General features: G+C 40.3%; 9 protein-coding genes across 11 annotated transcripts; 4 read left to right on the forward strand and 5 right to left on the reverse strand.

Moving 5' to 3' along the window:
• Positions 1 to 8,456: 8,456 nt before the first annotated feature.
• On the reverse strand, positions 8,457 to 15,663 carry p3h4 (prolyl 3-hydroxylase family member 4 (inactive)). The gene is made up of 7 exons (XM_053612714.1): positions 14,976 to 15,663; positions 11,912 to 12,061; positions 11,510 to 11,681; positions 11,164 to 11,292; positions 10,784 to 10,929; positions 10,328 to 10,411; positions 8,457 to 10,052 (listed from the first exon to the last, which is right to left on the reverse strand). The coding sequence occupies exons 1-7, from the start codon at positions 15,417 to 15,419 to the stop codon at positions 9,912 to 9,914; spliced, it is 1,266 nt and encodes a 421-aa protein (XP_053468689.1). The 5' UTR covers positions 15,420 to 15,663; the 3' UTR covers positions 8,457 to 9,911.
• fkbp10a (FKBP prolyl isomerase 10a) lies at positions 12,110 to 35,670 on the forward strand. Of its 2 annotated transcripts, none has more exons than XM_053612713.1 (10): positions 12,110 to 12,525; positions 19,832 to 19,980; positions 20,465 to 20,654; positions 20,732 to 20,877; positions 27,908 to 28,097; positions 29,382 to 29,527; positions 29,613 to 29,802; positions 30,005 to 30,147; positions 30,397 to 30,560; positions 32,193 to 35,670. In XM_053612713.1, the coding sequence occupies exons 2-10, from the start codon at positions 19,845 to 19,847 to the stop codon at positions 32,370 to 32,372; spliced, it is 1,485 nt and encodes a 494-aa protein (XP_053468688.1). In that variant the 5' UTR covers positions 12,110 to 12,525; positions 19,832 to 19,844; the 3' UTR covers positions 32,373 to 35,670. The 2 variants fall into 2 exon arrangements, with proteins under 2 accessions (XP_053468688.1, XP_053468687.1); XM_053612712.1 differs by lacking the exon at positions 12,110 to 12,525 and adding an exon at positions 17,892 to 18,573 and having other exon boundaries at positions 32,193 to 35,669.
• Positions 35,671 to 40,481: 4,811 nt separating this feature from the next.
• Positions 40,482 to 50,496, reverse strand: si:ch211-264f5.2 (uncharacterized protein LOC570749 homolog). Of its 2 annotated transcripts, XM_053612716.1 has the most exons (8): positions 49,950 to 50,496; positions 48,734 to 49,045; positions 47,719 to 48,051; positions 42,739 to 42,903; positions 42,589 to 42,652; positions 42,402 to 42,487; positions 41,510 to 41,556; positions 40,482 to 41,404 (listed from the first exon to the last, which is right to left on the reverse strand). In XM_053612716.1, the coding sequence occupies exons 1-8, from the start codon at positions 49,993 to 49,995 to the stop codon at positions 41,324 to 41,326; spliced, it is 1,134 nt and encodes a 377-aa protein (XP_053468691.1). In that variant the 5' UTR covers positions 49,996 to 50,496; the 3' UTR covers positions 40,482 to 41,323. The 2 variants fall into 2 exon arrangements, with proteins under 2 accessions (XP_053468691.1, XP_053468690.1); XM_053612715.1 differs by lacking the exon at positions 49,950 to 50,496 and having other exon boundaries at positions 48,734 to 49,339.
• Positions 50,497 to 50,624: 128 nt separating this feature from the next.
• LOC128600771 (olfactory receptor 52E8-like) lies at positions 50,625 to 51,509 on the reverse strand. Its single transcript, XM_053613470.1, has one exon. The coding sequence runs from the start codon at positions 51,472 to 51,474 to the stop codon at positions 50,635 to 50,637; it is 840 nt and encodes a 279-aa protein (XP_053469445.1). The 5' UTR covers positions 51,475 to 51,509; the 3' UTR covers positions 50,625 to 50,634.
• A 13,085-nt stretch (positions 51,510 to 64,594) lies between these two features.
• LOC128600772 (olfactory receptor 10J4-like) lies at positions 64,595 to 66,576 on the reverse strand. The gene is made up of 3 exons (XM_053613472.1): positions 65,769 to 66,576; positions 65,504 to 65,638; positions 64,595 to 64,638 (listed from the first exon to the last, which is right to left on the reverse strand). Exons 1-3 carry the CDS (start codon positions 66,391 to 66,393, stop codon positions 64,595 to 64,597), a joined length of 804 nt encoding a protein of 267 aa, XP_053469447.1. The 5' UTR covers positions 66,394 to 66,576.
• Positions 66,577 to 74,024: 7,448 nt separating this feature from the next.
• Positions 74,025 to 75,029, forward strand: LOC128600773 (olfactory receptor 6N2-like). The gene has a single exon (XM_053613473.1). The coding sequence runs from the start codon at positions 74,091 to 74,093 to the stop codon at positions 75,027 to 75,029; it is 939 nt and encodes a 312-aa protein (XP_053469448.1). The 5' UTR covers positions 74,025 to 74,090.
• Positions 75,030 to 88,548: 13,519 nt separating this feature from the next.
• On the reverse strand, positions 88,549 to 90,980 carry LOC128600775 (olfactory receptor 10J4-like). The gene is made up of 2 exons (XM_053613475.1): positions 89,860 to 90,980; positions 88,549 to 88,592 (listed from the first exon to the last, which is right to left on the reverse strand). Exons 1-2 carry the CDS (start codon positions 90,749 to 90,751, stop codon positions 88,549 to 88,551), a joined length of 936 nt encoding a protein of 311 aa, XP_053469450.1. The 5' UTR covers positions 90,752 to 90,980.
• Positions 90,981 to 99,034: 8,054 nt separating this feature from the next.
• Positions 99,035 to 100,416, forward strand: LOC128600776 (olfactory receptor 6N2-like). Its single transcript, XM_053613476.1, has one exon. It carries the CDS (start codon positions 99,439 to 99,441, stop codon positions 100,414 to 100,416), a length of 978 nt encoding a protein of 325 aa, XP_053469451.1. The 5' UTR covers positions 99,035 to 99,438.
• A 20,405-nt stretch (positions 100,417 to 120,821) lies between these two features.
• On the forward strand, positions 120,822 to 121,622 carry LOC128600777 (olfactory receptor 6N2-like). The gene has a single exon (XM_053613477.1). It carries the CDS (start codon positions 120,822 to 120,824, stop codon positions 121,620 to 121,622), a length of 801 nt encoding a protein of 266 aa, XP_053469452.1.
• Positions 121,623 to 126,970: the final 5,348 nt, after the last annotated feature.

Consider the following 126,970-nt stretch of genomic DNA (forward strand, 5'->3'; position numbering starts at 1 on the left):
ACCCTAAAACCTAACCCTAACCCCCTAACCCTAACCCTAACCGCTAACCCTAACCCTAGCCCTAACCCTAACCGCAACCCTAACCCTAACCCTAACCGCTAACCCAAACCCCAACCCTAACCGCTAACCCAAACCCCAACCCTAACCCTAAAACCTAACCCTAACCTTAACCCTAAAACCTAACCCTAACCTTAACCTTAACCCTAAAACCTAACCCTAACCCCCTAACCCTAACCCTAACCGCTAACCCTAACCCTAGCCCTAACCCTAACCGCAACCCTAACCCTAACCCTAACCGCTAACCCAAACCCCAACCCTAATCGGCCCGTGCCTCATGTCGGCAAAAAAAACTCAGGGACTCACTATCTCTTTCTTATAATCATTCTGCTCAAGTACAACTAGTATAATCATAAATAATCCGGTTATGGGAAATTTAAGTGTAATCATTTATACTAGGGATAAGAAAAATACATATAAGAATACGTTAATGCCAACCGAAAAATCCCTTTGAAAATTACAAACAAATAAAATAATAATCCCAAAAGTGGATATGGCTGGGAGCTAACTTCTTTTAAGCCAAGAGAAGGAGAAAAACATCCATTGGCCCTTTCGAATTTAGTCCCGCCTCCCACCCCTATATAAGGGAAGGATTGAAACGGCAGAATCCCATTCATTGCTTCCAGCTCTGAGAGAGAAAGCCCTGAACAACTATTTGTACTTAGAAATCTGCCATTTTTGATCCTCTGTTGACTCATTTGCTTTATTCTATTAAGTTTTATTCATTTTGAACATTTTCTTTTCTTTTTTCCAACCCCTTTTTCTTCTTCTCCTTTATTTTCTTTTTTCTTTTTTGAAATAACAGAACAAGCCTGCCTGAAGAAGGTTCTGAGGGAACCGAAACGTTGCGGCGACGGCTTGTTCATTTTTCTGATTTTCTATTTTTGAACTTTGCGTAGACTAAAGTCTAAGGAAAATTCTTCATTTAATTATATTCATTATTGATTGAAAATACACCTTACTCCTAAAAAAAGTACATTGATACAAACCAAATACTACTTATTTTCTTCTTCCAACACCAAAAAAATATAAATATATTGAAATTTGACACCAGTAAAAATCCACATTCATTTAAGAACTAAAAGCTTAAGGAAAGTATTCCATCCACTTATATTCATAGTTTGATTTAAGATACACTGTACTTAAAACAGTACATCGATACATACCAAATAATACTTATTTTTTTTCCCCAACACCTAAAAAATATAAAAACATTGTAATTGGACATTAGTAAGAACCCACATTCAGTTGATACACCGAAAAATTCATAATAGGACACAAAAAAGATTGTTTAAAAATATATATAAATATATATACTTACCGGAGTCCATCAAACCTCCTGATTCGTTACGACTGAAAGAAAATTACCGAAACATGTTTTGGCCAGAAAGGGACGACTGGACAGTCGTCACACGCAGACGCAAACGTACCGTCCAGGGCGATGTTTGGCCCACGCCCCATACTCATCACAACCCCGTACAGCGTTCACGGGCAGAGAGAGCGCCCTTCTATGGGAACGCGGTCGAATACGGTGGCTACCGAGCCCCACGTTACGCACAGGGGGAGGGAATGCTCTCCTATGCGGACATGGTCAGATACGGTGGCCACGGGAGAGTAGCACCGACTCACCGCGGTGAGTTCCAGCGACGGTCTGGCGGACCGCAATTTTTCGAAACCCGGGCCCTCTCGGGACCCGTTACGTTTACGTCTCGACCGAAAGCCCTCACGAAGCGAGTACGTCACTGGGAACGGGACGGAGTGCGTACGGCGCGCTCGTATCCTAAAGACAAAAACACACGTCCCCAACCTAACACGAAGCCCAAGCACTCCGATGACCCTGACTTTGTCACCAAAACCCGTCTCCTTTTTAGAATCATTAAAATAATACACCACAAAAACAATATTAGCCAGGAACAGCCTCCGTCTATCAGCAAAATTGAAAGACACCTGTCAGAGGTCATCAAACCTGCGTTGCCAAACGCCACGACACGCTCCCTCATTGAGGGCAATGCTAAAAATTGGGCCTACACCACAATGCTGGTTCTCAAGAACCATTACGATGATGCATTGGGGGAGGAAATGGCCAAACTGCAGCACCTTTCCTCCAAGGATTGGGAAGAATGCTTCAACACTGCCATCGTGTGGGCAAAACGGGGTATTGGCAAAAGGCTCACAGATAAAACTGTGCATGAGGCTCACGGGCTGGTGGGAGAGACGTGGCGGACGGTGCTTCCTCCCACCGATCCGGTTCGGACGGGAGAGGAGACCGAGACCCGGGATCCCTCTCCTACTCCTCCCCGACCACAAAACACACCGGCTAGAACGGTCACGGTGCAGGCACTGATACACACGGAGACGGAATCACGATCTCTGCCCGTGAGGTCCGCTACGGTGTCCACCATGACCGACCCGCTGCACGATTGGTCCCCCGTTAGGGAGGAGGACCCGGACAGCGACTCGGACATTTCCCTTTGTCTCCTGTCCTCCCCGAAAGTACAACGCAGTCCTCGGCGGCGTCCTAACCCCTGTGTCAGACAGGAAGAGGATGACCTCATCTGCTTCGAGGACCAAGGGGAGCGCGAACCACAGAAGGTCGCTCCGCAAGAGGTGACTTCGAGCCCCACCAAAATCACTAGCCTCAAAACGGCCACACAGGCCCTCTTATGCTTAGGGCCCGGCACGTCTCCCGGAGTGCACTGTGACGTGCGGGAAGACAGGCCTAACAGACACATAGCGACAAAAAGAAAATCTCAATGGACGCTGACGGCCCGGAGAAAATTCCTCATTGTCGGGGACTCCAATCTGTCCAGAATGCCACCTTTTCAGAACCCCGACCTACAGATAGAGAGCTATCCGGGGGCCAAATTTGCGCATGTAAAACAGATGCTCGACAAAAACACAGTCTCTATTGACACGGAACACGTCATTTTTTCGTTGGGCATAAATGGCAGAACTAATAACGTCAACGAAACAGCCATCAAGGGGCTTCAAGGGCTATTGAGAACGGCCAAAGAAAAATTCCCTCGGGCGGAAATCTGGGTGCCGGTGGTGAATTTTTCTCCTGAGCTCCCGCCCAACGAACAAATACATCTAGATACCCTTAACGCCTACATCACGAAAAACCTCAAACACATTCCGGCCCTACCCGGCTCTGAATTTCGAACCAAAGGTGACCTGATTCATTGGACGGCGGACACGGCCGGTAGCATGCTCCAGCACTGGCTGCGATATTTAAATTAAATCCCCCCATAAGCCTGCATATACAGGAGGGGAATAGAAATGTCATCGTCCTATCAAAAAAATTCCACATCACTCCCTGTCAACTTAGCCTCCTTAATAAAGGCCTAACGTTTATTCCATCGGGCACAACGGGTATAAAGCCACAGGTAACACAAACACGATTCGACCTACAGCAATACCACAGAAGACTAAAATTAGCAGCCTATTTCCATAATGACACACAAAAAGAACCACCTCCGTTCACACCTAAATCTGACTGGACCCCGCCGACGGATAAACTACCCGCAGAACTTCTCAAGCTATTTGAGACGGACCTAAAACTTTTTAAAAATCATTTCAGGCCACCCCGAGAAGAACCGAACCTCACTCCGGGGGAGATCGATGCTCTCAGGGAACTGCAGAACAACAAACAGATTATTTTAAAACCGGCAGACAAAGGGAGTGCCATAGTGATTATGGATCGGGAACAATATTTATGGGAGGGGTACAGACAGCTAAATGACCCTAAATATTATAGGAGATTGAAAGAACCAATCTACCTAGACACCATACCGATGGTTAAAGAAATAACACAAGGTCTTTACACAAAAAAATACATTAACGCGAAACAAAAATCCTACCTGCTGGGGAATTTAGAACCGAGGAGCAGGAGGTTTTACATGCTCCCGAAAATACATAAGGACCGAGCAAAATGGAGCAGGCCCTATGAAATTCCCCCGGGAAGACCCATAGTATCAGACTGCGGTAGCGAGACCTACTACACGGCCGAATTCCTGGATCGTTATTTAAATCCCCTTTCTATGGGCCACCCCAGTTACATTAAAGATACGTACGATTTTGTACACAAGGTGAAAGGACTAAAAATCCCGCCAAAAGCCATCCTTTTCACCATGGACATTGATAGCCTATATACGAACATCGACATCGGAGAGGGAATTCGGGCGATAAAAAACATACTTAAAAAACACCCGGACGCCTCCAGGCCTGACGAGGAACTCATCCGACTTTTAGACATCAATTTAAACAGAAATGACTTTGAGTTCAACGGGGAATTTTTCCTGCAAATTAAAGGCACGGCGATGGGCAAGAAGTTCGCCCCGGCCTACGCCAACATCTTTATGGCAGAGTGGGAGGCTTCGGCTTTGGCCGAATGCCACAGACGGCCCCTTCACTACTTCAGATATCTGGATGATATCTGGGGAGTATGGACCCACTCTGAGGAGGAGTTCAGGGATTTCGAGGCCTCTTTAAATAACCACAATCCGTCCATCACACTTAAATCCACTATTAGTTATGAGTCGGTGGACTTCCTAGACACCACTACGTACAAGGGCCCGGATTTTAATTCGTCACACAAACTGGATATTAAAGTCTTCTTCAAGGAGACCGACACGCATGCCCTATTGCATAAAAGGAGCTTCCACCCCAAACACACCTATTCCGGCCTAGTCAAGTCGCAACTCCTGAGGTTTAGCCGCATATGCACCCGGGAACGAGACTTCATGGAAGCGACGCGAATCCTCTTTAAAGCACTCAAGCCGCGAGGATACAACAGGTCATTTCTTAGAAAAATCCTGAAATCGTACCTGACCAAAGGGACCCAGACGGAGGACACCGTCGTGCCCTTCGTCCTGACATACTCGTCGGCCGCGGTGAAACTGACCAGGGGGGTCAGGTCCAATTTCCGAAACCTGTTGGGACAGACACAGATATTCAAAAAACACAAGGTCATCGCAGCGTACCGGAAGAACAAAAATCTGCAGGACTACTTGATTAGAGCTAAAGTCCGGGCCCTCCACGACGCTAAACCCAAGCATCGCGGGCAATATCTTTACCGAAAAGAATATGTCCTAAACAGGACCACAAAGGAGGTCTTCCGTACTCACCGATCGGGCACCGTGCACACTAAAAATGCGGTTTACCTAATCACCTGCAAAAAGTGTTCCACACAATACGTGGGTGAGACGGGAAACACCATTCTGGTCAGAATGACTCAACATAAACACAATATCCTGAAAGGAAAAGAAAAGAATACCTACCTGGTCCAACACTTTTTGGAGCACGGATGGGACTCATTTAGCGTCACGGTCCTGCAGGCCAACCCGTTGTGGTCTGTGCTTCAGAGAAAAAGAGCAGAAAAGATCTGGATTAAGAAATTAGGTACTATACATCCCCAAGGCCTTAATGGGAAGTGAATCCATTTGAGCGAACGACATAGATGGCCTGTGCACACAGGTTAGCGCCTACCCTCCTAAAAGCACTAACTTTAACCTTAACCCTAACCTTAACCTTAACCCTAAAACCTAACCTTAACCCTAACCCTAAAACCTAACCCTAACCCTAACCTTAACCCTAACCCTAAAACCTAACCCTAAAACCTAACCCTAAAACCTAACCCTAACCTTAACCCTAAAACCTAACCCTAAAACCTAACCCTAACCCTAACCCTAAAACCTAACCCTAACCCTAACCCTAAAACCTAACCCTAACCTTAACCCTAAAACCTAACCCTAACCTTAACCTTAACCCTAAAACCTAACCCTAACCTTAACCCTAAAAAACCTAACCCTCACCCTAAAACCTAAAATCTAACCCTAACCTTAACCCTAAAAGCTAACCCTAACCCTAAAACCTAACCTTAACCCTAACCCTAAAACCTAACCCTAACCCTAACACCTAACCCTAAAAAGCTAACCCTAACCCTAACCTTAACCCTAACCCTAAAACCTAACCCTAACCCTAACCCTAAAACCTAACCTTAACCTTAACCCTAAAACCTAACCCTAAGCCCCTAACCCTAACCGCTAACCCAACCCCCAACCCTAAAACCTAACCCTAACCTCAACCCTAAAACCTAACCTTAACCTTAACCCTAAAACCTAACCCTAACCCCCTAACCCTAACCCTAACCGCTAACCCTAACCCTAGCCCTAACCCTAACCGCAACCCTAACCCTAACCGCTAACCCAAACCCCAACCCTAACCGCTAACCCAAACCCCAACCCTAACCCTAAAACCTAACCCTAACCTTAACCCTAAAACCTAACCCTAACCTTAACCTTAACCCTAAAACCTAACCCTAACCCCCTAACCCTAACCCTAACCGCTAACCCTAACCCTAGCCCTAACCCTAACCGCAACCCTAACCCTAACCCTAACCGCTAACCCAAACCCCAACCCTAAACCCTAACCCCAACCCTAGCCCTAACCCTAGCCCTTACCCTAACCCCCCCAACCCTAACCCTAACCCCCTAACCCCCTAACCCCTAACCCCTACCCTTAACCCTAACCCTAACCCTAGCCCTAACCCCTAACCCTAACCCTAAACCCCCTAACCCTAACCCTGACCCTAACCCTAACCCCCCCTAACCCTAACCCCTAACCCTAACCCCCTAACTCTAACCCTAAACCCTAACCCTAATCCCTAACCCCCCTAACCCTAACCCTGACCCTGACCCTAACCCCTAACCCTAACCCACCTAACCCTAACCCCTAACCCTAACCCCTAACCCTAACCCCCCCAACCCTAACCGCAAACCTAACCCTAACCGCTAACCCTAACCCAAACCCCAACCGCTAACCCTAACCCTAGCCCTAACCCTAACCGCAAACCCCAACCCCAACCCTAACCGCAACCCTAACCGCTAACCCAAACCCCAACCCTAACCCCTTAACCCTAACCCTAACCCCCCTAACCCTCCTAACCCCCTAACCCCTAACCCTAACCCTGGTTAGGGTTTTCCTAAGAAAATGCTTAGGAAGGTCAAGCAGAGTATATGGACAGAGCCTGTGATTGCAACTGCACACTCATACGTCATGCCTGACTTGGTGATGGAGGAACCGCTAAAGTTGATTGTATTGGATGTTTTGGTGGTGGTTGGATGCCATATGACGGAGACATGGAACCTTAAGGTTGAGAAATATGGGTCTTTAAGTAACATCGAGGCCATAAAAAGATGGAGAGAGACAGAGAAGGAGATAATACAACTCTCGTTGATCTTTTCAAACAGCGGCCTTTTGTATGAGCCCTCACGGGCCGGTCGAATCGAATTCGAAGTGAGAGGGATCTGAGTTACCTTTGTCTGTCAGTAATAAATGGGTCAATCCGTTGCTATGATTGTTACATGATAGGGACGAGATGAGTATTATATATATAAAAAAAAAATTATCCGAGTCTGTCAGAGAGAAGGATCCATCGCCTTTATGGGCCGCCAAAAGCAGTGATACCTGATGTTTGCATAGCCATTAGCGCCCAGTTGGCTCCCTCAGGAAGACAATATCAACCTGATAACAAGTGTTAAAATATTTTCATTCATTTTGGATTTTTTTTTAATCACAACATAATTCCCATAGTTCCATTTGTGTTACTCCCGAGTTTTGATGACTTTATAATTATTCTATAATGCAGAGAAAGAAAAAAAAGAATGAGTGTGTCTAAAGTTTTGACATGTAGTGCATGTCTAAAACAGTTTTTATTTGTGCTTATCTGATGGCTAATATGTAGGCACGGTTTAGTGTGGCAATTGAACTGGTGGCTTATAGCAAGTTGCCACAGTATTTGGACCGTGATCACTGATACTTTAATACCGCGCGATGTGAGCAGCAAGCAAGGGGTTTAAATAACCAGTCACCCTTCTCTTAATTACCGACAGCTGGCAACACTTGACACAGTCTTAGCATCCATGTGCGTTTCAATCATGTGCACGTGCGCGCTCTGAAGCTGCTCGTGCATGTTGCGCCACAGCCGGCGAGATTGTGACAGAACCTGTTTGACTTGTTCTGTTTACATTTGTAAATTTATAAGGGAAACAATTGATAAAGTCTTTCATATGGAAAAATGGGTTGTTATTTATTTGGTTGAACTTGCTAATGTAAGTTAGGAAAATAAGCCACATTAAGTTAAATGAATTAGAATTTTTGTACAGACAACTTGAAAAAGTTAAGTTCACCTTACTTTTATAACAGTATTTCAACTGAACTTCAGAAGTCTGCATTACTTGAAAAGAGTAGTTGGGTCAATTATTTAATTATGTCAACAAAACTTTTTAAGTTGAAACTAATTATTTTAAGTAAATACAACTTACCTGAGTCAAAGCAAAAAGACAACTCAATAAGTTGCAATTTTTTTTTTTTTACAGTGTAGACATTTACACACTTTGTTTTCCTGCTCAGCATGATAATATCTTAAATTTATATAGCGCTTTTCTAGGCACTCAAATTGCTTTATATAGAATGAGGGGAAATCTCCTCAACCACCACCATTATCCACTTGAGATAACGAGATGTTACTGTTTAATTTTCAACCCCTTTACTGATTTAAATAAATAAATAAATAAAAATTGGTGTATACCCACTTTTCCCTCACACTGACTGTGAGTTACCGTTTAGCAGAATTGAGAGACTATCAGCCAATAAGACACGATTGTTTCCATGTATTTTCCTGTAAACCTTGTCTCGCTGGTTACCTCCGTTCACTGAAGATATAAAATTACAACACTGCCGTCTTCTTGTACTGACGTTCATCTACATAGTAACAAACTTCTCCAGGTGGAGAATTATTCGGGCTAAAGAAAAAATCCTCAGAGCTACAGCCGCAAATGGCCAAGCCGGGTTACACCCCAGGCAGCTGCGCAAAACATGATTTTAAAAAATACATTTTACTTAATGTTTTCTTAGCAATAAATTTGTAATGCAAATAATGTAATTTTATTGACAATAGTAACTAATCAACTTATATAAACTTAAAATATAATGCGTTACATCAGTGGTACTCATTTTTCAGCATGAGGCCCCCTTATGTATGGTGCGCCCCTAGTCAAATTTTTTTTCATGCTAGGCTCCTCTGTATTAACTTTCTCAGTTAAGAGACTACATCCTCTATTTAAAAACTTATCCATTTTAAATAGTCTTTACGTTTTATCAGCGTGTGGCTAACAGTACATTAGTATATCAACCGCTTGGTTTGTGTCTTAGTGTACTGTGTATAATTAATTTAATTTATTATTTATTACCTCATTTTTATGCATAATCATAGTTCAAAGGTTGCCAATCCTGACTTACATACAGGTAAAAGTAAAAAAAAAAAAAAAAAGCTTCTAGAATTTCTATGCAGCCCCCCCAGCGCCATCTGGAGGCCCTAATTTTGAGAACTACTGCGTTAGATTCTTGTGCTATTAGGATAAAGAAACTTTATATACTTTGTAACGCGTTATACCCAACTCTGTTTATGACACTTGATGGCAAGACAGTGAATCAGTGAGTCTGTGAGACACTCTTCAACACTGGAGTTGCCTAACATGTTACTCTGGGGGAAACATTTACATGTTTAAGCCAGAATGGAAAATGAACATGAATGAAAAATCAATGCTTTACATTAAAAACCTATTTATGTGTTATTTATTTATGTATCACAATAATCCTGCAGCAGAGTTAAATAACAATAACAACAAAATCATCAACGGGTCACCAGTTGCTCTCTGCCAGATCTTCAGCCATGTGTGCGTATGTGTGTTTTCACAGGAGAAGAAGGAATACTTCCTGCCTTCAGCAGTCAGTGTAGTTCATCATTACACGTGCACACACACACAACTGATGTAGTCCATTGTATGCGTGTTTCATTCTGCTTCTCCAGTGTCTCCTTTAGTTTTGGGTTCCTGCCACCACTCAGCAAGGAACGACTCTTCATAATCACCAACTCCATCAAACTCTTCATCAGGAGAAGAAAGAGCAGGAGATTCCTCTGGACTCACAACATCCTACACATACACACACACAGTTGGACAAGTAGAGAGACAGTCACTTTGAGCACTGTAATGAATCTGATCTCTTACAGTAAAATCAGTTCAGCTGCTCTATCATGTCTGTGTTTAATCAGTGGACCTTAACCGTAATGCTAAACATTAACACTAACTAAATGTACAAATTTGCTGTGAGCAGTTCCGAATGAAGAAAGATTTTTAAAAACATGGTTTTCAAATGTTTAACTGGATCCGTACACACACACACACACACACACACACACACACACTACCTCGTCATCTGTTTGTAAATAGTTGCGTGCAAATTTCAGCAATTCTTTTTGCTTCATTGTCTGATTAAAGTAACGAAGAGCTTCCTGTGAACACAAAGCAAAAATTTACATCATAAACACCCACAGACAATGGTGTACTGTTACACTGTCAGATCAAAACTGTAATAATTTACTTTAAAATGTTAATCCAGGGCTCCTTGGTGGCACAAGAGAAAAGCATTGTTATCTAAATATAATAATACTAATCTTTGTCTGTGTTTGTGTTTGTGTGTGAGTGTGTGTGTGTGTGTGAGAGAGAGAGACATCCAAAACAATGTTCTTGAAAAGTATCAAGGTTTATTTATAAAATATTTCCAAACACTGCTCATCACTGTAAGGACACTATCTACACTGTAAAAGCATGGTGGTGGTAGCATCATGTTGAGCATTACTTTTTGTGTACGTGTGTGTACTCACAGGGCGGGGTTTAAACTCCTCCTCACTCAGACTCCACTGGTTTCTGTGAAATTTGTAATATGCAACATTTTGCTGCATCACCTGATCATCAGGATCAAAGAGCAGATAACTAAGTGCACACGGAGCAGCCTTAATGACATCATTCACTGTAACACACACAGTAATTTTATTAAACTGAACTGTTTATGCTTGATAATACAGAAATTCACATCACACCCCTCTGTTTGTTTGTAAAGGTGTAAGAATTATGTGTGTGTGTGGGTGTGTGTGTGTGAGAGAGAGAGAACGTGTTTAAAATGGTGAATGTGTACTGGTGTGTATGGGGGCGTAACTGTATAACGGTGTGTAAGATAGTGTGTGTGTGTAATATTGTTACTTACATTTATAATATGCAAACTGCATGTAGTGGTAAATGGTGGCAACAAATTTTTCCACAAAAAATCCACCAACATTGGGAGTTAAATTCTCTTCACACCTCACCTTACACCTCATCACCTCCATAAAGAACCCTGCAGAGAGAGAGAGAAAGACAAAGACAGAGTGTGAGACAAACATTATGAATGTTTCTGCTCAGAAAACGCCTACTTTTGGAACTACTGAAAATGTTCCAAAGCCCCTCCTCCAGAGAAACACTGACCCTGCTCCTCACCACAACCATACCCCCTCAGAGTGTGTGTGTGTGTGTGTGTGTGTGTGTGTCTGTGTGCATGTATGCATGTCACTAACCTGCGAGTGTATGGTAAAAGTCTTTGACCTCCTGCACCTCATATGATCCCTCACATGCTGAAACACACTCATCATATACATGTAAATACTCCACACACACTTCCTCCATCATGCTCACCGACCTGCTGAAGTCCCCTGCGTTATATAGCAGCACTGCCTTCAGGAAGAGTGTCTGACACAGAGACAAACAGAAATAAACAGTGACATTATTGCATACTTTTTCTTTCTTTGCTATTTTCATTTACAAAAAAACAATAATTTTAATGCTTTGTACTATAACTGCTGTAACAGTCATGCTAATAAAGAGATAGACAGGACTAAACAGGACAGCAATAAATACAGGAGATGTGTGTGTGTGTGTGTGTGTGTGTGTGTGTGTGTGTGCGCGCGTGTGTGTGTTACCTCATGTTTTTTCTCCTCCTGGTCCATTAAATACTCTTCAATATCAAACAGACTTTTGTAAAAGTTCATGTTCTTGGAGATTAGCGGGTCCCCTGGGTTACGCTGGAGATAAGTGTGTGCTGCTGATATAGCTTTCTCCAGATTATTCATCTACACACACACACACACACAGATGAATGAAGTGCAGATGAACCCATAAAGATGATATAAATGAAAATAAAGTTTATGGATAGACATAATTGCTAAAGTACAGTTAGCGTGACCTTCTCTGTCCTGAACATGTTGGAAAACTTAAAGTTACAGCTTTAATTTACATTGGTACAAAGAACTAACATTGGAGACTAATTCCATAAATGTTAAATAAACTAGGGCTGCAACAACTAATCGATAAAATCGATAATTCAAATAATGGATGGACAGCGAATGTCATTATGGATTAGTTGGGTCTGTGACGCCGCTGTGGATACCCCCCCCCGGCGTTATCGAGGTCACTTGATAAAAACCGTGTGAAAAACAGAGGAGGAACCAGAGTGAGCTGCTGCTGAGGGATAAGTGCAGGATCCGGCTCATCCAAAACGTGAGAATGTTTTATAGTAAACGCTTCAAACAAACTGGTAAGTGTATTAACGTGTATTAGCATGTATTAATGTGGCTCGTCGTGTCAGACACTGAAACAGACGCGTGTGCAGTTTAACGTGTTCCAGACGTGTTTTCTTCAGCACGGAAGTTTATGTTTATATCCTTATCTGTAAATGTTAGAAATTCACGCCGGTATTTCTATTTTATATAAAGTCTCGTCCTGACAGCTCCACTGAACGAGCGTGAGATCACGCCTGTGCGCCGCAATCAAACAATAACTCTGACTAAAATATTAATTCTGATCAAACATGTAGTTTGATGCTATATTTATTGATATTTATAAACTTAAGTAAGTGTGTGTTTATGAGAGAGTAATTGTAATGGGGTTAGAACATGTAATTGTATATAAATGTAAGAAGTGTGGTACATTTACAGAATAAATGAACATGTTAGTGTGTTCAGACGAGTGAATGTGTGTTACTGCAGAACATTCAACCTCTTACCACTTAACACTTAGGCTCTGCTTTAATTTTTACTCTTTAGCATCTTTAATGTAGTGATTTAACGTCTGCTTTAAAACTTGTGGACAATCAGCTGTTTTTTTGTTTTCAAAATATAATATAATACTGGCCTAGCATGCATAATACAGCGTTTGTTTTTGGTCGTTTTTGCAGATGTGTGTGTCTGGGTATCGTTTTGACAACATTGTCGTCTGTACGCAAAACTTTTTAAAAATGCAAAAGAAAAACTTTTCATTTGTAGTACATTATTTTCATGTAAATGTACTCTTAGGCACAGAATCTCAGCATCTCTCTCGCTCATGTGTGTGCAAATTTTATATTATGTATATTATATACAGTGCCCTCCACTAATATTGGCACCCTTGGTAAATATATGCAAATATTTAACCGTGGGCATGAGGTACTTTTCCATATGGCTACTTCTCTGTGTGCTCCAAAGCCACCTCTGGTGTTTATTGTCAAAACGCTCTATTTTGGTTTCATCTGACCATAGAACTTGATCCCATTTTCCAGTAGTGTTTGGCAAACTGAATACGCTCGAGTTTGTTTTTGGATGAGAGTAGAGGCTTTTTTCGTTTTGTATAGAAATGTAAATAATAGTAAGCTGCTATATTAATTTGTATTTAAAGCCTACCATATAGCGGGAGTTTTTATATTAATACACAAATTACATAATCTTATATGGTGTTGTCTGTTAGTTTGGCGCGGGTTTGTTTGAGCACGGCAAAATCCAGTCAGGCAAATTCTACAATTTCACTTCGTGTTCTGACGCTGTGATGGATCTTGTTGGGAAACCAAATGTTACATCAGCGATCTGGGAACATTTTGGATTTGTGCCTAACGAGAGAGAGAAACGTGCGACTGTGTTTCACTCCGTGTCTTTATTATCCACTTCTTCTCCTTCTTCCCATGCATGCAATCACAATACTGTTTTTTTATATTCAGGTTTTTAGTTAATTTAAGCCTATACAATTAATAATAATAACAATAATAATAATAATAATAATAATAATATTGTACCACAGTGGTGGTAAAAAGCTGCCACCATCACAGCCCTCTTCCTAGTAGAATTTTTTTTTATATCAATGGGAATATACTTCAAATATATTTCTCATATGAAATTACAGGGGTGAGAATAATTGTTGCACACCTATATTTAACAAAGATTTATTTTTTGATCAACCTGTTTTGTTTGCAATTGTTTGATATCCATGAGAGCAAATTATTTGTGTGATTTTTTTTTTAAACAAAAGATCAAAAGGTTAAACAATAAAGACAAATTTTCATAGTCTACTTTGCTCATATTTACCAAGGGGGCCAATATTAGTGGAGGGCACTGTAATCCCCTAACCCTGAGTTTGTTCAACTATCTTCATGGTACAGCCTCCCGATATCCTTGTACTTGGGCAGAATTTGAGCTTTACACACCAACTCTAAAAAAATTGTGGCGTAATGCAGTGTTACTTGCTCTGTATTTCACTTCTTTTTTCTCTCTACAGCTGAATTGAAGCTTTGTGTTCAAAAATGAATGATTCAGCCTCACACTGAGGTGAGACTTCTGTACAAGGGGGAGGTTTTGTGTGCGTGTGTGTGTGTTAATGGTGGTGTAGATGTGGACGTGGCATTAAAACGCACCACTCACTCCCGCCCTACAGAGTGCGCACCGAGGGGTTTGAGACGTTACTTTTCATCTACACGGTGGCGTGCGATTTTGGATAGGGGGCAGGACATTGTAGTTCTCTCAGACACACACACACACACACACAAGAAATCATAGTTAGTTATATACCCACGCGCAGATTTTCACTGATGTGTTTCTCTCAACCAGAAATTGTGTATTGTCATATTTCATAAATGGTCATATAAAAAAATATCGTATTCATATTAACACTCGCCCCTCCCGCTTTCCGCTTCGTTTAACGTCACTTCCGCCTGGTTTTCTGCATTTGTGGTGTGTGTGTTACCTGATAATAAGCGAATTGTAAATACCGGTACGGCGTCCTCGTGCTAAAGGCCTCCAGAGTTTCGGGGTTCGGGTATTTTTTAGAAAATACAGGCATTTCCGATTTACACTTTTTCACGCACGCCGCACGCGTGAGGATGTGTCTGAAGATTTGCAGGCTTGTATCCATGTTGGTGTCGTGCAGGTTGTCCCGGGTGCACGCGCGGCTACAGTGCGCCTCGCTCTCCTTCAGTAATCGATGGAGGCGCAGGCTAAGTTCCAAGTACCGCGCGCTCTCCACCCACTCCCGCGCGCCGTACCGCTCCAGCGCGAAACCGTACGCCGAGTCCAGCGGCATCAGATCCGCTTGCGGGAAATTCTCCGCACTGTAGTGCTCATACTGACATCGAACCGCGGGCACGAGCACAGCGGCGCACAGAAGCACGCACACATAAACATTAGCCATATTCAGTCACGCCTTTGTAACCGTTAAACCACTCCGTGCTCCTTTTTATCCACAGCGCGAGAGCAGATACATGTCCAACGGCACGTAGCTTTAGTTGGCTTGTGTGTGTCGGGGGAGTGGAAAACTTAGAAAAGGTAATTGTAAAAGTTTTGGGGTGCAAGGTCTTGTCTGGGTCCTAAAGCCCGAACATCTCTGCTGAATACGCGGGGCAGAACGAGACAGAAGCACAGAAACTAACTTCTTATTTTATGTGGATTCTACCCAGAAAGGGAGGCAGAAAGTTTTTTTGTGTGTGTGTTTTGAACAGCACCATCAAGCTGTTTTAGTCTGAATTAAATAATGTGAAATATAATGCAATAAAACAGTAACAGGACAAAACCCGAGTTTAATGCCCATATAAATGAAGTAACAGTTCAATTCTTACTATCCCGTTATATTACTACAGACATGTTTTAACAAGAATATAAAGATAAATAACAAATGACATACTCAGTATTGTTTTCTGCTACAAAAAGTCCAACTGTAACGTTATGGAAAATATATATTTGTTTGCATTCAAACAAATATGAAGTATTTCAGTGAGAAATATACTTTTTTGGCAGCTAACTCGAGCCACGGAATGTTACGACGGTTTGTTTATATCGCCATGGTACACGCACTTGTGTGTGTATGTGAGAGAGAGCACGTGCACTGAGCAAACGGCACTTTTTATTGCATAAGTAACTTTTATCGGTAAAAGGCCACATGGATGTAAAAAGGCGGGAGACAGCAAATATGGCAAACCTTTTTTTAATGCACATTTATCGATAACAGAACTGTGCAAAATATGGATAGAAACTTGCCAAATGATAACAAGAACTCAACATCCATTCTCTTCTCTCTTCCAGAATACTCTTCTTCAGTATTTACACTGGTTTTCAAAAAGGCTTTCTGTGCTATAGCGTCACCTATCTTGCCCTTTTGTGCAGCAGCAGTATCTCTGGGCACGTGATCTAAAGCTCAAATCTAATTGGTCGGCCTGTTTCATCGCAGAGCGGCAGGGAAAAAAATCAACATTCTGGACAAAAAAAAAGCATTGCTTTGTCGTGCCGCGAATGATCACACTAGTGTGAACAGCTCAATAGGGATGTTTGCTTCTCTTCCAGTAAGTAATATATATATACACAGTAAAAATCCCTAGTTTTGTATTAACACCCAGAGTGTTCATTTGAGTCCTATGGACTTATATAAACATTGTAGGGTGTAAATTCAACACTCTGGGTGTTAAATCAACACTGGCGATTTTGCTGTGTATATTATTATTATATATTATATATATATAAGATATATTTTATTATATTATTATAAGTATATTATATATATATGAGAGAGAGAGAAAACATTACAAATATTTGCCCCTCATTGCCTGGAGCCCCAGTGCACTTGCCCAATCCCATATATGGATAATCCGTATCCATAACCCTAACTCTACACACCGCACAGAAAAGTTTACACTGGTTGCTGATTATCGTCTCTCACTGCGGCTGCTTAAAGTGGCAACTCCTAGTGTGAGGTGGCTCATTGCCTGTTACCAATGTGTTAGGAAATTGCTCCTTTTATAAACTGCCATTATTTTATTTTTTTTAATCACTTGTAGTCTGCTATTGGATAGGAGAGACTGAGCCACCTGACATGCATGTCCCTGGAATGTGTCATGGTTGAAGATATGGATTAACAATATTTTGCCTCTCAGGAAAAAGAGCATCTAATGGTAAGATGGTCTTAAACATGTGTCAACATCAAGGTCCCTTGCCAAAAACAGCCCGCTGCCTCATTTCATTCGGCCCGTGTGAATTATAAAAAATAAAATCTTGAAATAGACAGTGGTACACTATCTAGCATTCACAGCAGATCCACACCTGCAGCGATAGCTCATGTTCAGTATGAATTACTGTACAACGCTGTTTCATCTCACAGTGATGAAACTTGAAATTAACAACTATCTGCTTTGTGTCATGTAAGTCATACCCTCATTTAAAACATGCTTTAAATGCACTTTTATAATCAATGCTTGTGATGCTATAAACAGTATTGCTTTGAATTTGTGTGTTTAATAGACCTGTTTTAACAGTTCCATAAGTAGTAGCATTTCAAAATACCTGGTGAGATAGTGAACAATGGCAGCAACTACAGCTCTCAATCACAGCAGCGTCTTTAAATGCATAAATAATTCAAGTAAATATTTAAACTTGGTTGGTGTAGCCTATATGTTTATAATACATCTACCTCTGTCTGTGTGTGTGTGTGTGCCTGAAATTTAGCCTTTTTAGTAACATAGGGTACCAAGATGGATTAGAGGAGTATTTGTGTTAACAAAGCTAATCTGGTACACTGACAACTCAGTGTCACATTATGTTGCGTTACCACGCAGCTAAATTTTCACCCGCTCTACCCTGCATAATCAAAATGAGTTAGAAGCGAGAGCACAGAGAGTGCTTTGGGACCTTGGGGAGGTTTTCCAGCTGTGCCGGAGTCACAGCTGTGATGATCTGTTCCCTTTAATTCACGTTTGTTGGGTTCGTGGGGCAGATGTGCTGTTACTAGTTACTCGTACAGTTACTAAGATCGTACAGAAACTTTTTCACTGCTGCTGTCTCACTGCAGACTGGAGATACGTCTGAGCGCGCTCTCTCTCTCTCTCTCTCTCTCTCTCTCAAACCCTCTCTCTGTCTCTCACTCTCTCTCTCTCACACACACACACACACACACACACTCACTCACTCTGCAACACGTCTACAAAAAGAGGCGGAACCGAGACAGTGAAGTTTGTTCGGGATTTTTCTTTTGTTTGGCGAAATTAGTGACAGGTCCGGTACCGTCTTGGAAAAAATTGTCTCAGTGAGTGAGTTTATGTATGTGTGAGTGAGTGAGTGAGTGAGTGAGTGAGAGAGAGAGAGAGAGAGAGAGAAAGAGAAAGAGAAATGGATGTAAAAGTGGCGCTGTTTGTGCTGTGTGCGTACTGCGCATGCGCGATGTGTAACACGGGTCCCAATGAGGAGCTGATAATTGATCGATATTCATTACCGACCCGCTGTGGCAGAGAGGTTCAGGTCGGTGATTATGTACGGTACCATTACACCGGATCGTTTCCGGACGGGAGGATCATCGAGTCCAGGTGAGTGGAGGTTATTAATACCGGGTTAGTGTGGTTTGTACCAGGTTTATCACAGCAGTGCATATTATAATCTGTTGTTCTCATACAGATTTTTCTGAGATTTAACAATAATATATACCCCTGTAAGACAACCTGTTTCTATCTAACATTTAATATTACTGTAAACAAAGATACATTTCTCACTGTATTGCTGCATCATTCACTTTCTTACACTGCATTACTGCATCATTCACTTTCTTATGCCATATTACTGCATTATTTGATTTCTCAGGCTACATTACTGCATTATTTGCATGGGCATATATTTGGTTTGAAAATGTGGGTGGGGTTGGAAGTGTGAATGGGTATGCTTCCCAAATATTTTTTTAATTAAATTAAAATAAATTACATAATTTCCGTCTGCTTATCGATCTTTCTATCATCCACAAGCATTTATGATCAAATGATTGTTTCATTAAAAGAAACTACACAAGTCATAATAACAGTCCAAATGAATGCACACTGTAACTGATTCAAACTGTCTTGTCTCAGTTCCCTTTTGTGTTTTTCATGTTTCATGGACAGGATATTAAGACTCAGCTGAGGTCAGAGAAGTGTCCAGTAGGGGCAATAAGTACATTTGCAAATGACTTCGTTCTTTTGACACCATCTGACATGCAATCGAAAAATTTCGAAGTATTACGCAGCTAGGATGAAAATCAGCACCTCTAAGTCTGGGGCCATGATTCTGTCCCAGAAATAAATGGGATGCTCTGTTCAAGTCAATGTCCTGATCATCACCATTGGACACAAGCTGTGTGTAGTGACGAGTACAGGTGGGGGAAATTAGGTTTCTCTGCAGGGTTGCTGGGCTTACTCTCCATGAGAAGGTGAGGATCTTGACAGGAAAACCTCAGACTAGAGCTGCTGCTCTTTCAAATCGAGCCGAGCCAGTTGAGGTGGATTGGGCACCTTACAAAGGCGCCCCCTTTAAGGTAGAGCTATATCAGTTTGTCAGGCATGTCCTGTTGAATGGAAACCCTGGGGAAGACCTAGGTACTGCTCAAGAGATTATATCTCACAGTTGGCTTTTGGACATCTGGGGATTCACTAGGAGGAGCTTGAATCTGTGGTCCAGAGTAGAGAAGTCTGGACTGAATTTTCAGCCTGCTGCCACCTCAACATACACTGGGATAAGAAGGATAATGTATGAATAAATTAATGATTGTTCTAAGATGTCTCTTTTTTCATTCTGTCCTCCTTTCTGTTTGTCTCTAAGTGAGCATAAGGGCATGGCATTTGTTGGACTGGTGGGTGTGGACAGTAAGGTGATTCCAGGCTTGGACAGAGGAGTGATGGGGATGTGTGTGAATGAGAGGAGGAAGATCACCATTCCCCCTCACCTTGGATATGGAATCTCTGGAGCTGGTAAACTCAAACACAATAACTCCTTAATTATGTCTCAGTGTCAGGGGTATAGCTTAACCCTCCTATTATGTTTGAGGGAAAAAAAATTACATCCATTATGATATGGGTCAAAATGACTTCCACAGTTTAAATACACACACAAACAGCAACGAACAGCTTAAAACACTAAATCTTTATTATGGCTTGTCTGACACGAGCCATAAGAAGAACTATTTGCATACAAGTTCATGACACTAAATGAGGAAAGTCAAAAAGGTTTCAAAAGAGAAAAAGAAAGATTAAACAGTATTTCAGACATCTCAAATGTGGAAATGGGTCAAATTGACCCATAACATAATAGGAGGGTTAAGTAGACTGTATTTCTTCCTATGATGGATTTCAGGAGGAATTAACATTAAAACAACATTATTCTGAGTTCTGCACTCTACTTTATGAGTTATTAATAATAAATCACATTGTCTAGCTCTCTGTCTCAATGTCTCAGGTACAGTGATTCCTTCAGATGCAACTCTGGTGTTTGATGTCGTGTTGTTGGACGTGTGGAATAAGGATGATGGTGTGGACACTCGACTGCTCTTTAAGCCAATGTCCTGTCGCCGCTCAGTGCAGCATGGTGATTTTGTGCGATATCTGTATAATGGCTCATTGATTAATGGCACAAACTTCGAGTCCAGGTATGAATGCTACATTACTGAATTACGTTATAATGAACTAATAAAGAGCTGTTACATTGGTTTATTCTCTCTCACAGTTATGGACAATATGTCACATATGACACATACGTGGATGAAGATCACCTGATCAGCGGCATGGTGCAGGGGCTAATGGGAATGTGTGTGGGAGAGAAACGCTCCATCATCATCCCACCATTTCTAGCCTATGGGGAGAAAGGATATGGTACATACACACCCACACACACTGTCATACCTTAGTGTAGGTGTGGGTGGTTTGAGGCCACTGAAGGCAGGTTCTTAAAATAAAAAGTACCAAAAGAAAACCTTTGGTTGAGCACAGATAACACTTCTGGCCAAAGATGTTTTATAGGTGGGAAACAAAAACCTTATTTTTAGTTTTGGAAAAAATATAATAATAATATTGTTATTACTATAATAATAATAATTATAATAATAATAATAACAATATTAATAATAATAATAATTATTATTATTATTATTATATGTTTAACATTTCTTGATGTTAAAAATGTTCTTTTGTTTCTTTTTGGTAGTTTTTATTTTCCCACGCTGCGTCCCCACAATGGAAGGCATGTTACCGTTTCCATTCTTGCCCAGTAGGGGAAATCAGGTGCTTTATGATTGTTAAATTATTAGAGGAGCTTACTGATGTTGAAGGCCCAGTAATATTGAGGAACACTGGGTAACACAATGCCACCTTTGATCTTAGGAAGGTGAAGAACAGTTTACTTGATGTAAGCCAGCCTGCCACCCCTATAAGAAAGAGTCCACAATTCGATTTAAAGTAGAAAAAAAATTATTAATAAAGAGTGGTATGTCTTAAATATATAAAAGTTTGGGTTAAATGACCATTTGATCAGATTAACGCAACCCATTAGAGACACAGGGAGTCTAGACCATCTAGTAAGGTCTGATGTGCATTTATGCAGTAGCACTAGGAAATTTTTTGTGACTTAGCTATATATACACTGATCAGCCATAACATTAAAACCACCTGCCTAATATTGTGTAGGTTCCCCTTGTGTCGCCAAAACAGCTCTGACCTGACCTTTTGAAAAGTTCAGAAAAATACTCTGCTCTCATGGATATCAAACAATTACAAACAAAACAGTTTTATCCAAAAAAAAAATCATCTTTGTTAAATATAGGTGTGCAACAATTATTGGCATCATTTTAGTCAATACTTTGTGCTTCCTCCCTTTGTCAAGATAACAGCTCTGAGTCTTCTCCTATAATGCCTGATGAGGTTGGAGAATACATGGCAAGGGATCTGAGAGCATTCCTAAATAGAGAATCTCTCCAGATCCTTCTAATTTCGAGGTCCACGCTGGTGGACTCTCCTCTTCGGTTCACCCCACAAGTTGTTTATGGGGTTCAGGTCAGGGGACTGGGATATGGTCATGGCAGTACTTTCTGACCCCAAGATGCAACTAACTTCTGCAATTCTCCAGCTATGATCCTTGGTGATTTTTTGGTCACTCAAACCGTCCTCTTCACAGTGTGTTGAGATGATAGAGACACACGTCCAATTCCAGGTTAATTCATAACATTTCCAGCTGACTGGAACGTCTTAATTATTGCCATGATGGTGGAAATGGGCATTTTCGATGCTTGTGCTATTTTCTTAGCTTGTGCTATTCATTTAGTTCCAGTCCACTGCAAAACTTCAGACACAACACCCGAGCGCACTCATGATTATTAATGGGGACTTCAACCATGTCCCCCTCTCTAAAACCCTTAGAAACTTCACACAATATGTTAAATGTAAAACAAGGGAGAATAAAATCTTGGACCAGCTGTATGCCAATGTGAAGGGGGCATACAACTCCACTGCCCTCCCCCCTCTGGACAGATCAGACCACAACTTGATCTACCTTGCACCTGTGTACAAGCCTGTAGTCAAATAGCAGCCTGTCACCACCAAGTCTGTAAAGGTGTGGTCCAGTGAGGCTGAAAAGGCCCTACAGGACTGCTTCAAGACCACAGACTGGGACCTGTTCCTTGAGGATCATGCAGAGGACTCTCCCAGTGTATTACAGACTACATATGCTTGTGTGAGGACAGCATTGTACCCACAAAGAGGATCCGCTGTTTTTCAAACAACAAGCCATGGATCAACAAAGACATTAAAGCCCTCTTAAACAGGAAAAAGAGAGCATTCATAGCAGGGGACAATGAGGAGGTCAGGTCAGTCCAAAAGGAGCTAAGGAGGAAGATGAGGAAAGCAAAAAACAGCTACTGGGAGAGGCTAGAGTGCAAGCTGGAAAAAAACAGCGCTAAAGAGGTATGGGAGGGCATGAACAGGATTACTGGGCTTAAAAATTCCAGACCAGCCATGGAGGGCCGCCTGGAACATGCAAATGAGCTAAACCGGTTTTTCAATAGGTTTGACTCAGCCCCCACCCCTGAGAGCTCAAATGGACAGTCATACACTCTGATGATTCCTGTATTGTCCTCATCATCAGCAGACACAGAAACCTCAACGACCCCCTCCCCCTCCACCAGCCCTCTAATAACATCAAGCCAGGTGAGACGGGAGCTATCCAGGCTCCGAATCAACAAATCTATGTGCCTAGACAACGTCAATCCCTGGCCTCTCAAGGTGTGTGCCACACAGCTTGCAGGTGTGTTTCAATACCTCATCAATCTTTCTCTAAGGCTGAAAAAGGTCCCCCAACTGTGGAAGACTTCCTGCATTGTTCCGGTGCCCAAGAAAAGTCATCCCAGTACCTCAAATGACTACAAACCTGTGGTGCTGACCTCACATGTCATGTAGTCCTTTGAGAGACTGGTCCTGAGGCACCTGAAGCTGAATGTAAGTGTCTCCCTTGATCTGCTGCATTTTGCATACCGGACCCAAATCGGCATGGACTATGCGATTATCTATCTATTGCATAGGGCTTACTCACACCTGGAGAGGCCAGGAAGCACATTGAGAATCCTTTTTAAAAAATTTTGTAGTGCATTTAACACCATCCGCCCCCCCGCTTGCAGAAAAGCTCTGGGACATGCGGGCAGACCATGACATGGTGGCATGGATCATGGACTATCTCACCAGCAGATCACAGTACGTCCGACTGCAGGGCAGCCTGTCAGATGTGGTGATGTGAAACACCGGCGCACCTCAAGGAACTGTGCTTTCACCCTTTCTATTCACCATATACCTCTGACTTTAGCTACAACTCTGGTAAATGCCACCTCCAGAGATTCTCTGATGACTCCTCCATCGTGGGCTGCATCAGTGAAGATAAGGAGGAGGAATACAGAGGCGTAATGGAGAGCGTTGTCTGATGGTCTGAGGATAACCAACTTCAGCTCAACATCAGCAAGACCAAAGAACTGATAGTGGACTTCCGCCAAAACAGAAAGCCCCCAACACCTACTACCATCCAGGGGGAGAAAATAGAGATGGTGGACTTGTATAAGTTCCTGGGAGTGCACATTAACAGCAAGCTGGACTGGTCGGAAAACACCGAAGGTCTCTACCGGAAGGGCAGAGCAGACTGTTCTTTCTAAGGAGGCTCAGGTCATTTTATGTGAGAAGCAAGCTATTGCAGATTTTCTATCAGTCTGTAGTAGCCAGTGCCCTGTTCTTTGCTGTGACATGCTGGGGAGGTGGAATTAAGGCTGGGGAGGCTGACAGACTCAATAAGTTGGTGAAGAAGTCCAGCTATGTCGTTGGTCACAAACTGGACACTCTGGAGACAGTGGTGGAGAAAACAATAAGAAACAAAATCAGGTCCATTTTGGGAAACCCTCTTCATCCACTGTATGCTGAGCTGTGACAGATGGAGAGCACCTTCAGCCACAGGCTCATCCCCCCAGGTGCAAGACAGAACACTTCAGATGTTCCTTTGTGCCGACAGCCATCAGACTGTACAACACCTAGCCACCCTTACTTTTGACTACACTACAAATATGCTGCTACATTGTTGTAATATGGGTACCATACTGTACTTTTTGCACTGCTCACATATCGCATCACTGCTTCAAAGCTTTTATTATATGTCTACACGAATTATACTGTACAGCTGCAATATGTATATAGTATTGTATATATGCGATATGTACATGGGCTACTTGTATAGTGGGACTGCACATTGTTGCTTGCTGTATATACTGCTCCTATGTATGTGCGTGTGTGTATTTTATATATATATATATATATAAATAATGTATGTAGCGTTTGTGCTTCTATACATATTTATACATCCCGTATATACTCTTTATATATCCCTGTATTGTTCTATTGTACTATCTCTTTTAACGCTTCTTTCTTTTCTTTTTTTTGGCTGCTGCTGTGACACCCTAATTTCTCCATCTGGGGATTAATAAAGTATTATCTTATCTTATCTTATAGCCACTTCCCATTTTGTGAAGCTCAACAACCTTTTGTCGCACATCACGGCTATATTCCTTGGTCTTACCAGTTGTTATTACTGACTAAGCGAATTTGCCCTATGTGCAGGCTTGGGGAGTAACAGAATACATGTAACAGCTTTATTTAATCATGATACAAAAACCTGGTAGCTGTAATCCGTTAGTTACCTCAAAAAACAAAGCAATCAGATTACATGTAGATTTTGTAAAAGAAATGGGAATACTATCAGGATTACAATTTTTAAAAAAATTTAAAACCAAAGAAATTAATCTTCTGACATAACGCAATATAGACAGTTGCTTGATTGTAGTTGTGTTTCCCTCTTGCCAGTTGTGGCTCACATGACCAACCTCCTGGTGCAGGTTAAGTAGCAATGAACACAAATTGTTCTCTGAAATGATTTTGTTAGGGGGACCATACGTCCTCTTTTTCGGATCTTAAAAATGCATCTAAATTTGAGAAAATGTCCGGGATTTGCCTTTAGTTTCATTATGATGTGCTTATGGTCTAATACTGCATAATGTGTACATATGTTTGCATTGCTTTAACCCTCTCTTCTAATTCCCGCCTTCTCGCACACCGATTGGTCGATTATAAAAGGCTTGAAGCAACTATTGGCCAAATTCCTGCCTCTCGACCATTATCCTCCTCTCAGCGAGTGTATGAAGGTGAAGTGCTGTTGTGTTCGGTGTTAAACAGTATTGCTTGACAATAGCAGCGAATGAAGCTGTCCCGAGTCGAAACACCACCCATGACCATATAACTTCATTTTTAATTTCATGTTATGGGACTGCTTCAAATTACATGGCCATTCAAATGCTTGAATGATGGCAGAAGATTCACTCGTGGTGTCTAATATTTTATTTTATTCCATGGACATTAAAAATAATGTAGGAAAAAATTTGAAATGTGGGCAGAGTGAAAACAATTTTATTTATTTATGTGATGCTAATATTTTTCAGTGTTCATACTATCACTGTTTTGACCCCCCCAAAAAAAAACCCAAAATAACCAAACAAACAAAAACAAAAAAACTGTCCTCTTTTTGTAAAAGCAGAATATGGTCACCCAGATCAGGGACAGTGATCATCTATCTATCTACTCATTTTTGTTTCCAGCAGTTTAGACTTTAATGGCTGTGTGTTGAGTTATTTTGAGGGGACAGCAAATTTACACTGTTACACAAGCTGTACACTCACTACTTTACATTGTAGCAAAGTGTAATTTCTTCAGTGTTGTCACATGAAAAGATACAATCAAATATTTACAAAAATGTGAGGGGTATACTCACTTTTGTGAGACACTGTATGTGACCTTGAAGTAATCCAAAAATAATCAGATTACATTACTTTCATATTGTGATACTTGGATTACGTTACTGATTGTTATGGCCCAGTCTGGGTTAGGCCACACAGAGTAACCAGTTTGGGATTCAATGGAATTTGACCTTTAAATAAGGGAAGGCAGGAATAACACCACAACCAGGTTTGTGTTAAAAAGTTGTGGTATATTGTAACACACAATTATATACATGCAACCATACAAAGAACCAAACACCAGACATACCTTCAGGGTGGGCCAATGTCAAAATAATAAACAAAAGGATTCTATTGTTAGGTAGCTAGCTTACCTTAAAGGAAAACAACAAAGAAAATACAAGGAAACTTCCCTAACTACCTAAGCCAAAAACAGAGACAAAAGGACCCTCTCCCAAAAGAAATGGCAGCCACACTCCTACTGCCAGTGAACCAAGTGCAAAAACATATACAGTGGTGAAGAGAATACACATAACCAGATACTGGGACAACCAAACTCAATGTCAAAAACCAGGCAAGAGTCAAAACCAGAACAGCAATCAGAATGCAGACTTTTGATAGCCACAAGGGCACCCAAACACCCCAAAACAATCACCTCACAACAGCCCACACCATTCACACTCCTCTTCCTCTTTAAATATGGTCATCAATCAGTGATGTCATCCTGGGAGGTGGGAGGAAGGCAGGCTAGGGCAGGCTGGAAACTCTGGGAGGGAGTTCGGACCTGCACACAAAATATGGCACAGCACACAGAAAAAAAAACTTCCCATCCCAAAGATTGGCGGGTTGTAACACTGATTAAATTTTTTATGACGTAATTTGTAACTGTAACAGAATATTTTTTTTTTTTAAGTAACTCTCCCAACACTGCCTATGTGTTACCTCATATTTATACCCCTGTGAAACAGGAAGTCATAGTTGAACAATTTCCTGTTCCAAGTCACCCAGGTGTAGAAAAAAAGTAAAATATCAAATATGAACATACTTCAGATATAGCTTTCTCATATGAATTCATAGGGGTACCAATAACTGTTGCACACCTATATTTAACAAAGATTTTTTTTATAAACCTGTGTTGTGTTTGTAATTGTTTGATATCCATGAGAGCAGAGTGAATTTTTCGAACACAATATCAAAAAGGTGCCAATATTAGTTAAGGGCACTGTATTACTTTTACTGTTACTTAAGTAATTATTTTAAGTATTTTTACTTGTAATTGAGTAACATTTTTGGCTGCTCTACCCACCCCTGAGTACTAGTCTAGTTCCCTTGTTCACAAGGTCTGATTGTTATTATACCTGACTGCTTTGTTTGTTAAATAATTTTTTGCCTTGTTTTTTAATATTGCTTTGGATATGCTTTCAGCTCATATTCCTGCATCAAGGTTCAGATAGTAGGTGTTTTTTGTTTTTGCTCAGGTTTACAGGTTGTGTGCTCGTTCAGGTGTAAAGGTGCTGGCTCATGTGATAGTGGAATTTGATATAAGTGTGCATATGTGTGTGTGTGTGTGTGTGTGTGTGTGTGTGTGTGTTCAGGCGTGATGGTGCCGGCTCATGCAACGGTGGTGTTTGATGTGCTGCTCATTGATGTGTTTAATGTGAAGGATGATGTTCAGGTGGAGGTTCTCCATGTTCCTCAGCCCTGCAGAAGAAAATCAAAGAAAGGAGACTTTATACGTTATCACTACAATGGAACATTCCAGGACGGAACACTGTTTGACTCCAGGTAAGTAATCCCTCATCACAGAGTTCCAGGGTTCTACAGCCAGATAGGATTTGGATAATCCTGTCTGGCTGTGGATTGTCCACACAATTGCAGAGCAGCATGAGGGTTACTATGGTGTAGGTTTAGTGCAATGTGTGGTTTAGTGCAGTGTGGGGGTTAGTGCCATGTTGGGTTAGTGGAGTGTGGGGTTTAGTGCATTTTGAAATGAAATGTGCAATGTGAGTTCAATGCATTATGGGGTTTAATTGTTTGCATGGCTTAGAGCAGTGAGGAGTTTTCTGCCCTGTGTGATTTAGTGCATTGCGGAGTTTAGTGTGGTGAAAAAAGTGTGGTGTGGGTTTTGTAGTTTAATGCATTGTGTGCTTTAGTGCAGTTGTGACGTGCATGGTTTGGTGCATGGTTTGGTGCATTGTGTTTTTGTACAGTGTATAGTTTAGTGCAGTGTGGAGTGCAGTGAAGTACATAGTTTAACGCATTGTAGGGTTTCGTGCAGTGTGGGGTTTAGTTCCTTGTAGAGTGGAGTACAGTGCAGTTTGTGATTTAATACAGTGTGGTGTTTAGTGCAGTCTGGGGTTTAGTATAGTGTGAGGTTTCGTACAGTGTGGGGTTTTTGTGCATTATGGGGTTTAGCGTAATGATGTTGTGGAGTGCAGTTCAGTTCGTAGTTTATTGCATTGTAGGGTTTAGTGTGGTGTGGGGTTTCATTTAATGTGGTGTGGCGTTTAATGCCGTGTGGGGTTTAATGCAGTGTGGGGTTTAATTCAGTGTGGGGTTTAGTAAGGTGTGGAGTTATTGACCTATGGGAAGAAAGTCAGACTCTTGAGTGTCTTGTCAACAGCACATATGATGATGTTGGAGCGCTGCATAAACACATGGTCATGGGTATTCAGGATGTGCATAAGAGGGTTTAGCACACATCCCCAACGTGCAACTGTATTACGGGGTTAATAGTAAGGAGGTACTGGAACTCACCCTGACCACCTGATGGCAAACTCACAAAAAAGTCAAACATCCAGCTGCACTCTGAGGGATTTAAATCCAAGCTTGAGTTTAGTGTTCAGTCTGGTGTTGAACTGTAATCTTCAAGCACATTTCTCACTTACAAGTTTTTCTTGTGTAGTGGAGATCTACAGATGATCTGTAAAAATAAAATGGTGCAAATTAGGTTCTGTAATGAGCCTTTCAGTTGGCTGTGCATTACACCATCAAAACTGCTGTATGAATACAGTTGTACTTCTTGTTGCCTGAACCCACCCCGACACCACCCCTCCCACACACACTCAGCTACCAGCGCAAAAGTACATACAATACCTTTGTGGGTTTGGGTCATGTGATCGCTGGAGTGGATAAAGCCTTGCAAGAAGTGTGTGTGGGAGAGAAGAGACACATCATCGTTCCTCCACACCTCGCCTATGGAGAGAATGGGACAGGTGAGACATACACACACCCACACAACCGACCCCCCCCCCCACACACACCTTATTTCTTCATCGTGTGTGTGTGTGTTATTTTCAGGTGACCTTATTCCAGGTTCAGCCGTGTTGATCTTTGACCTCCACATCATTGACTTCCACAATCCAAAAGACTCAGTGGAAGTTCAAATTACCCACAAACCCCTGCAGTGTAACAGCACCAGCACCAATGATGACCTTGTCATCTACCACTACAATTGCTCTCTGCTAGACGGAACCCGACTTTACTCCTCGTAAGTGCACTATACACACTGCACCCCCCCCTTCCAACTCCTAAACACACACACACACATGCACACTCTGCTTACACCCATATTCCTCAAACACTGGCGTGCAATCTTTAGTATGTGTTCAAAATGCTGACTAGTTGAGGCATGATGCTAAAAGCAGCATTGAAATTATTTAAATTAACAGCAGTAACAATGCTCTCAACAGTAATGACTTGGGCAGACCTGCACAGGCAATGCTGGGTCAAGCAGAGGTCATCGAGGGGCTGGATCAAGGGTTGAAAGGCATGTGTGTTGGTGAGAAGAGGGAGGTGATTGTGCCCCCCCACTTTGGACATGGACAAAATGAAGGTTAAATAATTTATCACTGAATTAAAAGTTAAAACATCATCAGAAAACATAGAAATGTTACATTTCTGAGTAAATGTTTTTAAATCCCCTTTAATTCCCAGACTATCTGTCTTTTACCTGCCCCTCTCAGCTCGTCCTCTGTTTCTGAGCTGGTCCTCTGTCTATCAGCTGCCCCTCTGAGATTAAGCAGTGTTAACATTGGAATTGTGTGTTAGTACACTTTGTTTTAATTGTGTGTGTTTTTTACAGGTTCAGTAGTTCCAGCAGATGCTGTGTTAATTTTTGAACTGGAGTTGTTGGATTTGCGTAAAGGCGTTCCTCAGGGCTTCCTGTTTGTCTGGTTGGAGGAGATTCCTGATCCTCTGTTCAGCTTCATGGACCTTAACCAGGATGGAGAAGTTCCACTGGAGGAGGTGTTGCATATTATTGTGTTTCTGTGTTATTTTATTATTTTTTTAGTTGCTTGTCTATTGCTCTGTTTTTATTAGAATTCCATAGTTTGAGAACATACAGTGCCGCTATAATATTTCAAACCCTTTATAATTTTCTGTATTTCTGCATAAATTTGACCTAAAATTCGATCAGATCTTTACAGAGCTAGATAATGCAATTAAACAAATGATGCAAAAAGATATTTTTTACATGTATTTATTGAGCAAAATGATCCAACATTAAATAGCTTTGTCAGAAAAAGTATTTGAGCCTCTAGGAGTACGAGTTAATTTAAAGGGGTAATTAAAGTCAGGTGTTTCAACTAAGGGGATGGCAATGAGGCATGAGTTTAGCAGGCCCCCCCCCATGTTTGGGAAAAACTTGGGTCTTCACTATCAAAGTCTGGTCTTCACCACACAAGTTTATGGAAGTGTGCCATGCCTCAATCATCGGAGATTCATGAGGACTTCAGAAAAAGGGTTATTAATGTTACCAAGCTGGAAAAGGCACAAAACCATTTCTAAAGAGTTTGGCCTTCACCAATCCACTGTGAGGCAGTTATACAAATGGAGGAAATTCAGCACCACTGATACTTTCCCAAGGCATGGTCATCCAGCAAAAATCACTCCAAGGGCATGGTGAATAATATTACAGGAAGTCACAAAGAAACCCAGGGTAACATCTAAGGACCTAGAGGTCACTCTTGCATTGAGTAATGTCAATGTTCATGAGTCCACCATCTGTCAAGCACTGAACAGGTACTGTGTGCAAGGCAGTATAGCAAGGGGGCCACTACTTTCCAAAAAGAACACTGCTGCCCATCTGTAGTTTGCTCAAGACCATGTGGATAAGCCTATTAGAAGAATGTTCTGTGGATAAATGAATCTGAAGTAGAACTTTTTGTTTAAACAGTTACTGAAAGCAAAGGTTCACATACTTTTTCTGATAAAGATTTAATATTGATAATTTTGCTCAATAGATAAATATAAAAAACTATAATGTTTTTATGTGTTTTGTTTACTTATGTTATTTTTAGTTTCTCTCTCTAGTTTGAGGACTTACATGAAGATATGGTCATATTTCATATATATGGTCATATATCAAATTTATGCAATACAGAAATACAGAAAATTGTAAAGGGTTCTGGCAGAACTATATCTAAACAAGCAGCATCACAAAGACTAAGAAGTAATCAATATAAGTCCAAGACAAAGTTCTGGAGAAATATCAGTCAGGGTTTTAGGGGTTTACAATGTAAAGCATGGTGGTTATATAGAATTACTTTCTTGGAAACTTCTCTGAGTACACACCTCTTTACATGGGCTGACAGGTACTGGTTGCACCAGAACTAATTTAGGGGTGTCACAGCAACATGGGTGAATACATATGCAATCACAATGTTCACATGCTTTACTTGTAAATAAGTTTGCTATAAATTATATTGTATTTTAAACTATATTGATCTTTTGCTAATTCAATATTATGCTTTGTGTAGATTTATGACAAAAAAAAATTTAAGCACATGTCCGTTCCAAGTTGTAAAATGTCACTAATAGAAGGGCGGTCAATCCTTACACTCAGTGCTGTAATTTATCCTCTTTGTCCCTCTCCAGTTCACAGCATTCATCAGGCTGCAGGTGTCAATGAGCAAAGGTCGTCTCCACCCTGCAATGGATGCTGATGTAATCATCAGAGAGATGTTCACCAGCCAGGATCAGAACGCTGATGGGAGAATCACAGTGGATGAGCTGAGACTTCAGACGGACAAGACAACAGGACACGATGAGCTATGAGAAAGAAACATGCGGGATATCATCAGTAAAGTGATGCCATCAGTAAAGGCACATTGCATTGTGGGAACAATCTGCCATTTTTGTTGTAAATAGATCTCTTTAAGCTGTGTTCTACTTGAGTCCAAAAGTTACATCAATATTTGAGTAATTATTAAAGTTCCTCATTGTCATATCTCAACCCGGCCAGGACTCAGTTTCCCAAGAAGCAACACTCACCTCCCATGCACGCATGCGCTCACCATCCCTGGAGTTCTAATCTTCCACACCTGTCACTAATCACACACACACTCTCTCCACTAGTATTTAGAGAGTCATTCGCCAAATGTTCATTGCGAAGTATACGTTTAGTAGACTTGTTCTCTGTGTTTCCAAGCCTTTCACATTCGTTTGCTATCTTTGTTATCTCGACCTCTTTTCCCGTTTACGACTACGCTTTCTGCCTGTCCCCGTGTGCTTTGTTTGTCCAATCGCCTGACCTTTGCTTGTTTTACGACTATGTCTTTGGAACTACCCTTTACTACGCACCCGCTTCTGCTTCTGTGCCGACTCCGGTTCGTGACACTCATGTTCATAGTTGACTTATGCAGCTGATTATGTTAATTTGAGCTGCACATTCAGATTATTAAAACCACTAAAGATAAACATAAATTTCAGCAGGACAGATTGTGGTTACATCAAACTGTCAGACAGTGGTGCTGGACTTGCTATAGGTTCTCGCTGGAGGCAACATCCTGCAAGAAAAATGTGATTACATTCAAGGTCAGAAATACACAAGGTCATAATTCTACACTTATTACATATTACATATATAATGTTACATTTAACCTCTGGCTAATTTTCCCATTTCACCATCCATATTTCCGGTATGAGAAGAACTAATTTGTATCTTTTTCCTTTTATGACCATTTAAAAGATGCAAGGGCAGTTAACACTTGACAGAGACAGTGGAAAGCCTCTTTTAAAAAGCCAGGATACGGAAATAATCACTCAAAATGTAAAATATTTACCATATTGCCTAGCCAGTGACATGGTTCATGAGCTGCACATGATCAGTTTCATGACAAAAATGTATAGATTATGTGGAAATTGTTTGATGATGTGAAAACCAACTGTACCTTAATTTGTACTGTAGAGAATGGGCTTTTTACTTCAATTCAATTTAATTTTATTTGTATAGCACTTTTAACAATGGACATTGTCTCAAAGCAGCTTTACAGAAACATATAAACACAGGATACAGATTTTAAATGTGTGAATTTATCCACATTGAGTGAGCCGGTGGTGACGGTGGTGAGGAAAATCTCCCTAAGATGATATGAGGAAGAAACCTTGAGAGGAACCAGACTCAGAAGAGAAACCATCCTCATCTGGTTTAATTGCTCTAGTGGCAAACAAACACTCATAAAACAAAAGATATATTTTAAATCAATTAGATATTTAGGTTGAATAGATTATACATTCCCCTAAAAAAGTGTTGGAAAAGCAAGACCAGTTCTTTTTTTTTTTTGCTATACCCTGAAGACATTTGGGTTTGAGATAGATCAAAAGATGAATATTTGAAGTGATCAAAAATATTGGAACATAAAATATTGGATAGATGTTTCTTGCTGCCCAGGTCTGCCCTGTTAAATTGATTGTTTAAAGAGCTAATAGCTCTGAATGTCTACTCTTGGTTTGAGCCCTAGGTTTCGCCTGTGAAGACTGCATTTGTTGCTAAAAATGATAAACCAACATGAAGACCAGAGAGCTGTCTATGGGAGAAAAGCAAGCTATTTTGAAGATGAGAAAAGAGGGGAAAGCATTGGGCTTAGCCAGTACAATTTGGAATGTCCTGAAAAAGAAAGAAACAACCAGATATGGAACAGGTTGGCCAAGGAAAAAAAACAGTTGATGACAAACATTGTGTGAGCTGTGAAGAAAACCGCAAATACAACAGTTAGTAACATCACCAACAACCTTCAGAGGCAGGGGTGAAGGTATCATAATCAAGTACATAAATATAGAGGCCATACCAGAAGATACAAACCACTCATGAGCAGTAAGAATCAGAAAGCCAGACTGAAATTCGCAAAGAAATACACAGATGATCCACAAAAGTTCTGGAACCAAGACGAACCACTATCAAAGTGGGTGTGTCTAAATGATCAAATTAGAGTTTGGAACACAGGGGATGTAATACAGCAGGGTGGAACTATATAAATCGTTTTAACACATTTTTTTCTAGTAAACAATATCTCTAAAGATACATCAGCTGTGTGTGTGTGTGTGTGTTACGAACATTACATGCTGCAGTGCGAGAAAGCTTCACAGCAAGTAATCAAAGCTTTTTAGATTTTATTCACTGAATCACTGATCTTAATGGTGTTGCATTTAAAATTTCCTGCTGGGGGAAGCATTACCCACATTTCACAGACCTTACATAGCAATACAAGCAAGGAGACAGAGTCCTAAATCCTGACTGATAGATTTCATGAATGTTATTCCTATGCTATTCCTTATGCTGGGAAGTTTTATATTGGCCTATAACTGGACAGCTGATGGTTTGAATTCAGGCTTTTTAATCAGGAGTTTTATAACTGCTAATTTAAAAGAATTAGGTACGTCGCCAATGCTAAGGGAAGAACTCGTTATTTTTACAAGAGATTTGATTACTTCTGGTATTTTTGAAGTATGTTGGTAAGGCATCTAGTACACAAATGTACTAGATTTTGATGAGAAATTAATGACATTTTTCAGACTCTTGAAGGGGAAAAAAATATTCTACTTTCTGATCTGATGTGTTTATATTGTCTACTTCGTCACTGAAAAAATGCATAAAGTCTAGAGTGTAGCAGAACACTCACCTGATCACGTTCTCTGGGATCAGATGGTGATCCAAACAAGGTTGATAACTCCGAGATTATTGATAAAACTCGGTGTGGTGAATGTACGTGAATGTAAGCTTACGTGAATGTAAGCTTACGTGAATGTACGTTTGATGCGGTAGCATGGTGAAGTGCATATATTATGACTAAGACATTTTAAATGAGATGAGATAATGATCTGTGATAGTTTCAGAATGTGGGAATGTGACTATATTTTCTACATTAAATCCAAATGTTATTATATCAAGAGTCTGACCACCATTATGAGTGGGTGCTATTATGTTCTGATTGACCCTGACTGAATCTAGAATGGACACAACTGCTGGTTCTTAGAGGGACTTATTAAAATTAACATTAAAGTCACCAAGAATTAATGCTTTGTCTAAAGAAACAACCAAGTTAGAGATTAAATCTGCAAATTCACCAAGGAATTCAGAATATGGACCTGGGGGTTTGTAAAAAATCAGCAGAATCGACTCGGTAGACTTATTTTATGTGGCTACATATGTTATGTTAGTATAAAGAAAATGCATTGAATTCATTTTCAGGTTTTCGTGTGACTCTTGGCCTCCGTTCCTGCTAGTAAGAAGACAGTGATGTATGTAACTGTATCCGGGAGGACTAGCTTCATTTAATGCTACATACTCATTTTTTAATCCATGTTTCTGTTAATCACAGTATATTAAATTCCTGATCATTAATGGTTAGATTAACAATTAGTGCAGACAGTCTCAATATATTGGAACCTGAGTGACGACTCAGTGCAGTTAGCAGACAGTCTGTTTAGCCTGCTTGTCTGGTCCCTGGATTGTCACAAATTAACTAGGCCTGTTCTGAGACTATGTGCTACACTGCAAGAAATGAGAGCAGCACCTTCCCGAGTGGGATGGATACCATCCCGCCCTAACAGGTCAGCCTTGCCCTCAGAACTATTCCAATTATCTATAAAGCCCACATTTTTTTCAGAGCACCACCTGGACATCCAGCAGTTCAGCGACCATAACCTGCTGTAAGCTACATCACCATGCTGCATAGGGATGAGGCCAGAGCATATTACTGCATTACCTTCGCTAATTTACACATCTCTACAATGTTACTCTTTTTATTTATTTATATATATATTTATTTATTTATGCAAACAAAGTCTGCGAAACTATTTACATGTGGCAAATACAAAATAACCAAGACAAACAAACATATATGTATGTTTGTTTACAATGTTACTCTTAGTAACCTCTGACTGATGAAGGCGTATATCATTAACTCCTACATGAATAACTATCTTTGAAAACCTTTGCTTGCCTAAGAGCCTAAGATTAAATGCTATGTCTGGTACCCTCCGAGCTGAGTACTGGTATCATCCGGTGGATGATCTCTGATTGCTATCTTTAGACAAAAACGAAAACTTTCTGTGGCAGAAGGGGAAGTTGCAAATTTTTCAAAGTGAAAAATAAAACAAAAGAAAATTAATTTACTGATTTAAAAAAAAATGGTATAGCTTAAAACAAAAAACTCCTGGCAAACAATTTCAAAACAGGAACTGTTCCCTGTAGTTCACAGTAAACAGTATCATGAAGACCAGGGAGTGATCAAAACATGTCATGTACAAAGTTCTGGAAAAGTATTAAATCAGGGTTGTCTATAGAAAAAAATTCACAAACCTTGAACATCCAGAGGAACTACATTAAACCTGCTATTAAAAAAAATAAATAAATAAGAATATGGAACAATCACAACTCAGCCTAGAGGAGACATTCCCTAAAATGTCATTGAGTGGATAAAGAGGGAAATAGAGAAACAACAAAAGAGAAACAACAAAGAGGTCATGGGGAACTCTGAAGTAGCTGGAGAGATCCACAACTTAGATGAGAGAAGCTGTTCACAGGAAAACCATAGCCTAGACCATCCACACAGCTGGACTTTATAGAAAAGTGGTGATAAGAAACCACTGTTGAAAAAAGCCCTTTATTTTCTCTTTGGGGGTTCAGCAAACATGTAGTTACACCAAAACTGAACTTGCTGGCTTTAGCACAAGTGATATGTTTGGTGGAAACCTAACACTGCTCATCACCCTGAGAACACCATGCACACTGTGAAGCATCATTTTCATAATTACCTTTAGCCTTGTGGTTGCTTTTATGACTAGTCCTCTCTTTACCTGGGCTGATGGTTATTGGTTGCACCAGAACTAATTTAGGAGTGTCGTAGCAATGGGTGTGAATATGTGCACCACCACATGGCATGGTGTACTCAATGAAAAAAAAACACCCCACAATGTATCTTAATTAAATCAAATGGGTATAGCAATTAAAACACCACACTATCTTCTAGGTTCAAATTTTAGACAGAAAACCACACATTTTTTTGAGTTAGATAAAGGGAAACACTGTATTAACTTTTTTCCCCAAGTGTGTGCAGAATAAGAGAATAAATACTAAATATACAATCAGGCCTGTATTTGAAACAAAATAAAAAATTGCAGCTGTGGCTCAGGTGTTAGTGTGGATTGTCCACTAATCACAGGGTTCCGGTTTGATCCCTGGTCTACATGCAGAAGTGTCCTTGGCAAGACACGGAACCCAAAGTTGTTTCTGATGGCAGGTTAGTCCCTTGCATGGCAGCTCTGCCATTATTGGTGTGTCTATGAATGGGTGAATGTGAAACAGTGTAAAGTGCTTTGTAGAATTGTTAAGGTTAAAAGGCGTTATGTACAACCCCAATTCCGAAAAAGTTGGGACAGTATGGAAAATGCTAATAAAAACAAAGAGGAGTGATTTGTAAATGTACTTTGAATTGTATTTAAACAACAACAACAAAAAAAATGATAAAGACAGGGTATTTGATGTTTTACCTAATCAACTGCATAGGTTTTTTTTTTTTTTTAACATAAACATTTATTTTGCAACACATTCCAAAAAAGTTGGGACAGGGGTAGTTTAGGACTAATAGCAATGTGAGAAGTTGGAATAAGGTGGTGATGTGAAACAAGTGAGGCAATCGTCTAATCAGAGTATATAAGGAGCCTCCAAAAAAGGACTAGTCCTTAAAGAGCAAGGATGGGTCGAGGCTCGTCGATCTGCCCACAGATGCATCAGTGAATAATCCAACACTTTACCCAAAGACAAATTGGTAGGATTTTGGGCATTTCACCTTCTACAGTGCACAATATAATTAAAAGATTCAAGTAATCCGGTCAAATCTCGGTGGGTAAAGGGCGAGGCTGAAAACCTTTTCTGAATGCGCGTGATCTCCAACCCCTCAGACATCACAGTCTTTAAACTGTAATGAGCCTGTAATGGAGATCCTGACATGGGCTCGGGAATACTGCGGTAAACCTTTGTCAGGCAACACCATTCGCCGCTGAATCCACAGATGCAAGTTAAAGCTTTACTATGCAAAGCAGAAGCCATACATCAACACTGTCCAGAAGCTCCGCCCACTTCTCTGGGCTTGGGCTTGATCTGAGATGGACAGTAGTACAGTGGAATCGTGTTTTGTGGTCCGACGAGTCGACATTTCAAATAGTTTTTGGACAAAACAGCCGTCGTGTTCACCGGGCCAAAGAGGAAAAGGACTGTCAGAACTGTTATCAGCATCAGGTCCAAAAGCCAGCATCTGTCATGGTATGGGGGCGTGTCAGTGCCCATGGTATGGGGGCACGTCAGTGCCCATGGCAGGGGTAACTTGCACATCTGTGAGGGCAGCATTAATGCAGAAATATATGTACACATTGTGGAGCAACATCTGCTGCCATCCAGAGCAGGACAACGCCACACCACATTCTGCCCGGATTACAAGCGCATGGTTGCGTAAGCAGAGAGTGCAGGTGTGAGCATGGCCTGCCGCAGTCCTGACCTGTCTCCCAGTGAGAACGTGTGGTGCATTATGAAGTGTAAAATAAGGCGATGAAGGCCCTGTACAGTTGCACAGCTGAAGAAATGTATAATGGATGAATGAGGGAAAATTCCGCTCGCTAAACTTAACCAACTGGTGTCTTCACTCAGCGTCCAAACGCTTAATTAGTGTTATTAAAAGAAAAGCTAATGTTACACAGCGGTAAACAGTTGGCTGTCCCAATTTTTTCAGTGTTGCAGTCATCAGATTTGAAATGATCTGAACTATTTTGAACTATTGAACTATTTTCAATAATAAATTAAATTCACCAAGTAAAACATCAAATAATGTGTGAATAATGTGTTTTCAATATAGTACAGGATGAATTGAATTTTCAAATGACTTTGTTTTTTTGTTTTTTTTTTTGCATTTTCCATACCGTCCCGACTTGTTCGGAATTGGGGTTGTAAGTGCAGACCATTTACCATTTAACAACTCGAAATACATCTAATTTACAAAATACACATGCATACATTTACAATTTCAACTCACGACCTTACAAGCTTACAAGTCTTAACCACTGAGCTATCACTATCCAGGGTTAGGGTTAATGTTAAGGTTAGGGTACAACTCTGTCAGAGAGATGTTCACCAGCCAGGAACAGAAAACTGATGTGAGAATCACAGAGGATGTGCTGAGACTACAGACAGACAAGACAACAGGACATGACGAGCTCTGAGAGAGAAACGTGTGTGTTTCTATGACCTCACTCATCAGGGGTCAGTGTTGGCAAGCTGACGCTGACAAGGGCATGTGTGGCAATAATGGCATATTTTTGCTGCCAATATCTTTGCAGCATGTAAAACATAGTTCCACCTTATTACTACATCCTGTTTGAGCTTTAACTCTTCAAGGCCCATCTGTCTCTGAGTGCTCTGAAATGCTCCGATGCAGTAGTGGTCCTGTGAAAGTGTGCAACAATAGTTTTTACCTTTGCCACAACCCACTGAACGTGTTTTAAACCTTCCCTAACAATCAGGTTTATAGTGTGGGCAAAGCAAGGCAAGTGCCTCCATCCAGCCTTCTGAAGTGCAGCTTTAATGTTGCTAGCATTATCAGATGCACATGCAAATTGTATCTGTAATGCTGCATTCTCCACAAAAAAAAGACTGATTTGAATATCTGTGGCAAAAGTGTTGCTGAAATTGTCTGTCTGCTTCAAAGAATGGATCAAGTGGATCAAGTGCCTTTGTGTAAACTCTAAGTCCTTCATCCTTAACAATAAAAAAGGTTGCAAATCAAGAGCAATCATTTTTACGAACTCTTCATCCATGTTACTCTGTCTGACAGGGCCAATTGGCAATCTCACATAGTGCTTAACAGAAAGCTCTTTGCTGCTTGGCACATTAGTCCCTGCTTCAGATCTGGGTATAGGTTGAACTGAGTGTGTGCTGCAGAGTCATCTGGATTGGGTTGCCTTACTTGTGTAAGCAGGGCAGTTGGGTGTTTTGTAGATGCTGTGTAAAATGTGATGTGGATCCTCTTCAGCCTGAAAAGAAATTATTGCACATTTTGATTTTGCTTTGCTTGGTCCTACTTCTTCAAAGTGGATCCAAATGTTGCTTCTCTTTCAGTCCGATTAAGACCGAGTGATCATTGGAATCATATTTTGGATTTGTTATGCTAGGTGGCTCGCGCTTGCTTGCTTACTAGTGACTGGTGACTGAACTAATGACTAGTTTTATTAAAACATGTAAAAACCTTTCTATCGAGAGATATAAATTAATTTTACTATAGTCTATTGTGCATGCAGATTATATTTTAAGTGGTTAAGCTAAATCATGGAGTTTATAAGACTAGTTTATTCTTTCTATATCCTTTAGACATGTAGAACAGCATTGGCATTTGTGCATCAATATCTATAATGTGTGCTGTCGGTGCAAAACTTTAGGAAACTTGTCCAAGATGTAGCCTACTCGATATTGGTCAATCGTATGAAACTGTGACCACAAACACCATGAACCTAAGTGAATGAAAGGCACTGATCAACAATATACGTTCAGACATTACTTTATTTGAAGGTTTCATTGATATAACATGACACGGAGTTGTTAGAAAAAAAATAGTAACGCCTTTACTTGATGACGTAAAGGAACCAATGAATCAGTTTTTTGAACCAGTTCATTGAAACAAACCGTCCAAAAGAACCGGCTCGCAGAAATAAATCGGACTTTCCATCACTAGTGTGGTCATCTAAGAATTAAATTCTTCTTGCAGTTGAAGGACGGCGGCTCTGCTCCAATCACGGTCTAACAGCTCCGCATCATCACTTACCTGTTCATTAAACATCATTAATCATTAGTATGTAGCTATACCACTGAATCCACACCTCATCATTGTTTTAATGTGTGTGTGTGTGTTATGAATGCGTTTACTCACACTGAGCTCTGCTAACTCTGTCCACCTCTCCCTTACTTGAACTTCAGCTGGATAGTTTCAGAAACAAGAATTTCAATGTACAGGTGCATCTCAAAAATTAGAATTTCATGGAATTTTTTTTTTTTTTTTCCATAATTTAAGTCAAAAAGTGGAACTTTCATGTATTCTAGATTCATTACACTAAGTGAAATATTTCATGCCTTTTTTTTTTTGTTTGTTTTAATCATGATGATCACGGCTTACAGCTCATGGAAATCAAAAATCCAGTATCTCAAAATATCAGAATAAAGAATTTAATTTAATTAAAAAAAGTTAAAAAATAAAAACAATCTGCAGTTACACTGGCTCTTACACCTCTACTCTGTGGACTTTGCTTCTCTAAAAAATTCAATTAAAAATCTTGTACAGTATATATATATATATATATATATATATATATATATATATATATATATATATATATATATATATATATATATATATATACACACACACACATACTGCTTGATATATCGCTCTACTTGTATTTCCTCATTTGTAAGTCGCTAAATGAATAAATGTAAGGGGTTTTTTTTTCATATGTGGTGAAAGCCATCCTTTACAGAATAACAGCACTGAGACTTTTACTGTAACGCCTCTCTCTCTCTCTCTCTCACACACACACACACACACACACACACACACACACATTTCAAGAAGTAAGACATCTTCCAGTAGCACTTCCTGTTTGTCACAGATAGCAATTTAGCAATTAAACTTTAAAGTTCCTGTTTCACTTCTAATTTTTTTCATCTTTAATTTTTTTTTACCATGTTTGTACTGAGTGTTTCATTCATTACATTTCATTATTATTGTGTGTGTGTGTGTGTGTGTGTGTGTGTGTTTTACTCACGCTGGTGTGTCCTCCATCTCCAGCACAAAGCACCCACCAGTACTGACATCACTGCAGCCAAGAGCACGATCACACACACACTCAATCTACAATATAAGTCAAAGAGTTGAGGAACGGTTCTGTGTGGACCGAGGTGATATCATCACATAACACAAAACAAACAAGAGTACAGCAGTATCATACGCACCTGTGTGAGGTAGTGGGTGTAGCAATGGGCGGGGATTCAGGTGTGGATGATGGATATTCTAGCACTGTGAGAGTAAAGTGAATTGAGTTAGTGGTGTGTGTATGTGTGTGTGTGTGTGTGTGCGCACACTGACATGCAAGTGGTCCTTACCTATTGCAAGTGAGGTGAACACATTCTCAGGTGTTGTAGATGGTAAGGATATGGTTGAAGATGTGGTTGATCCACGTAAAGTGCTGGGTGGTGTGTGTGCATGTGAGTGTGTGTGTGTTCGCATAGTAGTGGATGTGTGTGATGGTGACAGAGGATCACTATACACTGTGGATGAAGGAGAGTGGAGAGATGGAGGAGAGTGAATATTTATTACCCACACAGTTTAGTTCAGGTTTATTTAAATACACAATCACAAAGCAGCATAGAGTGCATCTGTGTTGTTGTGTGGTGTCTACAGCTTCACTGGAAGTAAATGTTTTTTTGTTTTGTTTTTTTAAACAAAAAAACCTATCTCAAAGTTTTCTTGAAGTTGCACTCTTTGTCGACCTGGAAGCACGGCTTCTCCTCATATCAGATAAAGCTAATATCATAAAGAGAAGCCGTGGTAGACCTCTCAACTGCCAAACAGTGAATGAACATGACTGACTTGTCAAACTTAAACTTATTGGTGCCATTCAGAATCTCTTGGAGCCTGCAGTAGTGGTATAATTTGCAAATATTGTAAATTGACCCACCGCCTGTATCTGGGCAACCAAACACAATTATTGTCATGTGACCATAAATGTATTTACATTCTCCATTTTCATCTTGCTGTGGAAGGAAGAACCATATGGATGAAGTGATAAGCATATTTTTTGCCCGTCATTGGTCTTTGTCGGGTATAATCAGTCTCACATCAAAATAATTGACTTCAGTTTAAAATGTTATCGTGTTGATGAATGTGTAAAAACATGTGAGTGAATTAGCAAATATGTAGTTCTGGGTTGCTAGACTAAAGATTTTACCCAAAACTGTGACTGTGGGGCAAAAAAAAGCCACAGCCTTGGGGGTAAGTTGATGAACTGGTGGTTCATCTTATCCAAGGCCATAACCAGATCCTGAACATTTGGGGGTTAGCGGGCCCAAACCATTTGGTGGGGGTAGGATCACAAATGTAATGGTCCTTTTTAGTTCTTTATGTAATAAAGGCCCAAATATTTATATATACATTATTTATATATACAATGCAAGACCTTTTATATTCAGGACCACAATAACTACAGTGTGTATTACAATACAAAAACAAGTTAGAGTGGATGGTTTATTATATTTAAGATTTACTCACTCTACTCCAGGTAGGCCTTTCATTTTATTATGCACAGATATAGTGAACAATATGTTCCAAACAGTAGAGCAGACCAAATATGAATTGCAAAACTTACACTGTGTATATACTGCTAATATATATCCTGTCAGCTTACCCTTTTTTCTGATGTCCCAAATAAAAAATTAATATCATTTGATTGTTTTTTCATTATTGTCATAATGTCTCTGTAAAATGACGTGACTGTGTCAGCTAGCCAGACAAAATTACTTACACAAAATTATTTACTCACCCTCAAGTTGTTCCAAACCTGTATGCTGTTTCCAGTGTAACACAAAAGGATAATTTTGAAGAATGTTTACACAGCTATACAAAAAAGCAGTGCAAAGACACAAAGCTCTCATATGGCCACTTGGAGTATAGTTTTTATATTATAGTGCACATTTTAAAGCTCATGATCACTATCTTCTGCCATTTCATGGAATAGAGCTGTAATAGAGTGGAAAAGTATGTGTGTGTGTGGGGGGGGGGGGGGGGGGGTTTATGAGATTATGTAAGAGTAACATTGGTTAGGTTTGGAATGACATAAGGGGAAGTAAATAACAGAATTTTTGTTTTTTAGGTGAACTTAAACTTTTAATTTGAACTTTTAACCTTTAACTGTTGGAGCACAAAAACGAGGACATAGAGACAGAAAGCAGAATTAAATTAATTTTAAAAAATAGTCGAAGAACTAGATTTGCAAATAAAATATTTTTATTTTAATAAATGACTAACTTAACCGTAACCTAAAAAATACGTCAAAGTCAGAATCCACACATTTTACCATGTTCTAGTTGAAAGCCTGAGGATGATAACTCTCCCACTTTTAGTTTTATGGTAAATGGTCTGTACTTATATAGCACTTTTTCTTTTTTTTTTCTTTTCTTTTTAAACCTTAGCAGTTCTACAAAGTGCTTTACACTGGTTCTCATTCATCCATTCACACACACTCTCACACCAATGGTAGCAGAGCTGCCATGCAAGGCGCTAGCTTGCCATCAGCAGCAACTTGGGGTTCAGTGTCTTGCCCAAGGACACTTCGGCATGTGGAGTCATGTGGGCCGGGAATCGAACCGCCAACCCTACGATTAGTGAACAACCCGCTATACCACCTGAGCCACAGCCGCCTATATATATAATTTTCTTAGAAAAGTGAATTTACTGAAAGGCTACCAGTAAAGCCAGTTAACCACGTTCATAACATTCATTCACAATATGCACACAGTCATTGTCCATCTTCTGCCTAATACACTCCTAATAACGGCTCAGTTAATGTTTCTTGTCTCGTTACAATGACAATAACACATTACATTGCATGCATCACGAAAATGTTTGCATCCCTGGATATTACTGTCGTTCGTTTACCGTTTCTGTCGTAAACCACTTAGGGCTTTAGCTACTTAGCTTACATCTTACCGCACTCTTTCACCGTTAAAACTGAAGCGTCACACGGCCTCTGCCCTTTTTGATTAGACTGACCACTTCAAACATTTTGACATTGACGAGCGTTGCTAGACCACTGAGGCAGGCCAGCCTAAATTTCTTTAAAAACTTTTTGTCATCCTAACACGTGTAGCAGTGTATAATTGAGTGCAGCAGAGCGGCATCAAAAATATCAAATACTGGGGTAGACAGTTTGGCCATATCTGACGTTTGGACCTGTCCCCCTTAATGTCTATGGTGGTTACAGCCCTGATCTTACCCCCTCATGTTTACATGAAGCTAAGTTAAGTATTTGGTGTTTAAATTGTGTTGCATCCTAACAATGAATAACTGACATAGTTCATATTTTACATGTAGCATAACATTTGTTATTTGTTAAGAAAAACAGATAGTGGCTCCACACCCCTATCCTCAAGGGAGGAAGATCCATCAGAAAAGTGTTAAGAAAGCTTGATAGGTCAACCATTCATAGATATCTACAAAAGGTAGAGGATAAGAAGACATTAACAACTGGATAGAAAGGAACTTTTGAGGTGAAGAACATATTTAAGGAAGACATTAAGAAAGAGCTTGCAAACTACATTAAAAAACTTTTGCAGGTTCTATGGCCTCACTACAAAGAACAGAGGACCAACATTCAAGTCCCCAGCAACAGGACAGAGAATGATTTGGCAGGTTAGTCTGAATGTAAAGGACAGGCAAGGCTTAGTGAGTGCAACATAAAAAATGCAGTCCATAAACTTAAATTGAGTGACTAAATTTTTTACTATAAGTCGAGATTTGTTTGAAAGCTTTAAGACACGCCACAATCTTGCCTGCCATATGCAGGAAGCAACATCTTGGAGCCCTAGTTTTTTACCTCCTTGTGGGTGACTTAGAAGCATCAGTCTTATTTTATCATTTTGAATAGCAGTTTCTGTACATATGTGATATGTCAGTGCTTATGTTGTTGCATACAAAATCTGTGATTATATAGATATTCAGAACAATATGTTACGACACTTAGGCGGAGACAAACGCGGACTGGCGTTTGAGATAACGTGGGGTGGACAACAGATGGAACACGGAATCAGAGTCAGTACAATCGGGTAATCAGGTTATACGGGGCGTAGGCAGAAGTGTAATCTAAAGACAAGTGAATATCGACAACCAGGTAAACGTATATGAGGTTAATGCTTGGTAAACGAACAGAGACGAGTCTGCTGAGCGGTTACTTCGCAAGCGGCTGGCGTTAACAAGGCCCGTTTATAACTTTAGATGTAGTGCAGGTGTTCATTATCAGAACTCCGGCGAACTCGAGCACGGGCATGGCTGGGAAGTGTAGCCCTCTTCCGCCATGTCCCTGGGTGGCACTACACGTTGTGAACTGCAGCTACAAGTTCGCCATGGTGTAACACAATATATGACATGTTGGTGTTTGTTTATAGGCTAAAAAGTTTGCTATTATGCCAAATATACAGTTGTGATTCTACACTGAAAGTGTAAGACAAATAATCTGTGGATGTTCCTCAAAATAATAGAAGTTTCATTCAATTTAAGACTTCCATGTCTATTTCTTAATCTTAGAGACTTGACAAACTACCTTCAGGTTTCAGAACTGTAGACAAATTAGTTGTAATATTTATTTCATGAACACCAACAATAGAACACAAATATAATACAAAAAGACTAGCAGAATGAGGGATTTAATTATCAATCATTATATTTAGAGTTATACTTTAAAATCTGGTTAATACAATAGTTAGTAACTGTTTTCTGAGATGGCTCAACTTACCCCTAATACAAGGCAATTGAGCCACAAGACCACTTTTTTTGGAACCTCATATTTTGTTGTCTATTTGAGTTAGGCACACTGCTAAGGTTACAATTGATGGCACACACCCTGAAATTTTGACATATGCATTAGTTTTATTCCTGTCTCATATTCCCTTGGCTATAGGTCGACTTAAGAAAAAAAACAGCTCATCTTACCCCACTCTCCTCTATAATGGTATGTTTGAGTATTTGCATTCATGTCTGAAATTTGTTGTTTATAAGTCTAACTAGCTAGCGGTCACTTCTTTCTTCAGCGAGCAGCTTAGCTGCTGTTTGGCACAAAATAGCAGACACTGCTAATGTTGACCTAATTTTAGAAAAAAAAATTGTCAGGGAGCAAAAAAATGCTTTTTTTTTATCTGTCTTGGTACAGTAACATTGATTGGCTGTGTTTATTATGTGTAGTGTGTAGTGTAGTGTGTACATACCTGTGTAGTTGTGTAATGTGTACATTACTGTGTAGTTGTGTAATGTGTACATTACTGTGTAGTTGTGTAATGTGTACATTACTGTGTAGTTGTGTAGTGTCTACAAACCTGTGTCATTTTGTAGTGTGTAGTTGTGTGTTGTTGTGATGCAGATGTGTACAGGTGCTTGGACCCCTGCGGCACTGCACCAGTACCAGCCAGCCTCGTCTGTCCGAAGCCCCGCACGCGCTACACTGAACAAGCCTTGCCCCTCATCACTGAGCTGCAGCTGTGCATTCTGGGATATTTGAGCACTGCGCTGAGATTGGCAGGAGTGCAGGTCTCCGCCCCTACACCATTTCTTTTCCACCTTCTTCAGTCTGTCGCTGTACAAACACTGCACATGCACAATTCCTCCCTCAGGAGCAAACAACAATGCCCTGCTGACCCACAAATCAGGATCTCTCACACACACACACACACACACACACACATTTTATATAAACACACATTTAGTTTAAGTTCAGTATAGTAAAGGTTTTCAGTGAAACAGAACATTTCAGACAAAATCCTTCAGCATAGCTGATGAAAGTAGGGCTGTCAAAGTTAATGCATTATTTCCTTTTAACGGCACAAATTCTTTTCATGCCATTAATGCAGGTTTGAATATGACTTCTTATGTCACCCATAGTTTAGCAGTCAACCACCAGCAGATTAATCTGTTAATATTAACAATTTGAACTTGTTGCTGTGCCATAGTTTTGATCCTGTTCTCATCCTCGTTTTTTTATTCGGTTTTGCCTCGTTTATGCCTGTTTGCCGATCGACTGACCAATTGCCTCTTTGACCACGCCTATGTCTCATGTTTTGGATTTGTCTGCCTATCTCAACTATAATAAAGCTCTTATCGGCACTTGCATCCGTCCTCAACTTCCATTCGTGACACATGATATGAATTTAACATCATCATGTTGGATTTTATTTATGAGTCAGACAACTCGCACCAGCAATTCTCCGCTTGGTAAAAATAAAGGAAACAAAAAAAAACAAACTTGATTTTACACTATTCATATTTTATTTCTATTCTTAAAAAAAAAAAAAAAATCGGTTCTATTTTATTTATATTCTATTTCCAGGTTCTTACCATCAGTTACTTGCAGCTCCAACGATGTCCTGATGTCGCTCATCAGTCCTCCGTTCTTGACGGCGCACCAATACCTCCCGGCGTCTCGGACCTGCAGCTCAGAGAACATGAGCGTGGTAACCAGCTCGTCTGGGTTGTCCATCACACTAACTCGGCCTGCCCACTCTCTCACACGCACACACATGTACCACATCCTCCCTCTGCACCAGTACTTCTCCTGTTCTCTGAACCTCCAGTTGTAGTGGCAAGGAATTGTGATGGAGCCACCGGGTTTAGCCGTCACTTTTTCTACAGTCCATAAACATGCACATCCTGTAGAACAGGAAGTGACTAAGTGAATGACAACTTCATAGACAGAACATTTGCACATTTGCAACTGGTAGTGTTACTAACTTCTCAGTTTTACCGGTTTCCCAGTGTTCCAATTTCCCCCTGTTGGTTCTAATTTTCACAATCTCTGGTTACCCAGTGTTCCTGCTGCTTCCCAATGCAATTAGCAAAGGGTATCAGTCAGGTGCTACAATATAATGCAGCATAGCAAAAATATAATGCAACAATATTATTTAGGGAGAGACAATTTCAATAACTCAGTGTTGCTTTTAGATTTTAAGCATGAAAATACTGTTTCCCGATGTTCCTGTTATTTCCCTGGAATTTTTTATTTTTCAGTGGTCTCAGAGTTCCTGTTTTCTCAGTATTCCAGTGTTTATACTTTTATGGTGTTTACAGAGTTTTTACTGAGATGTTGAAAGTCAGTAATGGTATAAATCTGTAAACTCTCAGCAAGCAGTCAAATGATTGCATATGTGCATGTGAGCGTCAGTACAGAAGGAAATCAGTGCTGTGACAGTGAGAGTTACTCAACATGCAAGAGCATGTCAGAGCAGAACACTCAGTCACACAAAGCACACAGTCACACAGAAAATGCATTTATGGCAGGTCTACTTGGATTTTACACATTATGCAGTTTAACTGCTTAACTGTGTGTGTGTGTGTGTGTGTGTGTGTGTGTGTGTGTGTGAGAAGGGATGTCACAAGCTCTTTGATACTTAACTATTTTATTCCTATATTGAGTGTGTTATATGTAATGTCTGTGTAGTGATGTGTACAGTGTGACTTTTAAACCTGATAATAGTTTGAGTTCAATACTGAAACATCTCTAAGCTCAAGACAGCATTCAGATGCTAGATGTAAAATGTACATGAAGGCTACTCACCTGAAATGGCCTGGAGGATGAGGACAGGAAGCAGCAGGACCGCCATTACTGAGCTCAGTCTGAATCACACTGTTGTTCTTCAGAAGCTCCACTGTTCCTCAGCTGCTGGGTATAAAAGTTGTTGTGTGTTCACATGTATACATACTCGTCCACACACTTGTCTACGCACTTGTCTACGCACTCTCTCACTTATACACCGACACTTCCCCAACTCGCAATGATTTCAACACACACTTCTCATTTCTACTTCATCTGAGAGAGCCACCAAGTGCGTGTGTGTGTGTATGTATACCATGAAGCAATGACTAAAGTGAAATCTGTGAACCTTAATTTAATTATCTGCGATGAAACAACAGGATACAGGGAAAAAAACAAACCCATAAAATCAGAATAAATAAAGTACAATTACAGTGATACGAGTCATGTGTTTTACACACTGTGCAGGTATCAGAACAACATGAACACACCAGTACAATACTCCAGGTTTTGGATGTACAAACATTATCATAATCTAGTTTAATAACTGTTTTCCTATAACTGTTCTACTCTGATCAAGTAAATATGTGGTGCAGACAATAACTTAACAGGTTCTATATGGGCTTCTGCTGCCCTCATTTACATATGTATACTCATATTACAGTGGGTAAAAATAAATATATAAGTAATGTAAACAAACATCAGAATTTTAATCTAAAAAGATGTGTATCTTCTTCTGACAAAACATTCTTTTAATCCTATTAAAAATCTCCTGAAGTTTCAGTCCATATATAATGGGATTAAATAGAGGAGGAATAACCAGATTTTCCACTGACAGGATCATGGCAATAATGTGAGGCATATTTCCTTCCAATCTACTGTTTATAATTTCAAAACATGAAGTGACAGTGAAACTCGTGAAAATTAAAAGATGTGGTAAACAGGTCTGTAGAGCTTTTCTTCTGAAATCCTTTGAATTCTTTAAACAGACAGAGAGTATCCTGATATATGAGTAAATTATGAAGATCACTTGTGGAAATACAGCAATGACAAAAATGAACAGTCCATACGAATTATACGCAGAAATGTCTCCACAACCCAGTTTAACAATTGCATAATTGCTACAGTATATTCTATTTAATTTGAAATTACACAGTTTAAGCTTATATATTAATACCATTGCTATAGCATTTTCACAACTAGGCACAAAGCAAGACAAAAATATGAGCTTTTTCACAGTAGACATTTGTACAATAGCAGCATATTGTAGTGGTTTACAAATAGACACATATCTGTCATAGGCCATAGCCGACAACAGCATGAACTCTGACATGGCATAAGTGTAAATGAAAAATGCCTGAAATACACAAGCATCAAGGGAAACAATTAGATTTTTGGATAAAATATCACTCAGCAGTTTGGGGTATAAAGCAGTTGATCCACCTAAAGTGTTCATTAGCAAAGCAGTGATGAAAATGTACATGGGCTCATGGAGGCTCTCATTTGTGTATATCACAAAAATTACAATAGTGTTACAACAAATGGTCATCAGGTAGACAGAAAGTGTAACTAGAAAATAAACATATCTGTACTTCTCCAAGTCCACATGACCGGTCAGAATTAAATATGTAACGTTGGCATAAAAATCCATTAATCTGTCACACTTATTAATGGGATATTAATTATTATTATTATATATTATATAATATAGTGATATTTAAGTTATAAGTGATTTAATAAGAAAAATCCAGCATCTCTGTGGATAAGAAAGCAAATTTCTGTACATTTATACATTCTTATTGTCAAAACATATTCTTTATTGGCTCACTGACTGACTGAAACACTGGCAAACCCCGCCTACTTATTTACTTTTTTTTCTGCTCTGCTCATTTAATTGTGATAACACTTTTGAGAATTATAAAAAGAATATCAATCTATTCTTCTACCACTGATGGTGTTTAATCCCTACATCTCTGTACCACTTCTACACTTCATGTACTAAAATACAATATGTCCAAGAAAGAGCAACTCTGATACCACTTTCTGTCTGATGAATTAGATGAAACAAAGATGAATTGTTTAATTTCACCCAACATCCATTAATATATCAGAAGATTTTATGAGGCTTCTCTCTATGTTGATGGTATATGTGTTTTTAAAGGACCTGCTGGATGTTCAGTTTGATTCACAGACATTATCAGAAAGCAGCTTTACAGAAATCCAGATGTAGATTTAGATCTATACTAACCAAGCCAGAGGTGACAGTGTAGAGGAAAAACTCCCTGAGATGGCATGAAGGAAAAACAAGGAGACTTGGTCATAAACTGTCTTTTGTAGGTGGAAATCTTTAGGGTATCCATGTGGAACCAGAAACAAGTAAAGAAGGAGAAGTAGAGCATCAGGATGGAACAGTCTTCTTGCCTGTGTTATTCCACCTTAGTACAGCTTTTGATACCATAGATCAAAATATTCTTCTAGACAGACTATAACATGTTGGAGTTAAGGTAATGTCATTTTTATTTGATTAATCATTATCAGGTTGTATATGTAAATGGTGACTTCTCTATATAGTAGGACTGTGTATTGGGGGGTGTTCCAAGCCCCCCAATAGATGCCTGAAACTGCAGATAGTAGCGAACACTATACCAGGGGTGGCAAATCTGTTCAGCATGATGAGCCTTATCATTGCAAAGAGCCACACAACAGATGTGCAAACAACAATGTCTTACAATAACTTATATGCCTAATTATATAACACATAATAGTTAATCCTGGATTTTTGAACTTTTGTATCAGCCTACCTCCTTTTACTAGACTCAGTGGGACACCCAGCAGTCCTTGGTTTCCACAATCATTTTCGGGTCTGGTTTGTATTCAGTTGTGGCTACTTGAAATAAATATTTCACATGCAAGAATAGAGCGATGCTTTGATTTAACTTGTTTAAGTGTAGAAAAAAAATATTCACAGATGTAAGTTGACCCAAACATTGACAGTAGTTTGTGTGCAGCCCTTCATTGTATGTTTTTTTTTCCATGAGCAATGTTCCATGCCAGCTGATATTATGCCAACATGGCTATCTCTGAATGCTTTGTAAATTTTTGAAAAAGGTGAGTTTGCTTCTCTAACTGACATTTCAACTTCAGTGCTTTTGGGAAATTCCCAAATTCCCACTTTAGGATTGAGTAAGGTGATATGGCACGCAAGATTTGAAGCTTGAAAATGCAATGGTGAAGACTGGCATCTCAAGCAGAATGGTGTTCCATTACTTTCAATAAAAAATTAGAAATCTTCCCTTTCAGATAAAAATGTTCTGTGCTCATCTTCATAAATCATCTTTGCGCTTAGCTGTATGATTCCCTGACTGTGCCATGATGATTCACACTAACAAACTTCAGAAGTCAACCAGATAGTGCAAGCTCATTTTAGCCAATAGGCAAGCTTATGTTGACTCAACTGAGGTAAATAAATAAATAAATAAATAAATACATAAATAAATACTAAATTTGATTCAGCAAATGCATTTAAATGCATTTCTATGTATTTAAAAATGAACAATTTTAACAATATTTTGGAATGTAAAATTAAATAAATAAACACAGAACACATGGATAGACTAAAGTATCACAGAGGAGCAGCCAAAGAGCCACATGCGGTTAGCGAGCCGCAGGTTCGCCACGCCTGCTATATGTAGTACATAACGTTTAATTGATAAATTATGCACAATAACTCATTAACAATAACTGATAATAAAATAGAAAAAATTGGGCCCAAAGCGTCAATATTTTGTGTGGCCACCATTATTTTCCAGCACTGCCTTAACCCTCTTGGGCATGGAGTTCACCAGAGCTTCACAGGTTGCCACTGGAGTCCTCTTCCACTCCTCCATGACGACATCATGGAGCTGGTGGATGTTAGAGACCTTGTGCTCCTCCACCTTCCGTTTGAGGATGCCCCACAGATGCTCAATAGGGTTTAGGTCTGGAGACATGCTTGGACAGTCCATCACCTTCACCCTCAGCTTCTTTAGCAAGGCAGTGGTTGTCTTGGAGGTGTGTTTGGGGGTCGTTATCATGCTGGAATACTGCATACTGATCATGCTCTGCTTCAGTATGTCACAGTACATGTTGGCATTCATGGTACGCTCAATGAACTGTAGCTCTCCAGTGCCGGCAGCACTCATGCAGCCCCAGACCATGACACTCCCACCACCATGCTTGACTGAAGGCAACACACACTTGTCTTTGTACTCCTCACCTGGTTTATCTTGGTCTCATCAGACCACAGGACATGGTTCAAGTAATCCATGTCCTTAGTCCGCTTGTCTTCAGCAAACTGTTTGCGGGCTTTCTTGTGCATCATCATTAGAATAGGCTTCCTTCTGGGACGACAGCCATGCAGACCAATTTGATGCAGTGTGCAGCGTATGGTCTGAGCACTGACAGGCTGACCCCCCACCCTTTCAACCATTGCAGCAATGCTGGCAGCACTCATACGTCTATTTCCTAAAGACAACGTCTGGATATGACACTGAGCACGTGCACTCAACTTCTTTGGTCGACCATGGCGAAGCCTGTTCTGAGTAGAACCTGTCCTGTTAAACCGCTGTATGGCCTTGGCCACCATGCTGCAGCTCAGTGTCAGGGTCTTGGCAATCTTCTTATAGCAAAGGCCATCTTTATGTAGAGCAACAATTCTTTTTTCAGATCCTCAGAGAGTTCCTTGCCATGAGGTGCCATATTAATAATAATAATAAACTTTATTTTATAAAGCGCCTTTAAAGCAGCTTCTCAAAGCGCTGTACATAAAATCACAGTCCACAGAAAAATAAAACAAATAAAAGTTAATAAGAACAAAAACAACAACATTAATAATAAAAATAATTATAAAACAATGTTGAACTTCCAGTGACCAGTATGAGTCCGCTTTGCCAAACCTCTGCCATATGGACTCCACCACTTGTGGATGGAGCCACCAGTCCCTGGGCCTCAGCCCCTGCCTCAACAGCATGTCTGCCCCCACATTCCAGTTGCCCAGAATGCACATTGCACTCACTGACAAAAACTTTCCCTCTGCCCAGAGAAGAATTAGTTGCGCCTGCCTGAAAAGGGGGCGTGAACATAATCCTGCATGGTGGTCGATATATGAGACCACCGCTGTGTTCTCTGTCAACACATGGTGACCTCTCAATTGAGGAAGAAAGAATTTCAGTGCTCGAAATATGGCCCACATTTCTAGGCAATTTATATGTCACTCCAGGTAAATGGCAAATGTTAAATGGTCTGCACTTATATAGCACTTTTATCCAAAGCGCTTTACACTGTGTCTCATTCACCCATTCACACACACACACACACACACCAATGGTAGCAGAGCTGCCATGTAAGGCGCTAACTTGCCATCGGGAGCAACTTGGGGTTCAGTGTCTTGCCCAAGGACACTTCGGCATGTGGAGTCACGTGGGCCAGGAATTGAACCACCAACCCTACGATTAGTGGACTACCACCTGAGCCACAGCCAGCGCAAACATTTGGAAACTTGTATTTATATTCCAGATTTGGGATCGTCTGGGATTTTAACCTGGGACCTCTCGCACCCTAACCTCTTTTTCTGAAAGCCAGAAAATGGCATTTTTTGTGTTCAGCATTGATTTGTTTTGTGATATCACATACCACAGTAGTGGTTAATGGCTCATATGAAAGTAGACACTTAACACTTTAAGAATTAGCAGTTATTTCAAGTAATTCTTCTTTTACCTAGCCTACCTGGGGCAATATTCAGTTTTTTTTTGTTTCATTATAAAAAAAATTATTTACTTTTAACACAAATGTTATATCTTCACAGCAAATGTTGATATCAACCCCATTCCTGGTCTCAAAGATGCCCCAATTACTTGTCCATGAACACCCAAAATATGAGGAAGTTATCTCTAACCACTAAAAATGTGTGTAAGGTTATCCAAACACGGGTAAAAACCTCTCCAAAATGGCACAAAACATCTCCAAATGGCACCAAACATCTCCAAATGACACCAAACATCTCCAAATGACATACAACCTCTCTAAATGGCACAAAGCTTATAAAAAAGGCACAAAGCCTTTAAAAATTGCAGACTCCTAGAAATAGCAAACATTTAAAAAAAAAAAAAAAAAACAAAGGCACAAAATAACCTCTCCAAATGGCACCAAACGTCTCCATTTGATTTTCTTAGCCTCTGAGTGGTCAATCATGTCAAGTTTGGGCTTGTTTGAAAGCTAGAAGTATCTACAATAGGTCCATGTGGGTGTCAATCAAGTTAGACTGCCCAATTAAAATTTAGGAGGCAGGTTGTTCAGCATAGCCAAAGCAAATTAGCTTTTTTAGAATGTGTCTCAGTTCATGGCTAATTACTAAATTCCAGAGGGGTGGGATATCAAAACACTTAATAAATTTTGAAGAGTACATTTGTGACTAAATATGGAACTTTGCATTTGTTTTCTTCAATGAAGCTGATGAACTTTATACCGATGGAAATGTGCATGATTTATAAAACCGCAAGCGAACTGGATTTTCGTCTATGTAGGTAATGTAAGGTAATAAACTTTTATATAAGTCCGATCTTTGGTTTAAAATGTTATAATTTTATTGGGGCAGTTGTATACGGTGTTTTACTATCAAAAAAGCTTTAGTTGTGCTCTCCGATTTATCTCTGTCTCAATGTTTTCGTGGAGAGGTGTGAATTGTTTGCCCAGCAGGGAGCTCAAACTCCGCCCCTTTCCCATCCCCCTGCTCACCAGCAGTTAAGCACACAGTCATGAAACTGCACACACAGAAAGCCACCAGTGTCCTGACTAATCTTGTACCAGAACTGCGGCGATAAAATAATTAATTTGTTTATACTAATTGAAAATGTCTGATAAGTCGTTTTCCATTCTGCCGGCGGAATGGAACGCAAGTGTCGGGGCTTAAGGGGCTAAGCAAGAATCATACCCCTAGACCAATGATCAGGTTATAGGCCACTCCAGATGAGGGCTACTCCAGAGACTGTGAGCTGGACAGATGTCTAAGACCACACCCTAGCACCAACTTTTTAGCCATCACTGAAATGGTCTCCTGTGCAATGGACCCAATGGTATGACGTTGGCTGCTGCTGCCATCAGCTCCAACAGTCTCTCGTAGAGACTGGAGGGGATGCCAAGATCCAGCTTTACCTTGGTCAGTGTTGATAGGATTGACCCTACGCATGCTGGGGATAGAAACGCCCTCATCGTAATAGAATCCTTATAACTCCTAGAAAAGTTGTCCACTGCACTGGAGAAAGCAAACTTTTCTGAGGTCCAACCTGAGTCCCAAGCTCTTCATGTGGGTGAGAACAACATCTCGATGTTGAACCACTGGTTCCCTAGATCGTGCTAGAATTAACCAGATGCCCTGGAGTCACAATAGAGCCAGAATGACATCCATGCACTTTGTGAAGGTGTGAGGGGATAAAGCTAGCCAGAAGGGAAGAACCTGATATTTCTATGTGGAAATATGCACTTTTAGATCTATTGTCACAAACCAGTCCTCAAACTGAATCTGTGGAACGATAAATTTGGGCATCAGCATCTTGAACCTGTATGTTCGAAGAGTACAGTTCAGATGACGCAGATCTAAAATTGGCCGCATACTCCTATTTTTTGCGGACCAGGAAATAACGGCTGTAAAAACCTCCCTCCCTCAGTGAATGGGGTACATGTTCTATGGTCCCATTGTTGAAGAGGGATCTTACTTCCTGCGCTAACGGGCTCTGCTCTGTGTTGACTACTGAGGTGAGCACACCTCTGAACCGAGGGGGGGTCAAGCTCTGAACTGGACCCGGTAACCCTTTTCTACAGTAGACAGAACCCATAGAGACACATTTGGCAGAAGTTTCACGCTGCCAGATGGTCTTTTAGTGACTTAACTTTTCCACATTCTGTTGGAGGGAAAGCATCAGATTTTCGTTGGCCTATGACAGCTCGCTGACCAGAGAACACTGAAAACTTGGGACAACCTCTAGGGGAGGCCCTACAGTAGCACCGGGGGCTAACTGCCCTAACAACCTCATGTCCCCTGATATGTCCCTCGGCAGCCCCTCAGGACCGCTCCTCTTTTGTCTGCTTGGCCTTTATGACCATTCTCAGATCAGGCCTAGTAGCAGGCCACGACTGTGGCCGCCCGGATCCCCTTGCCATCTGCGGGGGTTGGTGGGCTGCCGTACTTGCCTTGTGTGCCTCCCTCGCACTAGCGCTGGCCCGGGCTCCACTCGTGGATGCCCGGGTGAACTCGACACGACAGGGGAGGAACTGGCTGAATGCCGCCATATGTCGAGCTCACTCAGCAGGTCTGCTTGATAGGCCTGGAACACTGCCATTGTCTGCAGTGACCCACAAGCAATACCCACTATTGCATAGGCCTTCCCCACCAATCCCGCAGTGGCCTTTCATGGCTTGGATGGCAAAGCTGCCCCCCCTAAACTATCTGTCGATGGAGTGATGTAGCTCGCAAACCCCTCTTCCACCTTCAGCATAGCTAAATAGCCGTGCTGTTCATTCCCCATGATGGCCGAATAATCCGACCTTACGGGGTTATAAATACAGTTTATGCATGGTTTTCCCCCAGAAGCATGATATTTTGTCATGCACTTCAGGAAAAAAAGGGAGCTTTCTGTGGTATACTCTATACTATACTTACTAGCATCTTCTTCCACAATCAGGCTAGCATTATCACTGCTAGTCATGGGAATGATTGCCAAACTGCTCCTTCAGTGACCTGCTGCCAATCACTCTCTTAGATTCTTGCCTTTTTCACTGTCATTTTCATTGTTGGTTTTTTCATTGTTGTTGCTTGTGTTCTTAAAAAATGCTGTTAATGATTACTGCATTCTTTTTTCACCATTAGCAATATTTGAGCACTAGTAATGTAAGATTGTACTCCAGTTTTTATTATTATTTTACTTTTGCTGAATTAAAAACTAAAACTGTTTGTTTTGATAATATTGATGTATGAGACTTTAATCATCTCTCCGGGAACCGTCACCTTATCGTGGTGGAGAGGTTTGTGTGTCCCTATGAACCTGAGGGCTGTGTTGTCTGGAGCCTTGCGCTCCTGGTAGGGTCTCTCAAGGCAAAGTGGTCTCAGGGGAGGGGCCAGACTAAGAATGGTTCCAAAACCCCTCATGGAAAAGATAAAGAGAGGAGGAGTTACCCTGCCTGGAGGAAGCCCGGGGCCCCCGTCTGGAGCCAGGCCCAGAGGGAGGGCCCGACTGCGAGCGCCTGGTGGCTGGGTTTGCCACAGAGCCCAGCCGGGCAAAGCCCGAAAAAGCAACGTGGCACCCCCCTCTCCATCCTATGGGCCCACCACTCATGGGGTGAACCGTGGGGGTCGGGTGCGCTGCTACATGGGTGGCAGTGAAGGTCAGGGGCCTCGACGGACCACACTCGGGCGGCAGAGGCTGGGTCTGGGGACGTGGAACGTCACCTCTCTGTGGGGGAAGGAACTGGAACTTGTGCGGGAGGTGGAGCGCTACCGGCTAGATCTGGTGGGGCTTACATCTACGCACAGTCTTGGGTCTGGAACCGTACTCCTGGATAGGGGATGGACTTTATTCTACTCTGGAGTTGACCAGGGTGCGAGGCGCCAGGTGGGTGTGGGGATACTCACAACGTAACAGCACTCAGTCCCCAGCTGAGTGCTGTTACGTTGGAGTTTACACCGGTGGACGAGAGGGTCGCCTCCTTACGCCTACGGGTTGTGGGGGGGGGGAAACTCTGACTGTTGTATGTGCATATGCACCGAACACCAGTTCAGAGTACTTTGCCTTCTTGGAGACCCTGAACAGAGTCCTGTATGGGGCACCAGTAGGGGACTCCATAGTTCTGCTGAGAGACTTCAACGCGCACGTGCGCAATGATGGAGATAACTGGAGAGGCGTGATTGGGAATCGATTTTGTAATCGTATCATCTGATCTGAGGCCGGATGTTCTGGACACTCGGGTGAAGAGAGGGACGGAGCTGTTAACTGATCACCATCTGGTGGTAAGTTGGATCAAGGAGTGGGGGAAGACTCTGGACAGACCTGGAAAGCCCAAACAGGTAGTGCGGGTGAACTGGGAACGTCTGGAGGAGGCCCCTGTCCATGAGATCTTCAACTCACACCTCCGGCGGAATTTTTCTGGCATCCCTGTGGAGGTTGGGGGCATTGAAGGTTGGGCAATGTTCAAAGCCTCCATTGCTGAAGCTGCGGCGGAGAGCTGTGGTCTCAAGGTCTTAGGTGCCTCAAGGGGCGGTAACCCTCGAACACCATGGTGGACACCGGTGGTCAGGGAAGCCATCCGACTGAAGAAGGAGGCCTTCCGGGATGTGTTATCCCGGGGGACTCCGGAGGCAGTTGCAAGGTACCGACAGGCCAGAAGGGCTGCAGCTTCTGCCGTGAAAGAAGCAAAGCAGTGGGTGTGGGAGAAGTTCAGAGAGGACATGGAGAAGGACTTTCGGTCAGCACCAAGGTGTTTCTGGAAAACCATCCGCCACCTCAGGAAGGGGAAACGGGGAACCATCCAAGCTGTGTACAGTAAGGATGGGATGCTGTTGACCTCAACTGAGGAAGTAATTGCACGGTGGAAGGAACACTTACGGAACTCCTGAATCTGACTAACACACCCTCTATGGTAGAGGCAGAGGTGGAGGCTGATGGGGGATCATCGTCAATTTCCGTGGTGGAGATTACTGAGGTAGTCAATCAACTACACAGTGGCAAAGCCCCGGGGATTGATGAGATCCATCCAGAAATGCTGAAAGCTCTGGGTGTGGAGGGGATGTCTTGGATGACACGCCTCTTTAACATTGCGTGGAAGTCGGGGACAGTGTCCAAGGAGTGGCAGACCGGGGTTGTGGTTCCCCTGTTTAAAAAGGGGGACCAGAGAGTGTGCGCCAATTATAGGGGTATCACACTTCTCAGCCTCCCTGGTAAAGTCTACTCCAAGGTGCTGGAATGGAGGGTTCGGCCAATAGTCGAACCTCGGATTGAGGAGGAACAATGCGGATTCCGTCCTGGTTGTGGAACAACGGACCAGCTCTTTACTCTCGCAAGGATCTTGGAGGGGGCCTGGGAGTATGCCCATCTGGTCTACATGTGTTTTGTGGATCTGGAGAAGGCATATGACCGGGTCCCCAGGGGTCTACTGTGGGAGGTGCTGAGGGAGTATGGGGTGAAGGGTTCCCTTTTTAGGGCTATCCAATCGCTGTACGCCCAAAGCGAGAGTTGTGTCCGGATGCTCGGCAAAAAGTCGGACTTGTTCCAGGTGGGGGTTGGTCTCCGCCAGGGCTGCGCATTGTCACCAATTCTGTTTGTGATATTCATGGACCGGATATCGAGGCGTAGTCGTGGTGGGGAGGGGTTGCGGTTTGGTGACCTGAGGATCTCATCGCTGCTTTTTGCAGATGATGTGGTCCTGATGGCAACATCGGTCCATGACCTCCAGCACTTACTGGATCAGTTTGCAGCCGAGTGCAAAGCAGCTGGGATGAGGATTAGCACCTCTAAATCTGAGGCCATGGCTCTCAGCAGGAAACCGATGGAGTGCCTACTCCGGGTAGGGAATGAGAACATGACCCAAGTGAAGGAGTTCAAGTACCTTGGGGTCTTGTTCACGAGTGAGGGGACATTGGAGCGGGAGATTGGCCGGAGAATTGGAGCAGCGGGAGCGGTATTGCAATCGCTTTACCGCACCGTTGTGACGAAAAGAGAGCTGAGCCGGAAGGCAAAACTCTCGATCTACCAGGCAATTTTCGTTCCTACACTCACCTATGGTCATGAAGGTTGGGTAGTGACTGAAAGAACTAGATCGCGGGTACAAGCAGCCGAAATGGATTTTCTCAGGAGGGTCCCTTTCTCCAGCAAGGGGTCCCTTGCTGGAGCTGCTACCCCCGCGACCCGATTACGGATAAGCGGTTGAGGATGGATGGATGGATGGATAGACTTTAATCATCTAGCTGCAAATGTGGAGGATCCACATAAAAAGGCTCCAGTGTGATACATTTTTGAAGGGCTCAAATTAAGCTATGGTCACAACCCACATTTCAACCAGTATACCGATGCTACCTGCCCACCTATCATGCTACCTGGCTCTTCCAGAGTTCCCCAGATCCCATTCCCGAGTCTCTAGATCCCCCAAACCTATCTGGAGTTCCCACCCAATACCATGATCTCAAGGCAAACTTCAGAAAGCAGATGGCCTTCACTTTACCACCACACCATCCATATAACTGTGCCATTGACCTGCTCCCAGGCAGCTGTCACCCTAGAGTTAGGATCTTTTCCCTCTCTAACCTCGAGCAGGCAGCTATGGGTGATCATATCAAGGAAGCCCTTGGTGCTGGTTTTGTCCCTCCTTCAACCTCCCCCACTGGTGCAGCTATATTCTTCTTGGGCAAGAAAGATGGCAGTCTTTGTCCATGCAATGATTACTGAAGTCTTAATAAAATCAGAGTCTGGAAACATTACCCCTTGCTACTTTTGTTCACCACTTTCAAGTTGCTACAGAGAGCTTCCATTTTCACCAAACTCGACTTGCATAATGCTTACCACCTTGTGCACATCAGGCAAGGGGATGAGTGGAAGACCACCTTAACACCTACTTTGAATACCAAGTCATGTGGCATCCCCATTCTCTGCCATCACCAAGAGTAAAGGTTCCAGTTTCCCTTTTCGCACTCTTGAATACTGCCAGAAACAGTTTTGGTGGCAAGCATCAAGGAGTATGTCAAGACCTCTGTGACACCCTGCCCCAGATGCAACCAAGGGAAGGTCCTGCATCACGCACCTCAGAGGTTGCTTCATCCACTCCCCATCCCACGACAACCCTGGTCACACCTGTCCATGGACTTTATCACAGGACTTCCAAGGTAACACCGCCATCCTTGCTATTGTTGACAGATTTTCCAGGGCATGCAGTTCCCCTGCCTAAGCTACCCACAGGTAAAGAAACCACCAAATGAATTATTAACCATGTATTCCAAGTTTCTGGTATACCACAGGACATTGTTACTGACCATGGTCCACAGTTCTACTTTCATTTCTGGCATGCCTTCTGTCAACTGATGGGGATGACAGTGAGTCAATCTTCAGGTTTCCACCCGGAGTCCAAGGGTTGAGCAGAGAGGTTAAACCAGGATCTGGTGACAACCATGAAGTTCATGGTAGCTAACAACCCATTCTCCTGGTTCATCATGTGGGCTGAGTACACCCACAGCACTTTATGCTCCTTGGCCACTGGTATGTCCCGTTTTAAGGGGCCAGTTTGACACATCCCCTCTCCTGTGGCTTAGTGATAGAGCATCTGACTCTCATGACGATGACCTGAGTTTGAGTTCCAGCCCTGACAACCTAACTATCATCACTCCTGTCAGTGCTTGTTTGTTATGTTGGTGTCTTTTCAGTCTGCCTTGTTTAGCATAGCTAATTTGGTACAATACAATACATTCTGCAGTAAACAGAGCCAATCTTCAATATGTATGTTTTAAGATTTCATTTAGATTTAATAAGATATTTTTTATATAAATAAGAAATAAGAATATTTATACATTATTTTCATATTTGGCTTATTATACTACAGCAGAATATTTAAAACCAAGATAATCGATAGTTCTATCTCTAATTCCTACAAAGAACATCTCCAGCTTGTGGGTTTGTTATAGAGTTAACGATCACGGTTAATATTCATTATTATTACAGAAGTAGAAAAATGTGTTTGGTTACTCAGGATGGTCTACATTCCAAACATATTTTTTTCTACTTATATATGGTGATAAAGCAGATTATAATAAGTTTACACTTCCCAGTGATTATGCTGAATACATGCACTGAGCGCCATATACACTGTGTTCTGTATATACACACACTGCAGTCCAAATACACACTGCGCTCCATATACACTGTGCTCTGAATATACACATGGCCCTCCACATACTGTACACATAAAGAGATAATATTTTTATTTTTGCACTACATTTCTTGATAGATAAAATCTTGTGTCTAGTGTGTGCATCGCTGTGATGTTTAAAAAAAATATATTATTATTATTGTGATGATGTATAGCATTTTCTCTTTTCATACATTGTCCATGTGATAAACAACAGGATAAAAACGACTTTATTATTCTCATATAATAAAATGACTTTATTATTCTCATGATAATGACTTTATTATTTCCATTATATACTCATGCAGTCGTCCAGCTTCAGGCCGTTAATCTCATGAGGAGTTTGGGAATCCCCCCAAACCCTCATTACAGCACAATAACGCAATGCTCATAATTAAACCCCATTAGAGTTCATGCAACTGAAACGTTTTTAATACAGCTGAATATTTTGATTCCTGTGACCTCAAACACTGAAATCATCATGAAGTAGGCCCAAAAAAGATGTAAGAGGAACTTATGAAAGGAAACGCCCTAAAAATAGACAGATCTTTTCAAGAAGTAATCTGAGAGAAATAATTTCCTCAATGTGAAAAGTATTTTAATGTAAATCTGACAATTCAAAATGACAAACATATACATATAACTTATGGCACATATAACAAGTGTACACAATCAGCTACATCAGGAAGTTCCTCCAAGTTCCAGATGAAGAAATTACATTTGTATGGAGAAAATTACAGCTTCTTGTGAATTCAGACAGCATTGTTGACAGAGAGCTGCAAGTAGGACCAAATATCTGGAACCAAAGAACATAGAAAATATTTCACAGTGGAGAAAAAGTAAGTATACTATCATTCCTTACTTTCACTGGTAATCACCAAACGTTTCACAAGTGCTTTGCCAGAAACCACAAAATCTTATTTAAACAAAGAAAAACAAAATTATTTTTTGATCAACAGTGTTGTGTGTGTGTGTGTGTGTGTGTGTGTGTGTGTCTGTGTATGTATACACAGTAGATGACAATTCCTACTTTATTCATATTAATGTGGGCTTTCAAATGGGTGTTTTGCAAAGGAAGTAACAATCCTCCATAATGTTACCTAATAAAATAGTTCAATCTAGTTATTTGTCATTGATCACATTTACTTGTCATGCTGTATCATAATGTTAGACAGAAGAATCCAGGACACATGGAAACTCAGACATTACATTAACTACAGAAAACAAATAGGTGTCAAAGATTATATAAAATATTTAGGGGAATTACAGTGAAGGCAATTTCTTAAAGTTAACAGTTCTCTCACTTTCCTAGAAAGTGAGCAATATAAACAAATAATTTAATTGCTAATAAGTCAAAACATTACAGAAATAAAGGAAATCCAAACTGTTAACCATTGTTATCCACACTATCAAACAGATCTTCCACAGATATAAATTAATAACTAATTATTTTGTCTTGATAAGGATGTAATAAAAATTATTAGTACATGCCCCCCTCCCTCCATAACTGTTCATAATTCAGTGAACATTAGAAACTAAACATGCATTACAACACACTCCAATAATTTTGTTTAAACTGTAGTTTAGAGCATACATAATTGAAACTTATCTTGAACTTAAAAATAGCATTTGTCTCACTTTCCAAATCAGTTTTTTGATACAGTTAAAAATCTTCTGCATTTTCAGTCCATATATTATTGGATTGAGTAGAGGAGGAATAACCAGATTTTTCACTGACATGATCATCGTGAAAATGTGAGGAATTTGATCTGATTCTAGTCTGTTATTAATAACCACTAAGCAGGAGGTAACTGTATAACTGATGAATATAAAAATATGTGGGAAACAGGTTTGTAGAGCTTTTCTTCTGAAATCATTAGAACTTTTAATACAAACATGAAGTATTCTAATATATGAGTAGATCACAAATATCACTGATGGAAATACAGCACAGAAAAATGAACAATGCATATGAGTTTCTTACAGATATGTCTCCACAACTTAATTTAACAACGGAAGAATTATTACAGTATATTCTATTTAACTTGAACCTACAAAGCTTAACCTGAAATGTTAATGTCAATGCTATACTATTTTCACAGCAAGGCACACACCAACAGCAAAATAAGAGCCTTTTCACAGTGGACATTTTTATAATCGTAGCATATTGTAATGGTTTACAGATGGACACATATCTGTCATAGGCCATAGCTGATAACAGTGTGAACTCTGATATGGCATATGTGTAAATAAAAAATGACTGAAATATACATGCTTCATAGGAGACGATCTGAATTTCAGACAAAAAATCAATGAGCAATTTAGGATAAAGAGCAGTTAATCCATAGAGAGCATTACAAAGCAAAGCAGCAATGAAAATGTACATGGGTTCATGGAGACATTTGTTTGTGAATATGACAAAAATGACAAGACCATTACAACTAATGATCAACAGGTAAAGTGTGAGAACCATTACAAAATAAACATATCTGTATTTCTCCAACTCCACATGGCCCTCCAGAGTTAAATACGTCACATTATAATAATCCATGAAACAATCTGTGTTAATGGTCACAATAACACAATAACTTCATTCAGGTAAACATGATTAATAATACACACCAAGTGAAGATGCAGCAGGCTGTACATGCAAGCTGTGGTGAAAAAAAAACAGTCTTATGAGTATTTATACATTCTAAACCAAGTCTAACATGAATTGCATCACTCCAGTCCTGGTTCTATGCAGCACAAATACTTCTCAATACTTCAGTGGCTCAAAAGAGGAAAGCAGCAGTGAGAGTGGGATTCATTTTCCTGCAACTTCAACATCTTTATTAATATTATTTAGATATGTTGAAGAGTCTTGAATATTGTCATGTGTCAAGGACACAAATTTGGAGAGATGCAAGTATGCATATTTATAAACGTGGTCAGTAATGTATGAAAAGTCAGAGGCCATTCTTCATTTCTGGAAAAGAGTAAGATGCTTTCTTCAGGTGAGGTGAAGCATAGCTGAGTTCGTAATGGTTGAGGGTGGTTTTCCAGTTCGCTGAGTTTAACCCAGACATAGAAAATTTTGGGGGGAGAGCCAGCCTGTTTGGTTCGGCTATTCAACAGATATTATGAGGAGAGGAAGGCTGGAGACAAAGAGGAGGTCTCTCTGGCCGAGCTCCACCCAGAGGCCAACGGGGTGACCTCCCCTGACAAACCCCCTTCAGAGGTTGATGAGGTGGCCTCCCCTGCCGAGCTCCAGCCAGAGGCCGACGGCACAGCCTCCCACATCCTGCTCACACCCGAGGCTGATGGTGTAGCCTCCCAGGTCCAGCCTGGCCAGAGCACCACAGCTCTGCCACCTAACCCCTATCCAGCCTGTCCCAACCCCACCACCTGACCCCGGCAAACCTGTCCAAGTCCCACCACCTGACACTGGTGGGTTTGCCCCAGTCCCTCACCTGACTACAGCAAGGATGTCAACCCACCACCTGCTTCCCACAAGTATGCCCCTTCTCTGCTCCCCAGATCCTTTGGAAGAAATCAACATGATGGACAATGCCTGCCTTGGAACCTTGGGTGTTGGGTGTTGCCTGGACATTTTAACTAGAGGGGCTGAGCAGCGCTTCCCCCAACACTTGCACAGTGCTACACTGAGTGTTGTCATGCCTTTGTTTACTTTGCCACGTGTTTTTATATTGATTCACGTCCCTGTCATGTCATCGGTTGTCTCTATAATGTGTCATGATTGCTCTCACCTGTTTTCAGCTTGCCCTCAATTCGTTTGTGTATTTATAGACTTCATTTCCATGTTTGTTGCAACATATGGTGGTGCTTGAGAGTATGTGAACCTTTTAGAATTTTTCATATTTGTGCATGAATATGGCATAAAACATCATATTTTCACACAAGTCGTAAAAGTAGATAAAGAGAACCCAATTAAACAAACAAGACATAAATATTATACTTGGTCATTTATTTATTGTGGAAAATGATCCAATATTACATATCTGCGAGTGGCAAAGGTATATGAACATTTGCTTTCAGTATCTGGTGTGATCCCCTTGTGCAGCAATAACTGCAAATAAATGTTCAATAACTGCAAGTAAATGTATTGGATTAAGGTCAGGACTTTGACTTGGCCATTCCAAAACATTAACTTGATTCTTCTTTAACCATTCTTTGGTAGCATGACTTGTGTGCTTAGGGTCGATGTCTTGCTGCATAACCCACTTTCTTTTGAAATTCAGATCATGGACAATGATGGCTAGTCGTCCTGGCCCAGATGTTTCACAGATGGGATAAGGTTCTTATGCTGGAATGCAGTGTTTTCCTTTCTCCAAACATAACACTTCTCATTTAAACCAAAAATTCTATTTTGATCTCATCTGTACACAAAACATTTTTCCAATAGCCTTCTGGCATGTCCACATTAGAAGGGCAGCAGTGTTCTTTTTGGAGAGCAGTGACTTTCTCCTTTCAGCCCTGCCATGCACACCATTGTTGTTCAGTGTTCTCCTGATGGTGGACTCATTAACATTAGCCAACGTGAGAGAGGCCTTTAGTTGCTTAGAAGTTACCGTCGGATATTTTGTGACTTTGTAGACTATTGCATATCTTGCTCTTGGAGTGATCTTTGTTGGTCTCCACTCCTGGGGAGGATAACAACAGTCTTGAATTTCCTCCATTTGTACACAATTTGTCTGGCTTTGGATTGGTGGAATTAAAACTCTTTAGAGATGGTTTTGTGACCTTTTTCTGCCTGATGAGCATCGACTCAACTCTTTTTCTGAGATCCTCAGAAATCTCCTTTGTTTATGCCATGATACACTTCCACAAACATGTGTTGTGAAGACCAGACTCTGATAGAGCCCTGTTCTTTAAATAAAACAGGGCACTCACTCACACCTGATTGTCATCCCATTGATTGAAAACACCTGACTCCAATTTTACCTTCAGATTAACTGCTAATCCTAGAGGTGCACATACTTTTACCCCTCACAGATATGTAATATTGGATAATTTTCCTTAATAAATAAATGACCAAGTATAATATTTTTGTCTCATTTGTTTCACTGGGTTCTCTTTGTTTATTTTTAGGACTTGTGTGAAAATCTGTTGATATTTACATCATATTTATGCAGATATATTCAAATTTTTAAAGGGTTCAGAAACTTTCAAGTACACTTGTCTTTATTCACCTGATGTTACCAAGCCTTTTGATATTGTTTATCTGGTTTTGACCCCTTTGTAGTTACTAAGGTTTGTGTTTTTATGTTTTTATGTGTGATATTTTATGTAATTTGAGCTTGAATGAATGGTATCCCCTAAGAACAACATCTCTCCTTCAGTCCAGGGATCTCTGGATGATATATTTTCTAAATTGTATTGGATTACCACAGAACTCTCAATCTGGGCCCTAGGTCTTGACTGTTTGTGGCCTAGGCCTACTTGCAATCCGCCTGCAGATGTACAGCGCCTTTGGGAACGAGAGCAGCACAAGGATCCTATAAGTGGTACAGTGGTTGCCAGATTTTCATTATTTATTTATTTGTTTTGTTTATTTCACAGGGACAATGCAGAATAACATTGCTCCAATTTCAAGCAGCCAATGCTTTTAACCAAAGGCTAATTTGCACCCCAGTCCCTGGTTAGGCTTTTTTAATAAAAAAATAAAAAAATAAATAACAAGAAAAACAAGAAGCTGAGACTATGTACAACCATCAATGTTCACAACTCTGCTTTTGTTTGAACCATTTTTTTTTAGGTTTCTTTGCACTAAGTGTGGCTATCTGCTGCTGTTGCTCTTCAATGAGGTGACCCTGTGCCACCAACACCTGACAGCACTCCATATTACATGCTGTATCCATTTGTAGGTGAAGTATTCTGTCAGGCAGCAGATACAGATGCAAGTGCACTTACACAACAGCTTTATTCGGAACGTGTCCAACAAGATCCAAAATGTGAGACAAAGTCGTAGAACAGGCAATGGTCAGGCAATGTGCAAACAACATAGCAGGACAGGCAGGAATAAGAGTCGGGAAAGTGTAGTTGGATGCCATATATACATGCTGTATACACACACATACACACGTATACATGTTCATTTAATGTTAATTCTAAAAGCTGCATCTCTGTATACATAACTGCATGAATTTAACTATTAATAATAATAATAATAATAATAATAATAATAATATCACCAAGTTGGAATAAGTCATTATCTTTACACAAATCCTTTAAAAGAAACCATTAAACAACAGCACAGTGGGATATTTTTGTGCATGTGTGTGTACCCCTAACTAATCAACAAATAATAAATTAATTCTGAAACATTATCTGACATTAAATCTTATAAACATTATAATGAACAACCAACACAATGTAACGAACTAGTCTCAGGCATCATAGTGTGTAAAAGAAATAAATGTTTTACATAAAGTTTACAGAAGGTTAAAATATTTATTGCCAAATTATTTAGATGTTCCAACCTTTCATTTACCAAAACATTCATTAAATAGATATATTATATGACCAAAAGTATGTGAACACCTGACCATCACACCTATATGTATCCATTCCAAAACTGCGGGCATTAATATGGAGTTGTTCTACCTCTTTGTTCTTATAATAACCTCCTCTCTCCAGGAACAGCTTTCTATTAGATTCTGGAATGTGGAGATGTGGAAAGTATGAATTTTTTGGCTGTGGGGATTTGTGCCCCTGTGTGTGTGTGTGTGTGTGTGTGTGTGTGTGTGTGTGTGTGTGTGTGTGTGTGTGAGTGAGAGAGAGAGAGAGCGAGAGATGGACAGGTGTCCACATACTTTTGGCCATATAGTGTATGTCAAGTTTAATAATAAATAAATACATAAATAAAAAAAAACATCAAAAGATAAGCGTGTCGATAATATAATAATATCTATAACCGTTTCAAATTAAAACGGAAATATTCAAAATGATTGTTACGAAACCATACTCAAACAGGAAGTAAACACAGGAGTAAAGTCTTTACACTAAAGTCAAGGTACTATGAGGCAGGAAACAAGGTCTAAACATAAACTTAGAGCTAAAACAAGAAACATGAACTTAAACAGGGCATGGAAACACTACTATTTTTAACTAACTGAAACTTCTCTCATTTACCTAGAAATGAGGCAGGAGACACAAAACTTAGAACAAGACTATGACATGACACTCTCGTTTAACTATGGCCTGCAACTATCGGTTAACTAGGACACGACACTCACGTTTAACCATGGCATGAAACACTCGTTTAACCATGGCACGAAATGCTCGTTTAACCATGGCACGAAACGCTCGTTTAACCATGGCACGAACAAGAAACTAGACAGAGCATGGAAGCATTACCGCATGGAAGAATTACTCTTATCCTTTACTCTAATACCACCTGCTGTGCGTAGCAACGCGAGGGGTTTAAATAACCAGTCACAATTACCTTAATTGCTGACAGCTGGTAACACTTCAAAGCACACCCTCGCACCTCCGCCAATAACTGAACAGGGCGGGGACGGAACAGAAACCAAAACAAGTGCACGTGTCCATTGTAAACAAAGTCTTATCGTCCATGCGCACTTTAAGCACATACACACACTCTCCAGCTGACTGTGCATGTCATCGCCGCAGCACCATCTGCCGGTGAGATCGTGACAATCATCACATAATATGATTGAAAATGCATCAAATTAAATTTTTGTTTAAAATTTGAAGACATCAATTATTTTTTATTTTTTCACAGTTACACCAACTCAGTCATATTAAAAACATTTCCAAAGTATTAACCCTAAAGAGGTTTAATTATGAGTGTTGTGTTAATGTGCTGTAATTAGAGCTCAGGGGAAATTGGCCCAAGCTCCCAGAGAGATAAATGGACTGAAGTCCCTCACACTGGACAAGTGCCCTGAGTCTCTAACAAACATGTTTATCTGTCATTTATCACACCATGCGAGACTTGGATGAGGAAATTGTCTCCTGGGAATTTAATGTAAGGGGAATTTCTAATGCCTGTTTGCAGACCATGATCTTTTTTTTTTTTTTAATCTTTGTGTTATACTATTACATGATATGGAAGGCACTTTGATCCAACTCATATGAATCTAATATCAATGCAGGTCTTTACTAATAGGCTTTTATTTTTAACCATATGTCTCATTATATATATATATATATATATATATATATATATATATATATATTCATACATACACACACACACACACACAGTGAGGGAAAGAAGTATTTGATCCCCTGCTGATTTTGTACGTTTGCCCACTGACAAAGAAATGATCAGTCTATAATTTTAATGGTAGGTTTATTTGAACAGTGAGAGACAGAATAACAACAAGAAAATCCAGAAAAACACGTCAAAAATGTTATAAATTGATTTGCATTTTAATGAGGGAAATATGTATTTGACCCCTCTGCAAAACATGACTTAGTACTTGGTGGCAAAACCCTTGTTGGCAATCACAGAGGTCAGACGTTTTTTATAGTTGGCCACCAGGTTTGCACACATCTCAGGAGGGATTTTGTCCCACTCCTCTGGATGGAAGTGCTGGTCTGAATGGGTTAGCTTATAGTCTAATCCTGATACCTGCCTGAGTGCCGCGTTTGCGTGGTCTCTCACACTGCTTATGTTGCTCCCTGCGTCAGACAGTGATGGTAGGAGAATCCATTGATGTAGAGGCCTGAGTATCATGTCTGTGTAGAATCCCCAGTTCGCGAAGTGTTTTGGGGTCCAAGACCATTCCGTTTTCGAATGGCGCTTCAACAAATTCGATGGTGAGCATGCCAAATTGGATGTGAGGTTATATCTCCATAACGCTTTAGCGTATGCATACCAAACTTTTTTGTGTCATAGCCATCATGACTTGAGGGTGCCTGCTCAATTTCAGAACAGTGCCGCCTAGTGGTCACGAGATATGAAAAAACACATTTTTGCTAATAACCTCTGAAGAATTTGTCATAAAATAATCAAATTAGTCTCATTAGATTCAAGGGGCATACGGAGTCCAAACATATGAAAAATTACTATGGTGGCCATTTTTAAGTTAGTCATAAAATTGTATTTTATGTAAGACATCATTTTATATCGGCGTATCATTACAAAACTTGGTATGTGTCTTTGGCACGATGCTCTGAAGGGACTCAATATGTTTTGGGACAGCGCCACCTGTGTGAAAAATTATAATGCTATTTATAAAAATGCGAATAGCTTTTGACTCCTTTTGCCTACTGTCGTGAGACTGATCTTGATAGATTTTGTGGTTCATGCCGAGAACAATGATACCAATTATCTCATAGTCGAGCAAACTTGCTGTCCGCTATTTTTAAATGTTTTGAAAACCTACTTTTTCGAATCCTCCTAGACCCTTTGTCCGATTTACGTGAAAATTTGCCTGCATCATCTAGAGGCACTAGCAACCTTAAGTGATGCATCAACAAATTTGAAGAATTTGCAAAATTGAATTTGAGGTTGTATCTCTGCAACGCTTTGAGGGAAACTTGGTAGTTGTCATCATCATTAGGCCCTGAGGTTACTTGCAGAGATTCGGAACACTGCCCCCTACTGGTCAGGCGAAAGCCTAAAAATGGCTTTTTTTGGCTTATAACTCACTTTCCTGCATGACAACCATCATGTCCAGATGCTACCAGAGCGGTGTTAGAACAGCACCACATACTGGACAGAATTTCTAAGTAGTAGCTATATTTAGCTATTTTTAAAATAAATGTTTTTTAAACTGACAGTTTACTTTTTCTAACTCCTCATACACTGTTAATCAGACACTAACCAAAAACATGTCACAAAGCTTCTTTTGCTGCTCATGGTGCCGATTATTAGCTTGACCCTGGTATTGCTGCTTGTAGCTATATTTATTATCCATCCATCTTCTACCGCTTACTCCTTCTTCAGGGTCACGGGGAACCTGGAGCCTATCCCAGGGAGCATCAGACACAAGGCGGGGTACACCCTGGACAGGGTGCCAGTCCATCGCAGGGCTATATTTATTATTATTATTATTATTATTATTATTATTATTATTATCATTATTATTATTATTATTATTAGTAGTAGTAGTAGTAGTCAGGAACGAGGGTGGGACTTTTATGCAAGTTACTGGCAGAAAGTCACTAAGGAATATGTGGACAGACGAGATAGTATAAATATATACTGAACGTTTTCTCACCACAGTTGTAAAATTTCTTCATCTAAACTATGATGGATTTCGTTTGTAATTGATGGATTTTACTAATGTTACGTATTTAACACTTAATGGACATGTGGATTTACAGACTTACAGATATGTTTATTTCTTAATTACTCTCACAGTGTACATATTAATCATTGTATTTAATACTGTTGTAATTTTTGTCATAGTCATGAACAAATGTCTCCATGAGCCCATGTACATTTTCATTGCTGCTCTGCTTTGCAATGCTCTCTTTGGAGCAACTGCTCTTTATCCTAAACTGCTCACTGATTTACTTTCTGAAAAACAAGTCAGTTTTTACCATGGCTGTTTATTTCAGGCTTTTTGTGTTTATACATATGCTGCATCAGAATTCATGCTGCTATCAGCTATGGCCTATGACCGATATGTGTCTATCTGTAAACCTTTACATTATTCAAATATTGTAAAAATGCCCACTGTCAGAAAGCTCATATGTTTTTCATGGTTTTTACCTTGTTGTGCAATGAGTATAGGATACATACTACTATCCCTGCTTCCATTGTGTAATTTTAAAATGAATAGAATATACTGTGATAGTTACTCGATTATCAAATTAAGTTGTACAGGAACATCTGTTATTAACCTTTTTGGACTTGCTATTTTCAGCGTTGCTGTATTTCCTCCAGTGATCTTCATAATCTACTCGTACATGAGGATACTCGCTGTGTGTTTAAAGAATTCTAAAGATTTCAGAAGAAAAGCTCTACAGACCTGTTTACCACATCTGCTCATTTTTATCAATTTTTCTGTCAACATTTGTTTTGAAATTATAAATAACAGACTAGAATCAAATCAAATTCCCCACATTATTACCATAATCCTGTCAGTTGAATATTTACTCATTCCTCCTTTATTCAATCCCATAATATATGGATTAAAACTGCAGGAGATTTTGAAAAGCATCAAGAGGTTGATTTCATGGAAGAGGGCTGAGGTTTATTTTTAGGTGTAGATTGTTTTGCTTTGAAATACTATATAATTAATATTATTATTATTATTATTATTATTATTATTAGTGGCAGTTTTCAGAATTTAATGAAGCAAAATTTCTGTATTACGTGTTTGCAATAATATTACATTTATTACCAATAAGGCTTAACAAACATAAAGGCCAGAAAAAGTGAAATCGTCCTTATTTGGACTGTAATGCTGAAATTAAAAATAAATAAATATAAAAAGACCAGAATGTTATTTTGTATGCAAAATTCTATTCTTAATGTGAACCTCATCAGGACTGCATATCACAAAGTCAGATGTTATAAAATACATGGTGATTTTAAGTGACTGAAATAGCAGAGATTTTGTAATAATAAAGTTTTGTGAAATAATGTTGTATATAAAATATACATGAAATAAACACGAGGGAGACCTAGTATGAGTAATATGTAATTTTATTCAGAATTCACTGGGCTGGTGGACTGTAAGAACGGGTGTTCACCTAAGACACAACACACAGATAAGCAAGGCGCAGGGGGATAACAATACATGTATTTGATTAGTGTGGCAGGCCTCAGAGCGTAGGTGGGGTACGTCTGCACGCAGGCAGAAGGTCAACTAAGAGACACACACACACAGAGGCCTGGTGTGTATGCAGAAAACAGAAATTATTCTGTTTCATACTCTGTTTCATGGAAAAAAAACTATTATAGGGTAATGTACATGCAAGCACTATAAAACAGAAATGTAGAAAAAACATAAAATTTACTCATAATGTAGAGATGGCGTGTTTGAAAGTGTCCTTTCTCGATGGAAATCCAGTCAGGAGTGACACAGACAAGGTCAGGTTATTTTTAAAGAGTGAACCAAGACAAAATATATTTTGGAGCCAAGCTGCACCTGCGAGATAAGGGTTAACGTACATAATGGTGTTTTGGGGACAGCTAACTCTAAACATATTGGTGTCTGGGTCATCCTGACCCTAAGAAAACCATATAAATAGAAGAGCTTCAGCTCTGGTTTTTTTTTAGATCACCCTTGGGACGTCTCAACTGTGTGGATCTCATGCAACAATAAATTTGGACCCTTGCCTCTCCTCACTCACGGGCCCGGTGTCTTCTTTGTCCTTCAAACTGGTTAATATATGTGAGTATCTGTTTCTATGTTAAATATTAATTGTCTTTGGGTAATAGGCAAAATTTGATGCAACATTTTGTGAAGTTTCTTTAATGAGAACAGATTTCTCATTTGCCATTTTAGTTCATGGACAGATTATGTGTTGACATTGCTAGTACAATTAAAAGCTATTTTTATGTCACACTAAGGAAATTACATAGAATCTGACAACAGCATTTTAATAAAAAATGACATTAGTTAGTAAGTATTAAATGTTAAAACTGAAGACTCATCAAAATACATTTTATTTGTTATTGTTGTAAAATATTTTCTATTATAGGGAGAAATAAAACTGGTGCATTTTGGTTTTTTAAATGTATTTTATTTTATTTAAATATCATTGTGGATTCCATTGTTCAGTTTACATTCATAAAGTTTTCCCACACATGTACTTTGCAAAAAAAACTTAGGAGTATGTAAAAAATTGTTGTAAAGCAAAGATGTGTTTATACACACAAAAAAAACTACTATAGGGTGCAGTAAACACTAATAAACTATACAAATTCGGTATTTGATGTAACAACCCTTGCTTTAAAAATGGATCAGTAGTCTCACATACACTGTTTGTGCAGTTTTATAAGGAAACTGTCTGGTAAGTTTTTCTAAGTGTCGAGCACTTGCTTTTGTTCCCTTTCAAAGGGAACTCAACGTTGCGTGAACTCCTTGCTGTTTGGAAGCACCCTCGTATGTGACCAGCATCTGACGCTTGTGTAACATCGTGCCTATTTATAGGCCTTCCCTGATCAGGTGATGAGGCAATTAAGCGCATTGTGTGACATAAAAACGGCATGTCAGTCGTTTGTGTAATGCTCGCAAAAAAGACTCATTTTCTCTCTATATTTTCAAAACAAAAAAAATCTCTTTACTTTTCTGTCCCTTAAAAAAAGAGAGAGAGAGAAAAGTATGAGTGAGAGAGAATTCAGGAAGTGTGTTACACCTTGCTCATGTTTCATCACAGGGGAGGATGGACACATTTTCTGTGTGAAGTGTCTAGGGATGGAGCACGCCAGGGCAGCCCTCGAGAGTTCTGACTGTGCGCATTGTGAACGCCTTACAAATCATTTAGGTAGCTCCACTAGCGATGCGCTCTCTTCTCAGCTGAAGGGAAATGGGTTTCAGAGCCTCGCAGATGGCTGCCAAGGACTACAACACCCCAGACTCTCATTCACCTTCACTTGATTGCTGACCAAACACACCTGGACTCAATAACACTCACAGTATTTAAGGAAATGAGCCAAAAATAAAAATAATCACTGCATCCCAGTGAGTCCAGTCAGTCAATTTCTTTTCTCACCAAAATTTTATTCTACCAGTTCAGATTGCAAACTCAGGAAACATGTCTTCAGTTTCAGAGCTGGTAGATTCTAGCATGCCTACCTATCTAGACTCTAACATTCCTACCACCCAAGGTCCAAGAACACCAAAGTAGACTCCCTCTCCCGCGTGTATCCAGCGCCCGCTCAGGAACATTCAGAATGGTGCATATTACCTGAATCATGCTTTGTAGGAACACTCACCTGGGACATTGACAGTGAAATCAATGGGGTTCATAAAGTGAGGATCCCCACTCAGTGCCCAGTGAGGAAAAGAATTTGTGTCCTCTCTCATACAAATTAAAAATGTGGGCTCACACTTTCCCAGCCATGGGAAAAAGTCTGTAGCTGGAAAGTTGAGAGCGGACAAGGTCAGGGTGTTTAATCAGATTTTTAATAACCGCTAGTTTAAATGATTTAGATACATAGCCAGTGCTAAGGGAAGAATTGATTATATTTACAATAGGCAAATAAATCCAAAAAACCCATCAAACCAATCTGGGAGAGCCACGAAAGTCTCTTGTGGAAACTGGATCGAATCCAAGGCGGGGATGGTTTGCGTAACGTGACGCCATCCCCCCCTTCCTGCTGCATCCATGTTTGGGCGGAGTATTCTGTCACATCTTGAGACGTAAGGGAGGTGAATACGGAAGCAGGTGCAGGTAAAGACGTTTTATTAAGGAGGCAGGCAGATAAATCCAAACTGTGAAACGGAGGCGTAGTCAAAAACAGGCAATGGGTCGGGCGTTCGGCAAACAGGCATATACTTGGCTAAATAAATGAGGTCAAAACACAATTCAAGAAATATGAAGCTATGACTGGGAACTAGGAGCGGAAAAACCAGCGTGGTCTAAGCGAACTAATCTAACTTTAAACTAACTAAATCTATCGAGGTACGTAACATAAACTATCTACTATTATCACTATCATACTCCGCGAGGTGTACAGGGAAGCGAGAGGTATTTATCACGAACATAATCAGCGTTACGTGCTGACAGCTGGAAACAATGAAGACACAACTCGAACAACCAATGACAAAACAGGGAGGAGACAGGACAGAAACAAAACAAACGCATGTGTACACAGTAAACACAGTCACAGTTGTCAACATTCGAAGAGCGTGCGCTCACTGAGCACTCGCGCACCTGGCTCGTGCATGCCCTCAGGCACTCCAAGCACGCTGCAGGCTGCTGCTCTGACTAAAGGGGAGATCGTGACACTCCTCAACCAAAGGTTTCCTCCTTTTCTTTTCCAGACTTTTAAGGGTGTCCAGCTTTCATTCCCTGTTCTTTGGGATAGGTCTGTTAACCCTAATTCCTCAGTTTCTTGCTCAATGATGCAAAATATGCCTCATCTTTCAAATATGCCTCATTTATACTTTCTTCCCATTTTATTTTTTGATTTTGAGTTATTTTGTTTTGTGGCATGCTCGCATAATCCGAGTGTGATGTATAAAAAAATGTATGAAGGCGTGGATGTGAACGGCAGCCAGTCACAGCAGCTCCTGCAGGATTTAACTCTCCTTAACTTTTTATCACCTTCTATCATTCTGGTTTTATGCTACACTTTTATTGTTTATATGTGTACCAGGAGACTCAAACCTTGTCTTCCATTATTTGTTATGAGGAATGTAAGATCGCTGGCCAACAAATCAGATGAGAATGCAGCACTCATGAGTTTGTTGCCAGTTTGTTGTGTTTCATGGAGACATAACAGGGAACATTACTGACTCTTCGGCTGAGCTAGCTGCCTTCACACTAGTGCAAGCAGACAGAGGAAAACAGACAATAAGAAGAAGGGAGGAGATATAGCCATCTTTGTTAGCTCAAAATGGTGTAACGCTGGACACATAAAAGTGAAAGAGAGCATCTGTACTCCAGATCTCGAGCTATAGGTTGTGGGGCTGAGACCATACTACTTGCCCAGGGAGTTCTCTCACGCCACTGTTGTGACTGTGTACATTCCACCATCAGCAGTGGCGGCACATGCTTGTGTCATTAACTCCTCAACAATGATCTACCTTGTACCAGTGTATAAGCCTATAGTCAGACAGCAGCCGGTCACCACCAAGTCTGTTTCCAAACCACAGACTGAAACCTGTTGCCAGATGACCACGCGGAGGACACTGAGGGCCTCTCCCATTTTATTACGGATTACATACGTTTCTGTGAGGACGGCATTGTACCCACACAGAAGGTCCGCTATATTTCAAATAAGCCATGGATCAGCAAAAACATTAAAGTGCTCCCAAACAGAAAAAAGAGAGCATTCGTGGCAGGAGACAATGAGGAGGACAGGTCGGTCCAAATGGAGCTGAGGAAAGCCAAAAACAGCTTCTGGGAGAGGCTAGAGGGCAAGCTAAAAAGAAATAGTGCTAAAGAGGTATGGGAGGGGATGAACAGGATTACTTGGCTTTAAAAACCTAGGAGGGGAACCTGGAACATACAAATGAGCTGAACCAGTTTTTCAACAGATTTGACGTGGCCCCCACCCCTGAGAGCTCAAAAGAACAGTCTTGCACTCCTGATACTGAGGACAATAAAGGAAACATCACAGCCACAGGCACCTCAACTACCCCTCCCCCTCCCCCTCCACCAGCCCATTCATAACATCCAGCCAAGTGAGATGGGAGCTATCCAAAGCTCCGAATCAACATATCTATGGGCCCAGACAACATTATCCCCAGACTGCTCAAGGTTGCTCCACACAGCTTGCAGGTGTGTTTCAACACCTTTTAAATCTTTCCCTAAGGCTGAAAAAAGTTGCCACAACTCTGGAAGACCTCCAGTGCATTTAACACCATCTGCGTAACTGGACATGGTCAAGTAGACCTTGACATGGCCTGGATCACTGACTATCTCACCAGCAGACCACAGTACATCCAACTGCAGGGCAGTCTGTCAGATGTGGTGATGTGCAACACTGGTGCACCTGAAAGAACTGTACTTTTACCTTTTCTATTCACCATACACACATCTGACTTTAGCTTCAACTCTGGAACTTGCCACCTACAGAAATTCTCTGATGACTCCTCTATCATGGGCTGCATCAGTGAGGATAACGAGGAGGGGTACGTAGGTGTGGTGGAGAGCTTCATCAGATGGTCTGAGGATAACCACCTTCAGCTCAATATCGGCAAGACCAAAGAGCCAATAGTGGACTTCCGCTGGAACAGAAATTCCCCGGCACCGATTACCATCCAGGGGGAGAAAATAGAGATGGTGGATTCGTACAAGTTCCTGGGTGTGCACATTAACAGCAAGCTGGACTGGTCGGAAAACACTGAAGCTCTCTACTGGAAGGGACAAAGCAGACTGTTTTTTCTAAAGAGCCTCAGGTCCTTTGATGTGAGCAGCAAGCTACTGTAGATGTTCTATCAGTCTGTGGTGCCCTGTTCTTTGCTGTGATGTGCTGGGGAGGTGGAATTAAGGCTGCGGGGGCTGACAGACTCAACAAGATGGTGAAGAAGGCCACTTCTGTTGTTGGTCAAAAACTGGACAATCTGGAGACACTTGTGGAGAAGAGAATGAGAGACAAACTCAGATCCACTCTGGGAAGCCCCTCTTATACACTGCAGCAGATGGAGAGCACCTTCAGCCACAGGCTCACCCCCCCCAGGTGCAAGATGGAATGCTTCAGGTGTTCCTTTGTGCTGACAGCCATCAGACTGTACAACACCTATCCACCCTCTCCCTTGACTTTACTTTACTTTACCACACTACATATATGTTGCAATATACTGTTGTAATATGGGTACCATATTATATTTTTATAATATTTTATAATATAATTTTCATAATATTTTTATTGTTTACATTTGATTATTTCATAGTTATTGTTATATGTTTATACTGGGTATACTGTACAGCTACTATATGTACATAGTATTGTGTATACTGTATGTATGCGATATGTATATGGGCTATATTCATAGTATGACTGTACATTTGTTTGTTGTTTATATTGTTCATATGTACATTAGATAGTTTGCTCTTATGTTTTATATATATATATATATATATATATATATATATATATATATATATATATGCCACCACTGTATACTTTATATATCCCTTTTTCTCCTTGCTATCTCTATTTTCTTCACCTGTCTTGCTGCTACTGTGACACCCAAATTTCTCTGTCTGGGATTAATAAAGTATTGTCTCATCTTATCTTATCTTATCTTAATTTAACTAACTGAAAAACGTCCAGAATCCATCAGTGGCTTCATCAAACATGTTGCTTTGCTCCAAGAAGTTCATTTTGTGCTTTTCAAAGGCAGTAAGAAGGTTACAGTAAGGGAGGATGACGTGTCCACGAAAATTAGTTTTAGGTTCACAAATTCGCTGGATATTCACTTTCCCCTGCTCTTGTTCTATAATCTTACACAGATATCAATACCACCATTCGTTTTAATAAAATTCATTTATTATATATGGACATAAAACTTTTACTCAAAAATCCCATGCGTATTAAAGCTGCATATTTACACCTGAGAATGTTCTGACGCAGTATCACAGCACGAGTTGCCTTGTTCCAACTACTGTTAAAACGTCGACAGACCCAGTTCTTACCAGCTAAAGAAGGTGGGCAGACTGAAGCCACCTCGTGAGTGTACAATGCACCATTGCTTTCAGCCAATAAAAACATAGACAAATATTGCAGTTTTCTGGTGTTATTTTGTGATTGGTTGGGGCAGTCTACAGCCTTTCCTAAAACTTCTCAACAAACAGCACACCTTTGATTGCTTTCAACCAATACACAAATTATTAAAGAAATGTTGTCTTTGCCTAAGTTCTGATTGAGTGGGAGAGGCAGACGTTTTGGTGGGCTCAGACCACCCCTGCCCATGACCATGCCTAGAGCCGGCCCGATGACGTCGACATTGTCCACACCTTAAGTAAAATGACATAACTATTAACATACAGAAGTAATTTAAAAACACAAATTTTACATTCTAAAGGCTGTAGCAGGCTAACAATGAGATATTATTATTATTATTATTATTATTATTATTATGTTCAATTTGTATAGTGCCTTTCCAGAGCTCAAGAACACTTCACAATAAAAGATAATAACAATACAGTAAAACAGTCTAATATATGGGTCATATATTAGCACAGAAAGGGTAAGCAGTATAAACAGACAAACACAATGAGTAGTACATGAAGCAGATACACAATATGACTGGTAATATTGGGTGAACAAATGGGTTTTGAGCTGAGTTTGAATTCAAAGATAGAGGTGGTTGTCTGAATTGCCAGGGGTTGTGAGTTCCATAGTTTAGGTGCCACAACAGAAAAAGATCTGCCACCCATTGACAAAGGTGAAATCTGGGAACAAGAAGAAATTCACAACCAGAAGATCTGAGTGAGCGAGTGGGAATATAGGGAGAGAGTAACTCAAATGTAGGAAGGAGCAATCTACCATCTACCTGATGCATGTAACTACTCATAACTGTGAAGTACCACATTTCTGAATAATCCGTGAATGTCTTAAGGGGACATACACATGCACTTGGCACAGTCTGAGGGCATTCATTATAACCTGCTTCTTAATAGATTGTTGTGGCCATTTAAATACCAAAATTCTGCTGAGCCCCCTGGTCAGCCCTTAGAATCATCAAAGTTTTTGATTGTGGCAGATGGAAAAATTGTAGTATCATCAATGTAAAAACTGGGGACAATTAAATTTCTTGTTAGAGTTGAGAGGCCAGTAATAATTATCTCAGTTTTACTCAACCTGGGAAAGTTGGAATTTAACCAGCCCTTCAATTCATTAACACCTAAGGATAATGAGGCAGTCTGGTGAAAAGAGTCTGGCCGGCAAGATGTATATATTTGAATATCATCAGCATAGTGATGATAGTTAAAGCCGTGTCAACGGATAATTTGTCCAAGAGGCATAATGTAAATAATAAATAAAAATGGACCAAGAACTGAACCCTGAGGAAAACCCTGTCTGAGTGGGACAGTGGGGGATTTATGATTGTGCATTGAGATGTTGTACTGCCTATCCTTGCCATAGGATGAGAACCAGGATAATGCAGCTAATGCAGAGATACCGATCTCAGAAGGCAAGAGAGTAATAGTTTGTGGCAGACTGTGTCAAAATCTGAGCTGAGGTCAAGTAATAAGAGAATGGAAAAATTGCCCGAGTCACCAGAGGGTAAAAGATCATTAACTACTTTTACTAGGGCAGTTTCACTGCTGTGATCTAGGCGGAAACCAGACTGAAATATGTCAAACTGATTATTGTGAGCTAGAAATGCTTGCAGCTGAGTGGCAACAACCTTTTCCATGAATTTAGAGATGAATGGTCAATTTGAAATTGGCAGATAATTAGAAAAATCTGCTGGATCCAGATTTGTTTTTTTTTTAAAAGTAGGAGTAACAGGAGCAGTATTGAGTGATACTGGAACAGTAGCAGAAATGAGCGACATGCTTACAAGGTGTGAGATAGGAGCAGAAATAACAGAGGTAGTGTTTTAGAAGAAATGTGGGAGCAGGATCTAGCCAGCATGAAGAGGAATTGGATTTCTGTATTATGTCACTAATGAGGGAAGGGTTCATCAGGGTAAAGTTAGTCAAAGTTTGCATAGACTGAACTCGCTCACAAGTAGAAATGGCCGGTTCAACACAAAAAGTCATAGTGGTGCAAAAGGGAGCAGCAGATGCCATCAGATTGGCCAGTACTGTGGTTGGGTACTTGCACTAGTTTGTTAACCATGCTAAACAATGTTTTAGGCCTATTCTTAGCTTTGTTGATGATGCAGGAGATGTAAGTAGAGCAAGCTGCATTCAAGGCAGTTTTATAATGCTTAACATGTTACGAAAATAATAGGTAATGGACAGTTAGACCCGACTTCCTAAAAAAACGTTCAAGTTGTCTGCCTTTTGCTTTCATAGCACAAAGCTCAGCATTAAACCATGGAGAGGAATGGGAAGAGGGAACAGACCTAGTCTTAATAGGAGCATGCTCGTCTAAGGCATCCACAATAAGAGAATGGCACACATCAAATATCATAGATGAACAGGTGAAATAGAAAACATCAGAAATAGCAGAGTAAGCAATCAAAGCAAAAACAAATTGTGATCAACAGCATTAATGTTACAATATGATATGGTTGTGCTGTCGGTACATTTTGTTGGACAGATTAATGAAAAATTAAAAGTATTAAGCTTGTGGTCAGAGATAGTAATAGCCATACCACAGGTGGAAATATTATTCAAACCAAATGTACAGACCAGATCAAGTGTATGACCGTGAGTGTGAGTTGGGAAATTAACATTCTGAAGGAGACCAAAACAGCCCAAGACAGACTTTGAGTGAGTACTGTTAGAGCAGGCAGTATCAGCATGGATGTTATAGTCTCCAAGCAGAAGGACATGACATGACACAGCACAAGTTAAAGTTAATAGTTAACTGAGTTCTGAGAAAAATAAAATTTGCTGCTTAGGTGACCTATAAATTACAATAATTATAAAGGGTCAGTGAAAGCCAACCTACAAAACCAGGTTCTCAAATGTCTTAGTGTTGGAAGTGGTATTGAGTTACGATAGACAACCGCAAGACCCTTTTCCCGATGAATGTGGTTTAGACAGGTGTTGAGCCATTAAGTGTAAGCAGGTTACGATGCATGTAATCATGAGCTGTCTACCAAGTCTCAGTGAGAAATAGCATGTCCAGGTTAGAGTCAGTAGTTACTTCATTAAGAAAGGGGCCCTTATTCAAGTTGGAGTGACAGATCAAGCGAGCAAAGTGATTTTGAGATACATCAAGGTTGCCTGTCGAGGTATAATTTGAATCTGTCTTATTTATGTTCACAAGTGATCACAGGGTCCAGCAATTTCTTTGCAGAAGCAATGGTTTACTCAATGTTCTATTACTTGACCAGATGCATGGCATCACATTAGGTGCTGACTGTTGGACGTTGAAAACTCTTCAAGGTGAGCGATGTACATAGCGTGGGTGTCGAATGATACCAAGCAACCAGCAGTGCTGGCATGTCGCAGTGTCGAGGCACGGATGTCCGTCTAATGCCTTTAGTTCACATGGCAAATATGAGATGCCTGACCTTTTAAAATAATTGAGTACTGTATTTGTATAAATGGAGGTATTGGCAAAATATCACCTGTAGTACATCACTCTGGCCACTAGGAACCTACTACAACTTTTGGAATGTGAAAAAAAAACCTTTAGGTGAATTATATTATAACATTTAGGTGAGGTGCATCTCATTGTGAGCCTGCTACAGCCTTTAGAATGTAAAAATGTGTGTTTTAAATGACTTTTGTATCTTAAAACTTATGTCAGTTTTAATTCATACGTGGACACTGTCGACATTTTAACTCAGTGGGTGGAATTGGTAGATGGTGCCTTAGGCAACTTGTGCTGTGATACCGGGTCAGAACATTCTCAGGTGTGAATATGCAGCTCTAATATGTGTTGGCATTTTTGAGTAAATGTTTTGTGTCCATATATAATAATTGAATTTTATTAAAACTAATAAGACTCTAAGACTGTCGCCTCTATAGAACAAGGGCAGGAGAAAGTGAATATCCAGAGAATATCAAACCTAAAACTAACTCCATGATGAAAAACCCAGCTAATTTTCCCAGTGCACATGTCATCCTCCTTTATTGTAACCCTCTTACTACCTTTGAAAAGCACATCATGAACTTCTCAGAGAAACATGAAAAAAAGTCCCTGGAAAAGTCCTCGTGACTGAATACCACATCACTCTGTAGAAGCAAACTGCTTTCATGAGCAAGTCCGAAGTCCACCTTTCTCCAATTCTCATAGCTCTCCCGAATAAACACACTCAAACTCTTCCACCATTGAAACAAACACCTGCAACCCATCAGAACCTCTCTCATCTACTACACCTGTAGGAAATCACCACGTGCTGTCATGAATAATTAAGAGACCGCATCTTCTCATAGGATAAGAACATGCAGGATCATGAATAATTATGAGACACAGACGCATCATCGGAGTACTATAGTACATTGCCACGTCACTGCCTGTGACTGAGATTTTAAACCAGGAAGACGAAAATAACGGAAAAAAGCTAAAAAATTAACCAGCTTTCTCCTACAGTTAAATTTAACAGATGCTACGATTGTCTTTTATTCAATTCAATTCAATTTTATTTGTATAGCACTTTTTACAATAGACATTGTCTCAAAGCAGCTTTACAAAAATATCAACATGGTATACAGATATTAAAAGTGCAAATTTATCCCAACTGAGCAAGCCGGTGGTGACGGTGGCAAGGAAAAACTCCCTAAGATGTTTTAAGAGGAAGAAACCTTAAGAGGAACCAGACTCAGAAGGGAACCCATCTTCATCTGGGTAACAACAGATATTGTGAAAAAGTTCATTATGGATTTATATGGAGTCTCTTTGGCCTTAGAAGCAGCTGTAGTCCCAGAAATCTGGAATTGGAAAAGATGAGAGCTCCATCCAGAGGTAGGACATCCGAAACAGATCAGGCAGGTCCGGAGAGCAGAAAGAATCAGGATCTCTAGTATCTCCATAAAATCGTGTGTGGCTCGACAGAGGAAAGAGAGGGAGAGAAAAGATTATTAGGACTGTGCTTAGCATAACAGAAAGTCTAGTCAGGGTAGGCTTGAGTAAACAAATACGTTTTAAACCTAGACTTAAACACTGAGACTGTGTCTGAGCCCCGAACACTAATTGGAAGACTGTTCCATAACTGTGGAGCTCTATAAGAGAAAGCTCTTCCCCCTGCTGTAGCCTTAGCTATTCGAGGTACCATCAAATAGCCTGCATCTTTTGATCCAAGTAGGCGTAGTGGATCATAGAAAACCAAAAAGTCGCTTAGATACTGTGGCGTGAGATCATTTAGTGCTTTATAGGTTAGTAATAGTATTTTATAATCAATGCAAGATTTCACTGGGAGCCAATGCAGTGTGGATAAGATCGGGGTGATATGGTAGTATCTTATGGTTCTAGTGAGGATTCTAGCAACTGCATTCTGGACTAACTGGAGTTTGTTTATGCTCCTACTGGAACATCCAGACAGTAAGACATTACAGTAATCTAGTCTAGAGGTGACGAATGCATGAACTAATATTTCTGCATCATGTAGTGACAATATATTTCTTATCATAGAAATATTTCTGAGATGAAAGAAGGCTATCCTAGTAATATTATCTACATGAGCATCAAATGATAGACTGGAGTCAATAATCACTCCAAGGTCTTTTACTGCTGCACATGATGAAACAAAGTCCATCCAGAGTTACTGTGAGATCAGAAAGATTACTTCTAGCTACACGTGGTCCTAATACAAGTACTTCTGTCTTATCAGAATTAAGTAAAAGGAAGTTAGTTAGCATCCAACGTCTAATGTCCTTTACACATTCCTCAACTTTACTAAGCTGCTGCCTGTCCTCTGGCTTCGCTGAAACATACAGCTGTGTATCATCAGCATAACAGTGGAAGCTAATTCCATGTTTATGAATAATTTGACCTAGAGGTAGCGTATATAAAGTAAAAAGCAGTTGGCCTAAAACAGAACCTTGTGGAACACCAAATTTAACCTCGGTATGCGTGGAGAAGTCTCCATTTACATCTACGAACTGATAATGATCGGTTAAATAGGACCTGAGCCAGGAGAGGACTGTTCCTTTAATGCCAACAACATTTTCTAATCTATCAAGGAGAATAGTATGATCTATAGTATCAAAAGCTGCACTAAGGTCAAGTAACACAAGCAGCGAGACACAATCCTGATCAGAGGCCAGTAGAAGGTCATTTACTACTTTAACTATTGCTGTCTCTGTGCTATGATGAAGTCTAAATCCTGACTGATACATTTCATGAATGTTGTTCCTATGTAAGTATGAGCATAACTGCTTTGCTACAACCTTTTCTAAGATCTTGGAGGTGAAGGGGAGATTTGATATAGGTCTATAGCTGGACAGTTGAGAGGGTCAAGGTCAGGTTTTTTAATCAAGGGTTTAATAACTGCCAATTTAAGTGATTTAGGTACAGCTTCTTGTGAATTCAGACAGCTTTCTTGACAGAGAGCTGCAAGTAGGACCAAATATCTGGAACAAAAAAACACAGAAAATATTTCACAGTGGGGAAAAAGGAAGTATACTATCATTTCTTACTTTCACTGGTAATCATCAAACGTTTCACGAGTGCTTTGCCAGAAATCACAAAATCTTACTTAAACAAAGACACACAAATGAATCTTTTGATAAACTGTGTTGTGTGTGTGTATATATATACACACACAGTATTAATATATACAGTAGATTTCCCCACGCACTGAGCACTGGAGTGAGCAGCACGCTCAACAGCCCATAGCGCAACAGCGCACGCTTCCAGGTTGTCAGGGAGTTTGTTTATTTTAGAGATGTGTGCTTTGTACGGTTTATGTCTTGTCTCTGCCCCTGTCTTGTTATTAGTTGTCTCCGTCACATGTCATTATTATTCATAGTTGTTTTTGTTTTACCATTGATTACATTAATTATTTAAACCCCTCATGTGTCATTGGTAAATGCAAAGTATTGCATGTCTGTACAATACCAAACCATTTATCCTTGCTCACTGATTTATGGTTTATTGGGTCTTGTTTCACCTAGTTCATTCTGTTTGCTGTTCGCCTGACCTTTTGCTTGTTTTTGACTACGGTTGTGCTACACATTTTGGATTTGTCTGCCTGCCTCTTTATAAAGCTCTTAACTACAATTGCATCCATCTCAAACCCATTACATGACAATACTTTATTTGTATTAGTTTGGGCTTTCAAATGGGTGTTTTGCAAAGGAAGTAACAATCGTCCATAATGTTACATATTAAATGGTTAAATCTAGCAGCAAAATGCAGGCATTTGTCATTGATCACACTTACTTTTCATGTTGTACAGACAGAAGAATCCAGGACACATTTAAACTCAGGCATAACATTAACTACAGAAAACAAATAGGTTATATAGGGGAATTACAGTGAAGACAATTTCTTAGTTACCAGTTCCCTCACTTTCCTAGAAAGTGAGCAATGTAAACAAATAATTTAATTGCTAATAATTATGAATACCCATAATATAAGTCAAAACATTTTTACCTTTGTTATCCAAATTATCAAACAGATCTTCCACAGATAGAAATTCTAATGATTTCTTCTTGATAAGGATATAATAAAAAATTATTTTCAGTTTATAATTCTTCACTTCAGTGAACATTAGGAACTTAACATGCATTACAACACACTTCACTAATTTTGTATAAACTGTAGTTTACAGAATTTAAACTTATCTTAAACTTTAAAATTGCATTTGTCTCACTTTCCAAATCAGTTTTTTGATACAATTAAAAATCTTCTGCATTTTCAGTCCATATATTATTGGATTGAGTAGAGGAGGAATAACCAGATTTTCCACTGACATGATCATCGTGAAAATGTGAGGAATTTGATTTGATTCTAGTCTGTTATTAATAACTTCAAAGCAGGAGGTAACTGTATAACTGATAAATATAAAAATATGTGGGAAGCAGGTTTGTAGAGCTTTTCTTCTGAAATCATTAGAACTTCTAAGACAGACGTGAAGTATTCTAATATATGAGTAGATCACAAATATCACTGGTGGAAATACAGCAATGACAAAAATGAACAATGCATATGAGTTTCTTACAGATATGTCTCCACAACTTAATTTAACAACTGAAGAATTATTACAGTATATTCTATTTAACTTGAACCTACAAAGCTTAACCTGAAATGTTAATGTCAATGCTATACTATTTTCACAGCAAGGCAAACACCAACAGCAAAATAAGAGCCTTTTCACAGTGGACATTTTTATAATCGTAGCATATTGTAATGGTTTACAGATGGACACATATCTGTCATAGGCCATAGCTGATAACAGTGTGAACTCTGATATGGCATATGTGTAAATAAAAAATGACTGAAATATACATGCTTCATAGGAGACGATCTGAATTTCAGACAAAAAATCAACTAGCAATTTAGGATAAAGAGCAGTTGATCCATAGAGAGCATTACAAAGCAAAGCAGCAATGAAAATGTACATGGGTTCATGGAGACATTTGTTTGTGAATATGACAAAAATGACAAGACCATTACAACTAATGATCAACAGGTAAAGTGTGAGAACCATTACAAAATAAACATATCTGTATTTGTCCAACTCCACATGGCCCTCCAGAGTTAAATACGTCACATTATAATAATCCATGAAACAATCTGTGTTAATGGTCACAATAACACAATAACTTCGTTCAGGTAAACATGATTAATAATACACACCAAGTGAAGATGCAGCAGGCTGTACATGCAAGCTGTGGTGAAAAAAAACAGTCTTATGAGTATTTATACATTCTAAACCAAGTCTAACATGAATTGCATCACTCCAGTCCTGGTTCTGTGCAGCACAAATACTTCTCAATACTCCAGTGGCTCAAAAGAGGAAAGCAGCAGTGAGAGTGGGATTCATTTTCCTGTAACTTCAACATCTTTATTAATATTATTTAGATATGTTGAAGAGTCTTGAATATTGTCATGTGTCAAGGACACAAATTTGGAGAGATGCAAGTATGCATATTTATAAACCTGGTCAGTAATGTATGAAAAGTCAGAGGCCATGCTTCTCTTCTGGAAAAGAGTGAGATGCTTTCTTCAGGTGAGGTGAAGCATAGCTGAGTTTGTAAGCCTCTTGAGGGTGGTGTTCCGGTTCACTGAGTTCAACCCAGACCTAGAAAATTTTGGGGGGAGAGCCAGCCTATCGGGTTCGGCCATTCACCAGGTATTATGAGGAGAGGAAGGCTGGAGACAAAGAGGAGGTCTCTCTTGCTGAGCTCCAGCCAGAGGCTGACGGCACAGCCTCCCACATCCTGCTCACACCTGAGCTGATGGTGTGGCCTCCCAGGTCCAGCCTGGCCAGAGCACCACAACTCTGCCACCTGACCCCTAACAAGCCTATCCCAACCCCACCACCTGACCCTGGTCAGTTTGCCCCAGTCCCCCACCTGACTCCAGCAAGGATGTCAACCCACCACCTGCTTCCCACCAGTATGCCCCTTCTCTGCTCCCCAGCTCCTTTGGAAGAAATCAACATGATGTACAGTGCCTGCCTCGGGTCCTTGGGTGTTACCTGGACATTTTAAACAGAGGGACTGAGAAGTGCTTCCCCTCAAACTTGAATATATTGGTGCTTGAAATAATTTTCCATATTTCTCCATAAATATGACATAAAACATCATCAAATTTTCACACAAGTCCTAAAAGTAAATAAAGAGAACCCAAACAAGACAAAAATATGATAATTGTCATTTATTTACTGAGGAAAATGATTCAATGTTACAAATCAGTGAGTGGCAAAACTATGTGAACCTTTGTTTTCAGTATCTGGTGTGACCCCCTTGTGCAGCAATAACTGTGAATAAATGTTTCTGGTAACTGTTGATTAGTCCTGCACATCAGCTTGAAGGAATTTTAGCCCACTCCTCAGTACAGAACAGCTTCAACTCTGGGATGTTGGTGGGTTTCCTGCTTGCTTCAGATCCTTCCACAACATTTCTATTCGGTTAAGATCAGGACTTTGACTTGGCCATTCCAAAACATTAACTTTATTCTTCTTTAAACTTTCTTCGGTAGAACGACTTGTGTGTTTAGGGTCAATATTTTGCTGCATGACCCAGTTTCTCTTCAGCTCATGGACAGACATCCTGACATTTTCCTTTCGGGTTCGCTGGTTAAACTCAGTATTCATTGTTCCATAAGTGATCGCAAGTTGTCCTTGCCCAGATGCAGCAAAACAGGTCCAAACCATGATACTACCACCACCATGTTTCACAGATGAGATAAAGTTCTTATAATGGAATGCTGTGTTTTCCTTTCTCCAAACATAATGCTTCTCATTTAAACCAAAAAGTTCTACTTTGATCTCATCCATCCACAAAACATTTTTCCATTAGCCTTCTGGCTTGTCCATGTGATCTTTAGCAAACTGCAGAAGGGCAGCAATGTTCTTTTTGGAGAGCAGTGACTTTCTCCTTTCAACCCTGCCATGCACACCACAGTGTTCTCCTGATAGTGGACTCATGAACTTTAGCATTAGCCAATGTGGGAGAGGTCTTTAGTTGCTTAGAAGTGGCTTCTCTGAGACCTCAATGACTATTACATATCTTGCTCTTGGATTAATATTTGTTGGTCCCCACTCCTGGTGAAGGTAACAATGGTGTTGAATTTCCTCCATTTGTACACAATTTGTCTGGCTGTGGATTGGTGGAATTCAAACACTTTAGAGATGGTTTTGTAACCTTTTCCAGCCTGATGAGCATCAACTACTCTTTTTCTGAGGTCCTCAGAAATCTCCTTTGTTCATGCCATGATACACTTCCACAAACATGTGTTGGAAGATCAGCCTTTGATGGATCCTGTTCTTTAAATAAAACAGGGTTCTTACTCACACCTGACTGTCATCCCATTTTAAACACCTGACTCTAATTTCACATTCAAATTAACTGCTATTTTACCTACTATTGGGGGAAGCCCAGCTCACCACTCAGCAACTGCTACCATGGACACAGCTGGAGTATTCCCTCAGAGGACAGTTCTGCAGTGCATCAGCTGGACACCTGAGGATCACCACTGATGCTTTTGGTTGCTGCAGTTCCCCAAGATTGGCTGTCTCTTCAGCTACATACAGCATCTGAAGGACTCCTGTTGCTGGTGGTTGATGGCAGAGAAGCAGGATGTGGAATGGATCATCGCTCAGTTCCCAAAAGGAATGGTATTGTGGATCTAGTGCCAATCACTCTTCCTGGTGTCTCTTGTTTGCCTTGCTCTCTCCCTCTCTCTTCTACTCATCCCCCAGACCCAGCTCCTATGAAGGTATAGGGGCCCAAAAACTAGCCCCCTGTACCCAGTTTCCTCCCTGTTGTTCCTTCCCTGCTGCTTCACCTCTCTTTCTAACTCCCTCTCTTCTACACAGGTAAAACCTTCCATACCCACCAGGACCAGGGCAGAGTCCAGGCAGGTATGCAGGTGCAGCAGGAAGCCAGGTATTGTCAGGGTCAGCACTCCTTCATGGAAGCGGGAATACTGATCCCTGATGCTCCACAGGCCTCCACCAATCAAGCAGGAACGTACCGCGCGTCAGTGATTATTCAAGGGGATACACATCAGCCTTGGTGGACTCCGGGTGCAACTGTCCATCAGAGCATGATTCAATTGGGAAATGTATGATTGGTGAAGGTGCGGTGTGTGCACAGGGATGTTCAAGAATATCTTCTGGTGCCAGTAAATATTAAATTCCAGGGACAAAAGCATAAAGTGGAGGTGGTGGTTAGTCCTTGCCTCACCCATCCACTAATTCTTGGGACAAATTGGCCAGGGTTTTAGATATTAGTGCAGAAAATGTTTGTGGATGTGTCCTGCAGTAGCAAGGCATGGTGTGGAATGTGCACAGCACTGGCTGGGGAGGTGGTGCCAGGGCTATTGATGTCAGCTCTGCATCAGGAGAACACAGAGGGCTCCCTTTGGAGCAGTCGCAGGATGAGACCCTGAGGCACATCTTCGACCAAGTGAGAGTAATCCATGATTAGTAAATTCAGCGTTATGTTTTTTCTCAATTATTAAAGATGAGATGTTATATCAAGTGACACAGGACACAAACTAAAGAATAGATGACCCACTTATTGGTTCCAAAGAGCTGTTGGGAAATGTTATCCTAGGCAGCTCACAATAATCTGATGGAGGGGCACTTAGGACTGGATAAGACAATAAATTTCTCATTTTTATTGGCCAGGCATTTTTGGCAATGTTAGCAGGTGGTGTGCAGCAAGTCGCGAATGTCAGCTGGTGAATCTGCCAGCCACCCTAAAAGCTCCATAGTGCCCATTACCCTTAATCAAGGTCCCCTTTGAAAGATTTGTCATGGACCTCGTTGGGCCATTAGAAAGGTGCGCGCGAGGATATCACTTTGTTAGTCTTGGTGTATTACCCAGTGTGATACTATGTTTATGTCAAGGACACTACACTCTACAAATTATTTTGGATTAAATTGATTCACACCAATGTTTATGATCCGTGAATAGATGGCCTGGTGAAGCAGTTTAATCAGACACTGAAAAATATGATTTGTAAATTCATGCACGGAATTGGTATAAGCAGCTCGAGATCCTGTTATTTGCAGTATAATAATAATAATAATAATAATAATAATAATAATAATAATAATAATAAACAACTTTATTTTATAAATCACCTTTGAGGAGCTGCTTTTAAAGCACTGTACACAAAATAAGTAGTACACAGAAAAATAAAACATTTTTAAAATTAATAAGAATAACATTAATAATAATATTATTAATAATAATCATAATAATAATAATTATTATTATTAATAATAATAATAATAAAAGAAAACATCAGCAGTCAAATGCAAGTTTAAAAAAGTGTGTCTTAAGTTGAGCTTAAAAATGCCAAAAGGTCTGAGCTTCCCTGAGTTCAGGAGGAAGAGAGTTCCAAAGTGAAGGAGCAGAGACAGAAAAAGCCCTGTCACCCATAGATTTTAAGCATGTTTGTGGAATAGTTAACAGATTATACGGTGAGGAGAGTAGTCTGCGATTTGGGGTGTAAGGAATTAATAAAGCAGATAAGTAATGAGGAGGCAAGCCATGTAATGCCTTGAATGTCAACATCATGATCTTAAAATGGACACGGAACCCGACCGGAAGCCAGTGCAAGGACTCCAAAACAGGAGTAATATGATTGTATTTTCTGGTTCCAGTCAGGATCCTGGCAGCAGAGTTTTGTACATATTGCAGTTTGTTGATTGTGGATTTAGAAACTCCGGCTAAAATGGCATTACGGTAATCCAACCGAATGACAACAAATGAGTTTATCAGCTTTTCTGCCACAGAGAAGTTCAGCATAGGGTGCAGTCTTGCTATATTTCTGAGGTGAAAGAAGTATGTTTTAAAAGTGCTCTGAACACAAGAATCAAATATAAGGCTGGTATCGAAAACTACTCCAAAGTTCCTCATCTTACTTTGAGTCTCTAAAAGAGAGCCATCAACAAACAGACAGTGGACCAGTATTAGAGGTTCTTGATGCCACCATGGGGTTTTCCACATTTAAATTATTGTATGAGTGCAAGCCTTGTGGCATCTTAGATGTCATTAGGGAAAATTTGGAGGCGGAACCTCCTAACAGCAAAATTTTAATTTAGTACGTTCTTGACCCAAGACCAAAACTCCACACATTAGTGCAATTAACACAGTAGAATTTGCTACAGGTGCAAGAACGTCAATCCCAGCTATATAACCGAGGTACTCGGCTATGGAAAGATTAAAGGCTTGATTTGCTACACACTTCAAGCTCTGAATTACTTGCAAAGTGTCAAGGACTCTTTGAGGTCACACAGAGAGTTGGAGAAGTTGGCTATGAGGTCAGGCTCATGTGGGTGTGATGGTCAGGTCTCCACACTTTTGGCAATATAGTGTATGTTAAGTTTGATAATATTAAAAAAAAAAAAATAAATAAAAACATAAAACAAAGATAACAGTGGCAATAATATAATAACATCTATAATATTAGTTTAAAATTAATACTGCAATACATAATATGATTGAAAATGTTTTGAATTTTTTTTGTTTAAAATTTGAAGGCCTCAATTTTTTTTTTTTTTCACAGTTACACCAACTCAGTCATATTAAAAACATTTCCAAAGTATTAACCCTAAAGAGGTTTAATTATGAGTGTTGTGTTAATGTGCTGTAATTAGAGCTCAGGGGAAACTGGCCCAAGCTCCCAGAGAGATTAATGGACTGAAGTCCCTCACACTGCACGAGTGCCCTGAGTCTCTAACAAACATGTTTATCTGTCATTTATGACACCATGCGAGAGTTGGATGAGGAAACTGTCTCCTGGGAATTTAATGTAAGGGGAATTTCTAATGCCTGGTGTTTGCAGACTATGATCTTTTTTTTTGTGTTATACTTTTATATGATATGGAAGGTGCTTTGGTCCAACTCATATGACTCATAAGTGCAGATCTTTAATAATAGGCTTTTATTAATATGCTTTTTTAAAATAATAACCATATGTCTTATATATATATAAACCCTGCCGTTTATGCACAAAAACACAACTGATTTGTTAGTCATCACATCTTGTAAACAGGATTTTCTACTCCTGTAACAGGACTTTAGTGTCTTTAATAAAAAGGGAGTTTTTTTTCCTCACCACCGTCTCCTCTGGCTGCTCATTGGATAAATTCATACATTTAACATCTATATCCTGAATTTATATATTTCTGTACAGCTGCTTTTGGACAATGTCTGTTGTTGAAAGTGCTATACAAATAAAACTGAATTGAATTTAATTAATAAAAAATAAAAAAATGAAAAAACAGAGGCAAACCAGAACCACAATTCAATTTCATTGAAGCAGATGATTTTGTCAAGTCTAGTTTAACAATGAAAGTAGAATAATCTTTAGAAGTGCCACACAAGAGTCCTACAATAAACAGTTCTTCAGCATATTATACATTGTTTATTAGTAAACTTACGTTTACATTTAATCATTTATCCACAGCAACTTGCTGAGTTAATGTAAATTAATATTATAAACAAAGATACACAAATACTGGGATTGGCAAAACTTTGCTTACTGACATTATTATCAGTTTATACCACAGTGCTTAATAATTAATAAATAGTTTTCAGTGCAGCTGCAAATCCCAGGTTTAGATTAGTTTATATTAATGTTAATGTTTCCAAAGTAAAAGCTTATTCACGGGGACATGAACAGTGAGTGTGCCACATAAATTAATTTTTAAAAATGTGATGATATGTTGAAATTGATATGTTGAAATTTTCTTTAAGGAAAGGTTTATTTTACGTTTATGTAAGGAATCTCCAGTGTCAGCATTTTGTTTATGCTTTATGGTTTTTCTGTAACTTGACAAGCTGCAATTTTGTCTTATTAACTTCAAGATAAAAAGAGAGGCTGGTGAGGGAATGGCTGTTTATATCTGCTATAATGTAAGTGAGTAAAGGAACTAACTTAGTTATCTTATGTTCCACAGCATTAAATGTAATTATAAATGGATAAAAAGTATGATGTGTCATCCTTAGTAATTTCAGTTGCTGTGGTTTTGGGGACATGCTGTCACAAAAGGCAAAAGAAAGTGCAATAAGCAAAAACAAAATGACAAAAACTATTGTGGCAGTGTGTAGTGCTGCTTTAACCAAAGATCAGTGTTTGGTTTAGTTGTGTTCAATAATGGTGTTTTGTTCTGTGTGTTTGATTGATGTTATTTACTAACACTGCAGGAGCAGATTAAACACAGCCAAAAGGTTTCAGCACAGTCAGAACACTAAGAAACAAAGGTGATGTGGTGTCCAGAGGGATGGAGTGTATCAGCTGGACAGTAAGGTGATGAAAATCACTAGATTAAGGAAGTTGATTAGTTAAAATGGACAGTAATAGATGAAAAATGTATATTTTGAAAATCTGTATTTTGAAACATGACACTAACATTCTTGTTGTGTCCAATTTGATGCTTGGTTTGCCACAATGACAGGTATAGGCAAATTTCTGGTCACAACTACATGCAGTACAGGCAATTACACAAAGCAGTTATTCTCCAAGAAACCATATGAGCCACCTTGTTCTTGAACATGATGATTGTTATGGGCAAACAGTGACTCATGCACTTGATGTTTTGACGTTTGTTATTGCAAACAATGACATCCAGCCAGATCAGGCAGGCTTTTTACAGGGTCACCCAAGTGGCCTCCTAGGATGAGCCTGGCCACCAGGCAGGCACCTGCAAACTAATTTCAAGGCCTTCAATATTTCATTCTTTAATTTTTCTTCCAAATTTCCAGTGTGTTGTGGTGGCAGCTGACTCCTCTCGACTCAGTGGCTCTACTCTGAGACTCTACTAGAATGTCAACCTCCTCACCTTATCATAGAGAATAAGCCTTGCAACCCTACAGAGGAACCAAATTTCCACTGCCTGTACACACAACCCCATTCTTTGTCACTACACACAGCTTGTGACCACAGTTGAGGATCAGGACATAGATTGACCAGTAAACGGAGAGCTTCATCCACAAACTGAGCTGCTGCTTCATCACCCAGACCAATATAGTGACTAACACTGCTGCCACTGACCTGATCAGTTTGTCAATCTTGTTTCTCAATTTCTATTTCCATCATTTGTGAATAAAATGCTGGGGTATTTAAACTATTCCACCAGGAACATGGACTCTCATCTGGAGAGAGCATCACACTCATTTCCAGGAGAGAACCATGGGCTTGGAGTTGGTCTTTTTCATCCTAGCAGCTTAACACTCAGCAGCAAATCTTTTCCATGCATTTTGATCTCCTCAGTAGAGGTCAATTGCAGTTGCTCAGAAGAGTTTGTGTATGGTCTTATCTTGCCCTCCTGAGGTGCCAACCAGTTTGCCAGAACATAAAAAAAAAAAACTTTCACCCATGCTATTGTAAAGTGTCGATTCTAGGGCTGGTGGATAAGCTCTAAGCTAAGCTTTGTATGCTTGTTTCTTTGGGTTTTTTTAAATATAAATTTAAATATTATCCAACAAGGTACCCAGAGTGCTGCTTATTATACAAAACACCACATGCAAAATACCAGGAAATAAAGTCCACTATAGAATTCCCATTTCTACTGCCTGCTTTTGATTCTGTGGAGAATTCACTGGAGAATAAACTGGAGTTATGACATATGCTGGATTCGAAACACTGTTTGAGAGGCTTGAGAAGGTATAAATAAACATAGCACTCTGCTAGATGTTGCGTCTGAATGTGTTCTATAATGTGACTTCTTTATTGAGATTGCTATCAGCTTCTGTTCTTAGACACTGTTGAATTAACTGCATAGAAATTATGAATGAATTAATGAATTATTCTGATGTTATGTATTTAACTCTGGAGGGCCATGTGGAGCTGGAGAAATACAGATATTTTTATTTTGTAATGGTTCTCACACTTTACATGTTGATCATTAGTTGTAACGGTCTGGTCATTTTTGTCATATTCACAAACAAACATCTCCATGAGCCCATGTACATTTTCATTGCTGCTTTGCTTTGTAATGCTCTCTTTGGAACAGCTGCTCTTTATCCAAAACTGCTCACAGATTTTTTGTCTAAAATTCAAGTTGTTTCTTTTGAAGCCTGCATATTTCAATCATTTTGCATTTATACATATGGTGCTTCAGAGTTCACACTGTTATCAGCTATGGCCTATGATAGATATGTGTCTATCTGTAAACCATTACAATATGCAACAATTGTAAAAATGTCCACTGTTAAAAAGCTCTTATTTTGCTGTTGGTTTCTTCCTTGTTGTGAAATAGGCATTTCTGCAATATTAACATATCAACGTAAGCTGTGTAAATTCAAATTAAATCGAATATACTGTAATAACAGTTCCATGATTAGATTGGGTTGTGGAGACTTTTCTGTAAGTAATTTGTATGGACTATTTGCTTTAAGCATTGTTGTGTTTCCTCCATTAATTTTTGTATTTTTCTCATATATCAGAATACTTTCAGTCTGTTTAAAGAATTCTAAAGATTTTAGAACAAAAGCTCTACAAACCTGCTTCCCACATCTATTAATTTTAATCAGTTTCTCCATCACAACATGTTTTGAAATTATAAATACTAGATTAGAAGAAAACATGCCTCACATTGCCAGCATGATTATGTCAGTGGAAAATCTGGTTATTCCTCCTCTATTAAATCCCATTATATATGGACTGAAACTGAAGGAGATATTCAATAGGATTAAGAAAATGGTTTGGAAAAATAAGATAATTGTATGCCAAGAGGTTAAACACAGACCTGCATTTATTCATTAGCAGTATATCTCTGTACTTTACTAAATATTTATTTGTAGTAAATCTAAGCCTATTTAACATACAAAAAAATAAAACATCATATGTTGTGTTGTTTTAATATAAGCTTTTTACTGGTTTACTCATTGGATTTTATATTTTCTGATTAGGAAGCACCAATAAACCTTAATGAGCAGCAATGCAACAGACTTTTCTTAAAAACAATTACAAATATTTACATTTAAAATGAGAAATGAACATTCATGTCAAGTTGACATGAATGTTATTGACATCCATATTGCAGTGGTTTGGCAGACAGTTAAACAAACTGATCAGTTTTATTCTCCTTGCTTGTGTTGATTAAACTCTGTACAGCTTTTTATACCATAGATCACAATAGTCTTCTAGATAAACTAGAAATTTTTTATTTGGTGATGGTGTTTATGTAGTAACTCTGGAAGTTCAGAGTTATATTATGTGCAGCCGTGAAAGACCTTGCTTATGGACCATAGACTGTCATTTGACGCTCATGTAGATAATATTGCTAGAATAGACCTTTTTTCTCAGAAATATCACTTGGATAAGAAATATAATCTCATTATTTGATGCTTTTATTACCTCTAGGTTGAACTATTGTAACCTCCTGCTGTCTGAATGTTTCAGTAGGTGCATAAACATGCTCTAGTTAGTCCAGAATACAACAGCCAGTGTCTTTACTAGAACCAGAAAGGTCGATCATATCACTTATATCTTATCCACACTGCATTAGTTCCAACTCAAATTTCAGGCACAGTCTCAGTCTTTAACTCTAGGTTGGAAAACTGTTTAGTCAAGCTTTTTGTCAGAAGTTTGTGTCTTACATAAATGTGCACATCTGAGGGGTTCATGGGCATAGAGTTTTGGTGCATCTGGAAAGTTGAAGAAGAAACCTTAAGATGAACCAGACTCAAAAGGGAATTGGTACTCTTCTGGGCGATTCTAGAGGTCCAATCTTCCAATTTCTAAATACTTGATGCTCTCTGATTTTCGTGTTGATTTTGCTGATCGTTTTTAACAAAAATGTTTGTCTTCACAGCTGAAACCCAGGGCTCAAACCAGTAGACATTCAGAGCTATTAACTGTTTAAACAATCAGTCTAATAGGGCACACCGGGACAACAAGAAACACGTATCACTCACATGTTTCAATATTTTTTATCACTTGAAAAATGGGTGGATTCAAACAAAAAGTGCCATGTTCTAAGTTGTTTAACACATCTAGATGTTAATATGGTCATATCAATGCCAGAATCAGCATCCAATTACAATTCCCAGATCTCAGTGTAGCCTAAAAAAACATGGCTGCCAAGGACTCCAACGCAGCTACAACAGACTCACATTCACGGTCACCCGCTTACTGATCACACACACCTGAACTCAATCACACACTCACAGTATTTAAGGACTCTCACTCCATTCACTCACTGCAAAATATACGCTCTGTTTACGTTTACATTTATTCATTTATTATTTATCCATTCATTTAGCAGACGCTTTTATCCAAAGCGACTTACAAATGAGAAAATAAAATACAAGCAAAGCGATATCAAGCAGAGAACAATACAAGTAGTGGTACCATACAAGATCCATTAATTGAGTTCCAGAAGAAGCAAAGTGTGCAGAGTAGAGATGTAAGTGCCAGGGTAAGTTTTTTTTTTTGTTTGTTTTTTTAATGGGTTGGTTAGGTGTTCACGGAAGAGGTGGGTCTTTAGCTGTTTCTTGAAGATGGTGACAGATTCTGCAGTCCGGATTGAGGTTGGAAGTTCATTCCATCACTGAGGAACAGTTAGTTTGAAGGTTCTTGAAAGTGACCTTGAGCCACACTGAGTAGGTACTACTAAGACATTGATTGATCGTAGATTGCGTGAGGGAAGGTAAGTCTCCAGGAGAGAGTTGAGGTAGGTGGGTGCTGTTCCAGATAAGGTCTTGTAGGTGAGCATCAAGGCCTTGAATTTGATACGGGTGGCTACAGGAAGCGAGAGGAGGGAGATGAAGAGGGGTGTGACATGGGTTCTCTTGGGCTGGGTGATGACGAGGTGTGCTGCTGAATTATTCTTTCTGCATTATGCATTCTGAATTATTCGAATGGGTTTGATGGAGCTGGCCGGAGGCCCGAGAGTAGTGAGTTGCAGTAGTCCAGCTGTGAGATAACAAGAGCCTGGACTAGTAGTTGTGTAGCTTGCTTGCTGAGGTAGGGTCTGACTTTCTTGATGTTGTACAGGATGAACCTATAGGACCATGCAGTTGTTGAGATCTGGTCTGTAAAGGTCAAGCTGTCATCGAGAATCACCCCAAGGTCCCTGCCTGTCCTGGTTGGTTTGAGTGTGGTTGAGCCGAGCTGTACAGTGAGGTTGTGGTTGATTGAGGGACAGGCTGGGATGAAGAGAAGCTCAGATTTTGCCAGGTTGAGCTTAAGGTGGTGTTCCCTCATCCAGACGGAGATGTCCAACAGGCAAGCAGAGATGGATGGATCGTCAGGCTGGAAGGACAAATAGAGCTGGGTGTCATTGCAATGGTATGAGAAGCCATGAGACTCAATCACCTGCCCCAGAAATGTAGTGTAGATAGACAAGAGCAGTGAACCAAGAACTGACCCCTGCGGAATGCCAGTTGTGAGTTGCTGAGTTTCAGAAATACCTCCCCTCCACAACACCAACACCAAGGATCTGTCTGAGAGATAGGATTCAACCCAGTGCAGAACCGTTCTGGTGATGCCCAGGCTGGAGAGAGTTGAGAGGAGGATCTGATTATTCACAGTGTCGAAAGCAGCAGATAGGATGAGAGAGTAGGATGAGGATGAGGACAGATGATCTAGAGGTTGCTCTTGCTAGTTGTAAGGTTTCAGTGAATTTTTGTACCAGTTTTGTACCAGTCGTACCACTTCTATTTTTGTACCAGTTGATACCGAGCCATTGTTTATTGTTTGTCTATCTGGTTTGATCTAGTTTCTGTTTTTCTTGTCTTGCTCTTGCCTGCCCTAGTTCACATTGTTTGTTCATCACCTGAAACTTGCCTGAATTCGAATTTGCCTCTGGATTATGTCTCTGTTTTGTTTGCTATTTTTAATAAAGCATTGAACACCTGCATTTGCGTGAGGTACCTACATCATGATGGAATATTTGGATGCAGCAGGTAACCTCGAGTGGTACCAGGCACTAGTAGCAAAGGGCCACTTCATAGGAGAGCAGCAATAGAAGATCACCATGCTCAAACAGCTATCACAGCTCTGAGCCACCAGCTGCCTCCCTGTCAACATCCTTGATCATTGCTCGTCCAAAAAGGTACCCAGAGCACTGCTTAATATGTTCTCAGTTTCCGCATGTTGGCAGCAAGTAGTTGTTGAAATGAACCAAAAAAATTTTTTACTCCAGCATGGTGAATCCAGTCAATTTCTTTTCTCACTACAATTTTATTCTACCAGTTCAGGTTGCACCCTCAAGAAATATGTCTTCAGTTTCAGAGCTGGTAGACTCTGATATGGCTTGGAACTTCATCAATCGTACCCTCACCGAGAAGCTCCAGCTGTCCTTAAAGCCACCACAACACCCCTTGAAGGTACAGGCACTGGACAGAGGACCCATTGGAGGGGGATAATTCACCCACTGACCAAAATAAAAATAATGGCCTTATTTTCTAAGAAGCAGTCCCCGACCAAGAGAAACTACAACATCGGTAACGGGGAGCTCTGCCCTTTGAAACTAAACCTTAAAGAATGGAATCACTGGCTGGAGGGGGCCTTCTACCCATTCACGATTTATACAGACCACAAGAACTTAGAGTACAGCAAGAGATTGATCTCTAATCAGGCCCTGTTCTTTGCATGCTTTAATTTGATCCTAAGGTTTCCAGGGCCATAGTGAAGCTAAGCAGGGCTGAGCCTGGACAGTACCTGAATGGGAGACCTCCTGCTGAAAACTATGGTTGCTACTGGAAGTGGTGTTAGGGAGGCCAGTAGGGGGCACTCACCCTGTGGTCTGTGTGGGTCCTAATGCCCCAGTATAGAGATAGGGACACTATATTGTAAAAACAGCACTGTATTTCAGATGAGACATTCAATCGAGGTCTTGACACTCTGTGGTCATTAAAAATCCCAGTACACTTCTTGCAAAGAGTAGGGGTATAATCCTGGTGTTCTGGTGAAAGATTGCATTTTACCTGAATCATGCTTTGATACTTTCCCAGCCATGGGACACCCCAGCACTCACAGAACATGTCAACTACTGCAAGGAAAATACTGCTGGCCACAGATGCTAGTAGACATGCAGTGATTCATCTTATCCTGCTCAGTCTGTGCAAAAGCCAAAGTACTGTTCACACTGCCAGCGTTCAAGCTCCTCCCACTACCTACTTTCCAAAGACCATGGTAACACATAAGCCATTGACTTCATAACTGATCTTCCCCCATCACAGGGTAAAACAATCATCTAAGTGATAGTTTAAAGGTTTTCCGAGTCCCTGTGCCTGATTCCTCTCCACAGACTGCAACCAGCCTTTGTAACAGAAGAACTAGTATTCAATCACGTGTTTAGGAACTTTGGCATCCTGGAAGACATAGTGATGGAAAAACTGGGCATCTCTGTAAGCCTGACATCAGGCTACCACACCTGATAGCTAAAGGCCAAGTAGAGACAGCTAACCAGCAGATTGGGCTGGACTATGGACCAGTTCCTATGGACTTTTTGTTCCAAAAACCAGGAGGACTTGGCACAGTTCCTCCAATGGGCAGAGTACACAATTCCCTCCAGCATTCAGCAACCAAGCTTACAGCTTTCTAGTGTGTCTTTGGTTAGTAGACACCTCTGTTCCAATTGAACACCAACCTCACAGACTCACCAGCTGAGGACAGTTGGTTCCAGTGGCATGAGCAGGTGTGGGAACAAGCTCACCAGCACCTAGAGCATGCAGCCCAAGTTAACAAGAAATCTCCTATTGACCTGTTGATTGGTTATGGATCTTCACCAGAGACCTATAGGTCAAGGAAGGATGGAGAAAGCAGACACACCACTATATTGGCCCATTCAAAGTTCTCCAACAAATAAATGACCACTTACAAGATGAAACTACCATGCCACAGCTGCCTAGCTCCCTTCTTTCATGTCTCCTACCTTAAACCTATCACTCCAGGTCCGCTTGCAGAAGCCATTGCCCCTTCCACATAGTGCAAACTACAAACATGGACTGTAGTCAATTTTTGGTGTTGTAACACCCAGCTACTACAGACTCTCACTATCATGTTCACCTGATTATTGATCACACACACCTTGACTCAATAACACTCACAGTATTAAAGGAACCTCACTGCAATCACTCATTGAACAGTATATGGTCTGTGTTCTTATATCAGTCGATACCAAGCTGTTGTTAATTGATCGTCTTTCTGGTTTTCTTGTCTTGCTCTTGCCTGCCCTAGTTCACATTGTTTGTTTATTGTCTGACTCTTGCCTGAATCTTGACTTTAGCTCTATTTTGTTTGCTACTTTTAATAAAACGTTGATGCAAAATTTTACATGAAATATTGCTTTGCTTGACTTTCCTCATTTGTCAGTCACTTTGGATTAAAGCATCTGCTAAATGAATAAATGTAAATGTAAGCCAAGTTGTTATTTCTTAGGTTCAAGATGCCACACTACCAGTTGTACATCATCTTGATTCCAAATACTAAAAATGTTTGTTTTTTTTTTAACTCAAAGCTTTGTCTTTCTTGAAGAGTAAAAAGTAATTAAGATGATATTATATCCAATTCTTTAATAGTGCACTTTAATTTGTTGATGGACTGCAGAGAGACACACTCCATACTTATTATGGGGGAGATGTCTTGACACTTTAATCTGTGTACATATGCGTTTGTGTTTTGTTACACAACTATTACTCAAGGGAGCAAGTTCCTTTAGTAGTTCTACAAACTATACAGAGTAAGCAGTGAGGTCAACCAAGGTATTATTTTTCACCTGTACAGATCACTCACAGCTAGTCTTTTGGCATTAACTGGTAAAGAATTGCAGTATACCTAGGCATTCATTGTAGAACTCTTTATAAGCACAGACATTGTCTTGGGGTTAATCCTTACTTATTCAGTCTTGTATGACATGGACCTTCACAGAGTTAAGGGAATTCTCCAGAACACACCAAATACTGCAGAAAGTTTAATACTGGGAGTAAATATTACTAAATATTGAGAGTATGCGTTCTTGAAATATCTGGCTGCAGCATTGGCAGGTGTGAATGTACACACAGGTGGTTAGTCCTGTTAGACCTTTAGACAATGGTCTAACAGTGCTTTGCAATTGCGATTTCTTAATGGGTAATGGTAAATGTCAATATATTTTTATGTTCTAGCAATGTCCCCATATTATATTATTTTCTAATTTGCTACCAAACCATGAACTTGGCAAATTATTTGCCATGTGTGCATTGTTGGCTGTGTGGATGGTTGCAGTAGTTCCATTATATGTCTCCAGTGTGTAGACAAAAACAGGGCTGAAACTCTTTTTAGAAGGAGTACAACTTTTTGTTCCAGCCAGAATAAGGTGTGATCATGGTGGTAAATATCATGCTGGCAACATTTACGCTAGAAAGGAGAGGGTTGAGCAGGAGTGTCATTACTGAATGTAATAGATACAATGCTAAATGTATTTAGTAATTCACAACTAAATAACTGAGAGGCTGAGCTTCTTGTAAGTTCAGAGCCATGAAGGTTCTTGATTGTTATCCTGTGTATAAGTTGTTTTTCCTTCCACATTTTTGCCTTTGTCCTACTCCTTGTAATTTGTCACTGTTCCTCATTCTGGTATATTAACCCTAATCTGCCTTGTTGACTTCCTGGTTTGTTCACATTTTAGATACTGTTTCCATTTATTTTTTATTTTTGGAGTTTGACCTGGACTGATTTGACTCTGTTTTTGTCATTAAACTTTCTGCATATGGATCTGAATTTTGTCTCTGGGGGCCCTTTGTTACAAAAGTCTTTGTATGGAGCTGTGCTCAGAGTTCAGTTTGCTGAAAGATTTCAGATTCTCTTTAACTGCTCACTTGCATCATTCCAAGCCCGCTACAAGTTACCACAGTAATCTTAAATAACTTGATGTTTTTGTGGACAGAATGGAAATATAAGAACATTTCACTGCATTGAAAGTCTCTTCCTAGGTAGCAAAATTGCTGTGGCCCAGATCTGGCGAACACCTGACACTTTCATCCAGCTCACATACAGCATGGAATGATGGCACTTGGGCAGTCCACTGCTGTCTGCCAAATCTGGGCCACAAGCAAGCCATAGCAATGCCATATGTCAGCCAAGAACAATACAAATAAAGCAGAACTGGCCCAAATCTGAGCAACAGTTAATTTTTATTTAAAAATCCCTTAATCCTATTAAAAATCTCCTGAAGTTTCAGTCCATATATATTGTGATTAAATAGAGGATTAATAACCAGATTCCCTGTCAAAGGAAACTCAAAGTTGCGTGAGCGCCACACTGTAGGAAGCACCCTCGTGCGTGACTGGTATCTGAAGCTTGTGTGAATTCACACCTGTTTATAGGCCTGCCATGGTCAGGTGACGTGCCAATTAAACGCATCACGTGATTATAAAATGGCACCTGTGAACCATGCCATCAGCCTTATTATCTTCAGTGAGACTGCATGTTGGTCGTGTTGTGTGAATGCTTGCATTCGTTTTGTGTGAATGCATTTTTTTTTAAAAAGAAAAAAAATGAAAAATGTCTTTACTTTTCTGTCCCTTTGAAAAAAGTCAAAAAAAGAAAAGTATGAGTGAGAGAGAATTCAGGAAGTGTGTCACGCTTTACTCCCGTTTCATCACGGGGGAGACACACTTTCTGTGTGAAGTGTCTGGGACCAAGCCAACGGCCCGTCATATCGGCCGTTCAATGGGTAGCTTGGTTGTGGCGGAGAGGTACTTAAGGCTCAACCTCTCAGTGATGGGGGATAAAGATAAGGTCTCCCTGCTGGATGCCCCTGTTGAACCTTCCGGCCTGTTTGGCGGCGCAGTTAACGCCATTGCCAACAGGTTTCACGAGGTGAAACAGCAAATGAGTTCACCCAGGCATCCACTAGTGGAGCCTGGGCCAGCACTAGTGCAGGGGAGGCACAGAAGGTGACTACGGTGGCCCGCCTACCCCCACAGAGGGCCAGGGGGACCAGGTGGCCAAAGTCACAGCCTGCTAATAGGGCTGATCTGAGAATGATCATAAAGGCCAAACAGACAAAGAAGGAGCAGTCCTGATGGGCCACAGAGGGAATTATCAGGGGACATGTGGGTGTTAGGGCAATTATTACTGTAGGGCCTCCCCTAGCCAATGTCGACCCAAGTTTTCAGTCTTCTCTGGTCAGCGAGCTGTCACAGGTCAGCTCGAGATTAATGTCAGGGCACAGAGTTAATGTCACTAAAAGACCATCTAGTGTGGAAACTACAGCCAAATGTGTCTCCATGGTTCTATGGCTCCATGTGGCTCTATGGTTCTGTCCACCATAGAAAAGGGTTAGACAGTTCAGTTCAGAGCTCGAGCTCTGCATTTGGGGGCAACACATACCAATATCAGGTTCTTCCCTTCGGGCTAGCTTTGTCCTCTCGCACCTTCACAAAGTGTATGGATGCCGTTCTTCTCCATTGTGACTCCAGGGCATCCATGTACTAAACTATATGGATGACTGATTAATTCTAGCATGATCCAGGGAACTGGCAATTCAACTTTGAGATGTTGTTCACACCCACATGAGGAGCTTTGGGCTCAGGTTGAATCTCAAGAAAAGTATGCTTTCTCCAGTGCAGAGGACAATTTTCTAGGGGTTATATGGGATTCTACTATGATGAGGGCATTTCCATCCCCAACACGAGTAGAGTCAATCCTATCAACATTGAGCAAGACAAAACTGGGTTTAGGCATGCCCTCCAGTCTCTATGAGAGACTGTTGGGTCTTATGGCAGCAGCAGCCAATGTCATACCATTGGGCCTATTGCACATGAGACCGTTTCATTGGTGGCTGAAAAGTCCCCTGAGAATAATCAGTGTCATGTGGCGATGCCTACGTGCTCTGAAAATTGGGAGGTGTCTCCAGTTTCTAGCCTAGGGTCACACTCTTCAGGCTTCTCCTTATTACAAGACAGTAATGACAGATGCCTCCCTCACGGGCTGGGGTGCAGTCTTACACAGCTGTCCAAACTTATGATCTCTGGAGCAGCCCTCATCTGAAATGGCATATAAATTGCTTAGAAATGTGGACTGTATTTCTTTCTTCCTCAATTGAGAGGTCACCATGTGTTAGTTGTGACAGACAACATAGCAGTGGTCTCATATATCAACCACCAGGGAGGGTTACATTCACACCCCCTGTTCAGGCAGGCGCAACTAATTCTTCTCTGGGCGGAGGGAAAGTTTTTGTCAGTGAGTGCACTGTACAATCCCGGGCAGCCGGAATGTGGGGACAGATATCTTGTCGTGGCAGGGGATGAGGCCCAGCGATTGGAGGCTCCATCCACACAATGTGGTTCACCCTCACTCCTCACTCACCATTGGGTCTTGATGCCATAGAGTACATGTGGCCAAGGTCATGTCTGTACACTTTTCCCCTAATCACTCTACTCCCACAAGTTCTAGTGAGAGTTTGCCAAGACCGTCTATGTCTGCTGCTAGTTGCACCTTTTTGGCCAGCTTGATTTATCACCCTTAGCCGGAACTATGGAAACTGTGGGTGTCTGGCCCCTGAGGGGCACCAACTCATAGATTCTGGTCTCTGAACTGAGGTTGTAGAGACCATGTTGAACATTAGAGCACCATCCACAAGGAAATTGTATACACTCAAGTGCCGACTTTTTATCTCGTGGTGTCAGGATTGTCAGTTAGACCCAGTAAACTGTACAATAGCTGCAGACCTGAAGTTCTTTACAAGGACGTTTCTTAGCAGGGCTGGCTCCTTCTACAATCAGGGTCTACATGGCCACCATTTCGGCTCAGCCATGCCCCTATTGATGAAGCCTCTGTAGGGCAAAATCCTCTAACAACAAGGTTTATGCATGGATTCAGGTGGCTAAGGCCCATCTGCAGACCACGCATACCTTCCTGGGACCTTTCTGTGGTCCTGGAAGATCTGTCAGGGGCCCCATTTGAGTCATTAGAGTCCGGCTTTGAGAAGCTTCTGACTCTAAAGGTAGCTCTGTCTGTTTTCCCTTCCTGCCTTGACTTTGCCTTTGGATTAGCTAAGGCCTTCCTATATCCTAGGCCAGATTATATTACTAAAGTGCCTAAGTCTGCTGCCCAGCCAGTAATGTTGCAGGCTTTCTGCACTCCTCCGTTCCTCACAACAGAGAAAGAAAAATTGCACCTACTGTGTCCAGTAAGGGCTCTCTGTGCTTACGTCCACCACTCCGGCCAGTGGCATAAGTTGGAGCAGTTTCTGGTCTGCTTTGGCAGCGACAGTAGAGGCGATGCTATGTTGAAGCAGTACATATCTAATTGGAGAGTGGAAGCAATCTCTATTGCTTATGAGGTATGCGGTCTCACTATGCCTCTGGGCATAAGGGGTCATTCCACTAGGGGGGTGCCTCCTCGTAGGCTTTATCCAAAGGGGTACCCTTACAGGATGTGTGTGCTGGGGCAGGGTGGTCTATGCCGCACACATTCATTTGTTATTTCAGTCTGGACATGCATTCCACCCTGGGCTCAAGTGTCTTGCAGTGACCCCCGGGTTTGGATCTTGATAGAGTGAGTATTCTCATTCCCACATTGTGAAGCTCACGCAACTTTGAGTTCCCTTTGAAAGGGAACGTCTGGGTAAAGCATGTAACCCTGTTCCCTGAGAAGGGAATGAGACGTTGTGTAGCTTTATTATACTGAGGCATGTCGGTGAATCATGTCTTCACTTCAGAAAATAGAGGCTCCTGACATGGTTTACAGGCGTCGTTTTATAGTCACGCGATGTGCGAAATGCAATGTCACCTGACCACATCAGGCCTATCAATAGGCATGATTTTACAAATACTTCAGATATCGGTTGCGCAAGGGTGCGTCCCACAGCGTGAAGCTCATGCAATGTCTCGTTCCCTTCTCAGGGAACAGGGTTACATTCATAACCCAGACAGGAAGAGGGTAACCCAGACATTGTTTCTCACCACCAATGCCTCTGGCTTGCTCTGTAGGGAAAAATAATAATAATAGTAATAATAATAATGATTATTATAATTATTATTATTGTTGTTGTTATTACTATTATTATTGTTATTACTATTATTATTATTATTATTATTAGTAGTAGTAGTAGTAGTCGTCAGGAAAGAGGGTGGAACTTTTGTTAGTGACTGTCAGAAAGTCACTAAGGAATAAGTGTCCAGAAGCGATAGTATAAATGTGCACTGAGCTCTTTCTCACCACAGTTGTAAAATATATTCATCTAAATTATGATGGATTTTTTTCTTCTTTTGTAGAAATTAATGGATGCCACTAATCTTACATATTTAACACTTGATGGACATGTGGATTTACAGAATTACAGATATGTTTATTTTTTAATTACTCTTACTGTGTATGTATCAATCATTGTATTTAATACTGTTGTAATTTTTGTCATAGTCATGAACAAACATATCCATGCGCCCATGTACATTTTCATTGCTGCTTTGCTTTGTAATGCTCTCTATGGAGCGACTGCTCTTTATCCTAAACTGCTCATGGATTTACTTTCTGAAAAACAAGTCAGTTCTTACCACGGCTGTTTATTTCAGGGTTTTTTTGTTTATTGGTATGCTTGTTCAGAGTTTGCACTGTTATCAGCTATGGCTTATGACAGATATGTGTCCATCTGTAAACCATTACATTATACAACTATTGTAAAAATGTCTACTGTGAAAAAGTTAATATTTTTATCATGGTTTTTGCCTTGTTGTGAACTTGGTGTGGCATTGATATTAACATATCAGCTTCAGTTGTGTAAATTTAAAATGAACAGAATATACTGTGATAATTACTCAGTTCTTAAATTAAGTTGTAAAGAAATATCTACAAACAACTCATATGGACTTTTTATTTTCAGCATTGCTGTATTTCCTCCAGTGACCTTCGTATTCTTCTCATATATCAGGATACTCACTGTGTGTTTAAAGAATTCTAAAGATTTCAGACGAAAAGCTCTACAGACCTGTTTACCACATCTGCTCATTTTCATCAATTTTTCTGTCAACATTTGTTTTGAAATTATAAATAACAGACTAGAATCAAATCAGATTCCCCACATTATTGCCATGATCCTGTCAGTTGAATATTTACTCATTCCACCTTTATTCAATCCCATAATATATGGATTAAAACTGCAGGAGATTTTGAAAAGCATCAAGAGATTGATTTCATGGAAAAGGAGGACTGGGGATTATTTTTAGATAGAATATGTCTTGTGTTTATTATTATTATTAGAAATGCCACTTTAACAATGTAATGGTAATTGAATTGAAAAATTGGTGGTAGACTGATATTTATGTATTACATGCTTCGCAATGTAAACAGCAGAAAAAATAAAACTTTCCTCATTTTGAATGTAATGCTGAAATCTATGAATCTATGTAGTCATGCATAATTTAGTTCATAATGAGAAACACATGCAGCATCACATTAAAAAAAAAAAACAGTATATATACAGTGGGGGGAATAAGTATTGAACACATCAACATTTTTTCAGTAAATATATTTCCAATGAGACTATTCACATGTAAATTTCACCAGACATCAGTATTAATTCAAGAGATCCACAAAGATATATATATATATATATAAAAAAAAACATTAAAGCCCATAAATGAAGTTATGTGTAATAAAGAGGAATGACATGGAATGACACGGTAACTGAAATGTATTTAATACTTAGTGGAGAAGCCTTTGTTTGTAATGACAGCTTCAAGATGCTTCCTGTATGAAGAAATTAATGGGCCGCAGTATTCAGGTGTGATTTTGGCCCATTCTTCTAAACATATTGTATTTAAATCTTATTCAATTGGATTCGAGTCAGGTCATTGACTGGGCCATTCTAACATCTTGATTTTTTTTCTCTGAAACCAATTGAGAGTTTCCTTTGCTGTATGCTTTGGATCATTGTCCTGCTGGAAGGTCCACCCACGTCTCATCATCTCGTCAAGAATCTCCCGGTAAAGGGCTCCATTCATCGTTCCTTCAATTATATGAAGTCTGCACGTACCATGTGATGAAAAACAGCCCCACACCATGATGCTTCCACCTCCAAACTTCACTGTTGGTGTAGTGTTTTTAGGATGATGTGCAGTGCCATTTCTTCTCCAAACATGGTTGTAGTACGACAGTCGAAAAGTTAAATTTTGCTCTCGTCTGACCAGGCTACACTCTCCCAGTATTTCATAGGCTTGTCCAAATGAGTTGTAGCAAACTTTAAACAAGCTTTGACATGCCTTTTCTTTAGTAATGGAGTCTTGTGCAGTGAGCGTGAGCAGTGGAGTGCATTGCCTATTGTTTTCTCTGTGACAATGGTACTTGCTGCCTCCAAGTGTTTCTGGAGCTCCTTCCAAGTGATCCTTGGCTCTTAGGCTACTCTTCTGACTATTCTTCTGATTCCATGGTCAGAAATCTTGCGAGAAGCTCCTGTGCGTGGCCGGTTGATGCTGGAGTGATGTTGATTCCACTTGTGGATAATGGCCCCAATGGTGCTTACTGGAAGATTCAGAAGTTTTGAAATATGTCTGTATCCGATTCCATCAATATGTTTCACAACAATAAAGTTGTGAAGGTCTTGGGAGAGCTCTTTGCTTTTACCCATCATGAGATGTTTCTTGTGTGACACCTTGGTAACGAAAAGCCTTTTTATAGACCATCAATTTACTAACCCAGCTGACATTAATTTGCACAGATAGGAGGTATAATTACTTTCTAATTACTTACAGATTTCAGCTGGGTTCTTGCCTTACCCTGCCTTAGAGAACTGCTTTTACTTAGCATGATCAATCCTTTTTTCCTGTGTCATTCTACTTTATTACATATATTTATTTATGGACTTTAATGTTGTGAATTCTTTATATTTCTGGATTTCTTGAGTTAATAGTGAAGTCTGGTGAAAATTTCATGTCACATAACTGAACGTAATGGAGGTTAGGATGGATGCAAATGCAGATAAGAGTTTATTAAAGAGAGGCAGGCAGACAAATCCAAAACATGAGAGAATAGCATGGTCAAAAAACAGGCAATAGATCAGGTGTATGCTGAGCTTGGTTGGCTGTGTCATCTCATGCATGAGCATAATTTAGTTGTCAGTGTCAGCAGACTCAGGCATGAGCAGAACTTGGTTGTCCATGTCAGTTGACTCAGTGTGAACATGTTTTGCGAGGCCGTCTCATCGACCTGGGACAGGAAAGCGGCTTGGGAGGCTGTCTCGTTGACCTCAGACAGGAACATGGCTTGAGAGGCCGTCTTGTGGATCTCGGGAGGAACATGGCTTGGGAGGCTGTCTCGTTGAACTCTAGCAGGAACTTGACTTTATGCTGGAGCTCTGGAGATGAGACAACCTCATGGGTCTCACGCTGAAGCTCTGAGGAGGAGGTCGACATGCTGACCTCAAACTGGGGCTCTGGAGCTGAGGTCGCCACATTGACCTCAGACGAGTCTTCAGCTGGTGAGACCACCTCATTGGACCTGCGTGAAGTTGGCCCCCAACCCAATGCAAAACTTCGGCAAAATAGTCTCAATTGTTTGGGCTCCGTTTGTGCTGGTTTATGCCGTAAATATTTTTGTTTGTGCTGCTTCGGTTTTGGAGATATAAAAAAAATATTTATAGGTCATTCTGGGGTCACTCAGCCCCCCCATATGCTCCAAATTCACCCCAAATAGTCTCGTTTGTTTGTGCTCCGTTTGTGCTGTTTATGGCACTAAAAGTTTTGTTTGTGCTGTTTCGGGTTTTAAAATATTAGATATTAAGTTATAGGTGATGACATCACCAGCCCCCCCACATACTCCAAATTCACCTCAAATAGTCTCATTTGTTTGTGCTGGTTTGTGCGTATGTTAGTGCATATGTTAAACAGGTTTGTTAGTTATCAGATGAGCTTTTACAGCTGATGAATGAATTTACATGAAGTAGTGCATTACGGCCCAGTCTAAAATCCGACCATGACATAAAAGGCAATGCAAGTTTATTTATATAGCACATTTTATAGACAAGACCATTCAAGCTGCTTTACAAATTATTTTTTTAAACAATTGAATTAAATAGAAATCATAAAATTAATTACAAATACAAAACTTAAATGTATTAAATAAATATACAACCCCATAGGTTCTATCTACACTACATCTCTGGGGCAGGTGACTGAGTCTCATGGCTTCTCATACCATTGATATGCTGATGACACCCAGGTCTATTTGTCCTTCCAGCCTGACGATCCATCCGTCTCTGTACGAATCTCTGCTTGACTGTCGGACATCTTGGTCTGGATGAGGGAACACCACCTTAAGCTCAACCTGGCAAAATCTGAGCTTCTCGTCATCCCAGCCTGTCCCTCAATCAACCACAACCTCACTGTACAGCTCGGCTCAACCACACTCAAACCAACCAGGACAGCCAGGGACCTTGGGGGGATTCATCGATGACAGCTTGACCTTTACAGACCATACCTCAACAACTGCACGGTCCTATAGGTTCATCCTGTACAACATCAAGAAAATCAGACCCTACCTCACCAAACAAGCTACACAACTACTAATCCAGGCTATTGTTATCTCACAACTGGACTACTGCAACTCACTACTCTCGTGTCTCCTGGCCAGCTCCATCAAACCCCTTCAAATGATTCAGAATGCAGCAGCATGCCTCGTCTTCAACCAGCCCTAGAGAACCCATGCCACACCCCTCTTCATCTCCCTCCACTGGCTTCCTGTAGCTGCCTGCATGAAATTCAAGGCCCTGATGCTCACCTTCAATACCTTGTCTGGAACAGCACCCTCCTACCTCAACTCTCTCCTGAAGGCTTACTTTCCCTCATGCAATCTGCGATCAATCAATGACCGACGCTTAGTAGTACCTACTCAGCGTGGCTCAAGGTCCCTTTCAAGAACATTCAAACTAACTGTTCCTCGGTGGTGGAATGAACTTCCAACCTCAGTCTGGACCGCAGAATCTGTCACCAGCTTCAAAAAACAGCTAAAGACCCACCTCTTCCATGAACACCGAACCAACCCATTAAAAAAAAAAAAATTACTCTGGCACTTACACCTCTACTCTGTGCGTTTGCTGTTTCTGGAACTCAATTAAAGATCTTGTATGGTAGCACTACTTGTATTGTTCTCTGCTTGATATATCGCTTTGGTTGTATTTTCTAATTTGTAAGTCGCTTTGGATAAAAGCGTCTGCTAAATGAATAAATGTAAATAAAATGTGTAAAGTGCATTATGATAAATAAATAAATAAATACACACACACACACACACACACACACAGTGCCCTCCATGAATATTGACACCCTTGGTAAATATGAGCAAAGAAGGCTGTGAAAAATTGTCTTTATTGTTTAACCTTTTGATCTTTTGTTAAAAAAATTCACAAAAATACTCTGCTCTCATGGATATCAAACAGTTGCAAACAAAACACAGGTTTATCAAAAAATCTCAACAATTATTGGCACCCTTTTAGTCAATACTGTGTGCTAGCTCCCTTTGTCAAGATAACAGCTCTGAGTCTTCTCCTATAATGCCTGATGAGGTTCGAGAATACATGGGAAGGAATCTGAGACCGTTCCTCCATAGAGAATCTCTCCAGATCCTTCAAATTTCGAGGTCCATGCTGGTGGACTCTCCTCTTCAGTTCACCCCACAGGTTTTCTATGGGTTCAGGTCAAGGGACTGGGATGGCCATGGCAGGACCTTGATTTTGTGGTCAGTAAACCATTTTTGTGTTGCTTTTGATGTACGTTTTGGATCATTGTCCTACTGGAAGATCCAACCATGGCCCATTTGAAGCTTTCTGGCAGAGGCAGTCAGGTTTTCATTTAATAGCTGTTGACATTTGATAGAGTCCATGATGCCATGTATCCTAACAAAATGTCCAGGTCCTCTGGCAGAAAAACAGCCCCAAAATATTAAAGATCCACCACCATATTTAACCGTGGGCATGAGATACTTTTCCATATGGCTACCTCTCTGTGTGCCAAAACCACCTCTCGTGTTTATTACCAAAAAGCTCTATTTTGGTTTCATCTGACCATAGAACCCGAACCCATTTGAAGTTTCAGTAGTGTTTGGCAAACTGAAGACGCTTGAGTTTGTTTATGGCTGAGAGTAGGGGCTTTTTTTTTAAACCCTTCCAAACTAGGTGACTTCGGATTGTAGTTTTTGACTCCAGTAGTAGAGACTTTCCGACTCCAAGACACAAATAGCTTCTGCAATTTTCTAGTTGTGATCCTTGGAAATTTTTAGCCACTTGAACCATCCTCTTCACAGTGCGTTGACACAATATAGACACACGTCCAAATCCAGGTTGATTCATAACATTTCCAGTTGACTGGAACTTCTTAATTATTGCCCTGATGGTGAAATGGGCATTTACAATGCTTGTGCTATTTTCTTATAGACACTTCCCATTTTGTGAAGCTCAACAACCTTTTGCTGCACATCACAGCTATATTCCTTGGTCTTACCCATTGTTAGGAATGACTAAGGGAATTTGGCCTATGTGTTACCTCATATTTATACCCCTGTGAAACAGGAAGTCAGGGTTGAACAATTTCCTGTTCCTAGTCACCCAGGTGTACTATTTTTTTTAAAATACCAATGGGTATATACTTCAAATATATTTTTCTCATATGAATTCATAGGTGTGTCAATAATTGTTGCACATCTGTATATAACAAATATATATTTTTATAAACTTGTGTTGTGTTGCACTTGTTTGATATCCATGAGAGCAGTGTATTTTTTTTTTTTAATTTATTGAACAAAAGACATGCAGTTTATCTTTCTTCCACTTTCGCTGCATTTTCCTGCACACTTGGCTAAGAGCATGGGTACAGTCATTAAGCCACGGCTGAAGAGTATCTTTCTTTTTAACTCTCCTGGACTTGAGAAGAGTGATAGTGTCTAAGGTAAGAGAGCAAGTATTATTAAAAACTTCAACCAGCTCCACAGTGTCCTTAATATCATCATTAAAAGCATCAATAAAATCTTTGTGGCGGAAGCCGTACAGAAGGCTGATGAAGCAGCATCTAAGGCAGGACAGAAACACAAGGACCGGAGTTTGGAACGACCCGGCTTGCACATACTTAACATACACAACACATAGCCACGGAATATTGTGGCTTGTAATAGGAAGCTATTCAAGACAGTTTGACATTACATTTCAAAAATCTATTTTAAGTTAATTAAAATTAGACACTGACACAAAATTATCTATTTTAATATGAATCCCATCATAGACTCAGCATAATCCCCTAGATTGATATGTTGATTAACAGTGGCAACCTCACTAAACACATTCGAGTCCATCCATTCAAAACAGTCCTGAAGTGCTTATCTGCTTCACAGATGATGCTTCTAGTTAGCACAGGTCTGTATGCTGGAATTAGCATAACAGATAGATTGTGGGCGGCTGTGGCTCAGATGGTAGAGCGGGTTGTCCACTAATCGTAGGGTTGGCGGTTCAATTCCCGGCCCACATGATTCCACATGCTGAATTGACCTTGGGCAAGCCACTGAACCCCAAGTTGCTCCCGATGGCAAGTTTGCACCTTGCATAGCAGCTCTGCTACCATTGGTGTGTGTGTGTGTGAATGGGTGAATGAGACACAGTGTAAAGTGCTATATATGTGCAGACCACAGACCATTGAGGCCTGTGTATCATGTTTTTGTAAAATCCCCAGTTCGCAAAGAGTTTTGGGTTCCAAGACCAGTATATTGCTGGATAGGCTACTGCACAAGTTTCATACACGAAGTTTGAGCAAAGTAATACGATTATAGACTAGTCTCGTATTTGATTGTGTCGGAGTAAACAATATATTTAACGCATTGTTATTGAGAGCTGGAGTAGCCACTGCCATACAGTAAGCCATAACAAAAAAAATTACAGAATTTTGTAAAAGCATACCGTTTTCAAATGGCACTTCAACAAATTCAATGGCGAGCATGCCAAAATGGACATGAGGTTATATCTCGATAATGCTTTAGCATTATGAAACTTTATTTTGTCATAGCCATCATGACTTGAGGGTGCCTGCTTCGTTTCGGAACAGTGCCCCCTCGTGGTCACGAGATATGAAAAAACACATTTTTGGTTACAACCTCTGAAAAATTTGTCATAAAATCATTAAATTGGTATCATTAGGTTCAGGGGGGCATACCGAGTCCAACGATATGAAAAAATACTTTGGCGACCATTTTGGATGTCGGCCATTTTTAATTTAGACTTAAAATGCTGTATTTTATGAAAGATTTGGTGTATCATTACGAAACTTGGTATGTGTCTTTGGCACGATGCTCTGAAGGTCAATGCTACCTTGGTCAAAAATTATAATGATATTTATAAAAATGCTAATAGCTTCTGGACTTCTGATTCAGAATTTTAATAAACTATACCGTTTTCGAATGGTGCTTTAACAAATTTGAAGAATGTTCAAAACTGAACTTGACACTATATCTCTGCAACGCTTTGAGTGAAACTTGGTAGGTGTCGTCATCATTAGGCCCTGAGGTTACCTGCAGAGATTCGGCACACTGCCCCCTACTGGTCAGGAGAAAGCCAAATAAGCCACTGGAACATTTTCCTGCATGACAACCATCATGTCCAGATCCTACCTGAGCGGTGTTAGAACAGCACCACATACTGGACAAAATTTCTAAGAAGTAGCTATTTTTAGCTACATTTAAAATATATTTTTTTTAATCACTGACAGTTTACTTTTTCTAACTCCTCATACACTGTTCATTGGACTCTAACCAAAAACATGTCACAAAGCTTCTTTTGCTGCTCATGGTACCCATTATTAGCTTGACCCTGGTATTGCTGCTTGTAGATATAGTTATTATTATTATTATTATTATTATTATTAGTATTAGTATTAGTAGTAGTAGTAGTAATAGTAGTACTAGTAGTAGTCAGGAAAGAGGGTGGGACTTTTATGCAAGTTACTGGCAGAAAGTCACTAAGGAATATGTGGCCAGACGAGATAGTATAAATATGTACTGAACGTTTTCTCACCACAGTTGTAAAATTTCTTCATCTAAGCTATGATGGATTTTGTTTGTAATTGATGGATGTTACTAATCTTACATATTTAACACTTAATGGACATGTGGATTTACAGACTTACAGATATGTTTATTTCTTAATTACTCTCACAGTGTACTTATCAATCATTGTATTTAATACTGTTGTAATTTTTGTCATATTCATGAACAAACGTCTCCATGAGCCCATGTACATTTTCATTGCTGCTTTGCTTTGTAATGCTCTCTTTGGAGCAACTGCTGTTTATCCTAAACTGCTCACTGATTTACTTTCTGAAAAACAAGTCAGTTCTTACCACGGCTGTTTATTTCAGGCTTTTTGTGTTTATACATATGCTGCATCAGAATTCATGCTGCTATCAGCTATGGCCTATGACCGATATGTGTCTATCTGTAAACCTTTACATTATTCAAATATGGTAAAAATGCCCACTGTCAGAAAGCTCATATGTTTTTCATGGTTTTTACCTTGTTGTGCAATTGGTATAGGATACGTACTACTATCCCAGCTTCCATTGTGTAAATTTAAAATGAATAGAATATACTGTGATGCTCACTCAATTGTCAAATTAAGTTGTACAGGAACATCTGTTATTAACCTTTTTGGACTTGCTATTTTCAGCATTGCTATATTTCCTCCAGTGATCTTCATAATCTACTCGTACATGAGGATACTCGCTGTGTGTTTAAAGAATTCTAAAGATTTCAGAAGAAAAGCTCTACAGACCTGTTTACCACATCTGCTCATTTTTATCAATTTTTCTGTTAACATGTGTTTTGAAATGATAAATAACAGACTAGAATCAAATCAAATTCCCCATATTATTGCCATAATCCTGTCAGTTGAATATTTATTCATTCCTCCTTTATTCAATCCCATAATATATGGATTAAAACTGCAGGAGATTTTGAAAAGCATCAAGAGGTTGATTTCATGGAAGAAGAGGGCTGAGGTTTATTTTTAGGTGTAGATTGTTTTGCTTTGAAATACTATATTATTATTATTATTATTATTATTATTATTATTATTATTATTAGTGGCAATTTTCAGAATTTAATGAAGCAAAATTTCTGTATTACATGTTTGCAATAATATTACATTTATTACCAATAAGGCTTACCAAACATAAAGGCCAGAAAAAGTGAAATAGTACTTATTTGGACTTTAATGCTGAAATTAAAAATAAATAAACAAATAAAGACCAGAATGTTATTTTGTATGTAAAATTCTATTCTTAACATGAACCTCATCAGGACTGCATATCACAAAGTCAGATGTTATAAAATACAGTGTGATTTTAATTGACTGAAATAGCAATGATTTTGTAATAATAAACTTTTGTGATTTTGTGAAGTTTCTATAATGAGAACAGATTTCACATTTGCCATATTAGTTCATGGACAGATTGTGTGTTGACATTACTAGTACAATTAAAAGCTATTTTTATGCCACACTAAGGAAATTACATAGAATCTGACAACATTATTTTAATTTAAAAAATGACATTAGTTAATTGGTATTAAATGTTAAAACTGAAGACTTATCAAAATACATTTCATTTGTTATTGTCGTAAAATATTTTCTATTGTAGGGTGAAATAAAACTGGAGGTGCATTTTGGTTTTTTAAATGTATTTTATTTTATTTCAATATCAATGTGGATTCCATTGTTCAGTTTACATACAAAGTTTTCCACACATGTACTTTGCAAAAAAAAAGCAACTTAGGAGTATGTAAAGCATTGTTGTAAAGCAAAGATGTGTTTTGTTGTATATGAAAAACACAAGAAATAAACACGAGGGAGACCTAGTATGAGTAATATGTAATCTTATTGAGAATTCACTGGGCTGGAGGACTGTATGAACAGATGTTCACCTGTTATCACCAGGGGGATAACAATACATGTATTTGATTAAGTGCGGCAGGCCTCAGAGCGTAGGTGGAGTATGTCTGCACGCAGGCAAAAGGTCAACTAAGAGACACACACACACATAGAGGCCCATGCAGCCACACACACACACATGAAAGGAATGCAGAATATTATAAAGACTGCAAGGATATTATAAGGATAATAAAAGGAGTATAAGGATATTATAAGGATATTATAAGGTATAGAGTAAAGTAAAGGGGGTAAACTATGTGTAAGCGTTATAAACAGAAAATGTAGAACAAAATATGAAAGAAACTACATTAGAAAACAGGAATGTAGAACAAATATGAAAGAAACTTACTCATAAGTGTGTGAAGGTGTGAATAATCCTCTGCTCACGATAGACCAGTCAGGACTGACATTGACACAGGTTATTTTTTAAGGATGAAATGTGACGGGCCAATTATAAGGGTATTGGAGCTGGGCTACCACCTGCTAGATAACTGTCCATGGGAATGGCTAGAGCCGCAAAATAACCATCTATGGGAACAGCTGACACTGTGAGACCAAGGTCTCTCCAAAATGTTGAGTTGCGTACATATTGGTATTATGGGAAGGCTCTTTCTAAAACCTAATTGTATTATGGGAAGGCTCTTTCTAAAACCTAATGGTGTTATGGGAAGGCTCTTTGGGTGTAGAAAACTCTATAGATAAGGGAGCTTCAGATCCGGGTGTCAGATCATTTTTGAGACTCTCAACAGAGTGGCTCTCGTGTGGTGGAACGGAACAATAAAACTTGGGCTTTGCTTTTCCTCACTCTCTGGTTCCGTGTGGTACTTTACTCTGCACCCGGGCAATTGGTTGAAAGTATACTTGATTTTGTAAGTAACTTATAATAGTAACTGTGTAGTGGTCAGAATTTTAGCCCACAGTTTACACACACAGAAAATCTACTATAGGGTTCTATATGGGAAGCACCCTCGCATGTGACCAGCATCTAATACTTGTGTAACATCGTGCCTATTTATAGGCCTGCCCCGATCAAGTGATGTGGCAATTAAGTGCATTGTGTGATATAAAAACGGCATGTCAGTCGTTTGTGTAATGCTCGCAAAAAGACTCTTCATTTCCTCTCTATCTTTTCAAAACAAAAAAATCTCTTTACTTTTCTGTCCCTTTGAAAAAGTGAGAGAGAGAAAAGTGAGTGGCGAGAATTCAGGAAGTGTGTTATGCCTTGCTCCTGTTTCATCACAGGGGAGGATGGTCACACTTTCTGTGTGTCTAGGGATGGAGCACCTCGAGAGGTCTGACTGTGCGCATTGTGAACGCCTTACAATTAGGCAGCTCCACTCCCGCCTCACTCTGTTCTCAGCTGAAGGGAGATGGGTTTCAGAGCCTCACGGATCTGGGCCAGCTGCTGCCAATGCAGCCAGCCGGTCCAGGTCCTGGGGATCTCATAGGGATCTGGAAGAGGAGCCGGAGTAGAGCGCTGCTCTATCTCTTGCTCTGTTTTCCACATCCTGCTCTCTGCCTGATTTTGAAGCTCGCGTCGCGACTCCTCCTTCGCTTTGGAAAGCCAAAAAAACCCCCAAAATTCCTCTCTGACTCTGAGAAGCCAGCAGGGTGTGCCAAAGACTGAGAGCAGCTCACAAGCATATAAAGAGCTGCTTGAAGTGATTACTAAGGCTGGATGAGCTTTTTTCTCACCAGTAAAAATGAATCTCCCTCACACTGCAGAAAACTCCCCTTTTTTCCCCAGAAGTGCATGACAAAATATCACAATTCTGGGGAAGTCCATACATTAGCCGTATTTATAACCCCGCGAGATTATTTGGCCATCGTGGGGAATGAGCAGCATGGCTATTTAGCTATGCCTATGGTGGAGGAGGCACTTGCGGGCTACCTCCCTCCATCTACGCCTCAGGGCATCGAGGCTCATTCCACTGTGTGTGCTGTTGCAGGGTGGTCTACACTGCACACATTCAGTTTGGTGTTATGGGCCAGCTCATATATGGTTCTCTGAGATAATATCTCTGCCTCCGTGGCCCATCAAGACAGCTTCTTGTTTGCCTTTTTGGCACTGATTAACATTCTTAAATAAGGCCTACTAGCAGGCTGCGACTGTCACTTCCCAGTCCCCCTAGCTATGGGGGGAATTTGGCCACCACACTCGCCTTCTGTGGCTCCCTCACATTTGTTCTGGCCCGGGCTCCACTCTGCGTTGCATAACAGATAGTTGGTCCAAATTTCCAATGTGGGGCTGGGGAACTGCTCAGAATGCCTGTTTGATGGTAGTGTAAACCCGGTCTAGTGTGTTTTCACCCCTTGTTACAAAGTCCACATGTTGGTAATAATGTGGTAAGACTGTCTTCAGGTTCGCCTAATTAATGTCACCAGCACTGATGTAAACACAGTCCAGATTAGCATTTTGCATCGCGCTGACAGACTGATACAGTATAGAAAGTGTGTCTTTTGTGTTTGCAATGGGGGGAATATATACAGCCGTGATGCTAATAGCTGTGATTTCCCTTGGCAAGTAGCGTGGTTGACATTTTACAGTCAGGAACTCTATATCTTCCGAGCAGAAGCTTGAGACGATTTTAGTGTTTTTGCACTGGTTGTTATTTGTGAAAATACACACACCTCCTGCCCGAGATTTACCGCTGAGAGCATGGCTCCTGTCCGCACGGACTGTTGTTAACCCATCCAGATGAATGGTGTTCTCAGGAGCAGTGGGTTTTACCCATTTATCGGTAAAGATAAAGGCACAGTCGTTGGGTAGTTAAATCCAGTCTCAAATAGTCCATTTTGCTTTCCAGGGATCAGACGTTAGACAGCAGAACAGATGGAAGTGCTGGTCTGAATGGGTTAGCTTATAGCCTAATCCTGATACCTGCCTGAGTGCTGCGTTTGCGTGGTCTCTCACACTGCTTATGTTGCTCCCTGCATCAGACAGTGATAGTAGGAGAGTCCGTTGATGTAGAGGCCTGTGTATCATGCCTGTGTAGAATCCCCAGTTCGCAAAGTGTTTTGGGGTCCAAGACCGGTATATTGATGGATAGGCTACTGCATAAGTTTGATACACGAAGTTTGAGCAAAGTAATACGATTGTAGACTAGTCTCGTATTTGACTAAGTCAGAGTAAAGAATATACAGTATCTCACAAAAGTGAGCACATCTCTCACATTTTTGTCAATATTTGATTATATCTTTTAATGTGACAACACTGAAGAAATGACACTTTGCTACAATGTAAAATAGTGAGTGTACAGCTTGTGTAACAGTGTAAATTTGCTGTCCCCGCAAAATGTCTCAACACATAGCCATTAATGTCTAAACTGCTGGCAACAAAAGTGAGTACACCCCTAAGTGAAAATGTCCAAATTGGGCCCAAATTGTCAATAATTTATGTGGTCACCATTATTTTCCAGCACTGCCCTAACCCTCTTGGGCATGGAGTTCACCAGAGCTTCACAGGTTGCCAGTGGAGTCCTATTCCACTCCTCCATGACGACATCACGGAGCTGGTGGATGTTAGAGACCTTGTGCTCCTCCATCTTCCGTTTGAGGATGCCCCACAGATGCTCAATAGGGTTTAGGTCTGGACACATGCTTGGCCAGTCCATCACCTTCACCCTCAGCTTCTTTAGCAAGGCAGTGGTTGTCTTGGAGGTGTGTTTTGGGTCGTTATCATACTGGAATACTGCATATTGATCATGCTCTGCTTGAGTATGTCACAGTTCATGTTGGCATTCATGGTTCCCTCAATGAACTGTAGCTCCCCAGTGCCGGCAGCACTCATGCAGCCCCAGACCATGACACTCCCACCACCATGCTTGACTGTAGGCAACACACACTTGTCTTTGTACTCCTCACCTGGTTGCCGCCACACACGCTTGACACCATCTGAACCAAATAAGTTTATCTTGGTCTCATCAGACCACAGGACATGGTTCCAGTAGTCCATGTCCTTAGTCTGCTTGTCTTCAGCAAACTGTTTGTGGGCTTTCTTGTGCATCATCTTTAGAAGAGGCTTCCTTCTGGGATGACAGCCATGCAGACCAGTTTGATGCAGTGTGCGGCGTATGGTCTGAGCACTGACAGGCTGACGCCTCACCCCTTCAACCTCTGCAGCAATGCTGGCAGCACTCATACGTCCATTTCCCAAAGACAACCTCTGGATATGATGCTAAGCACGTGCACTCAACTTCTTTGGACAACCATGGCGAGGCCTGTTCTGAGTGGAACCTGTCCTGTTAAACCACTGTATGGTCTTGGCCACCGTGCTGCAGCTCAGTGTCAGGGTCTTGGCAATCTTCTTATAGCCTAGGCCATCTGTATGTAGAGCAACAATTCTTTTTTTCAGATCCTCAGAGAGTTCTTTGCCACGAGGTGCCATGTTGAACTTCCAGTGACCAGTATGAGGGAGTGTGAGAGCTATGA

This window comes from Ictalurus furcatus, chromosome 24, assembly GCF_023375685.1.
Source record: "Ictalurus furcatus strain D&B chromosome 24, Billie_1.0, whole genome shotgun sequence".
Classification (NCBI taxonomy): domain Eukaryota; kingdom Metazoa; phylum Chordata; class Actinopteri; order Siluriformes; family Ictaluridae; genus Ictalurus; species Ictalurus furcatus.

Coding starts and splice junctions, on each gene's coding strand:
- LOC128600777 (XM_053613477.1), top strand. CDS start 120,822: ATGAACAAACGTCTCCATGAGCCCATGTACATTTTCATTGCTGCTTTG.
- LOC128600776 (XM_053613476.1), top strand. CDS start 99,439: ATGAATGAATTAATGAATTATTCTGATGTTATGTATTTAACTCTGGAG.
- p3h4 (XM_053612714.1), bottom strand. CDS start 15,419: ATGGCTAATGTTTATGTGTGCGTGCTTCTGTGCGCCGCTGTGCTCGTG. Junction 10,930..11,163: donor GCAGTTTGCATATTATAAAT/GTAAGTAACAAT, acceptor TGTGTGTTACAG/TGAATGATGTCATTAAGGCT. Junction 10,053..10,327: donor ATTTACAAACAGATGACGAG/GTAGTGTGTGTG, acceptor GTGTATGTGTAG/GATGTTGTGAGTCCAGAGGA.
- LOC128600775 (XM_053613475.1), bottom strand. CDS start 90,751: ATGGATTATTATAATGTGACGTATTTAACTCTGGAGGGCCATGTGGAG. Junction 88,593..89,859: donor AATGCAGAAGATTTTTAATT/GTATCAAAAAAC, acceptor TTTTTGTTCCAG/ATATTTGGTCCTACTTGCAG.
- fkbp10a (XM_053612712.1), top strand. CDS start 18,380: ATGGATGTAAAAGTGGCGCTGTTTGTGCTGTGTGCGTACTGCGCATGC. Junction 29,528..29,612: donor CTATGGAGAGAATGGGACAG/GTGAGACATACA, acceptor TGTTATTTTCAG/GTGACCTTATTCCAGGTTCA. Junction 30,561..32,192: donor GAGAAGTTCCACTGGAGGAG/GTGTTGCATATT, acceptor GTCCCTCTCCAG/TTCACAGCATTCATCAGGCT.
- LOC128600773 (XM_053613473.1), top strand. CDS start 74,091: ATGGATTTTACTAATGTTACGTATTTAACACTTAATGGACATGTGGAT.
- LOC128600771 (XM_053613470.1), bottom strand. CDS start 51,474: ATGACCATTTGTTGTAACACTATTGTAATTTTTGTGATATACACAAAT.
- LOC128600772 (XM_053613472.1), bottom strand. CDS start 66,393: ATGGATTATTATAATGTGACGTATTTAACTCTGGAGGGCCATGTGGAG. Junction 65,639..65,768: donor TATTTCCATCAGTGATATTT/GTGATCTACTCA, acceptor CCTCCTGCTTAG/TGGTTATTAATAACAGACTA. Junction 64,639..65,503: donor AATGCAGAAGATTTTTAACT/GTATCAAAAAAC, acceptor CTTTGGTTCCAG/ATATTTGGTCCTACTTGCAG.
- si:ch211-264f5.2 (XM_053612715.1), bottom strand. CDS start 49,103: ATGTGCAAATGTTCTGTCTATGAAGTTGTCATTCACTTAGTCACTTCC. Junction 48,052..48,733: donor GGAGCTGCAAGTAACTGATG/GTAAGAACCTGG, acceptor TGTGTGTGAGAG/ATCCTGATTTGTGGGTCAGC. Junction 41,405..41,509: donor CAGAGTTAGCAGAGCTCAGT/GTGAGTAAACGC, acceptor TTTAATGAACAG/GTAAGTGATGATGCGGAGCT.